General features: G+C 46.6%; 2 protein-coding genes across 4 annotated transcripts; both read left to right on the top strand.

Annotated features, from left to right (window-relative positions):
- The first annotated feature begins 3,423 nt into the window (after positions 1–3,423).
- LOC126522800 (SRSF protein kinase 3-like) lies at positions 3,424–28,193 on the top strand. 2 transcript variants are annotated; one of them, XM_050171614.2, is made up of 14 exons: positions 3,424–3,530; positions 3,639–3,723; positions 6,800–6,903; positions 8,716–8,824; positions 9,496–9,583; positions 9,710–9,797; positions 10,976–11,082; positions 12,192–12,354; positions 14,893–15,195; positions 16,440–16,640; positions 19,044–19,138; positions 20,463–20,570; positions 23,666–23,828; positions 25,556–28,193. In XM_050171614.2, the coding sequence occupies exons 1-14, from the start codon at positions 3,506–3,508 to the stop codon at positions 25,885–25,887; spliced, it is 1,971 nt and encodes a 656-aa protein (XP_050027571.1). In that variant the 5' UTR covers positions 3,424–3,505; the 3' UTR covers positions 25,888–28,193. The 2 variants fall into 2 exon arrangements, with proteins under 2 accessions (XP_050027571.1, XP_050027572.1); XM_050171615.3 differs by lacking the exons at positions 3,424–3,530; positions 3,639–3,723 and adding an exon at positions 4,436–4,605.
- Positions 28,194–30,216: 2,023 nt separating this feature from the next.
- Positions 30,217–77,569, top strand: LOC126522797 (uncharacterized). Of its 2 annotated transcripts, XM_050171609.3 has the most exons (19): positions 30,217–30,415; positions 31,988–32,159; positions 34,491–34,703; positions 39,969–40,053; positions 42,895–43,016; positions 45,648–45,795; positions 50,412–50,535; positions 50,851–50,991; positions 51,519–51,681; positions 51,781–53,817; positions 54,651–56,131; positions 56,634–60,549; positions 61,753–61,950; positions 62,905–63,077; positions 65,791–66,126; positions 69,617–69,798; positions 71,031–71,189; positions 74,588–74,637; positions 76,198–77,569. In XM_050171609.3, the coding sequence occupies exons 2-19, from the start codon at positions 32,001–32,003 to the stop codon at positions 76,447–76,449; spliced, it is 9,939 nt and encodes a 3,312-aa protein (XP_050027566.1). In that variant the 5' UTR covers positions 30,217–30,415; positions 31,988–32,000; the 3' UTR covers positions 76,450–77,569. The 2 variants fall into 2 exon arrangements, with proteins under 2 accessions (XP_050027566.1, XP_050027567.1); XM_050171610.3 differs by lacking the exon at positions 71,031–71,189.
- The last annotated feature ends 45,993 nt before the right edge of the window (positions 77,570–123,562 follow it).

The raw sequence follows: 123,562 nt of genomic DNA, 5'->3' as shown, positions 1-123,562 counted from the left end.
AAGAGATAGCGTCTGTAAACGATTCTGTGCTTTCAGTTTGCCCAAGGTTATTATATCGACAGTCAAAAACTTCCCTCGTTTTGAGAGTACTTATATAAATGTCCAGGAGGGTTGCCGCGTGGTGTTATGAGTCAAACCTATGGAGGAGCGCGCCGCGTGATCCCTCATACTACGCAAGGGAGACGCTTCCGACAGATGGCGACTCCGTAACACCTCGCCCCGCAAAAGAAATTGGCACAAGTACAAGTACGACCCAAATTTCGCATCCGAAGTTAAAAGTCCTTGAGCTATGCTGTCTCCGAAATTGAGTTTCCTTTAGCAAATAGTTGCCGGGCTGTTTACAATGCAAGTTGCTATATTTGGCTGTATTCGACCGCGAAATAGCAAGAGAGTAATGATACAACATTTTTGAGCTACGTCTGGGAAATAGATAAATATGTACTAAAGTTACAGCGCAAGTCACAGTGTTGTAACTGTGGTAGATCTTTCGAACTATGGTCACAATTACCGAAACCAGCCCAGTTAGTAAAAACCGTGTATATTTAGCTTCTTCTATGGGCAGGTGGAGCGATGAAATTAGGAAATTCGCGGGCGCTAGCTGGAATCGGTTGGTGCAGGACAGAGGTAATTGGAGGTCGCAGGGAGGTGCCTTCGTCCTGCAGTGGACATAAAACAGGTTACTGATGATGATGGTCATATATTTTTAACGCTTACATAGCCACTCATACATACTAAACATATTTAAAATCTACAAGGAATAAGCTTTTCGATGGTATATACAACTTTATACGATAAGCAGAAGAGCCGCCGCGACTGTTCGAACAGTATACTCTTCAAACGGTTGCACCCTTTGGGGTGTATATTTGTCCCACAACGATAATCGTCATCTGCCTTGCTTGCGTTTCCGTTCTTGAAAACTCGGCGCTCGCTACTTTCCTGTCGAGAATGCTGCGTCACACTGATAACGCGCATGCCGTTCCTGACTAAGAAGTGCCGAGCTCGCAGCGTTAAAGAAAGGAAACGCGGGCAAGACAGATGACGGTTATCGTTGTGGGACAAGATAAGCCCCAAAGGGTGTAAATTTTTCTAAGAGTGATATATACTAAAAACGGAGTGTTCATGCCCGCCGGAGTGGAATCCGAACCCGCTCGCATAACTAACTGTATACGTACGCTTCCTGCCACCGGGGAAAACATTTGAGCGGAAACTACGAGAAATATGCATAGTCTGCGGACGAGAGTTTCTGGTTAGAAAATAAGCTTTCAGGGCTGCCCAAAAAAGGGAGGCAGACAGTTCTGCCCCAACCCCTTATACGAAATGAAGAACCTTGCAAACGTTGCTATAGTGAAAACAATGCGAATGATTAGTCGTTTTTAGGGAGCGAAGTGAACCTGTGCAAAGAAACGATGACCTGCTCACTGCTAACTATCGCGCTGATTGGCTAAGCTTTCGAGTTGGGGGCTCTCTCGTTCTTGCTGCATGCTGAAATACTCTCTTAAACAAAATTACACCCTTTGGGTCGTATCTTGCCACGCAACGATAATCATCTGTCTTACTTGCGCTTACTTTCTTGAAAACGCTGCGCTCGTTACTTTCCTGTGGAGAATGCTCTGTCATGCTGATAACGCGCATGCCGTTCGTGACTTGGAAGTACCGATGACGATTATTGTTGTGTGGCAAGATACGACCCAAAGAGTGTAATTTTGTTTAAGGGTGTACCTGCACATGGCTCGCGGGGTGGAGTCCCTCTAGATTCGCCAGCGGATCGGGTAGTAAAAAGGCATGGATAGATGACAACAAGAAGAATGCTATTTAGACCCCCTTGCATACAACGAAATAAAGTGGAACAAAAATCTAGTATGCGGTTACAGTGAAGAAAAATAGTAAAAAAGAAAAGAGAAACGCAGCCGCTTAACTGTGCTGTCACATTGGCGAAATGTTTGTAAACGCGGCCCCGCACAATGACGCTACTTAGTTCATACAGAACAGTCAGGATGCGAGCTCCGAGTTGCCCAGAAAGGCACTTCCACGCGCCAGGTAGCCATTCTTCCTCACACACCGCACGAAAAAAGGGGGTGTACTGTCTGTTCGCTCGTTGCAGAGCGATCTATGAGAGGAGTCGGATGATCCACTCCCCGAGAGATCAACGTGGGTGATACTCGTAGGGAGACGCTCTTGTTCTGAGAAAAAAAAAAGAAGAGTAAAAAAAGAACGCCGTGGGAAACTCGCTGACGTCGGGCCTCAGGGTCGCCGCCGAAACACGCAGGCTGGACAAGCGCATGAGTACGATGTGATCCCTAGTTACCGCGTGCCTACGTATGTTTCTAGCGGGCGTCATTGTTTTGCCTACCTGCCCGACCCTATACTTGCCCAATGTAGATTAGCCAAGCCTGTCTGATGATGATCGTTGTTATTATTATCCACCCGCATTTCCGCTTATTAGTCGGGGATCGAACTTCTTTTGCGCACAAGCGCCACGGAGAGAATTTGGTTAATTTTTGAGAAACATAAACTTACCATCGATCGTCATCACCACAAGCCAATTTTTTGCATGAAAAAGGGCATCGCTCCAGCCAGTGGCGTAGCTATAGGTCGTCTGGCACCCGGGGCCCATAGGTCTTCTGTCACCCCCCCCCCCCCCCCCGGGTGTAGCCGGCGGAAAAAGGGGTGTCTTCAGACGTATATGACACCCCCCCCCACTGGCCCCTTGCACCCGGGGCCTACGGTCCCCCGGCCCCCCCTGTTGCTACGCCACTGGCTCCAGCGTACTCGAATAACCTGACCCTGTCTTTCGTCAGACCACTCCAACAGCTACTACCTACTCCTCTGCCGTTCTCGAGTGCGGATCCATTATTTTGCCGTCCCTTTAAACTAACGGTTATGTTTTCTGCAGTTCGAGGTAAATGAGCAAATGAGTAAATGAGCTCGGACTGGTTTCCCTTTTGTGAACAGTGAACAATAATTGATCACTAGATCGTCGATGCGGTCCAACTCCACTTGTGTCCATAAAATACGTTTCCACGGGTCACTGTTTCCCGACAGGCCACGTTTTCCATCGCAGTTCTGCGCTTTTCTCAGAAAAGCACTACATAGGAGATTTACATAACACCACTTCAATACAGTGAGTGGCGGTTTTGCCCCTGCAGTCGCTTCAAATCGCTCGCAGCAGAATTTGAAATTACCGCCGGCCAATTAACAGAGATGGTGCTGCCATCTTTAGGCCAATCCGTGCGTGAGGTCACTGCAAACATGGCCTCCGAGATCTCCATTTAATCTCGGCGGTGATGTTACAGAAACAAAAGGTCCAGTTTCTGCCTGCATAAAAATATTTCTATTATAGGTAAAACAAATAAATTACATTAAAGCAAATTTTAATGTGTTCAGTTGACTTGAACAATAATGTTTATAGTTGCTTACTGCTGGCGTACTCTCAACAGCCGTAGCAATGTGAGAATCAAAGGCCATCCTTGACTTGAATGTGGGTTGTGTGTGCCCCCGCTGCAAGATGAATGCCGATGTGAACCGAAAAGGTAGGAATAGTATTTTTTTAAACTCGACGTGTTTCTCGAGCTCTGGCCTTATAAACCTTCCACGGTGACGGCGAAGAGACATCCATAAATTTTTTTTCCCCGACGCAGTTATGGCCATCCAGGCGAAAAAGAAGCGTTCAAAAGGTCCCAAGTCCAAGCTCAAGGGTCGCTCCGATGCATCTGACAAGAAGCGGTAGGCCTAGGCATTTACCATCTACGTCGCTTTTACCGCACGCTTGCAGTCGCTCGGGGTTACCGTTACGTTTTTCGAAGTGCCTGCTCGTTCTCGCTGCGTGTCTGTACGCCGTTAAAGTAGCCGCACGTAGTCCTAGAAGCCGGCGGGGAAAAGTTCGCAGCTACGTCATCGTTGTCGCTGCGAAGTTTTTGTGACACTTTCGGCAAATGCGGCCCGATGCGCTCGCTGGCGACAAGTTGGGATCACCTCTTCGGGTCACCTCGCTCAGCAGTGACATCGAAGTGCCCGTTCAAGCCGGAACACTAGCGTGCCGTTTTCTCGCACGCAACGACTGTGCTTTCATTTGGCGGGGCGGCGATGTGAAAGGTGCGCTGCCGCGACCTGCGAGTAAGCCTAAATTAGGTAGAGTTGCCGAAGTGTTCTAAGGAAGGGAGGAAGTTTGCCGCTTACGGACTAGCTTCGGACGGAAAGGCAGTGGTATTTGACGTCTGCTGAGCGCATAAGTGTTATACGGTCGAAGTGCGCCGGTGCGATCGCTTCTTGCTGTGCGCGTGCTTCCGCGAAGAAGAAAGCACGCGAAACTGAGCGTGAGCGAAGCGCGCTTCGTTTCTTTTCTTCGCCGTGTTTTGTTATTATTGTTGTCGTCGTCGTCGTCGTCGTCGTCCTGTGTTTTCCGCTGGCGGCGTCAATGGAGGTGGCAGCACGCTAGAAGTCCGCTCGTCTCGTGTCATCCTTTCGTCGTTTTCATTGCCCTCGCGCGCTGTGCGCGCTGCAAGACTGGCGAACCTTGTCCGGTGTCCTGCTGCACCGCACCGGGAGACATTCAATCCGGTCATCCAACTCGACCATGCTCGCCCCAGCACCGGTTCACGAACCCAGGTTTTCGTTGTTATCGTCGTTTCGCTCTCTCGTTTAGGTTCCGATAGCGAAACACTGCCGGCCTTGTTTTGCTAGCCGGTGGCGACTGTCCTAAGGCATCGATGCCGTACCGCGCTTTTCGTTCGCCGCGAGCCTGCCTGCCTGCCTGCGCGGCGCGTTCTTCATTCGTGGAATTACGCGCAGCGGCGCTTTGTGATGTGAGCCGAATTGTTCCTCGCCTCCGATATATATTTTTTTGTTTAAAAGGGAGCCACTGTTCGCTCGCGTGCAACGGTTTCTGTACGGGACCGAATATAGCAGGTCACTTGCGTATTGATTGAATCGATTCACTTGTGTCGTCACGGGAAAAAGAAAAATGCTTGTGCAGCCGGCGATGTTGCTGCACCTAGAGCATCGACGGGGCGGCGAGGCCTTCCACTGCGGGGAACGCCTTGTACGAACACCGCTCGTTCGATCGTAGTTCATTCCATCGTGTTTCACTCGGCGTTCCTCTAAACAAACGTCCGATTGCCGCTTTTAAGTCGTTATTGCGTCTTTTATGTCCCTTGGCAACAGTAGTTTACGTTTTCCCTTTAGCCGAACGCGGCGACCGTCAGTTTGGTGTTTCGCAAACGCTCCTTCCGGTAAGGCGGTGCATTTTAGGCTGACTAATAGCTGCACGAATGACGACATACGAGTGTTCATTTTGACTTCCGTGGTACGGCACCCCGTTCATAGGGCTCCTGAGAGCACATTGGGGTTGTTGCTCGTCCTGATGTGTCGCGTTTCTAACGCCGGTGATTCTTGTTACTGAAAACTGAAGTTCACAGGCATTCGCGTTCGTACCGAACGTGTGCTGTTGAATACTGTCGCATTAATGCAGTGTACTGAGGTTTAGCGTTGAAGTCGCTCAGCTTGTGGTCGGTGTTGCCACCTGTGAACGACCGGGGAGGGCGTTAGCTGGCCAGTGTTGCGAAGCCACCGTGCTCTGCAGTGAAGCCGCTCTCTCTCGCGCGCTTATCGCGGTGGGGCTGTGCCGGAAGCATCTCGTCTTTCTGATTTCTGTCGGTTCTCCTGCGTCCGCTCGTTTAATACCGGGAAGGGAACCTTAATGAGGGAACCTTAATGTTTGTGGCGATTCGCCGTGCCTTTGGTGCTGCGTTGCACCAGAGAAGTCGCTGCCGGAGTTGCGAAGATGTTATTTGACGACTTACTTGCGTCATGCCTTACGGCACAGGAAGTGTGTTCGTTTCCTAAACGCTTTCTCAGCGTCAGCGGGTCGTTAAGTAAATGACAGGATCGTCTGTACAACTCTCGCGTCTGGCCTTCAATTTCTGCTTCTGACCAGAAGTTTCCTTCTGGTTGAAGCAGTGACACGCCACATTCTACTGGTCATCCTGCAGTACACTGGCAGCGCTGCAAATGTTGCATAACGCAGAAACTAATCTTTAGTGCGAGCATAAGTGGGCTGCAATCAAATTAGCAATGTCTTATTGTCGCTACAACACCTGTAACTAACCACTTTTGTAGCACAGCCAAACTTATAAAATGACCAGTTGAATGTGCCGATAATCTTTTTGCTCGTGCTTAACACTATGTTGCTGCAAGGTCTCTGTGTGCCAGATTATGTTTCTGCATTTCTTGTGGTATAACTTGTTATTGTATGTTCAGGTTCTTTTTTGAGCATCGGTGTAGGTGTTCATGAAAAAAAGAGTATTGATAAGAATTGACAAAAATGGAATGACCTTTGTTTAGCAGAGTGAATGACTTGGGCCGTTTCTTATGCTGAAGCAGTGCATGTTACAGTTCATGTACATAACTCTGAACTATGCATGCTTGGCTGTTTTATTTTTCTTGTATAAATTTTTATCATTACCGACTCGAACCACTGCACAAGGCCTTATTCGTGTCTCAACGTTCAGAGAATTAACTGATTGTAAAGCATCATTTGCTTTACATTCGCTTTTTCTCTGGTGGTGCATCAGATAAAGGGGCATTGTAGAGGTCTTGTGTCAATGGCAAGGAGGATATATTACGCTTACAACTGTTTCATTGACCTTCTTGTTTTTTGTGCTTTCGTGCTAATTAAAAAAAAAATTCAAATGTATGTTGTGTTGCTACAAAAACGTGGTCTCATGTTACCATGGCGCGCTTGGTTGTGATGTGTTTGAAATCTGTAGCAGTGCCCTTTGTGCGTGCTTCTTTGCGCTGCCAGGAATGAGTCTCAGTACGACTATGCGGGTGAGGATGAGGAGGAAGAGGAGGAGATCCTGGGCTCTGACGATGACGAACAAGAAGATCCTAGGGACTATTGCAAAGGTGTGTGTCCCTTGCCTGTTTGGTATTGGCTGCCTCGTACATGTGTTTACACACAGGCGCTCGTGAACTGCCTTCATCTAATGGAGCATGAGAATCCTAAAGGAGTTTGACTTCAAGGGAATTGTGGTTGTGCCACAAAGCTACCATCGGATTCTTCAGAAAAGCTGCCAGGGGCGCATTGGGCACTGTTCGGTTAATGTATGTGCCCAAAAAATTTCCGTTCTAATTGCTTAAACTATATTACCTGAAGTTGTTTCAATTAAAAATGAAAACATTTAATGCAAGAAGTTGAATGCTTCTGTTAAACGTAAAATGCGCTCAATAAACATTGTGATGCCTTGAGCGACGCTGGAAACCATGTGTTTACCCGTGTTCTTGCGTACGGCCTGGCACGGCTGCTGATTTTTGCCGTTCTGGCTGTAATCGTGTGGCCTGGTTGCAACATTTTTTTCCCGGTGATTTTGCACACAATAAGTATGACGGGGCACGACCATGACATGACACATGCGCGGTAAACCTGCAGTGAAGGAGAGAACGATGGTGTCTGTGTATTATCGAGAAGGTGCTCTGGGTCGAGAATACAGGGAAGCAGCCAAGTATAAATGTGAGCAAGCAAGCATTGCTTGAACTTTTTTTATGATGGAACCAAAATTGTTTATTTACAAGCAAGTGTAAATTAAGCACAAACAAAAGTGAATTTTTCATTTGTATCTTAAGCACTATGGGAACAAGTGCTCCCTCCAGCTGTAAAGGGAGCTCGCCCGACTTCCTGCGCTAACAGCTTCATTAAACTCCATTAGCGGGAGGGTGGCTGATCGACACTGAGTTCATCTCCCTTGAGATGAGAGACGAAGGAGTTAAAAGGAGTTTACGGGTGCCTGTGTGACATGGGTCCTATCATGGTAAGAGGACATCACTTGTGATCAGTAAGGTTTAGGATATCACTTGCATTATGTACTGAACCGAGTGCTCAGTGAACTGAACCTCAGTGAGAGAAAACTGTAGGTATGCACATTTTATGTCACTGTTTTTAATGTTGTACAGTTCTTGAGCATGTGCTTTGAGAACTGTGATGTGATAACCATGTTCGGTGCTGTGCAATAAACATGCAGTGTTCAGTGCTATAGCCTTGTTGCTGTAACATGATCAGAGATGATGGTCTTGTCTGTGTTTGAGCAGCATTCACAGCTTTCGAATATATAGCTGTGACATGTTAGAATTTCAGTAAATTTTGGTGAATGGTTTGCAAGTGCTCAATGCCGGTTTGGAGCGCTTGAATTTGTGAGCCATGTACCAGGACAAAGGTTTATGAATAGCATGTAATCTCAAAGCAGTGGCTAGCATGTCAAGCACCGTTGTACACCATAGTGATTTGTCGCGCACACTTTGTATTTGTAAACATTGTCAAGTCTGGCCCATATTTGTGTAGCCAGAATGTTTTGTGCCTGGCTTGCTGCCTAAACTGACAGGGGGCCAATAGCGAGATGCTCGCGAATAGTGTGAGGCACATGCCACTTTGTGCTGCCAACAGTTCTTGCTGCTTTGCTTACATACAAGGTGACCATCAATCAAAAGCCAAGGGTAGGTGGGGTCTTCACCAGTGTTATTTTAAGGAGGTTGCCTGTGCAGTCTAATCTGTACTTTTGGTGTATTTCCTCTTGCTGGGATGTCATTTGGCAAATGGTAAGAAATCCTAGCAAGTTTGCTTCTCAACCTGCTAAGTACTCAAACATTTCAGCAGTCTTTAACAGCTGTGCTAACACAGCAGAACATGTTGCAAAACCGCTCTTTATTCTGACTTGTCTGTCGCAGGGGGCTACCACCCGGTGAAGATAGGAGACCTCTTTCACAGTCGGTACCACGTAGTCCGGAAGCTGGGCTGGGGCCACTTTTCCACCGTCTGGCTTTGCTGGGACCTCGTGTGAGTTTCCAAATTGTTCCCGATTTTCGCCCACATTCCGGTATGAATCCTTGTGTGGGCAGACACTTGTCAGCACACGATGATTGAAAGAAATCGAGGAAACAACCCATTTTCTTCATAGTGTTGGTTGAAGAGTGAACATGTTGCGACTGCCAGTAAGAGCAGCCCTAATAAGCGCTTCAAGGCGTTTCTAGAAAAAGGCCCCATCGTGTTGCGAACGAAATGTAAAAATGATTGTGTGCTTGAATTTAAGTGCGTGGCTAAAAAAAACCTATGTGGTCGAAATAAAATCTCTGCACCTTCCTCTACAGTGTGTCCCTCATGGCCAATTAAGTAGTTTTGATATATAAAGCCCGACGGTTGGTAATGATTGCATATTCTCCAAGCTGGTGTGCTTGTACACCTCTGCTGTGTGTCTGATGAACTGTGTCACATATATTGTGCTATTCATGGTAGTGATCGATAGGATAGTATGATAATCCATTTCACTATGGTCTATTTTGGATGGTACTTCTGCATAAGTTTTGGCAGTTAATTTCCAGGGTGTAGTAGCGAGACAACCAGAGAGGCACTAGGAAGTCGTGTAAACTTCAGAAGCCAGTAAATTGATTTTAACCGTGTTCTTTATGATCGGCGCGGCGTTTTTTGCAACTTTTATTCTTACCGGACAGGGGCAAGCGGTTTGTGGCCCTCAAAGTTGTGAAGAGTGCCTCGCATTACACAGACACTGCCCTAGACGAGATCAAGCTTCTCAAGGCGGTGAGTGCTTTTTTTTTTTCACTGGGTGCACAAAGGATGATCAAAGTACAGTGGCTTATTCTAAAGCACTTGCCCCCCCCCCCCCCCCTTCTCTTCCCCAACATTTCTTTTTTTAACGCGCTCTAGGTTCGAGATAGCGATACAGACGACACATGCCGAGAGCGGGTGGTGCAGCTTCTCGACGACTTCAAGATCTCTGGAGTCAACGGGACCCGTATCCTTCTAAACTGTAGTGCACGCATCTCGTAATGTATCAGCCGCCTTGGCCTGAAGTGGCGCCGGCTAACGTTTCAATTACACATGACAGTGAATTTCTTCTATGCATTTCTGGCTTCATAGCATATTTCTTGGTATGGTTGGGGCTAACGAAAAAAATCTTGCCCCTTAGATCCCTTTATTCTTGTTATAATGTGTATGCTTCAAGTTTAATAGTAGACAGACAGATTTAGGCATGGAGGATCGGCAGGCTATGTGCAGCACCTCTAGGGTATGATTAGTTGCTCTCATTTGTTCTTGCTCTGCGACAGCTTAATAGCAAATTGCAAATATTAGCAAATTATTGAGCTCGCAGATGTTGAGAGATTGGACAGTGTGTGCGACATGTTTTGTTGTCCCGTGGGGCAAAACTGTTTTGGAATGTTCTGAAGCGGAATACTTGTTGTGGTTAGCGATAGTATAAACTGGTGAGACATTGAAAAACTGTTGCCTCTTGATTTGCTCATTCAGGTCTCGACAAGAGGCAGTAGTTATTGCAGCCTCTTGTATATTTCAGACTTTCATGAGGGAGACTTGTCAAGAATATTTCGCGAGACGTTTGTTCTTCCTGCCTTTTGCAGTATGAGTACACATTCTGCTTGCTTCTTCTGAATAAACTCCCCAAAGATGCGTACGGCTTGGGATTTACTGTCAGCTACCTGGTGTTAAAGGTTAACTCCAGACTCTAATGAGTGCAAAAGTTGCTTTGCCGTGCACAGCAGTGACGCGACAGCAGAGCTCTTGTCACAGATTTGTGTAATATCCTCGCAGAATGAAATGCATCAATTTAGGCCTAACTAAGACAAGTAGTACTTTCGTTTTCATTATCTCCAGGTCCTGTTACACAGACATAATTTTTGCTGCTCTTAGGTTTAGATCATGGTTCGTGCCACCTTTAGCGACCTGTTGCACAGTGGTGTGACATTTCACTCGTGAATAGTAATTGCGCTTATTGGGTACTCTACTTAAAAATTTCCCTGTCGCGTTTCATTATGGGAGTATAGTACTTGTTTGTGTTCGTGTTATTGCTCACTTATCTGCATCACTGCTGTGGAAAAGCTCATGCAGTGGCTTTTATGCAGTTTCAACTTTGCTGCTGATTTTGCAGTGTTTGGTGTCCTTAATGTGACTCTTCAGATATGTGCATGGTTTTCGAAGTACTGGGACACAATTTACTCAAATTGATCATTCGATCAAATTACCAGGGCATTCCACTACCCAATGTGCGAGCCATCATCAGACAGGTAAAGAAACTGTAGCTTCTTGGCTTCCGTTAAAAATGTATCTTGCTAACATTTGTGCTTGTAAGGTGCACTTATACTGTATTTGCTCTGTAACACCGTGTCCTCGAATCTAGTGCGCAACTGGATATCACGGTCGCGACTCCTGCAGTTTTAATGCGCACTTTTGTGCAGAAGTTCGTTTTTTGCCACTTGCGTGGGAGTCAAGTGCGAGCTTGGCACATTTTTGCATGCTAATCGCACTCGCTGCCAATGTCGAAGCAAGGTTTCTCAGGCTAGTCCACATATTAGTGCATCAGTGGCCCTCTTTTCTTAAGCAAAAAAAAAAAAAAAAGAACGTGCACAACTTGCACACCTTAGTGCTTTGCTGCCATTCGGCTTTTAAGCTACCTGTAAATGCAAGTAACTAAAACATACGACACTTGTGTAGATGAGGGGCAAGCACGGCTGGGCTCCTCGACATACATTTCTCTCCTATAGAAGTTAAACAGGGATAAAGTGCCTCATAAAGGCTGGCCAATGTTTCGATAGGTGCACCTATCATTGTCTAAGGCCAGCCTTTCTGAGGCACGTTGTCCCTGCTTACCTGACTCCCGGCCCCCTTTTTGATTTTGGATTGCTGTCGTAAGGGACTTCAAGTTGGCATCATTATACATGCTTTGTTACCTGTCGGGGTAGCCCAGTGGCTGCGGCATTGTTCTGCTCAGCTTGAGGTTGCTGGTGTGATCCTGGCTGTAGCAGCTGCATGTCGATGGTGACGAAATGCAAAATGCTCGTGTAACTTGGACTTAGGTGCACGTTAAAGTATCCCTACCACTTGGTCAAAATTATTCAGGAGTCCTCCACCACGCTGTGCCTCATAATCGGATTGCGAAGTTGGTGCGCAACACCCCAGGATTTAAATTATCCATGTTTTATTCTTGCATAATTTCTGGCACACCATGTCTCCATAGCTAACTTTTTTATTTGGTATTTCGAGAACGCAATCTGTCTGTCTAGATTTTAGTATGATTTTCTATGTCTCTTTAGTGTTCCATTAGCATAACGACCATTTGGCTCGTGGTGCCAGCTAACCCGAGGCCTGATGACCTAATTGTGTGCGGTGCTTGCAGGTGCTAGAAGGTCTGGAGTACTTGCACACCAAGTGCCAGATCATCCACACGGATATCAAGCCTGAGAACATCCTGATAGCTGTGGACGACGCCTACGTCCGCAAGCTTGCCTATGAGGCCACCCAGTGGCAGAAGATGGGGCTACGCCTTCCTGGTTCATTGGGTGAGCATCTGGGCATTATCTCGTGCAGCCCTACTGCATGGAAAATAAAGTAAGTCTGAACGGGGGGCGCCAACATACGGCCGTGCTAGTGGAAAGAAAGAAAGTGTGGAAAAACTGCACTCGCGTCAGAATGCGTTGTTAATGTCGTCAATATTGGCCAATATTGGTCACACGTAGCTGTCACTTACAAGTAAATGTCGGTCAGTGCTGGCATTGACGCCGTTGCCTAATGTTAAATAACACTGGGTCTGCACAATTAGCTTGTGTGCCTCTTTCTACAGCAGTCACTTAGTAGCATTGATGCTTGCGTGCTCTTTCTGATTGAGGTCACCACAGCAGAGTCGGAAAGCATATCTGCCAACTCTCCCAGTTTGTCCGGGGGACTCCCGAATGCAGACCAATCCTCCATGGGCACCGCCATAAATCTCCTGAAAAAAGCGTAATGCAGCATAGTCGCATCGTAATTATCATTGTGCACTAGGCAGCCAGACAGTCAAGATTTGAACACATGCCATTTGTGTGTAGCCAGTATAGGCCTAATGGTTCGTTTCAGATAGAGCCATACGTGGGCATGAGGCAAAGGTGTAATATGCATTGCATAATGCCCGGTTTACTTAAGTTAGCTTCACTGCAATAAAGCACTGTTACGCGATAAAGCACATGCAAAATATTTTGGTGAGGCATATTTAGAGTGCAAAGGGGCCACTATCGCAGGTCATAGTATGAATTCATTAAATACTATACAAGCATGCATGTGCCATCTATGGTCACAGTACAAGCACCAATACGTCTGATAACCATTATGGCAGCCATGTCTGATGTTGCTGTGGCCCTGAAAAAAAAAAAAAAGCGAAATTGCCATTCCTGTACTATTGTCGCCCACCTCCCCCTTTCTGCGATTTTTCCGAATTTCTAGGTCCCCTGGTTGGCTGCTATGGCAATGAGGTTCTTAGAAGCACTTGTCCATGTGAATAACCCTGCCATGTTTCGTTAGATCAGTGGTGCCCGAAAAACCCAAATGTTAGCTATGAGAACCCACCTAGCTGAGCAGCATAAAAACGTTGCTACTGGTTTGTAGTCTGCTTTTAGTGCCATCTTGCTTGCATTTTCCTGCCGGCGGGGTTGTATGCTTAGCTGGGGAAAATGAATTTCTGCAGCATGTGTAGTGTTTGGTGTGGTGCTTTCAAGAATTTGTGTCACTTGTTTAAAAGCTGCAGTGTGGAGCTGCAGTGTGTGCAAAAGATTCCTTGAGCATTCATGCAAATCAGGATTATTTCGTTGTCGACTAGCTTTTGTTTCTTGTACAGATACAGTGGAATTTCCATGCAATTCAACTTAATTTACTGGAATTTGCAATTCAGTTAATTTAAACAAATTGAACAGATTTTTTTTCTGATTCCCATATCTTGACTCTATTGAAATAGGTTATATCAGTTATCAGTGAGGCAGTTATACGTTGCAGCTGAATTAATTGCAGCTTCTTGCTCTGTAGGCACACGCAGAGACATCTACAGGATGAGAAATAATTTTGCCGAGCCTGATCATTTACACCCATGTTTTTGTGTACTGTGTATGAAATGTACAAGAAAGCAATAGCACCACAACAGACTATCACAGGAAAAGACTCGGATATCTTCAACATTATAAGGCATTCACCCACGGCCAAACAAGGTGTCCTATAAATTGGCTTTCCCTAAGTACAGCACACTTCTGAAGGTTGGGAAATCACCCTTTTCTTGTGAAACAGTGAGGACATTTGCTTTCCCCTCCCCCTCCCCACATGAAGTTGTGGGAAGGAGGGGAGGCAGTGTGGGATTTGGATTTAATATGAGAGCTTCCTTAGTAGTGCTTTTTTTTTTTTCATGCAGTTCTCTGACATAAAGTGAGGTCTCATCGTTTCCGTCAGATTTCTGTAAGAATGAAGTTGGACATTCAACTAGTGACATTCATTGGATGAAGATGTCTACGAACCTTGGCTCAATGCACCAAGCTTCAGCCGCAGCTCGTTGTTCTGACGCGGTAAAATTTGGCGTGTTGATGATACTTTGATGTGATCTCAACAACTGTATATATAGGTAGTATTACTGCGAAGCAGTCGATTGCTTCAATTCAACCATTCTGGGGATAACTTCGGAAGTACTCCGGCAGCAAATGCTTCTTATTGCTTCTTTTGGTTCATTTTCTCAACTTGCATTGCAGTTTCTTTTCAATTGAATTTGTAGTGTTAACTGATCAGAGGAATCACAGTGCACAAAATGACTTGGGCGGAAACAGCGCAGTATAGCAGTACGTGAGAATGTCGGTCCCTTTCTGGTGTCCTGTTATTTTGCACTGTTTCCTCTCGCAAGTCATGAACCAACCAGCCCAAATGCATGCGCTTCAGTACTAAATGAACACTGATTGTTTAAGCCACGTATGCTGCTAAATTTGGCTAATATCGTGGCTGTTCTCCATTGCGTGGATATTTTAAAGCAATTTATCTGTTCAGTCAATCGATGGCAATGGAAGGTTGAAAGCCCTGTTCGTGCCTTGGTGCAGTGAGCACGGCCCCCAAGGAGCTCCGCACGGTACCGACTCTGCCGTCTGAGGGTGCCGCTGGCGGAGCTGGAGCGGCTGGTGCAGGCGGAGGGTCCGCCTCCAAGATGTCGCGCAACAAGAAGAAGAAACTGCGCAAGAAGGCCAAGCGTCAGCAGGAACTGCTTGAGCGGCAGATGCAGCAGCTGGAGGAGCTCGACATGGAGGAGGACGAGGAGGAAGGGGGCCACGGTGAACAGGAAGGCAGCGGATCCCTCAACGGAGGGGGCCCGACCCTGGGCAGCCCTCCTGACATGCCGCCGCAAGGCAAGGACTCGCTTGCGCTCGCAGGCTGCATGCATGTGTACAGTACAGTTCATTAGCATGTAGCTGGTAATATCACCACTGGGAGTGAATCCCTTCTACTGTATACCGTATTTGCTCGCATAATGATAGCACTTTTTTTTGTCAAAAAAATTGACGCAAATTTAGGGGTGCGATCATTACGCGGGTTAAATTTCCCACGGAAAAAAAAAATTTCTTCTTTCATCTTGCATTTGCTGCGGGGTGACAAGCAGGCAGCTGCCGCTGTCAGTGCGGGACACCAAAACAAAAATAGCGGCCGGAGGAGCAAGCCGAACGCGATTATTTCTTTTTCTCGTGAGTACATTACCCGCATTGAAACAGTTTCTTCCGTAGCAGTAATGAACATTATTGTTAATATCGGCAAGTTGCGACAATAACGTAGCCATGTCCACTTTGAGGGGACAGAAACAGAGATGGGCGCGCTTAACTGCCAGTGACATAGAAACATATGGCTGGCATGCTGCGGAAACTGCAGCATTTGTTTTCACTGCTATCCTAATATGGCATGTTTCTACTAAGGGTGAGCGAATATCTTAGCTGCGTTACAAGCGTTGGCGTATAAATAGGGTACACTTCTAATGTATAAGTGTAAACGTGGCGGCTATCGTTGCCGATTGCGATTTATTGCGTGCCCACGAGTGCAGACGAGAAGAATCAAAAGGCGCCCTTTATGTCGTTGACCAAAACCATTATGAAGCCGAGGCAAGTTTGGTTGTAGCTTTTTCTTTTTTTTTTTCATAGAAGTGCGGAAAGTGATGAAAGGAATGAAATGGGGCATCTGCTTAAGAATGTTGGGTGTGTGCAGACCGCTTGGTATGTCTTCAAGAGTCATTCGCGTAGCATTCGACAGATGGTAAGCGTTATCATCATTAGCTAGACTTTGCACACGACAGATCGCTGCGACAAGTGCAGGGTGCGATCATTACATGAGAAAGAAAAAAAATCTAATTTTGACGAAAAAATTCAGGGGTGCGATGATTACGCGAGTGAATACGGTAGAAAAAAACATCAGGTACCCCCCACCCGCGAAGAAAACTTTCGTATCCTATCTGTTACCTTGGGATGTTGAACCCCATATTTTGATTTGATTTTAGATTAACTCTGCTATTCACCAGTTGAAGGAGCTGGATTCTAGGGTATTGCAAGTACAGCTTACTAGTTGTTTAGGTGTTCACAGAATTGAACGGCTGGGTGTGTTTGTGCAGAGGGTGCACTGCTTGGAGACGGCATGGACTGGACCCGAAGCGTGGAAGGCGGGGACCCCTCGTGGGCCGGAGGCGATGTCTGCAATGGTCACCGGGGAGACGGAGCCGCGCGGACAACCATGGGCCGCCTTGAACGGTCGGAAAGCACCCTGGCACCCCCCACACCAACTGCGCAACTGCGGAGGGTGGCCTCCTGCCCTGGTGAGTTGACGATGTCTGTGCTTTGCCAGCTTCGTTGTATCTTTTGCACCGTGCAGATGCAAGTGCGGCCCCCACTTCATATAGCCATCATTTTCCTTATACAGTAAAACCTCGTTAAACCGTTAAGCCTCATAAATGCAATCGTCGCGACGAGAACAGCACCCTGCAATGAAAAGCGACTTCTGCGACACTACCGCGCCTGTGCACGGAGAATATGTAACACCAACGAGGAATCTGCCATGAGAGTGTTTGCCGCGAAGAGGGGCCTGGCTGAAAAGCTGGCTCACAGCTTCAGCAAGTTTGAGGCAGCTGTTGTCACTGCTAGGCTGCCGTGACATCAAACGAAAATAACACGTTTGTCGCGCGAAGTAAATAAATACTGCATGTTCTTTCCCATTTCATCGCACTCTCTCCGAGTTTCGTTTTTGACAGGTAACTGGGCGATCTAGTGCTATTTCGGTTAAGCAGTACTACTGTATAGTACATACTTTTCCCGAGCTCCGGCCAGCTACGGTTTAACGAGGTTTCAGTGTACAGTTAAACCTCGATATAAGGAACTTCAATATAACGAAATTCTCAATATAACAAAGTGTTAACTTTTCATAACCTATTGTCCATAGAACACCATGTACCTAATTAGAACCTCAGTATAACGAAGTGTGTTTGTATGCAATTTCAATATAACAAAATGTCGCTTCCGCAGCATAGGAATACTGATGCAATAAATGGAAACTTCCGCCGACGCAGATGGTCAAATGATTGAATTACAAGTGGCTGCTCGCAAACGCACCTCTCTGATGCCCGCAGCGCGAAAGGAGCGACTGGAAAAGTGAAGCCGCATCATGTTCCATATAAAGTCGGAGTGCGATAAGAACCTATCGTGCCCCACACACTTTGTGCTTTAGGTGCGAGTGAAAGTGTGCGAGGCTGGCAAAGAAAGGTGGTGGCTTCACACACCAGTGCCGCCTCCCCACGCGAGCAAAGGGAAAGAGGGGGAGGGGGAGTGAACTTGCTGTAATGCAATAAGCGCGTGCGAGGGGAGGGATGTGAGTTGGCGCACATCGCGATTTCTGGTGCGCGCATGTCTTGGTTGTGGCTGGGCATGGCTGTAAGTGCGACTGAGCGCATATGCAGCCGCGCACCCTTCTTTAGAGGTAGTCTGCCACGTGTGCAGGGTTGGCGTGCCGAGACAGATGGCGTGGCCACATGTAAGCTGTCTTCCCGTGCGTTTAGTATCGACGGTTGCGTAATCTCGTTTTGGTGACCGGTTGGAGTAAGGCAGACGAAGCATTCGCTCTCCGCTGGCGGTGCTTTTCATGATAGCGCTGTCTGAGTGCGGGCAATGCTATCAACCACGGAGGCGAAGTGTACGCGAAAGCATGGCTAGTTTCGCTTAATTCGTACTGCCTATGTCAAGATATCGTCGACCTGGCATGAAACCGTATCATTCGTCGCAGACTCCCAAATTCATCAAAGTATACTTTCTTTCTCATTAAAATTCACTTTCTTTGACTGGCTGATAATTCGGAAAATTCTGCGGCCCTTTTCTATGTAAGAAAAATAGATTGGCTACTGTACTTATTTGCATAGAAGGTCGAATTTCAATACAACGAAATTTTGATATGACGAAAGAAATGGCTGATTTTACCTGCTTCGTTATATCGAGGTTTAACTGTATATACCTAGGCAGAAGTGCTGATTTTGCTTAGATTGCTCTTCATTATGAGTAGGACAGAAGACAGGAGTAGCTCGCTTGTTGCTGGCAACCATGGTAGCATTCTTCCTCATTGTTTCCCACCGGCGCAGTAGCCATTTGCGATCGGTTGCTGTGCTGCCTTTGTTACAGTGAGCTGTGCCTGTGTGAACTACTCATGTATTCGCTCTGTAGGCTTATCATGTTCGAGAATTTTCGAGTGAATGGTTGCAGCGGCCACGAGTCCGAGTTTTCGCTATCAGAATAGCTTGAAGCGGAAAGTAATTCTACGCGCAGAAAAAATTTCGACCTAACCCATATTTTGAGATGCCAGAGTTAATGAACGTTTATTGTACTCTATTTATGACGACTTGCTGGAAAATGCACAAAGCATGATCCTACCACTTTGACTTTCTTTGGAATCTGCAGTGCTTTAGAATAAAATTAAGTACCTTCACATTTATCGACAGTCCATAATTCATGAATGAAGGTGCTAAGGTAGCTAAAAAGAAATTCTTGTGCTTCCTTTTCGTCATTGAAGTGCTTGGAAGCTTACGAGGTTGCAGATTATGCTGTCCTGAAATTCTGTAGAATATTGATTGATTGATTGTTCTTGTGGCTTGGCAGGCAGCAGTCTTGCACATGTGTAAGGTAGTGTAAATAAAATTTATATTTGCTTTTCTAATTTCCTCCTTTTTGTCTTTGTCTAGAAAACCAAAAACCTCCAGAGAAGATGGCCGATCCTGTGCATGAAGTTTGTAATATATCTGTAAAAATAGCTGACCTTGGAAATGCCTGCTGGGTGGTAAGTTGAGTTGGTTCCTTGCAATGCTTGTAGAAGTTGTTTTGTGCTGTGATGTGTTAGGACAGGGTTTGTTGTATTAATAGGTACATAAATTAATACAATGCATTACATAACTACACAGCGAATTAAGCAATACAAACATTAAAAGGTAGAAAAGGTACATGATTGCTAATTGAGAAAAGGGTGTGAAAATTTCGTCATGCAATAGCCATGCAAAAGAAAGATGACTGTACTTTGCCGTGTAGTCAGCCTCTCCCTGTTCAACAGTTCATTCTTACGTTCCTTACCATGTTCAGAAGTCTCTAAAAGCAACATATAAAAACATTTGCTTGGATAAAATCAGTTTCGCACACTCCATCATGGTCAAATCGATAAAGGCTGACTGTGGTACTTCCCTCAGCTTTCTCAGCCCAAACCCCGTAGACATCAGAAGGTGTAATAGCAGTATTAAAAAATTTTGTTGTGTAGTGAATCCTGGATGGGGCTGCTGGGTCTTGTACATCACTGCCATGAAGAAAAGGCAGCGTTTCCATGTAGCGCTCAGCTGCTCCCTGTCAGATGGCGTGCGATTGTAGTCGGAGAAATGCTGATGGAGGTCTTGTAAGTGTGAGCACAGCTTGGAATAATATGAATGGGAACACCTCATTAGCTTTAACACTACCATAACTCGTTGCATTGAGGTCTGGGAAAATTCTAAATTGTTGATTCAGTGGCGATTATGTATCGTTATATGTGTCAAGGTCGTGACTGCAAATCCTTAACGAGAGCTGTATGTCTGTTCTAGACAAGGGAGAAGAGCTTGCCCATTGTGCTCTGTAATCCTTCCGTAAAGCTTTTAACAAACCTTCCACTGCACTTCATAACCTCTCCAGATCCTCGCGAGGCTCAAATGAGGAAAAGTTTGTGAAATACAGTGTTCTCCAAAGGTGGTAGCAGGTACAAACACTAGGCCACAAGAGCACATGGTAAACCTTTGCGTAAGTGCTGGCTTAGAAGGCATTTTGCAAGTTGTTACGGCTTGGGACAAGCCCGAAAGAAAAAAAAAAAGAAAAAAAAGTTGTTCAGTCGTCGTCATGCACAGGGAAATCAGATGGACAACAGAGTGGCCCTCCTCCTGGTCCTCTTTTCTGGTTGACATTGGCTGACATAAAACATAGTTTTTGCTCCACTCCGCATTGTTGGTGAGTTGGTAGGTGCTTGCTTTCTTGTTGTAGTGCCCCCGTACTTGCTGCAGCTTATGGCTTCTTGTGGATTTGAGCTTGGAAGGGTCTCATTTCTTTTGTTTACCTGCGGCTTTCTTTCCCGTCTTTTCTTCCCCCTGTAGCATCACCACTTCACGGAGGACATACAGACGAGGCAGTACCGATGCCTCGAGGTCCTCTTGGGAGCCGGCTACGGCACACCTGCCGACATCTGGAGCACAGCCTGCATGGTGCGTGATGACTAGTTCAGAATAGGCCTTCACAAAGCATGAATAGTGCGTGTCATGTGTCTGTAAATAGTAAATGCTAAAAGAAAATATTAAGGAGGCCTTGAACCACCCCTCGGGCTTGGGGAAATAACATAGTCCACGGGGAGCATACGCTGCTGGGAACTTCTCAGCCAAGTTTTGCTGTCGTACGCGGTGCGTGGAGCTCGCAAGTGGGTCGCGAAGTCGCCTTTCTCTCAAATGCTTTCTTTTCAACAGAAGGCCCTGTCCTCACTCTCTTCTAGACACACTGTTTCATCATCGGGCGCACTATTTCGTAATTTTCTTAGACAGTTGCTGTTAGCCGATAGCTGACATCAAGTTGCTGTCCGTTACATGGCGTACGTACCGTGGCTGCCACAGGGTGCCACCACGAGTCCACTGGCTAAGCGCACTGCGGCTCGCTGAAGACAACTGCGTTTGGCTCGTCGTGGGCACCAAAGGCGCAAGTTGTGGCATCTACGTTAACATCCAAAGTGGAAATTTTATCTGCCCGCCATGGTGACATTTAGAAGGTGGAGCGTTGTGGGCAGGCCTTCGCAGTAGCCTTCGCAGTGCAAGGCACTGAAGGTACAAGAGCACAGCAGAGGCCGTGTTTGATTGCCAACAACTCCGCTTCTGCCCAACGCATTGAAGTACTTCTTCAATGAAATAGCCTATTTTCACTTCAAGTGCCTTCTCCACTTCGATAAAGAGTCGTTCGGGGCCCTTTTAAGCCAAGCTTGATCGATAGGTTGGCCTAGAAGTCTGTCACTGCTTTTTGTGATATACAGCTTGATATTTATTGATATGTTATTGAATATATTATTTTTAATATTTTATATGGGTCCCTTTAAGGGTCACCACAACTAGGCTGAATTTTCTGTACTCTTCAGTTTTGTGTGAATTCTTGGCACACCATCCCCCGCCACAGCTCAGACCACTTGTAACGTAACCACTTTAACCTTCCATAGAACTCCATGTGTACGCATATAGCTTATAGCGCAGCCGCATGAGACAAAATACCGGTTCTGATGGGGCTGCCTAAAAATCTTGCAGTCAAGCAAGATAACGAGCGCGCTTCTCAACAAGATGCGTCTGCCGAGGGGAAAGTGAGGAAAGCGGAGCAAACAAACGGGGAACAAAATTGATAAGCTGCCGCAGCAGAGGCGGGAGTGCATTGTATGCATGCCCTGCGGGTGCACATGGGTTGCCTAGGGGTGCGATCTTGTACGCGTTCCAAAATAGAACGGAGGCGGTCCGTTCCACCGAGCCGCACACGATTGGTCAATTTAAACAGTGACGAACGCCATGACATCAATTGTGACGTGAGCCGTGGCGTTTTGCTGCTGTCAATCATTCCATGTTATCTGCTATTGGGCGAATGCAACGGAACGGACCGCTTATTTCATGACGTAAAGAATGGACCGCCTCCGTTCGATTTTGGAATGTGTACAAGATCGCACCCTAGGCCTCCTCGGCAACAGAAAAGCCTTTGCTTCGGCTGCCTTTCAACGGTGCTTGCTCCACATAAAATGCATGCACATTGTTGCTCTTTGGCTCTTCTGTTTTTGGTTGGAAAGTAAATATACTGTGTTTTATCACTTCAGAAATGTTTCCAGAATTTTCCATGGTTGGTGGCGGAGTTGCAGGTAATCCTGAATAATCTAGCAGGGTTGAAAAATTAAGACTCCAACTTTTGTCTATATGGTTTTTTTCTTTTTTTTTTTTTCTATCTTTGTTTCATACAAAGACCGCAGGTCCTTGGATGTTAACCTTTGAACATTCCTAAATTTAAACGGTTGAAAACATCCCGGTTGGGTTTTTCAGTTCTCGGAAACATGCAGCTGCTTGTCTAAATATTTCACACATGTGCAATCTTTAAGAAGTTTTCTTTTGGTTACAATTTGGTACTGCTTATAGTGCAGATATTAATGACTTTGGTGACTCAAGTTATAAGCGACCTATGCTGTACGTTGGAAGTGCAGGCTGTACAAGTGTCGCGTAAGCTATTTGCAGCAGAGGCACTATAGCCACACTTGCTCACTGATGTGGTAATGGAATTGTCTCCTGTTTTCTTTATGAACCAGCGTAAGCAATTGGACAAGAACTTGAAGTATGGAAAACTGTTGGGTTGTTGCATGGTGCGGCACTCCCCGAATCCTGGTTGCTAAGCTATGCTCTGCGTGTTGGACATTCAGCACTCTTTGCAGCCTGTTGAAATAATGTTTTTAGTTTTCTGTAAGGAGTGCATTTAATTACCTACTGCTTGACATCTGATTAGTATCTAGGAAAGAGCTTGGGTGAGTGGTTTAGTTGTCGCAGTTTTTGTGGGGTCGCATCAGTTCTAGGTGCAGTTCTTTTCTGTGTATTTGGCCAAAGTGGTTCGCCAAAGGAGTGAGGGATTTGGATAATTGCCTTCTCAGTACGTTGTTGACAGCCGTGACGCTGTCAACAACGTAGTGAGGGATTTGAGGGATTTGGAACATACGCAACAAGAATAAATTATAAGGTATTGCTTTGAACTGATAATTCAAGTTATCTTTATAAAGGCCTGCCTGACTATTACCCTACATGGTTATTTGTGACCGTCATATGTGCCCGCTTTGTTTTCTTTTCAAAGGGTTGTTGTTATGGGGCGTTACACGCAGTGGCAGTTCTTTTGCTGGAGCATGTTAAGAGTGAAAAAACATTACCCTCTCCTCTCATCCAATATTCCGCTCACTCCTGCTCATGACACTGCCCCTTGACTCAAAAAAATGGGCATGACCCCATCACTTCTCAACTGTAAGTAGCCACTGCGTGTCATTGCCACTCTGCGGAGAATTCTCGCCTCAAATTTTAAAACCATGCCTTCCAATAATCTACTCGGAAGTACTGAAGCGGAAATAGTGTTGTTGTTAGCATGATCTCTGTGGAGCGCCATTGCAAAGGGGTTTCAGTCGAGGGCCAGGGGTGTGCTCCAAACGGTGAAGACGAGGAGGAGTTTCGAGTTGAGGCCCGTTTGTGAATACAGGGTGGTAAGCGGGCGCAACCGATCTTCTTACCCTGGTCGTCACCGTTGGTTCTTGGTCTTGCAGGCATTTGAGCTGGCCACGGGCGACTACCTTTTTGAGCCGCACTCTGGGGAGGACTATAGTCGAGACGAAGACCACCTGGCCCACATCATTGAACTCCTCGGAGAGATCCCCAGGCACATTGCCTTTTCGGGCCGATACTCCAGGGAGTTCTTCAACAAGCGAGGTCAGTCTCGTTGGCCCGGTGATTGAGCGTGAAAGAACTCGATGCCAAGTTTGCCGTTTTCTCTCCGCCTCCTTTATTTGCACTCATTTAATTGGTTCTTTTAGGCTGAGGAATTTGTCTTCCTCTCTGTGAAATGTAAATATAAGTGGTGGTTGCTTCATTCTGGAGAACAGGACGGCTATGCACTAAACTATACACGAAATTCCCAAAAGTAGATGAAAATATCTCACTGTTGGGGCAGGTATCTGGAAAGTAGCCACGAGAGTAGCTAGGCACATAACTGAATGATCACATGAATTGCTACTTAGCATTACTTGGGCCAGGTAGGAGAAACATGTTGAATGATGACTTAGTATTTATATTTCATATCACTGTATGTACTGTTAAACCTTGATAAAACGTAGTAGATAAAATTGGCAATTTGATTCGTTATATTGAAATTTCGTTGTATTCAACCTTTTATGCAAATAAGTACAGTCGCCGATAGATTTTTCTTGCATGGAAAGGGGCTGCATAACTTTCTGTATTATAGGGCAATCAAAGTAAGCAAACTTGAATGAGAAAACAATTAAATCTGATGAATTTGGGAGTCTGCAACAACTGGTAGTTTAGTGCCACATTGACGATAGGTTCACATCCGTGCGACGAATTAGTGAAGCCAGCCATGCTTTCGTGCGCACTCCGCCCCCGCGGCTGATAGCGTCGCCCACACTGGGACGGCGCTGTCATGAAAAATGCTGGCAGCTGCAAACGAATGCTTCATCTTCCTCTTGCATTAACAGGTCACTGAAACACGAGATTACGCAACCTTCAGTGTGTGGGAAGGCAGCTCACATGATGCCACGCCATCTTCGCACATCTACTCATTGTACATGCGGCAGATTACCTCTAAAACAGTGTGCGCAGCTGTTTATGCGCTCAGCCATACTTCCAGCTATAAGCAGCCACGGTTGAGACAAGCACCAATTTACTACAGCACAGCCGTTCGATAGTGGGACTGCACAATAGCAAAGTTGGGGGCGCAATTATTGTGCGAGTGCGTTCCTTGCCCTATAAGTACCTATATACAGTACATATTATCATATGTATTATCATATTATCATGATAGTACATATTATCAGATGAAAATGTAGAGCCCATGCTATTGTCCTAGTGAAACGCATGACTGGCTAATGCGGAGAGGAGCCAGAAATTGTGTAGTTAGCGTTTTAATACGAAGTAGCTACGAAGTAGCTTAATACGAAGTAGCTGTAATACGAAGTAGCTAGACCTGCCAGGGCAACCTGTAGTTGATTGGAAAATAATGGAATGCCCTTCATCTGCCCTTTGACTACATGGAAGTTTCATGTGAGGATCAACGTGCATGCACTACGATTATTAGCATGAAACTAGTGCGACCGTGCAGCAGCTTTAAAAAAATATATATTTTTAGTGTTTATTGTCATCTTTCCATCCCTTATCCACCTTTCCCACACTGCTGACTGTTGTTCAGGTGTCAGCTGCGTGCCAGATGGTTACGATGCAGTCAGCAGTCTTTCTGCTTTTTTGTCAACCAATCTATCTCTCATGTCTACATTACTTCGTGCAGTGTCCTAAACATTGAGCTGACTTTGTTGGGGCAGGGTGGTTTTTAAGATGGACTACTTGAAGGCAGTGCCTTGACTTGATGCTGCATGTGATCGTTGCCAGATGTGTCTCTTGGCCAAATGCATGACTTTTGTTTGTAGGGGAACTGAGGCACATCAGCAACCTGAAGCCATGGGGCCTCTACGAGGTGCTAACGGAGAAGTACGACTGGAGCCCCTCGGACGCACAGGCATTCGCCGACTTCCTGCTACCCATGCTGGCTTATGACCCGGCCATGCGGGCCAAGGCCTCCGACTGCCTGCGGCATCCCTGGCTTGCCGCGCAGACGCCGCCCAGTGACGGCACCGGGAACAACAGCACTTCTGCCCACCGAGACGAGCCCGTCGTCTCGTCCGTGGCGCGTCCCCCTCCCTCCTCGCCGAACCAGCGTCGGCCTCCGTCGTCATCGTCGTCGTCCTCGTCGTCATCCTGAGAAGGCCGCCCCTGCTCGTTGTCTGTGTGTTGTGGTGTGTTCCAACAGAGGAGGACCTGCTGCATTCTGAGGGTGAAGTGCGGCTGACAGCAGCAGCAGGGGGTCGTATCAACTCCTCAACTTGCACACGCTGCAGCGTTTTCTGGGGGAGTGGTTGGGAGGGGGGGGGGGAGGGGGGGCAGGTGCCTTCTTGGTGCGCTTCTTTGGCAAGAGGTGGCTATAAGGCGCGCCAGTTGGCTGCCAGTGCTGCTGCATATCTGGAGCCCCTATGTTTAGAAAGACTGGGCTGCTACTTCTCGGCTCGCTCGTTCTGCTTGACCCTGCTGCGTGTCAGGTGGCCTGTATATGGATCTTGTCAATTGTCCGGCTCCTTATCCCTCTATGTTCACTCCCAAACCTAGCTGCAACAGTGAGAGAGGACTTGGTTCTTGTTAAAGCAAGGCACAGTTGCGATAGTATTGCTGTCCCTTGTTTCCCCGCATATCCTGGCATTGGTTAGCTGTGTGCAAGTTTGGGGAAGTTTGCAGAAAATGTAATGTGGCCTGTGCAGCAGCAGCAGCATTTTTTTTTCTTTGCAGGTTTGACCGCTGAATTGGTGACAAATTGGCCTTCGTCGCCAACATTCTGATCAGATATGTTTTGCAAGTAGTCGACTGCATCATTGCAATGCCTCAAGAATGGACCTTTCTCCGGCATGGCTACGACTATGTTTCGGCTTAAATTGCAGCGGGGGCACGCATTTTCCTTTTTCTGTATGTCACAAAAATTTATGAAGCACTGTCTGCGAGTGAAATTCACCAGCTTCATGTAATTAAATGCCTGACAGTAGCTCGCGCAGTGTGCTTGTGTAATTATTTCCGGTTGTACGACCACTTCCACGAGCTTTCGCGTGACTTGGGCACTGAATGTGTGTCTACGGGCAACCATGTTCCAGGCACTGTGTCAGGCAGGGTATCTTTGCACATTGCTAGGAATGCTGTTGCCCGTTGATGCCGACATATCCGGTACAGAGTCATGTGAAATCCTGCAAAATAGATTGTACCCTTTGGAGGGATCGCTTGAGAATGCTGCCCTTCTTGCTAATTAAAAGGTATGCTGTATTTGGAAACCTTGTGGGCCGGGTGTTTCATATGTGTGAATTCCAAGGTGTCAGTTCTTGACATTGCGCAGAACACCAATTTGATTGTAGTCGGATGACTGGAGCATGTTTGAAAGTACTGGCTTTAGGGATACTTGCACACATCGTCGTTCACTTCAGCTGTGGTTGGAATGGCTGCTTGCATGAGCAGGAAACTGCTTAGTGTTTCATCCTGGAGCAAGTGGAGTGCTACCATTGACATGAGAAAAGCTTTGCCTATTGTAAAGAAATAAACCTTAATTAGAGCTTCCTCAGAAAGCACTTTGCGGAATTCTCGCCAAAATATTCTCGAGGCTAGATATTTTGGGGAACTTGCTTGTGGTTTTTATGGATCACACTGCTGTTGACATAAGGATGGAATTCGCTTCATTGCACGTAGTTACACCGCTGTGTTTTGAGTAACGAGATCTGCTAATTGATATCAGAATTGTACTCCCAAATATTTGCTTGCATTTATTTTTGGATTGCTTGTCATCTGCTAGCCTGGTCCAGAAAAACTGCGGATGGCTACAGAAACTTGTACCTAGCATTAGTTAAAGCTGCCCACTGAGCCCGACAGGGCTCGACGTAGGCCAATGTGGGCCCACGGTCGGGCTACGTTGCTGGATTCTGTTTAAAATTAATTGCGCACCACCATACCTCCTAGAATGTTCACATTGCGACTGCTATTGCGCAACCAATTCCTGTAGGTTTGCCCCCCATGAGACAGCTTGTGGATAAGTCTTTGCAGAAGCAAGGTTTTGCATCTGGCTGGAGCTTGTTAAGGTCTTGTATTTTTGGGTGAAGTGTCTTGGGGGCAGCCCCGAGTGCGTTTCAGCCTGGCCTAGTTAGCAGCTGTGGACTGGACACTTGAACCTAGTTGGCACCTCGGTAGTTTGAAATGTTTCTTTTCGTAGTTCGCATGCAGTGTGTACCTATTTGGTGCGTCTGTGCACTCTACGTGAAATGAACTGCATTATTCACGAGGGCCCAGTGTGCATTTTTATTCCCAAGAGGCGTTCTTGCTTTTGACGCATGTATCGAGGTGTGTATGCTGTATGGTTGCGTAAGAAAAAAAATTGATGAATGAAGTTCAGGGGTTGCACTTCTCCTTTTCTTTTTTTTCTTTTTTTTTTCTTTCTTTCAAAAGTGCTTTTTAAGTTATGCTAATAAAACTCGCCAAAGAGTACTGACTGGTATTGTTGCTTTGTTAGTGGTGCAAATGGGTGCCTGTGTCTACGGAGGCTATAGGAAGTCTGCTGTTGTCGGTAAACACAAGTGCTTGCGGTACTTAAAAAAATATACTCCCTGGATGGATGGAATCTACAGGCTTTGGCGATTCCTCTGGCCCCAAGCTCTAGCTGTGCTGCTGACTACTACTACGGCAGCAGCCTTCCTCGGCGATCATTGCCATCTTGCTGCATCTTCTTGGGAACAACTCTGTTTGTGGTGCATACATCTTTGTCATCTGCTGTGTTGCCTGCCGTGGCCTCGGAAATTCATGCATAGGTCATTGTCTAGTGCAAGATGCTGCACTGCCAAGCATTAAAAGCTCCGAATTACACATGGCCACACGGGCGCAGGTGTTGACCGAAGGCTACCCAGCGAACCACTGCAGGTATGGGAGTTTTGAATCTTGATGGCTGTGGTGTGTACGAAGCGGCAAACTTGAAGCGCAGCCTGGAATTCAAGTTTGCAAGTTTGCACTGAGAAAAAGCCCTGTGATTTTTGGCGCCACGAAAAGACTTGCAAAGGAACTTTTTGCCTCTTCCAAGTTCCAAAGTTGTTCATGTGTATGTGGCTCGTATCATTGACTGATTTGTTTGGTTTTGCTTTACTGACCCTCGCTATCAAGGATTGGCCAAAAGTCTGGTGGATGTTTAGTTCTGGCTAGAAACAATGGAACCATTTAGATTTATAGCTTTATTACAGTTAGGATTCTTTGAGGATTTCACCCAGTTTTTTGTCTGCCTGTGTTGGGTTAACTCTCCTGCCAACCTGAGCCGCTGGTAGCTCATGGTCTAATGGGCAGCTATGCTGAGAGTACAGGGCTCGAAACCAACTGCGTGACCAACCGTTAGACCCAACTTTGGTCACTGTGTACGTACCACCATATGAAAAAAACAAAATGCTTAGGGCACATTCACACCGGCGACTTGAGGAGGTCGCGCGACCATTTGCGACTCGCAATCAAAAAGCGACCGAAGGCGACTGATGCTCACACCGGCAAGCCCGGCTGAGCGCGACCCGCAAGTCGCAATCCCGGAGATTATCGTTCTCAGCGAGAACTCTCGGAATCTACGCGGAATTTGAACGCGACGCCGGAGGAGGCCGGATGTAGACACACGAAAGATCACTTCCGGTGCGCCGCTGATTGGTTTTAATGGGTATGAACTCGCTTCATGTATTCAGTTAACTTGTATATGTCTGTATGGCCCACGTGCGGCCTTCGCGGCGCCACCACTAGCTAGTGCAGCGCGATGAGCGGGAAGTTAATATAGCGGCCGCAGTACTACCATAGAATATAGGGACTACAGTGTATTGGAAGTTCTAGTACACTGTAGCCGTACGGTGTGTCGCCAATTTGCTTCAATGCTAATCGCATTCCCGTCGACAGTAACCGTGAGATGGTTTATACGAGAATTTTTTTTTTATAGAGTCATTGTTTTTCGGAAAGGTTGCTGTGAACTGATTTGGCAACGAACTGGCTCGGTGCTTTTTTTTGTGTGCGATTTCAGTTTCTAACAAATTTGATCCGCAAATCGCAAATTCCTTGCTAATGAGCATGCTGGTGAGGGAAACGACCTGGTGTTGGGGTTGCAGTAGGCGTCTCCAATGCATGTTCAAAGTAAATAGTTCGGTTAACGTACAAAAAATTCCAAAGGCAGCCAGTGGACGGATTTGAGAATAAGAAATCGAAGATGTCATGGCGCAGTATAAATATCGTATCCTGTTCGTCTTATACATGATACCTTTTTGTTTCTAGATTATTTGTGCGAAAATCTTTCAGCCCATTTCAAATCAATAATAAACAAAATTGTTAAAACTGAAACCGAAACTGAAAATAAGTAGATATGTGCTAGCGCCACTAGCGCGCGGTGGTGGGCGGCCTAGGACAACTGACCAATCGCACAGCTGCATTCTGTAGCGCCGCGCGACTCCCGTGTTTTGAAGCTTTCGAAGCACGTTTGAAACGTTTTTCCGTTACGGCGCGTTGCGGCGTTGATGGTAGGTAGCGTTCAGTAAGTGTCGTAGTATAGACTGGTATAGACCGCTATTTGTGGCGTCGTGTTTATGTTATGTAGTCTAGGTCAGTCACGTAAGTTTTATTAATCCTGCCGAGTGCACACAGGTGAAAGAGCTGAGCACTTGGAACTTCGCGCTTGACATTTACCTATGCCGGCGTGACTGGTGAGTACTTGCACAAATTTGTTGTCGTAGGATTACTGTGGGTGAGGACAGCCCATTTGACTTGAAGTAACTGCGCAAATCAGTCTTCATTAATTTCTTTTTCTGTAGTGTTACATTTGTTTGAGTAATAATTGCCCGACAGCCGGACCGCGCGCTTGGTGCGGTTTATCAGGTTTTGAACGGTTTGCGTTCTCGAAAGTTAAAACGAACGGCTACACACAGTCGTTGGCCTGGGCTTGTCTAATCTATTCTGTCATTACTGCTTACTTATCAGCTGCAGATGTTAAAAACGTGAATGTGTAAGCAACTTGGCAATGTTGACAAGCACTGTTCGGCGCGAGTTTGTTTGAATCGACGGTACGTTTCCGTAACGGATCGACCACCGTGGACTTGACCTTCCCTGTGTTTCCGTTAGTTATAGCAACCGAACAGTTAGGAACGTAATTATCAACGAGGCGACATTGAAACATTATTGCCGTTCATCAAACTTTAATTGAATTTGCGCGTAATGTTGACTAACGGGGTTTATACGCTAGTACACCTCTGTGAAGCGCCGGTTGAGCACAGTAGCAGCGTGCTTTTGTTTTGGTGCCGAAGTGACTGTTTTGTTTACCCATAAAAACTGCGATGACGATTGCGAGGGTTACTTATTTGATGACAGAAATAAATTGAGCAAATCTGCATAACGTTGTAAATTTGTGTAGTATATTAGATTTGAATTTAAAACCTGTTTCTGCCCTAAGCCCCCTATTCTGCCTCGCTATGCAAGAGTTTTAGAACCTTATGGCTATCTTTCTCTCTGATTATTTTCAGTCAGCGAAGCAAGTGTTGTATTTACTTGCGCCGTTCAGACGTATACTAACTACGGCGGATATATCGGTCGCCTTATTCTTTTGCCCCGTTTCTATGTTGTTCCATAATGTATGCTGCTGCATACGGTCCGCTGTGTCCATTTTGTAAGCGCTGCTAGCCAAACCACTTTCGAACTACTGTCAAAACGCTGTTACTAAGCATCTTTTGATGAGAACACAGTAAAGTGTAAAAGACGGATGGCGCTGCCTCATTCAGGTTTGCATATGATTGTAGCTGCATTAACACAACAAAGAAAGCCACAGCTAGAAACACACCGGACAAACACTATCTCACAGTGAGCAAAAGCTTGAAACTTATAGACCAAGAACATACATATGTATTTGCAGATAATTCCATTTCAGGTCTCTGTGGACATCGACACTCCTGTCTAGAATCCTTGAAATTCTTGTGTTGTTGCTTGATTTGAGATAGTTATTTTGAGTAATGGCCCTCTCACAGATATGAGAGCCACATAGCACTGCCACGGGGATAAGTATTCGGCGAGTTGGTACATCATTCAGTAAGACAAAAATGGCAAAAAAGATGCATACATAAGATATACGATGTACACAGCATGATTGCGGAACCAACAAATGATTCAGATACGGGCCACATACGGGATCTGTGTTCTTTTTCCATTAAGAAGAACAGCACTAGAAATATGTCAATACTCCTTTAAGCATTTTGCATTTCTCATTTGTTGATACATTCTCCAAACAGACCTGCGTTGGCCATGAGTTGGGCGGACGCCTGGAAGGATGGGCTTCCACCAGCTGCGCTTCGCAAGATCGAGGCCTTCGAGCAGCAGTCGGACAGGCTGCAAAAGGACTGCCAGCAGAAGCAGATGCAAATAGACTATCTTCAACAGCAGCTGGACAAGGAGAAACGCAAGGTTTGCTTTCTTGCTGGACATCCAGCAGTTCATGTTACTGCAGTGCTTCTTTAAAGGGACACTAAAAAGAAAAAATCATTTGAGCTGAGTTAAACTGTCCTCCCACAACACCAAGAAAGAAAAAAGGCCAGTCTTATCGGGAGAAGATACCTGGCAAGTCGGAAAAGCTGCAAGGACGAAAGAAGGGTGGACATGCCCACTTGAAATCTCCGCTCCAGCTTGCCTCGATGTCGCAGATTTTGATCCCATCTGCTCGGGTCTAACTAACTTTTTTTATCGGTAAAAATGGACAACATTGTATTTTAAAAGTGCCAAAGACTGAATGTGGGAAGTTTCCAGAACTGCCACATCGATCGTAATGTGGCAGAAAAATATTTTGTGCCATCTGAGACGTCACACTGACGCATCGTTGCTGGAGTATCGGCGTGAAATTCAAAAATGGAACTTTGACCGTCAATTTTCTCTTGTAATAATCAACCTTTTACCACAAAAATCAATGAAAGTAGAGTTTTTTAAGAAGGCTTTATCAGTCTAAACTGCTTCAACGTTTTCTTTAGTGGCCTTTTAACTTTCTTACCTGTACAAAAGCTTAGGCCAACTGCAGCAAAATATTACTTTAGCTAAATTGCTTTATAAGTGGCAGTACGTACATACTAATGAAGCAATCTTGACAAAGTTGCAGGGCTGGTAAATGTTAGACTTCTTTGTTAATAGCCTTTAAAAGGCACCAAAGTAGGTGGTTTGAGCACTTGGTGCTTAGCAGAGGTGACACAGGTTAGAGAACATGACCACTGAATTTTTCGGGGTCGTGGACGCCACCCAATCTCCGAGGTCACACCCAGATTCTTTCTGGATCCTTGTCATTCTGGGGTTCGGTCTCATTTCCATAGAGCGGTAATGGCGATGCCTTCTTAATTTGCATTAAAAAAAAATATCCGAGCTCTCAGGACGCATCCACTTGTACTTCAGTTCTAAAATTTTGTATGGTGGCTGCTTTGCATCTGCGCTGTCTGAAAGTAGGCTTTTTTACGCAATACAAAATTTTGTTGCCGGTGGCTTTAGCCATGCGGTTCACAGTGTCTTGATCTCCTTTTCTCCGTCTCTTTTTTGTGAGAATTTAATTGTAGTGGCTTAACCCGGATGCAGAGAATTGACACTGATCCTCTATTTTCTAAACCTAAACTGCTGCTTTCCCAACTGTTTGCACAAATATCACCAGGTAATGGTCATACTGGCCCAGGCTGCATATTGTTTTGCATTTCTTGCTGGAATCAAACGGCTCTTGACAGTATGGCTTTGATATGGGAAGTTGAGTTTGGCCCCTCATATACATTACTTTGTGTGTGTGCGTGTTTCTCTTGAAGCAAATAGATTTCTTTGGCTAGCATGCACGTTTCCTTTGGTGCAATGTCTTGCCTAAGGGAGAAAGCAATGCCAAACACTCTTGACAGCCCATAATAAAAGTTTATAGCCCTGTAGTCAATATTTGTAAAAGCATCGGTTTTCTAGGCAACCACTGCTCCAACTCTTATGTGGGTTGTTGCACTTAAAATAAAAAGTTAAAATTGATGACTATATTAAACATTCTTCAATTGAGACATTTTTCAAAAGAAAAAAATTCTTAAAAATTTCAGGTTGTAAAAAAAAACTCAATAATCAAGTTGACAACTTTGTGATTCGTCAGTGAAAAACAATACCGCAGTTCTGTATACTTCCCCTGAAAATACATAGGAAGTGAACAAAATTGATGTATTGTACACCGTTCTGAAATTTACTACTAGTTTGTAGGACCTTTGCAAAAACCCTTGTAAACATTAACAATTTCACTTAGGTTGTAAATTTATATCAAACTTGTCCGCTATAGATGCTCTAACACATCCAGTTTACAGAACTGCAATATCTGCATTTGGTGTAGAGCTATCTTTGTAAACTTCATGCTTTCATTATTTTGAATCTTTCCACTTTTCAGCAAATTTTTGTGAAACGTCCAGATGCTCAATCAAAATCCTGCTTCCTAGATTCACTAGAAGTTTTACCTTTCTCTCGCATGCAACGAATGCAAGTTGTTTTAGCGAGTGTCTCACAAAAACATTTCTGCATTTTACTTGTGTCTGAATAGGAAAATTGGAATTGACCCTAACCTAAAGCTTCCTCTGAATGCCAAAAAAAATGGAAACTTGGAAATGTTGTATCAGTGCTCCTTTAAGAGTCGACTGCACTTTACAAGCGGCCAGCTGCCAGTCTTTCCTCTTCCAGCAGCAGGACTTTGTAGTGGGCCGGTGTGTTTGCTGTCCCAGTGCGTTGCCCCATGGCCTGTGGCTTCTGTTGCAGAATGATGAGGCAAAAGGGGCCACCATGCGGGACATGCGAGGCCTGGAGACCGAGCTGGCCGACCTCAGGAACAAGTTGGCCAAAGTGCAGCAGGAACTCGCAACCAAGGAGAAGCAGTTCCGGCACCTCGAGAACCAGTCCAAGTCAACAAGCAACCAGTCGCAGTCGGAGAGCTCCATCCTCTCCACCCCGATTGGACGCAGCAGGCTTCAGGTGATGTGCAGCTCCCGGCGTTGCCATGGCTCCCTGCTGAGATTTGGCGGATGTGGGAACGGAAATTCATCGCAGTTTACTGCATGCTTTTGCAAATATGCTGAAAATCTAGGAAGGCATAAATTCTCCTAGGGGAGTTCGAAATAGTGAAGCTCCCGAGTCAAATCGAACATGCATAGTCAAGAAACGCAACCACTTAATATTGAATTGGATACCAGATGTTTTCTCATTTCTAAGCAAAGTGAATTTTAACAATCACGTGAAGTCCATTTGGCAAGAAAGGAAGGCTTACTTTTGTCATGCTTATGATGCCGTTTGCAACTGGACATCCGGTCAACTTAGAAGCTATTGAACATGAAACAAGTGCTTTCAGTTTTCTGGCAAACCATTGCAGGGACAGTAAATGAAACAAGGGAACGTCATGCCAGCAGATGCATGGAGAATGTTGTGTTCGTTGAAGGCGATGCAGCTCTGTGCATTGAGATGGGCCAAATAAAGAATCGCTTAGCCATAGCCAAGACAACGAATTTGTAGACTGCCTGCTAGCGAAAGCATCTTTACTGAATGACTAGAAAATTATTGAGCAGAGGTTATTTGCCCTGCGTATTCACTGAAGAACTGGTTCCCGTGTGCAACAACTGCGGCTCTCCTGCTGCAGCATCATTCGGAACACTCGCCCTGATTCATCGTTCTCCCTGCAGGCTCCAATAAGTGTTGTTATCCCTTATTTTCAACAATTTATATACAGTCAACTCCTGTTAATTTGACCTCGATTTATTTGAACACACTTGAAAGATCTGACAAGAAACCATACATTGCTATAGAAAGAAAACTCGTTTAGTTGGAATGTGAAAGCATGCCGCTTCGGTTAATTCCAACTACACCGGCACCCCATCATGTATGTAGCGGTAACTAAAAGCTTGAATTGCGAGAACTTCAGCTGCTGGCCCTACTGCTTTTCTAGGCGACAACGGTGATGGCAAGAACCTGTTCTGCAATGATGATGGCGACTTGTTCTTTACCCTGGGCAATGTCTCTTTTGAGCATTTTGTCAGTGCCGACGGCAGTGTTGATGTCTGTGGGCCATCGACCTACGGTGACGTGTATAGTTATTGTAATGCTATATTGAAGTAACCTGTTGACGATGACGGACTACTTAAAGCAAGGAAAAAATATTGGAAATTGTTCATTTTGCTACCATTTGTTAATTCAACTTTTCAGATAATTCAACCAAATGTTTGGTTCTCACAAGAGTAATTACTAGGAGTCTACTGTTGTGAGTTCTTGATTACCATGTAAAACAAATTGAATAGACTGTTCGATTCATACTCCGAATATTTGTGTACTTCTAAAAATTTTATGCATGAAATGATAGCTGTCCACCTGACTGTAGTGGAATTGGTCTTCTCAGTAAAAAAAACTTTGTAGTTACGATTATTTCATTCTCGTCCCACAGAAAATAATTGACAGCAATGCACGCTTTCCACACATTTTGAGCACATATTTCTTGAAATAGGCACTAGACACAAAATTTATAGTAAATAGTCATGTTTTTACATGAGGGTAGGCACCATGCTACTGCAACATTCCCTCTACAGTTAATTAGATAGTTGACTACTATATAAACTTCACTTATTAGTGATTCCAGCAGTACATGCCTGCCAACCTTCCCAATTTTTTTTTGTAATTTTTACAAATTTTGGTTTGTTGTACAGTTTTAAAAATTTCACATCAAATTCTACAAAAAATCAGATCTGCCCGCATCAAAGCTTTAAAGGCCTCGAAGGATGGGCCGAGTCAAGATTGCAAGAGTTTTTACCAGAAGGAAATTGGGGGCTTACCAGTGCCACCTTGTTATGGTAGCGCAGGACGCTGTGTAGCAGAGGTGTACTAGTCGCTTCGAGCAACCTTATTCAGGCAAGTTTCTGAACTAGGCAAAAACGGCAACAGCAAGGTCGCTGGAGAAGTTGCCGCTATCCAACAGCATGGCTACGTGCCGCTTGCTGTTGCAGTGTCCTGGCTGCCCGCTGCTGGGCGATGTAAGCGGGACGCCTACTTGAGGGGCACGATTTTGCACTCACTGCAGCCTCGCATTTTCGGTTTTGCGTGCTCTGATAGCCGAAATTCAACGTGGCACAGTTCTGTGGGTAATTGCATTTTCCAGACCCAACAGTAAGGAGAGAAGTGCTTCAATTTCCCAATTTTAATGATCTTACTGAAACTGATAATTCTTGAATTTTTGCTCATTAGCAACTAATTACCACATATCACCCATCACCCTGTGGTTGCCACCACTGATGGCGCGTCTCCGAAGGAACCATCCTTTTATTTCGAAATGCCTTATTTTTAAAGATTACTTGAAGTCTTGAAGAAATGCCTGGTATACAAGAAAACACGGGGAAGGCGAAAGATGGAAATTCAAGACGATGAGCAAAACGAGAACAACGTAAAAGTGGGAGCCATATGTTGGCTCCACATTTACCTTGTTTTCATTTTGCTCATCGTCTGGTATACAAGAGGAATTCATCAGGTAACGAAGATCGAACATGACCGGGTAAAGCATTCCACAGATTTATTGTGTGGACAAAAAAAAATATTTAAATGCATCAGTGCAGTGATGAAATGGAGACATATTCTACTCGTGATGATGTGTGGTGGATGTTGGTATAGTGGGCGTGATGTAGGGCGTGAAATTGGGGGGAGTTTATAAGAGTATGGAAAAACTTAGAAGATTCTGCTTGAGGACGGCAACAGAGTGGCAAGCTGAAGATGGGGAAGTCCGGGAACGAGGTGAAAAATACCAGTTCTAGCGACAATAAGTGAAGCATGCAGCTTTCTTCTGAACATACTCAAATTTTGTTGATATCAGATTCTTTATGTGGGTTCCATACGACCGAGCCATACTCAAGTACTGGATGAACTAGTGTTTTATGAATGGGAGGCCTTGTGTTAAGAGGGTAAATTGTAGGGTACGTAGGGTACATTGCAGGTATCCTAGTTTTTTAAGTGCGTGGTTGCACATGGGTTCAATGTGATGTCACCAAGACAGATCCTTCGAGAATATAAGACCAAGGTATTTATACTGCAACACTTTTTCTAGTGCCAAAGCATAAAACAAATATAAGCGAAAGCGCATACAGTGATGGAAGTGCTGCGCCAAATTGCCGTTTATCGCAGGTGTTGCACCACGCCTGCACCGACACTTACCTGCTCCAAATAACACGAAGAGAACTCCTAATATTGCTCTGTGTTGTGCTTCGTTGAAGTAGTCTCTACTTAAGATAATGCGGTGGTCGTGGCCACAGGTACACTTCACGTTCGCCTGTCCCTGGATCATCATACAGTCCGATGTGAATGTGTGCGTTAAAATGTGCGCGTTGCAAAGTGCGTGACGCGCACAATTTTCGTAACTTGGTGCTTTGTGCCTGCGTCTTTTCATAGAGTATGCACACAAGCATATGCTAGGCGAATTCTCAGTAGTTGCCGAAGGATCGCCCGTGTACCATATGCTATGGCTAGCATGTGCATGAAGCTTATGAGCTTATCCTGGTACAATAATGATGCATGAGGATATGGCACTCGCGCTGTATTATCAACGAATCGGACAGCTGTACGTATAGCACTTGTGCACATGAGTTAAGCAGATGAAACTGATAACAAAGCCAAGGACAGCATGGGGGAACTAACTCTTTACTAAAAGGCAGAATTCAATGTGAATTTGGGGTTAAAATTTTCTTATGCATTAATAAAAATAATGGAGCAGCAAGTTGAAGAAAAGGAACACATGCATCGTAGTATAATACATAATGGATACAACTTTTCATGACTAATTAATACAGCATCATCTTTGTTATCTTCATGCAGAGCTTCCTCTTTGCACCAGAGCAGTAAGTTACTTCTCCAAAGCATTGCTTGCGTTCTGCTCAAAAAGCATGTATTTCTTCTTCGAACTGCGATTTTTCCTGCTCTGAAAGCAGCTCCACACGACCAAGTGCCTCTTCCATCACTGAAGATGGGAAAGAGCGTTTGTAAATGACATAGAAACACTTTTTCTGGAAATAATTGGCATCGGCCAAGTCTTGCACCATGAGTGAAATTATGCAAATGACTCGTTAAGAATGTGATGGTTATTAGGAGTTTTAATAGTATGGCACAGAGCACAATCATCAGCGTACATGCAGATTTTAACAGGAATGTTACGTGGTAAGTCATTTATATAAATTAAAAAGAGACGTGAACTTACGGTTGAGTCTTGAGGCATGGCAGATGCTACACTGGAAATAGAGGATTGGAAAATTTGAAGAGTGTATCTTGAGATAGGTTAGAGAAAAAAAAAAAAAGAGCAATTCAGTTAACTAATGCATGGTTGTTGAGGGTAACGGCGAGCTTTTTCAACAGTTCAGAGTGTGTAACAGTGTCGAGTGCTGTTGATAAATCTATAAATATTGCGTCAATTTGGTCACCTACGTCTAGAGCCTGGATGATGTCATGAGTGAATTAACAAAGTTGGCTGAATTCACTAATGCTGCTGAAACCACGTCGAAAGCCATGTTGAGCATCAGATGATACATTTGTCTCCAGAAACTCAATGATATGTTTGTATATTATGTGTTCTAGTAGTTTACATGAATGAGATGTAAGAGAGATGGGTATATAATCTAACGACTGTTTTTTCCTGGATTTGTACAGTGGCACAACTTCAGCAGATTTCCAAGCTGAAGGGACAAGAGACGTTGAAAGAAATTTCTGGAAAATAGTTGTGAAATAATCACCAGTCCATAATGAGTATCTAGCGAAGAAAGCATTGTCTGTATCATAGGGACTACTTTTCTTTTTGGAACCTGTATCTAAAATCGAATTTAACACACCCTGGTTAGAACCAATGTCATTAATAGAATGTTGCGACTGTTCAGTAAAAGGAGGAACTATGAAGTTTTTGTGGGTAAAAACAGATTTAAAGTGAGTATTGCATGCATTAGCAATAATTGGATTATACTTTGTAGTTGTGTGATTTATTACAAAGTATACTCAGTGGTAGATTCTTTAGGCAGAACAGCACTCCAGAAATTTGCGAGGACTTTTTGTTTAGCAAACCCTGAAGTGTTGCCTGGACATAAAGATACCTCTTATTCTCTGCTATGCCATATTTAATGTTCAGTTAGTCTTTCCTGAAATTCCTGGCATGAGAAATACCATGAGGCATCTTTCCTTGATTATTCTGTATGTGCACTCTTATTCACCCATGTACATCATTTTTTAAAACAGAGATTTGGGTATGGTGACACTCCAGCCACACCTGACAACAGGGAGCTCCGAAACAAGATTGCTGAACTTGAAGCCAAGCTGAGAGGTGGGTAGCTACTGTGTGTGTGTGCAATGTGACACAATATGAAATACGATGCAAGCGTGGGTGTTTGACGAATTGAAAGGTAAAAGGGATTGTATGACTACAGTGATAACTAATGATGTGTAATACAACCATAGCAGTTGGCTTAAAGGGATTTCCTTTCAATTTTAATGACAGGCTTCAGATGTTGGGGAGCCACTAAAGAGAATCACTAAAGCAGTTTCGACTGGTAAAGTGTTCTTTCAAAAATTTATTTTCATCAAGTTCGTGATAAGCGGTTGTTTGCTAGAGCCCAAGAGGAGAAATGAAGACCAAACTACCACTTAGATAATTTTGCACCGTAACCCCAGCGGTGGCACGTCAGCGTGACCTCGCGGATTTCAGAGTATTCTGTACTATTGCACCACAACAACCCAGGGTTGTTGTGGTGCAATGAATGTTCTGTAAACTTGCTATGTTCAGCCTTTGCCTGCATTAAAGTACTATTAAAGTACTTTAATACTACTACTCTAAAGTACTTTAAAGTACATTTTTACCAATAAGTAAAAAAAAAAACAAGAAAAAGAAATACTAGGTCTGGGGAGATGTCACGAAAATCCATGGCATTATGACAGACTTGCAGAAACTTCAGGGTGGTGTTGCCACCTGTCTCATTTTTGAAATTTTTCCCCACCTTATCTAGCCTCCTCTCACCGTAAGTGTGGCTTTTTTGGCGCTGTGGAAGCGTAATTTACTAGTACAGCTTAACCTATTTTTCGCTTTGGTGCCATTGAAAAGTTGGATGGCAGGAAGATTGCTCATTTCAGAAAAGATAACGCGTACAGTGCATAGTGAAAGGAGAAAAAAAAAACTAATAGAAAGTGTCACACGATAAAACTTAAGCCAGAAAAAGACTTGCCCAGCATGCGATCACGTCACGGCAGCTTTTAGTGTCTCTCACTACAGCGCTCAAAGTATGCTCTTAAAGGACAACTGATGTGACAGCAGCGCATGGCTGCCGCACTCTCGTGTCGCAATGAAGACAGTAAATGTATTAAACAACTGCACGGGCCTGATTTTTCGGCCTGGGCCCGGCCTGGGCCCACTTTTTGAAAGTGCATGCCCAGCCTGGGTCCATGCTACCAAGCCTGGGTTCGGGCCCAGGCATTCATTACTAAACTTAGCCAGGGCCCGCATGTGCATGACCAGGCCCGGCCTATAAGTAAAAAAAAAATATCTGCTTTTACTTGATTGTACACCTTGATTGTACGATTTGGTCCTATGAGGTCATTTAGCATATGAATATATATGTATATACATGTATATGTACAAACACGCGAATTCACGAGCATACAGCATAAAATAAACGCACAAGTAGAAAGAGACACCCGTTGTGTTAGCGCTAAAATAAAATAATAGGATCGAGAGTTGTAATATTGCAATCGCAAAAGCCGTAACAGGGAAATTGTTTGAAGAGCAGTTTTCTGTGTAATTTTTTTCCTTACGCGGAAACAATGTTCGTTTTTGTGGAAAATAAAGAAATTAGACCTTCATCTGTTTTTCTATTTTCTTTGCTGAGGTGTACTAAGAGCCAGCTCTTTCCACACATTACTTAAGCTTGGCACAGAATGTCTTGGGCAATGAAATATGCATAATGTTCGCGTGTGCTCGAAGGCACGACTTGGGCCCTATAACGAGTGGGCCCGAGTCCGGCTCAGGCCCGTGGCTTCAAGACCAGGCCTGCGGCCGCGTGCTCGAACCCGGCTCGGTCCTGCCACTTCAAGCCTGGGCCCACTGAAAAGCACTTCAGACGGCCCGGCCTGTTGGCTTTCAGGTTGACCTGGGCCCGTGCAGTGCTCTAAAATGTATACATGTCAATGAACGAATGAAGTTGCTCCAGCAAAGCACCCAAACAAGCGTGCATTGATTGCGAGGGCCATTCATAAAGTTAGTGCTATCGGCACCTTAAGTTTGGAACAGTGTGCAAGATCAGCATCAAAATGACCGCACGTCTCTCTAGTTTAGAGAGCTTTAGCGTGTCCACTATTCCAGTGTATGCAAGTGAAGATTAGTGGGTTAGCGGAGTTGTAAACCTGAGCAGCCAGATTCCTGACCCCACCCCTTGGTGCAGTGATAAATTGGGTAGACACAGAGCTAAAGTTGCAGTAACCAAGTGTATTCTACTTAACTGCTGGTTTACATTTTAGGAGGAGGCACAATCGTGAGCACATTGCATTTTTAAAATGTTTTTCAAGAAAAACTTTTGTGGAACACGAGAACATCTCTTCTTTAAGGCATTGTGGTTAGATTAAGTGTTACTAGACGTTGTGACCAGCAACTGGTAATCAGGTATTAGGTGAAAAATACTGGAATATCAAATACATTAAAACTCTCTTTGACATTCCGTTCTTTGAAGTGCAGAAAGCAGATCACTGTTCAGGCTTCAACCAACTTTACCCGATGGATGCTGCCATTTCTGTTTTCATGCCGTAGTGGTGTTTCGTGGTACTATATGAACACAGTTTTTATATTCTACTAAATCTAGAAAGACGTGTGCCCGTCTTGATGCCCAACAGCCACTCCTGTTTCAAACCTATGGCACCGACTTTATGGTCACCCTTTACGAAACCTACCGGGAAGCAAGCTCACTGAACCTAGTGGGGCAACCACAGGGCCATGTGTTGTGCTCACTTTTGGAGGCACAAGAAAGATACAAAGCGAAGGGGATGGCTTGATGGAAAGTTGGCTTGTGAAGGCTGGCACTGCAGTGTAATGCTCCCTTATAGTTTTTTTTTCCTTCCTGCATGGATCAGCATGAGAAAGTTGGGCCAGGAGATGTACAAAAAATGTGTCCCGCAATTACAGAGAAGCAAGAGCTCAGCCAGCCAGCTTCTATGCCAAGTACCCCATTGAGGGCACAGTCACTGGACCGCAACAACCATGAGGCAGACCGGTTGAGAAATGAGAACATACAGCTTCGTGGCCAGGTGGGTTGTCCTTTCTCTCACAATATATATGTAATTGGTTTCATATGTTGCAGGCAACATTACAGAGTATGCGGTCGGGCTAGTTTATACATGGTGTTGAGAACAAAAGCAGCGCAGTAAATGGGGGACAGAGACGGACACAACGATGAGTTGCAGCTGAAGATTTGTTTTGCCCACGGCAAAATATGTACGAGGAAAGTACAGGGCTACAGAACCGGGAAGACAAGTAACAACCAAAAGAAACAGGTGGAAGGCAATGGTGGGGTCAGGAGAGAGCTTCATCTCTCTTGCCCTGTTTGTTTGCCCTGTTTTCGTTCTCAACACTGCGGAAGCTGTGCAAGTCTGTGCAATATTGCTCAATGCGCTTTGCAGTGCACTTGTTTTTTTAACTTCTGCACTTTCTATGGAATATGTTCCTCATATATTACTACTACAACCTGTGGGTGCAAGGTTACGTCGAATGATGCATTATTTGTTCACCTTGGTGCCTCTAATATGGGGCTTCCGAGCACAAGGGTTGGGCTGCGGCCGTTGCTTGCAGGAATGCAGTTGTCTTGTTGCAACGAAATCGCATCTGACACAGAAAAAGCTCTGTTATATCTAATATTTGTTATAAACAAGTCTTCTACAGTGTAATAGTGGTGAGGCCTTTTTATTTATTTACTTCCTTATACCCGATAATTCATTATCTGGGTTTGTTATATTGACGTTCGATTTTATATCAGTCCACTTGTTCAGTTCAGAATAAGATCACATCTGTGGTGCCTTCCATGTAGTAATTTTGCCATATTTCATGATGTCATAACAGTGTGAGACTTAAGGCCACATCAAATTGCATGACGCATACCAATATCTTTCGCATGTCATGCGCTATTTTCTAGTCATGAATGTGACCAGTGAGTGAAGTCTTGCTAGCCTTCAAAGATTTGCCTGCTATGTATGAAATGGAGTATTGGATATACATTCTCTTCTGTGTGTGCTGTGCTCAAAGATTGAAATGCAAACAGCAACGAATGTCTGCCCTAAACACCTGGTTCATCATTACCTGAAAGCGTTTTGGAGCCTGAATTTAAGCTGCTGTTACAAATGCAGCCTTGGTAACGAAAAAGCGAGTAGGAGTTTTAGAATTGTTTAAATCTTCTAGCACTGTACAGGAATGTCCTGGGCGACGAGTTCCTCGTTATCCTCTTCAGGGGACAGTATACTGCCTTTTGTGCAATGGATGAGTTTGGTTTGTATTTTCAGATGGTCGATTTCAGGGATACTCTCACTTTTGGGAGGTATTGCGGGACTAGTGCCTTGTGCCTTGGCGTCTATGAGTGACAGCATTCTTGGAACAGTGCTCAGCAGGCTGTCCTTAGGGCCACGAACGTTGTTGCCCATAGAGACTGACCATGTGTGTGGTGCTAGATTAGTGAAATTTCACAAAAGTAAAATCATCCCTAAAATTGGCCATCCAAGAATAGTACCACCCCAGGTTCGTGGGTACATTTCTGGCAAAAATGATCAAGCTGGCACTTCATTTTCTTGCAGACCCAATTTTCTCCTTGACAGTGATTTTTTTTTTTCATTTTCTTGTGAAGTGCTGTGAAGAGTCACCTTTGCAATAAATGGCTGAGATTTTGTATAAAAGAAATCTTGAAACATTATGTATATATTGTAAGCACTATTAACGTACTTCGTCGTTTTCATTTGTACATAGCCATCATGATCTTCCCTGTTCTTCTACTTCTTCGTGTGTGAGCTGGGGCGGTGCCTTTTTTTTGGAATAAACAGCGCTGGACAACTTGATCGGTCTCGGTATTATAAAGTGGTGGAGGTGCGGGGTAGCTGGGCGCAGGCGGTGACCGGAACGGAGCTCCAGGGAGGACGGGAACGCGAGAGGACGTCTGGGTCTTTGCGACGAAGTACGTTAGTAGTGCTTACAATATGTATACATGCATTTTTTTTCGTGAGGAGCTCTATAGTAAGAAAACTTGGCCATCTTTAGACGGAGTTTAGAATAATAGAGTGTGGAATGGAAAGTGTTAAATTTGCCTTTTGGAAATTGTTTTTTACATGCTGTATTTACTTGGTCCTAATGTGCACTTAATACTAAAGACAACTTTATGTGGCAGCACAGCCAAAGCTATGGAATCGAAGCACACGTTTTTCACTGCACATCTGCATGTAGTTCGCAAATGCAAGCAACTGGAAGCTATGTAGTGTAAAAGAATTATACCAATCATTTGTTGAATTTTTTTGTTCAAGGTCTATTTCATAACAAATAAAATGCTTGCTACTTACAGTTCATAGTTCTGGTTTTCTGGTGTCGGTATTTGGTTTTCCTGGTCCTGTAAATCACCAGCAAAACGTCGGCACTACTTTGCATAGTAACACGAAAGCAGAAGCTCTGCGAATGCGGGCACATAGCTTTGGCTGTGCTATCACAGTAAGTTGGCACTATGTATAGTAAAAAATACTAAACTATAATGTACATGGAAACGTTAGGTACAGTAACTGCGTGTTGCTCTGAGACAAATTAACAACAGCGATAAGGTGGTTGCCGGTTAGAAAAGTAAAACGATGTATGCATGACAATTGTTCGATGCTTGAGTTTAATGTTATTTTTTGTTGCCTTTTGCCTCTAAGGTTCAAGAACTCGAGCAGCGTAGCCGGCAGGTCACCCAGCAAATGGAATGCCAGGTGCATAACAGTGAAGCTGCCCGGAAGACCCTGGAGCAGCGGAGCCGTGAAAAGGAGGCTTCGCTCAAGGAAGAACTGCGACTCCTGGGGCAAGGTGAGGAATGCCTTGGGCGAGCTAACATTAGGTGGGCACGGACGCTGCTGATCCTGTTAAAGAAACGATACATCAGCATACTTGCCACCTCTCCCGAATTTTTCGTAAAAATTATGAACTTCGGCTTGTAATTAAATTTTACAAATGTTGCGTCAAATTTTATGAAAAACAGCTTCACAAAAGTGTTTCGCTCGTTGGTCTCCAATCCTCTCGTTGGAAGTCTTCCTATGGTGAAAGGGTGCAAAGGGGATACTTGCCTTCCGCAAGCTTATTCAGGCAAGTTCTGAAAGCAGGCGAAATCAGCAAGAACAAATTCGCCGATAGGGTCACTGTGATATAAAAAAAACAATGTGTTGCGTGCATAGGTTGGCAAACTCTCACGAGTCGACTCGCTCAGACTCAGCCCGCTGTGGTTGCTTCATGCCTTTGACGTTGCGCTGTTCAGCACGATGTTGCTGAATCGAATTCCAGCCGCCGCGGCTGCATTTCGATGGGGGCAGAATGCAGGTGAGATGCAAAAAAACTTTAATGTATTGTGCGTTGGGTGTGCACGATTGTGCGCTGGAACACGATAGAAAGTGACACGGTTTTGTCCTTTGCGTGGGCGGGTGCACGGCATGGGAACAAACAGATGAAACCGAAGTCCATCTCTCTTGCTACGAGATGAAATTAAACAAAGACACACAAACATTCATTTTGCAGGTTTTACTATTTCTCTAAACTTTAATTTGTCTATTGAAGCAGCAGATCAAACAAATAACTCCTGTTGCCTTGAATGATTCTCGGTCACCTGTAACTGCGAGTCATGTCACAGTGCTGCGAATGACGTAGGCGCACTTGTGTCAATGACGTTGACTCTCTGACTAGGATTATGGCACGTAGGGGAGTAATACGCTATAGACGCAATCATTAGTGCACATTGTATGAACTGTGCTTGTCAGCTCAATGACTAGGCCTGGTGAGGGGCCCTTCAATGGGCTGTTGTGCTATAATTAGCTAAGACAGTAGAAAAGGTTGAATCCAGCTATGCGAGGCTTATTTTGCATGGGTGGTCGCAAGTGAAGCAGACGACAGAGCTCCTTCCCTTGAGATTCCCGTAATGCCTACAGGTGGCCTCATAAGGGCGCGAGCCAGTTCCTAAACTCATCCGTCTCAAAATTAGGTGTCTGTGAGTCGCATATCAGGCAAATGGAAACATACGTTTAACGACCAAAAACTTCTCTTTATAGTATCAGAAATGTCATAGAATGCACTAGGCAAAGGATTGAGCAGAAGCTCTCACCACCTATGAAGGCTGTTATAAAGCACTTCCGTGAGAGCTGTGCAAATCTGCGAGCCAGCCATCTTCAGGTTATTGAGGCATAGCTGCAGGAAGCTGATTATGGGAACGAGGTAATTCATGTACATGTCATTTGCCGACCGTGGGCATTCTGCCACAGTTTCTGCCATATTCAAAGCTGTGTAGCGTTTTAGAGCTTGGCGCTTCATTAAAGTAACTGGTTACTAAAAAAGTAATGAAATTACAGTGAGTGTTACCGAGTAAACAAAGCACTCATTACATTACAAAACTATGAAAAAGTGTATTACAAGTAATGAATTAAACTTAATTCGTTATGTACAAGTCTAGTGGCCGCAGTGGCTACGGCTGGCTATGGCTGCCGGCGGACCGGCATGCAAGAATGCTGGTTCAAAGCTGCAAGATAATCAAATTTGTGATGGTGGTGGTTTCTATGATGGCCTTTTCAAACCTGTGGTCATGGCAAAAAGTTTGAAAAGTCAGATGGCAAAAGGTTTCAACATCCAAACTTTTAGAGGTTCTTTGGTTCTATGAAGTACATTATCAGCCATGTTCAAAAAATTGGTCATTGATTGTATTCAAAATGTCAAACACCAGTTAAATATTCCGGTTCCATGCATAGGTACGATTACAGTCAAACTCACTTATAACAACATTCAAGTAACGCAAAAATTCCATTGTTACCGTATTTACCTGCATAATGATCGCACTCGATCACGTAATGATCGCACCTCTAAATTTTGACGTCAAAACTAGATTTTAAAAATTTGCCGTGTAATGATCGCACCGCGAACTTGCCGAGTGATATGTTATGTGCCAAGTCTAGCTAATGATGATCGCACTTACCATCTGTCGAATGCTACGCGAACGACTCTTCAAGACAAACCAAGCGGTCTGCACACACCCAACATACTTAAGTAGATGCCCCATTTCATTCCTTTCATCACTTTCCACACTTCCATGAAAAAAAAAAAAAAAAAAAAACTACAACCAAGCTTGCCTTGGCTTGATTATTTGTAGGCTTCATAATGGTTTTGCTCAACGACAACATAAAGGGCGCCTTTCAATTCTTCTCGTACACACTCGTGGGCACGCAACAAATGGTGAGCGGCCACGATAGTGGCCACGTTTACACTGACACGTTAGAAGTGTACCCTATTTATACGCCGATACTTGTAACGCAGCTAAGATATTCGACCACCCTTAGTGGAAACGTGCCGTATTAGGATAGCAGTGAAGACAAATGCCGCAGTTTTCGCAGCCTGCCCGCCATGTGTTTCCATGTCACTGGCAGCTAAGTGCGCCCATCTTTGTTTCTGTCCCCTCAAAGTGGACATGGCTACATTATAATGTTGCATACTTGCCAATATTAACGATATTATTCATTACTGATACGGAAGAAACTGTTTTAATGCGCATAAAGTACTCACGAGAAGAAAAATGATCGTGTTCGGCTTGCTCCGCTGGCTGCCATTTTGGCTTTCGTGTCCCGCCCTGACAGCGGCAGCCGCCTGCTTGTTGACCCATTGTCACCCCGCATTAAATGCGGGATGAAAAAAGAAAATCTTTCTTTTCGTGGGCTATTTAACCCGCGTAATGACCGCACCCCTGAATTTGCGTCAATTTTTTTTACAAAAGAGTGCAATCATTATGCAAGTAAATACAGTATAACCGATAATTATTGTAACCAGGTTGCATGAAAAAAGAAAATCGGCCTAGTGGGATGGCAGAGCTGTTGTGAGAAAACTACAATGGCGGGGAGGCCAGCGCTCCTCCCCACCACTTTCCTTTAACCGGCTGCTGATTGTGTTCACTTATTTAACTGTTCTAACTCTGCTTCCTGTGCGCTCCGATCGTGTGTAACAAGCTGCGGCTGTCGGCGTCCAAGAATGGCCCTGCCATAACTGCAAAGAGGGGTCACAGGCAGCAAGCGATATGCAAACTCCACCGAGGCATCGCTTTAGTGGCCCATAAAGGGGCCTTTCAAAAAATGCGAGAAGGTTGCCGCGGCAACATGTCAGCTTGAGAAATCTAGAAGAAATGCTTGGGCGAGATCGCCACATAGTTCCCACGGGCTTGAGAGAAACGCCATGTATGTCAGCCTTGCTTGCTTTACGCGAAGCTTGCCGACATCCTTCTCCAGGGCAACCAGGTGCTCCATGTAGTGCAGTGGAAGGTTTCTCGCGAAAATGAAGCCCCAGAGGAGACTGAATCATTTGCCAGGCCACGTGTGAGGACAACATTGAGGCAGCCTGCCCTACCACATCATCTCTGCCGTCATCATTGTCACTATCCAATGAAAGAACATTCATGGCGATCGCCTCATCGATTAGAAACACTTAGTTTCCAAATATATAGCAGTGTGCTTTATTTTCGCTGGCAACTTCGTGTATTTCTGATGATCAGCAAATTGATCAGCCGTCTTCCGTTTCGGCGGTGAGTCAAACGAGGCTGAGAAACTACTCGGCCAGCAACAACTTTGACGCAACCAACAAAGGCAAGCGCGAGCAACTTAATCCTTTGGTAGAACTGCACAGAATGATGGGCCATAGAATAAAGAACCAAGGGGCCACCGAGCATACAGGGAGCAGCGCAGTTGGCGCGGTCCATTTGTGTTTCGGAGGGTGGTGTGGCATAGAGCTAGGGGCGCAGCCCATTCGTGCTCGGAGGGGTGGAAGGGAACGGGAGAGAGGTGCGCGAGGCTGGAGATGGGGAGAAGGCTGGAAAATTAGTGCCATCGTGCAGCAGCTCGAATTTCTCTTTTTCTTTTTTCCTTTCAAAGATTTTGCATTTCATTGTCTTTTCGCATGGACACCCAGTAGCCACACTCCATCATTATAATCAATAATGTGGCATGGAGGCATTGTAGTAAGCGGGCTATTTCACCATATAGCACATAGAAAAGTTGATGGTGCAGCATGGTGCAGCAGCTTCTCAGTGTTATAGCCGATATATTGTTAAAACCAGTATCGTTGTAAGTGGGTTCAACTGTATACCATCTGCTTCAAGCATGTATTGTAATCGAGTAGGCAACTATGGTGACCTTTTTCTGTTTTCTCGTTTACAAGGTGCACTCTTCTGAATAGACCGAGTAGCATTGTCTGAATGGTAGGAGATTAACTTTTTTTAACACTTTTCTTCCCCGTTTTTTTTTCTTTACTTTTATGAGGAGGCTGTCTAATTGGCTATCTAACTTGATGTTCGAAGCCCATATTTTTCTTGTATTTGAATTTGGTTTGAACAAAACATTTCACTGTTTGACATCCCTATGAGATACACTTCACTTCTTTTTTTTTTCCCCCCCATGTGATGTTTACAGAGAACGGCAAACTGCTCAAGGAGCTCAATGACACCCAGATACGTCTTCAGCAGGAGCTCACAGCAGCGACCAAAGCCCTCGATGCTACCAAGGCTCAGCTTGAGCGCAGTGAAGCCAAGCTCTCGTGAGTGTGCCATCCTTCGTGCTATTAAAATTACTGAAAAGGAGTGGGGTATACCTAGCCATTTGACATTAGTTTCCACTGAAAATTCAGCATGGCTGACGAAGATTAAAAAAGGCGTATGTTGACAGAAGTGCTGACTAACATACGAGAGTTTATAAAAGTCATTGAATATGAAAGACGAATGAGCATGGTGCTTGCTGCTTGCTCTTATTTTTTGATCAACTTGAATGCTGTGAATCAGGCACATGAACCAGAGGGGCACAGTGACCGAAGACCATAGACAGTAACGCTGGCTGGCATATTTATTTCTTATAGCACCCAAGAGGGCCTTGTAGCGGATTTGCGGAAACAGGTGTCCAGACTGGAGCAGCAAGAGCGGCAGTCGTCGACCCAGTTGGCCGACCTGAACCGAGCTCTAAAAAACCAGGAGCAGGCTGCCAAGGCTGCCGAAGCGAAGTAAGTACTTGCGAGTTCGTAGCCTCAAGAGTGTTTGCTTAAATAAACAAAAGAAAACATGAACACAGCCGAACTTATTCTGAAGTGGCACTAGTTTGACTAGCATGTTATTCTTATTAATGTGCTCTTAAAATGTCCTGGATGTCGGGCCAAGGTCCACGATCCTTACTCCACCACTGTGCGTGAACTTGCCACATTTTCAGAACCCCGGTTGCAACATCAGCAAATAATAGATGAAAAGGAGAGGGTTTTTCTGAGACCCTCCTGCAACAATGCCTTCAGGTGATGTAGGTATTATTGATAATAATAATAAAAAAGCTTGTTCATGGTTAGGAACGAGGAAAAATGAGGGGCTGGGGCACAGTATAAGAGAGGATGATCGACCGCTTTGGAAAGTGTGGGTAGGTGCGGCGCAAGAGGTCATTTACTGATTGAGGGTGGCAGAGTGGGTCGCTAGGCTTCAATTTGAGGTGAGCTCTAATGAGAATTAGTGTCTCACCTTGTGTATTTTGGCTTTCATTTCTCAGGAATGCAAACCTGGAAGTTAAAGTTCGTGACCTGGAAACTACCATCGACAGTGCGAATCGAGAAGCTCGTCGGCTAGAGGGGCAGCTGCACAAATCCGCGCAAGATTTGGAGCGGCAGTCGCAGGACTTGGTGCAGTTACAAGGCCAGTTGGCGAATACCAAGGTGAGTGCAGTTATATAGTCCACAGATCAATCGCAAGGCAAGCTTTGCCTCTTTGTTTCAGTATATTTTTTTCTAATAGCAAGCATATTTTGATTGCAGAGCCAACTGCTCGCCATGGAGCACCAAAAACAAAGCCTGGAAAAAGACCTTTCTCAGTGCCGTTCTGAGCTGCAGCGAGAATCGGCTCGATGCCAGAACCTCGAGGCTCAGCTGCAAGAGGCGAAGCAAAAGATGGAAGAGCTTCGGCAGGCTGTCCACCAGAGTGACGGCAACACGGAGCGGCTGCGGGCGGAACTTGACAGGTCGCAGAGAGCCGCTGCAGATGGTGGCGCGAGAATTCAGAAGCTGGAGTCGAAGCTGGAGGACTGTGAACGACGCGAAAGGGAAGCGTCTCAGAAAGCGTCGACTCTGGAACAAGAAGTTCAGGACCTGCGCAAGTTGGTCGAAGAGAGTCGCACCCTCGCCAGGGCACTCCACGAAAAAGAACAGGAGGTGTCCACCCTTACCAAATCAAAGCAGGCTCTCGATGACACTATAAAGCAGCTTTCAAACGAAGTGAAGCAACTGTCGTCGATGATAGAAGATGAAAAAGCGCGAGCTGCAGGCCTCGAAAAGGAAATTGCGGACAACAGGGACCTCGTTGCCAGTGCGGAGAAACTGCGAAAGGACCTTGAGGATGCTACGCACCTCAGTGGTGAGGTCAAGGCTGCTTTGGAAGATACTGAAAAACAGAAAGAGGCTCTTCGAGTAGAATTAGCACGTCAGACAGCAGAATGTGAAAAGATACCCGGTCTCGAGAGTGCTCTGAAAGAATCCAGGGAGCAGCTTTCCAAGAGTGAAGCAAACATGCGAGAGCTGGAGAGCTTGCTCTCCGAAAGGGAAAGCGAGAAGATGACTCTGCTTAAGAACCTCTCCGAGAAGGAAGCAGCCTTAAAAGATTTTGAAAGCCAGGCCGAAACGCTGCAAAAGAATGCCCAGCAAGTGGAAGACGAGCTCGGGTCAGTCAGGGACCGTCTGCTCAAAAGCGACAAAGCGTTGATGGAACATGAGTCGGCTCTCAAGGAGAGGGAGGTTCTTCTTGAGGGAATGAAGAAGGAGCTCAACGACACTGTGCAGAAGGTGCAGAACCTCGAGCAAGCAGAAGCCGATCATCGACGGCTTGCGGAAGAGAAAGAAGCCGAGATCACAGCGCTGAAACAAGACATCTCCGCAGAGAAAGAGCTCTCCAAGCTGGTGGAGCAACAAAGCATGACCCTCAGTGAAATCGAATCATCCAAGAATGCGTTGGAATCGGAACTTGCAGCAGCAGCCGAGAAGCACGCAACGCTGCAGCAGGAGTACCAGCAGTGCCTTCAGCTTATTGAGTCCAAGGAAGGTGAAGTTCTTTCCCTAACTGCATCTGTCAAGGAGAGAGAAGTCATTGTGGAAGAACTGAAGAAGCATATCGCAAATGCAGAAGAGAACGAGGAGGCTTTGCTTGCAAAGACAGGTGAAGAGAAGCGAGCTCTTGAGGAGCAGCTTTCGCTGGCAACAAAAGAGATAAGAAACCTGAAGGCTGAGCTGTCCCAGCAGATTGAACAGCACAGCGCCGCTGTCGACAGGCTCGAGGCGATGAACGCCAAGGTTGCCGAAAAGGATGCGCAGTGCATGGCATTGCTCGACGAGAAGAAAGTGTTGGTATTTGCGCAGGTGGGCCTGGAAGACGAGCTCGCTTCGAGCAAGAGGAAGATTGAGGACCTGCAAAAGGAGAACGCCGTACTCGACAGCGAGCTCGCGGTTAGTACTGCCGAAGTCAACTTTCTGCAGGAGAAGGTCGACAAGCTGCTCACACACGAAGTGGCCCGTATTCAGGGAGAGCTCTGTCGGAAAATCTCCACCATTGAGGAGCTCAAGAAGACAATCGCGGACCTTTGCGAGAAAGAGCAGGAGCTGGGCACACTGAGGGAGCAGCTGGAGGCGGCCTCGAGGCAGTGCTCGGAGTTTGAGCAGCAGTGCGAAGCCCTGAGGAACAAGTGCGAGGAGGCGACATTGAGGGAGCAGGAGCTCCTCGTTCGTCTGAACGTCTTGTCCTGCCAGCGAGATGAAGAAACTGCTGAGCGACAGGCTTTGGAGCATGATCTCGTGGACAGGAATGCAGTTAGTGCTTTTCTTTTTTTTCTTCTTGGTTAAAAGCGGTAACAGTGGTACCTACTGATGCTTTTAAAATGTTCATAGCTTTCACTGTGTTTGTAAGTTGTGCCACTCACACTATTAGTGTTGGCTTGCTCACACAATCTCAGTAGTTGGTTTGAACACTAATGTAAAACTCTTCGGTGTGCTTAAACATTTGTAGCAGTCATAAAGAACTGCGATTGGCAACAAAGAATTTATGCAACTTGTTTTAGGCTAGCCTTAAAGAAAAAAGGAAGATTATGCCACCATAGCACTGCCTCGCTAACAATGTTAAAGTGGAAGGTTCCTGCTCACCTAGCTTTCTCTGAGCGTAATGTTGCCAAAGAAACAAGGTAATCGTAACAAGTCGTAGCTACAAGCCAATTAAAAAGGTTGTTGCAAAAATCAAGCAGGGGAACACCTATGCTGTCAAAGGTAGCACTGAGGTTCTGCTTTGGTGGGATTTTATAATTTTTTATGTTGGCTCTCACGTTTGTCATAAGGTAGTACAATTAAACCTTTTTATAGGTATGCTATATATTCAATATTTGTTACAAGCATACACACGGGTACTGTTGACAAAAAAAAAATGTTATATTTAATCTACGTTTACTTCATTACATATAGATACTTCGTTGTACCTGTGTTCATTGTATTGAGGTTCAACTGTATGCTCAAAATTGAAACTACTGGCATTACTTTTCGTGATTAGCAGCATTGCAATTAGCAGTGAAATTTCCACCATCCTAAATTTTTCATACCTGCTCTCTGAGTTTCTACTGACATATGGGACTTTCCTGCATGTTTCCTTTGTCTAGGAACGAGATGAAGGACTGCTACAGTTGGCTTCGACGCAAGGCTGCCTGGAGCAAGCTCTTGTGGTTGTGACTGAAAAGGACGCTCGCATCCGCGAGCTCGAAGACCTCACAGCCAGCACACAGGCAGCGCTGGACGCACTGAAAGAGGAAACAGCTTCGCTCTCTCACTCTCTCAACACTGCAGGCAACAAGCTGCAAGAAGCTCAGCAGAAGGAGATGCAACTCGTAAAGCAGCTGGAAGAAAAGGAAGCTGCCATCACTATGTTGACTGAGGAACAGTCTTGCATGAAAGAGGTGAAGGCCGAGGCTCTGGCATTGAAGGAAAGACTGGCCGCCCTTGAGAGCCTTCAGGAAGATGTGGAAGAGCTGAGGCAGCAGCTTGTCGAGCGTAATGCGGAGAGGGATGAGTTGCATGTGACAGTGATGCAACTGCAGAATGATGTTGAGGCCAGAGAACAGGAAATTAATGCAGCCCAGCTGCGGCAGCAGCAACTTGAAAGTCAGCTGGAAGAGAAGGAAGGTGTCATGGCTGCCTTGGCTAAGGAACAGTCTCGCTTGAAAGACGCGGAAGCCGAGGCTGTGGCTATGAGAGAGAGACTGGCCACCTTCGAGAGCCTTCAGGCAGACGCAGAAGAGCTGAGGCACGAGCTCGTTGAGCGAAATGGGGAGAGAGACAAGTTGCACGTGATGATGATGCAACTGCAGAATGACTCTGTGGCTAGAGAAAATGAACTCGACTTGGCCCGACAGCGGCAGCTGCAACTTGAAAGCCAGCTGGAAGAGAAGGAACGTGTTATGGTGGCCTTGGTTGCCGAAAAGTCCTTAAAGGATACGGAATCTGTGGAGAGAATGGCTGGCCTTGAAAGTCTCCAGGAGGACGCGGAGGAGCTCAGGCGCCAGCTCGTTGAGCGAAACAGTGAGAGGGATGAGCTGTGTGTGACGATGATGCAACTGCGGAATGACGCAGCGGCTCGGGAACAGGAACTCGGCTTGGCACTCGTGGAGGCCTTGGAAAGAGAGGCAACGCGACCGTTGAGGCTGCTCGAATACATCAGAGACTGCAACGCTATGCAGGACCACAGCGTTTTGTTGCCGGAAGTTGTCGCCACACTTTTCGAGATGTACCGCGTTGCTGTCGGATTCCTTGAGGACCTGAGCAGCGCGTTGGAAGCTCGTCACGGGCACCTGCAGGAACGACGTCAACGGCTCATTGAGGCACAAGAACAGCCTCCTGTGGATGGGGTGGCAAGCGTGGAGTCGTCGCTGCAGCAGGTGTTGGCTCAGCAGCAAGCGGTGATGGAACGGATTGATAGGTTGAAGAACATTGCCAGTGGAGTTGCGCCTTGGGCAGAGTTGCCATTGTACGTGCCGATGCCAGGCGCCTTTCTTGGTTGCAGTGTGCAAGACAGCAGTGTCATGGCTAATGCACCAAGTGACATCATGGAGTCCTCGGATGAATCGACTAGTATTCACCGTGCAAGGTGAGCCTTGCATGTTTAGCATGTGATGTTATCTCAGCTGGTCTTTAGACTGTAGAGGTCTTGCTTTTTAAAGTGAAGGTTTCTAGGCGAATCCTCCCAGTTTTCCGATGGTGGCTGCTGTTGCTGCTGCTGCGGCCACCTTGCTGAATAGCTCATACATAGGACACCACTCATATAATGAATCGGTTTATATTTAGCCCTGTCTGTACTATCAATGCAGGTATGCATGTGGCTGGATCTGTTTTCTACAGAATTATGCAGTGAAACTACAGATGGCATCTTAATACTCTTAGTTCAACAAATTGTGTCTTCAAGCACATAATTCCTTTATTAAAGCAAATCTTTTTATGTCTTCAAGGTTTCTGTGAACTTATTGTAATCTTGAGTGACCTAAGTTTTAATTATCATGAATCAACTGTAAAGAACAGAAATTTTAAAATCTGAGCTCTTAGGAGGTCTTTTAAATGCTTGCACAATTTCGCACAATGTTTTTTCTTTGCAGTTCTTCACATTGTCAGACCGAAGCAGCCTTGGGTGAAACTGATTTGACCAACTTGTCCACATGCGAGCTTACCCTGTCCTCGACCGACAGTAGTGAGGATGAGCTGACGGAGAAGATGGCCCATGTGTGTAGCCTGCTAGCAGCACTGCGTCAGTCATTGCAGGGCCTTCTGAATCAGACAGCAGCACCTCCTCAGACGTTGACTACGGTTCCACGTCTATCACAGTATGCCCGGCGCGTCGAAGAAGAATACGTTGCGCTGCAGGAATCTGTGGACCTCCTCAAGAAAAGGCTGCCTCGCATCGAAGCGCAGGAACCTCCGTGTGCTGTCAACGTGGTGTCCGAGCTGCGTGTGCAGATTGATGGAACTGTTGAGGCTGCTGCATCAGTTTTCTTCTCGCCTGCTGGGGGCCATGACAGCAGCACAGATGAAGAATGTTATGCTTCCTTTGAAGAAGAACAGAGCTCTCCTAACAAGCAAGGAGGTCTGCAAGAGCCCTCGTCTCGGCAAGAACCCAAGATGGACAAGAGTGAAGCATTGAAGGCAAAATTAGTGGCGTTAGCAGTCAAGCTAGACGTCTTCTTGACGGCACTCGCAGGATTTGACAGCAAGGAAGCTGCAGATGAAATCAATCCCGAGATGCAAGGCGAGGAATGTGCGAAGCTTCTCGACTACCTTGAGATGTGGGCCATGCGCTTTAACGAATTTCTCGGACAAGTGAAAGAAACCTCAGCTGAAGTTATGCAGATTCTGCACGATGATGCAGTTGTTGTTGAGGATGTAGGTGAAGATAAGCCCTTCGTAGCGACAAAAGTTGCCTTGCTTCGGCAGTTTGTGCAGTCCACTCTTCAGCAAAAGGAGGACCTCGAAAAAGGCACAAGCGCTCTCCAGCAAAGCCTTTTGGACGAGCAGGCTACAGTGAAGGCATTGAGGCAAGAGCTGGAGGAACAGGAAGAGAAATTTGGCGAACTGCAACTCGAATTGCTCTCCGTGAAGCAGCGGGCAGACGGGACTGCTGCAGCTGAGACAGAAAGCTTATTGAAGAAGATTGAGGAGTATCAGCTGACTGTCAAGCAGCTAAGCAGTGCGCTGGAAGAGGTTGAAGACACGCTTCAGGCCACGTATGCTGAGAAGCAGAAGTACGAAGAAAGTGCCACGGAACTTCAGGTTCAGTGCACCAGAGCAGAAGTGGAAAACCAGAGAGTTCAGTTTGAGCTCTCGCAAGCAAACGATGCCGTTGAAAAGGCACAGGCTCAAAATGACAAACTCCGCACTGATCTCGCCGATGCCAAAGCATCCTTAGAAGCAAGTCTGAGCCTGGCTGAGCGAGTTAACGAGCTGGATAAAGAGCTATCCGAAACAAGGCGGAAGAAAAAGGAAACAGAAGAGAGGCTAGAGGATGAAAGCCGGCAGCTTGCTGCATTGAGGTCGAGCGTTGATGAGCTGTTAGCATCTAACAAAGTGCTTGAAGAGTCTTCCATCACTCTAAAGGAAGAACTGCAAGGTGTCAGAGCAGTGCAGGAGAATCAAGTGGCCGAGATTCGCAGCATTTGCATGGCTATGGACGTCGCCTTCACTGAAATCTCCGCAGTTGGAGACACAGGAGTGGACCTGAGTGTGCTGAGAGATGCCCTAAGCCGAAGGCAGCAAGAATTCAGCAGCCAGCTTCAGCAACTGGCAGACGAAAAGTGCGCTGTGCTGTTGGAAGTGTCCGAACTTCGCGAGCAGTGCTCCCAGGCACATGCGGAGCGTGAGAGGCTTGAAGAAGAGAAGCGGGCAGTGCTGCGGCAGGCTGAGGAGCAGGAGCTGGAGCTGCTCAATTCCGACTCCCTGCTGGAAGAGAACCGAGTCCTCCAGGCCGACGTGGACAAGCTCGTGACGAAACTGGAGGAACTGGAGGAGTTGAGGATGCGTGTTGCTTCTCTGGAGGAAGAGAAAAGCGCTCGGGACGAGCACATCGCATCACTCGTGGTGTTCCAGACTTCCGCAAGGCAGGTGCAACTGCAGCTGACTGACAAGGAGCAGCTGATAGCTGCCCTTGAAGAGGAGCTGCAGCTTCTCAGACCTAAAGAACGTGAAATTGAAGAGCTTCGGCAGCTTGTTTCTGCACTGGAAGGTAAGCTTAGTGACCTGAAATCACAGTATGAGGCTGCCCAGAAGGACCTTGAAGGGCTTTCCCAGTTGCGAGTGAAACTGCAGTCTGTTGAGACTTCGGAGGCCGAGCTGAAGGGGCAGGTTGAGGCACTCAAGGATCGCAACGAATGCCAGGCACAAGAGCTGAAGCAGCTGATGCATGAACTGGAATGTCAGCAGGCCTCGGCCGAAGTGTCTAGTGGTGCTCTGCAGGTGATGAGAGATCAGCTTGCACTGGAGAAAGAGAAGACTGCTGTTCTTACGGCGGACGTCGCTCGGCAAGTTGCAGAAAACGCAAAGCTTGAGCAGGCTCTTGAGTCTGCTCAGGAAGAGGCCAGGAGACAAGCTGCCGCGCAACTTGCCCTCGAAAATAATATTCAGCTCTTGGAAGAAGAAAAAATGTCAATAGCAGTACTGCTAAGATCAGCAGAAGAGGAAAACATGTCACTGAAGTCTCTTCTAGATGAAAGGAATGCCATTAATGAGCGCCTTCATCAGCAGTACGAGACTGAACACGAGCGGTACGAGCAGACGAAATTCAATTTAGAGCAGATTCTTAAGGAGAAGCAGCAGTATCTGCATCAACTGAATTTGTCCCGTGATGAAATCAAGGATATGTTGGCTTCAAAGACAGCTCTAGAAGAGGAAGTTTCCACACTGTTGCAGAAGGTGGACATGGCGACAGAAGGTCGCACCCAGGCAGATCATGAAGCTCAGCGTATTAGAACGTTGTTGGACGAGAAGACGTCAAAATCCGAACAGCTTCAATGTGACCTTCATGCAGTAAGCAGCCAGCTTGAGCAGTCAAAAATTGAGCTGACACGTTTGACTACTGAACAGGAGGCACATTTGTGCCAGCTGAAAGCCGCTCAAGATGAAATTGCTGTGCTGTTGGCTTCAAAACTGGATCTTGAAAACGAAGTGTCTGAGCTTTCACAGAAGTTGGATGCCACCAAGAAGGACTGCTCTAGAGCAGAAGACAAAGTGCAGTCCATGAAGGAGACGCTGAAGAAGAATGCTTTGGATATGGAAAAAATGCAAGCGGACTTAGACGAACTTAGAGACGAACTTGAGCAGTCCAAGTCCCAGTTTGCACAATTGGTCGCAGAACACAGAGAGAGTGAAAGTCAGCTGAGGATGGCTCAAGAAGAGATCGTTAACATCTCAGCTTCCAAGTCTGCAGTGGAGGTCGAGGCACATAAGCTTTTGCAAGAGTTACACATTGCAAAAGAAAACTGTGCTCGAGCAGAAGGTGAAGTGCAGGCTTTGCAACTTTCGCTGGACAAGAAAACATCGGAAATGGAGTATGCTCAAAATGATTTTGTCATGGTCAGTCAACAGCTTCAAGAATCTCAATCTCTTGCAGCCGAGTACTTAGGTAAGCAGAAGCAGCTGGAAGACCGTCTCAAGAGTGCCCAACAGGAAGCTGCAGGGGTTGCAAATGTCAAGTCTTCTCTCGAACAGCAGGTGAAGCAGCTGATGACCGAGGTAGAACTGACACAGCGGAAATGCCAACAGGCTGAAGATGAGGCAAGCAGCCTTAAGCAGTTACTGGAAGAGAGAGACTCTAATATCCAGTGCATCCACAGTGACCTCGAAGATGTCCGCAATCAGCTTGATAAGGCGTCACATGCTAAATCGTTACTTCAAGATGAAATGAAGATTGCTAGTGAAAAGCTTCAGGAAAGCGTGAAGAAACACGAAGAACTTCTCGAGGCTCACAAACAGTCCAAATCTGAGCTTAAAGTTGCCCAAGAGAGGCGGGATGAGCTAGAGGCATTGGTAAGCATGAATTTAAATCTCCTTTTGTCAGTTATCATTATTAGCTGCTGCTGTGGGTTCTGTCAGCTCTCATTGTGTCCGCAGTGTCATCTGTGGACCAGAATATTTTACCCTCACTTCTACTCTTAGAGCAGGCACATCTAATCTCGACCTCACTCATCACCTGTTGGCGTGGCTTACGCTGGGGCTACAGGTTTGGTGACGCGACAGCCGATGGTGACTGTGCACTGGCAACAAGCATTTCCATAAGGGCAGGCTGAGTGCTATTCTGGCCGTTCATTCCACCTGTTTTTGCTGTCCCTGGCGAAAGATTGCCGCCGCCAACAAGTGCTGATTATTCTGGTCTACGGACGGCCACCGAATCTATGCTAAAAATTTTAACACGAGCTCCTCCCAGATAACCACACTGCACCTGCTCTCGGGGCCTCTGAATCCCAGAAAAATAATTGTTGCCTCCACCGTCGCGGAAATGGGCAAACATAATAGCTTGCGCACATATGAATGATGTAATGCATTTAAGGCAATGCCATTGCTTTTTGTGCTTCGTCGGGGGTTAGAGTGGCGCACCTCGAAGAGTTGGCTTGTGAAGGCTAGCTGCGTAGTGTAGCGCTCCTTCCTTGTTTATTTCATTCCTCCACGTTTCCAAACCCTAAGCCTTTTTTCCCACCTTATGCAGTGTCAGTGGTGACGTTACATCAAGTGCAATACTTTGTATGTGCCAGCCATTGGGCATATACATGCGCACCTTTCAACATTTTCTCGGAAATGGCACATATATTATCCTAAGGGGAATATATGTGTCTCCACTTGTTACTGCGATAAATGATGTACCGACGAGCTTATCAGTGAGCCATCTGGGCACAACAAAGCTGCTTTTCTAGGCAAAGCACGATCTCAAGATCTGATGTCATTTTAGAAAAAAATGGGATTGTTTTCCCTTCTCGCATTCTGACAGTTGAAGCAATACTGCATTAGGTTTAATTTTAAGCTGTAGTTGAAAAGGATAATGAGAAGCCTAGGAACAATTGAAACATAAGAAGGACGAAATTCCATGAGTCTGATTCATGTAGCAACTTCCCTTAGAATAAAAAAAGAGCATTTTGGGTTGCAACCTTGTGACTAAGGCCAAAAATACTTAGTACCAACAGTCGCCATTGGCACTCTTAGTTGCTTTTGAAGCCGCACATTTGCATTTCTGTGCAGGTTGATTCATTGACATCTCGGCTGTCAACATCGGAGACAAGGTACGAAGAGCTTGAGTGCAAAATACGCACCGCAAAGGCAACCATAAGGCGCCAGGAGAAAGAGCGCAGAGGACTGGACGTCGAGGCTGAGCAACTTCGTGGCAGACTGGCACAAGCCGAAATGGAGCTGCAACAATCTGGGGGCGCACGCGTTCAGGTATTTGCTCTTTCCTTGTGCAGCCATGCCTAGCTACACCTCGAGGCTACCGCATGATCTTGACTATATACTGTGTCTTATTTAAATATAACAACCCATGGAACTTGCAGTACAGTTCAATCTGTTCAGGTGGATAACTGAAGGGGCAGACATACACTTGCACAACAGATGGCAATGTCCTGGTTGCTATTCAAAAAAGTTCCTCAACTAACTTTTTAATTATTCCCTTAAAGTGCATGTTGCAATTGTGAAATTGAAGCTTAGCAGTAGCAATAAAGTCGTGGCTACATAGCAGAAATCTTGTGACATTTACTAGGCATCCTGTAAATAGCTGCGATTTTGACATATCCACGAGGGAAATCGCGAAGAATCACTTGAGTGTTTCCCCCAACGTTGTCCCTTAAAGCTGTTCCGCATTGTGAGACAAAGCTGCTTAAAAGATCAGTGCGCTTGATGGCACATTTCGTATTATGAAAATCTCAAGGCTTTGAGGTTTCGCGATCAGTGGGCATGCCTTGAGTGCTGTATGGTTTTTTTCAATTTTGCAATTGCAATGTGGGTCCTGGTCTAGATAATAAATTAATTAGATTCTTTAATAATTCATAAATTGGTGGTTATTGCATGTTTACGGATGTCTTTTGCCACGATGGGGTTGCTGAAAGTAAGCCGTGCATTAGCTAGAGTATAAAAGAAATTTCTCTATGGCGACTTCTATTTTTTGTCAGTGAATGCTCCCAGTACTCTTTCACAGAAGTCATTACCTGTAATTTGTCATGTATTAAGTCAGGTATGTAAGTTGCTTTGTTGCGTATTATCCAACACAATATTGTACTATTATTGCGTTGTTATCGTCAGCTTGAAATTTGCGGTATTTATGTTTGGTTTGATAGTTCTCGCCCGTTTCATACTTTGGCTGCAAACACACTCAACAAAACAAACAAATATTGTTTGCAGGAGCTGGAAATGGCACTTGAAGATGTGCGCAGGGAGCTGTCTGAGAAGCAAGACAGTGTTGTTGAAGCTTGGAGCAAATTTGATTCCGTCAACGCCGAGCTGGCTCGAAGCAAAGAAACGGTTGCCTGGCTGCGCACCCATATGCGTACCTACAAGAAACGCATTTCTGAGCTGTAAGGATTCACAAGCATTTGTCATTAGTTCAGCTTCATTCTTGAAAGCCATTTGTAGTTAAATTTTATGCCACTTATGCCATTTATGCCAAATTTTATGCCATTTTATGCCACAATTTTATGCCAAAAGGGCCGGTCTTTAGGTAGTGCAGACAGAGAAGTCTTCGCGCAAAGTCTTTACATTTCGAATATGAGACGATGCATTACGAAGAGTTCCCAAAAATGGACATTTTTGGTACAAAAAAACAGCCATTATTTCTCGTTTGAGGTGATTCAGAGCCCAGAATGTTAAAAACCAGCACAGCTCACCAACACGAAATTTCAGGTTAGCTAGCATCCACTACCTTCTGGAAATCTTAAAAGGCCATACTCTGAGATCTACATCGTATCAGGTGCATGTTTTATCTATTGGGCACTTCCAGTGATTATGCTAGCCATCACAGGAAAGGAATTAAAAATGCCCAGGTTCAAATGTGAACCTTTAAATACATTGCTTGTGATCATCACGTGTATTCACAGCACAGTGAAATTTATGTACCTGTAAAATAGTGGTTGGAATGTGGGACAAAAAAAAAAGTAATGGTGAATTTCACTGGTCGATTTGGAGCAAGCTTTTTTACTCTGGATTGAAGAATTGTATTCCATTAGTCAATTTGGAGCAAGTTTGCTTGTTCAATTGCTTGTTTCCTGTTGGCTCTTTGAGGCAGCGAGCTCTGTCTTGCTCTGCTGTTGTCGCACTGATACAGCGAGAAGCTTGAGGGCTACATTGAAAGCAGTGATCTAAAAATCACCTTGATGCCTTTTGAGAAGGGGAACTGAGGAGCTCGATTTGTGGTTAATTAGCCGTAAGAATCCAACTCATAATGAAGCCAAGCAAAGCATAGGGGAAGCTATTTGTAGTTTATAATTAACGTCTAGAAATGATAAATTAAAAGGAAACGAAAGTGGATTAAAAAACAACTTGGCAGCTGTGGGAGCCTCAAAGGGACTTTGCAAGGAAATGTTGATTCGAGCTATATTAGAAGGTTAAGTTTCTGTGACAATGAATGCATCGTTTATATCAAAAACTTGAGTTTTTGTAAGCGGAAAATGCAAATTGCTCTTAATTGAAAAAAACAAAAATAGAAAATTGGAGCTGCACCACCTTTTAAGGACCATGGCACCTTTCATTTTACGCAAGCACTGGCCAATCCACAGTTATTGACAGAGAGGGAGGTCATGTGGGGATCACATCAACTAGTTCGTTAAGGTGCGGGCGATTCAAATTGAGGAGTAGCAGCTCGGGTGGCAATATTCTACGCAACAAAGTCGTGTATAGGCAAACAGAAAGCAGTGATTGACTTCTAGGCAAATTATATATGAGTCTAATCAGGTCTAATGTTTTCCTTTAGCGTCCCTTTAATGATTGTTAAAATTCTAGACCCTGAGGAAATTGTGTGTCGTTTCCAGAATGCGCCGTGTGAGGGAAATTTCCGCAATAATCATGCATTAAGAAGACGTTTGCTTTCCACTGGCAGATTCAGGTTACCAAAATTTGAATGCATGCTCTTAGCTTTGGGCAACTGCCCCAGACCAGCCAGCAGAATAGACAGACTTCACCACCTTCAGAGCACTTGTGCAGCAGACATGGCAATGCGATGATGACGGTGGTCCTCGTTCCTTTCCTGTTGTTCTTGGGCCCCAAGGCAACATATTCATTTTCCGACATTTACTAAATGTTAGTGGCCGCTGAAGGACATTGCCGAGGAGAATGCCAATGGTGGACGCTTCCAGTAAAGCTGGCGTTGTCTTTCCTCAGCTCCACTCCTCCGCTAAAATATTTCTATTCTCACCACCCTGGCTTTGTGATCTGGAAGGCTTAAGTGGGCTTGTCATGATACAAACATGTTTCTTACCATAGTTGCCCTTCAGCTGGACTGCTAGTGTCGGCACGCTTTGTGGCAGCGACGGTATAGTGAAACGCGTAGTCTAACCCCTTCTCGCCCTATGAATCCTGTAGGAATGGTAATGTTTTACAGAAAATATCTCCCATCGAGAAAGACAAACAAACAACAAAATTATTTTCAGTATTGTGAGTGTTGGCAATGCTTATTATACTACATGCTTTTTTTTTTCTTTTTTTTTTTTGCTGAAGGTAAATACCTTTTCTCCTCAAAATTTTTGGAGTCTGCTGTCTAATGCTTTATAACCCGCCTCGCGTGGCACAAAAATGGTTTTCGAATAATCTGTGGCCACATTTGTTCCATTATGATTGTGAACTGGGAAGCCCGAAGAACAACATGCGGCTTACAACACATTTAGTTTTTGGCAGTTCATGTGAAATATGCCACCTCCAATTCGTTGCCAAAAACATGAGCTGGAATCTCTTCCTTTATTTTTTTCCCTGACTTGTCATTCAGATGCACGTAATGTAAAATTTTCTCTTTGTTAAAAAAAATTTGACCACAAAAGTCCGATGTTCAACTAATTAACAGAACTTGAAAAAGGGGGTACCAGTGAAACACAAAGGACGCGCACACGAGGAAAAGGTGTTAGACACGGACGGATGCTGGACTTTTAACTGTTCATTCAAGTTCATCATGCACCAACTGGCCCAAGAGCTTGTGCTAATGCACCTAATTAACAGAAACCAATTAACCATAGAGGGTTAATTGGACTATTCACCACAAATGTGAGAATTGATGTGTAATGTCTGTGCCGGACTGCATTGCAGGGAGAAGAAGCCCAGTGCCCGTGTGGACGATGAAGATAAAGAGCAGGGTCCAGGTGCTACTCCGGCCACGCCTGCCAAGTCTGTTCCCACGGTGATGCAGCAGCCGCCCGTCGTCACGCAGCTGAGTGTGTGTGCTGAGAGCCCATCCAAGGCGGAATTCCGCATGACTGTTTCGGCGCTCAGGAGCCCCATGTCCGTGACTGGAACTCCGGCCGCAAAGCTTTTTAAGAGAACATTGTCCAAGCCGGTCTCAACTACCAAGTCCGCCACAGACGGTCTTCCGTCGGCTACTTTGAAGACGACGACGATGAAGCGGTCACTCTTTTCTCAACCACGGTATGGTTTCAAAGCAGCATTTTTAGCTAGCAATAGTTTCTTTAGATTAGAAAAAAATGAAATGGAATAATTCAGTAAATCACACATCTGGTTCCTGAATCAGTTTGGCTGGTGATGGATCCATTACCTAAAACTAAATCTCAAAGAGGAATGCAGTTAAATCTCGATATAGCGAAGTTGGTATAATTGGCAATTTGCTTTGTTATATTAAAATTTCATTCCATTGAAATTTGATCTTTTATGCAAATACGTGCAGTCGCCAATGGTTTTCCTTGATCCCCCGAATTATCTGGCTATCGGAAAAATGAATTTTAAATGGGAAAAAATAAAGATAATTTTGTTGAATTTGAGAGTTGCAGATGAAAGACAAGATTTCATGCCTTGTTGACGCTGTCTTCACATCGGCTATGCAAAGCAAAGCCAGTCGCACCTTTGTGTTCACTCTGTCCCCGTGACTGATAGTTTTGCCCGCGGTGGGACGACGCTATCATGAAAGGCGCCTGCAGCGGGGAGCGAATGCTTTGTCTGCCTCTCAGTTCAATGTGTCTCCGAAACTCGACATTACGCAACCTTCAGCACCACGCCATCTCCGATCCCCCAGCCTTAGCATGTGTGGTAGATTACCTCTAAAACAAGGCACGCGATATGCGTATGCACTCGGCCACGCTGGCAGCCATGCGGCACCCACCCCCCTTGGCCCTTACGCGGGCTTGATCGCGTTACCGCTAGTTTGCTTCCCTTCCCCTCTTCCCCTAACTTGTGAACGGGGAGGTTGCATTCGTCAATCACCTGCCTTCTTGGGTCACCCTCGCACGTTGTCACTTGCACCTAAACCACGCACTAGTCGGTGCGCTATAGGACCTTAACACAGTTGGGCTTTATAGGGAACATGACGCTGCTCCATTTCAGCCGTCACTCTCAGTTGCGCGGCGCGTGATTTGAGAGGTGTGTTTACAAGCAGCCGCTTGTAATTTGACCATCTGCTTCCACGGAAGTTTCCATTTGTTTTGGCTCGGTATTCCTTTGCGGCGGCAGTGAAATTTCGTTATATGCAGTTAAACCTCAATGTAATGAAGTCAGTAAAGTCTGAAATTTGCTTCGTTATATAGAAATTTTGTGGTATTAGAATACGACCTTTTATGCAAATAAGTACAGTTGCTGATCACTGTTTTTTTACATTGAATCCCACAAGGCTTTCCCAATTTATCGGGGAATTGAAGAAAGCAAATTTGAATAATGATAATAATAACAATGAAAATCAATAAAAAATTCTGTTGGATTTGAGTCGGCAACGAAAGATATGGTTTCATTCTGTGTTGTCAATATCCTCTCATTGGCGGTGCAAATTAAGCGTAGCCAGCCATTCTTTTCCATCCACTTTGCTCCCGCAGCTGATAGTGTAGCCCCCACAGAGGGACTATGATAAGACTATGACAGAATGGGACGCTGCTCTGCTTCGGTGGTCGCTGTTGGTCGTGTGGTGTACGATTTGAGAGGTACGTTCGAAAGCAGCCGCTTATAATTCAGCCATTTGGTTATCTGTGTTCACAGTTTCCATTGATTTTCTTTATAGTATTTCTTCACGGTGGCAGGGAAATTTTGTTATGTTAAAATTGTGTGTAAAGACACTTTGTTACATTGAGGTTCAAAATACATGATGTTCTATGGAAAAGAAGGTATAAAATGTTAATACTTCATTGTATGAAGCGTTTCGTTATAGCGAGCATTTCATTATATTCAAGTTCGTTACATTGAGCTTAGCTGTACAAACATAAAGACATAAGTAACACACAAACATGAGTAGTGTCTGCACGGAGAATACACAGAATATATATATATATGAGTGTGTGTGTGTGTGTTTGTGTGTGATTTCAGGAACAGGATGTCAGCTATTGCAATCATAGGTTAGAGCACTGCGTATCTGTTCTACGTAGCAGACCGCAAGCTAAATGAAACAGCAGTGTTTGCTTCATGCATGATAGGGCTAGACTGTCCGCCCACGCCCTTTCTGATTGTGCTGCGTGGTGTGGACCGGCTTTGTGCTGCACCAGCTTGACCGACTGATAGTAGCCGCATCTCACTTGCACATTTTGAAGTGCTGTCATTAACTAGACCGCTATGAAGTGAAGTCTGTCAAGGCATCTAACCAAGAGCGGCCAGGAGTGAGCGCATGCTGGTCAGTGTGCGTGTGTTCCGAGCTTAAGGTTCGCGTGGTTCGAGGCTAGTCGAGTGTTCAGAACTCGTGAAAATTAGTAAGACGCGACGGCTACGACACTGATAAGTAGAGTGGCCAAAGTTTATTTCGTATGTGGGCGGCCGCGGCCGAGCGTGAGCAGACGGTGGCCGCCTTCTCCTGGAAGTGCGTAATTATTATCGAAATTAGAAAGCGTATTCTTGCTTACTTCAGCCTGCTTATTAAACTGCATCAATAAGTACACACAGTAACGGTAGGAAGAAGCACATTGATCCAAACACCGTTCTTGATTGATGTCAGGTATTGGCCAATAGCAGCCGCACATGGGAAGGCACTCCACTTGTGACTTCGCACTCCACTTGTGAGATCTATGCACTGCGCACGACTGCAGAATTTGGCTGGTATGCTCACAGCAGCATATGCTATCCGCGGGCTGTATTTTTTTTACCAAGCCCGAGGGATGGTTCAGGGCCCCGTTAAGGGGGGACGCGGGTCTTGAGATCTCGAAAAATGGTCAAAAATGGTAATTTTCAAAAATTGCGTTTTTGAAGTTGTTGTTCCAACTATGCCTCTACAAAATAATATGGCTCAATTCCTACTCGAAGTATAAAAAAAAAAGGCAATTTAGAAACGTCGGTGAGCCGAAATTGAACGCCAAGCGCGAAGGTTTGCCTCATTTTCAAGCTGCCGTAGCTCCGCGCGACGCGAACCGATCGGCGCCATCTTGGTCTTGTTTGAAAGCTGGTTTCCCGCTCTCCATTCTGGCACCAGAGCCCTTCTACTACAGCACTACAGTGTCCGTCATAATCCACTGTGTAGTTTCAAGACGTTAAAACTCAAAGGCACTCGCCTGGTATGCCTGTGCAACGTTTTTGTCTTCTGTATATAATATAAAAAAGAAGGGCCGCTGCATGATATACGTGCGAACAATGGCAGCAGGGAGGAACTACAGTGCGCTGGCCCAATAGGAACACAGCCGCTACCTGGTCTGCGCTCTGCTATGGCAGCCAACGAGTGTCAGCACGTAGACTATTCCTGAATTGTTCTTGCAGACCTGAGTTTTCTTAGAGACTTCTGCACCAGCCAACTATTGCATATGGAAATTTTGACGACTATTTTAGAGTCTCTTTTGGCTCACCATGTTTTCGATGTACGTCCGCTAGCATTTTGTGTCAGTCTTCCAAGTTTCTTAATTGTATCGGTCCTCGTGAGGGTGGAAGTGTTTTTGTTTGTTTTGTTTGCTAACTGATGAGGAACAGGGGAAGTGTGACAGTCAAGAATTGCTCTTCTTCACAGTACCCGTTCCCCTTCTGCCAAGCCGCGGGAAGCGACAGTCAAAGAGGCGCCCTCGGCAACTTCCGTGTCGGGCGTTATGACAAGGAACCGCCGTGCTGCGACTGCATCCCAGACTGGCTTGGGACGGGAGTCAGCATTTCGCTCCAAGGTTGCAACACCGAAACAGCGCACTGTGCCCAATTGTAAGTACTATGCTGCAAAAGTTTAGTAGACCTGCAATAGAACTGAAAGCTTGGCAACTGATTCATTCCAGCACCACGAAAGGCTAAAGACTCGGGGGCTGAGGGTCCGTGCCCACTTTTGTCTTATCTTATGTCTTATTATGTCTTATCACTATTAATTGTGCACTCCTACGGTATGCCAGGTAAATGACACTAGCAGAAACGTCTTGGTGTTGTCTCAGGGAAAGTGCTGAGTCGTTCATGGCAAAGCAGGTGGAATTGTGTGAGCAACATGACTCCAGGTAATTTTTACCATGAAAGAAATGCTTTAGGCTGGCAGCTAGCAGGTTGTGCCTGCTGACGTGACCATTGGTATTTGCAAGTTGTGCATCGGACGCCAGTCTGTTTGTTGTGCAGCCTCCTAGCAGTCGCCAGTGTGAATTCACCTTGAGCTCTTGACTAGTGCTAGTAACATAGTGTATAGTTGGCACAGACTTTGAGCTAACCACTCTTCACTCTACCTTTACATATTTTCAGTTGTAGAGAGGCCCTTTCCATTGGAGTCTGTCACTTGCAGAACTTTCCTTTACCTAGCAGGCTCTGTGTTCAAAGAGCCCAAAGTACATAATTTCATATTCTTATGTCGTGCCGGGCTCTCAGATGATGTGAATGTTGGAGCCATGTGCCAAGGCCTCCCATAGTACTGCAGCAGTGATCATCGCTGCTTTCGTCATGACTTGGTGCTTGTGCCAGCTGAAGATGCCAGACGTAATGGAGGGGTAGCTGGACATGCTCATGAAAACCGTTTATGCTCAGCTGTCACTTCATGCTCATGTGCATTGGAGAAGACTCCACCATACTGTTTAATATAACATATCTCTTGCAGCAAACATTGCTGGTATGAGAGCACCAGTGCAGTGCAAATAAACAGTGAAGCAAGAACCCTATTAAATTATTAAAACATTTCTGCCTAGACATGAACGTCCATGCACCCTAAATAACTTGCTATGATGCCTGTTTCTACCATCAAATTTCGGTTTCAGTCCCTGGCAATTGGATAAGTCATAATGCTATAATACACTTGCTCCATGATACATTGGTTTGTGCGTACTGCAAAGATACTGTACACTGTCTTCGAGGAGCCAGTGTTAATCAGTTCATGTTATAACTGTGCTAATTGTGTCTGTAATGTGGCCCGCTCATTGGCTGGTCCTGCTTTGTGTGACACCTGTTGCGTCTTGTCGTGGGCCCAGCATCCTCGGCACAGGCATCTGTCATGGACAAAGAGAACGTCAGTGATGCCTCCAGGGATGATGCGGCTGCAAAGCGTAAGGCGCAAGAGTCTCCCCAAATCCATCCAAACAGGAGGACCCGGAAGCAGTTGGCCGTTGGACTGTCTCCTTTTGGCAGGGGTCAGTTGTTTTTTTGCCACACACCCGAGAAAAGGTTGCCACTGCGGCTGGCAGCTTGCTCACGGACGAATGCTGCACCTCTCAGCTTTGCCTCTGTCGCACGGAACTTGCACTCATGCTCATATCCAGAATGCTGTATATGTGTCAGCTGGTCTGAGAAGTACTGCTTTCCTTTTCTTTCGATGGTAGTAGTGGTGGTGGTGGTGGTGGCAATGATGCTGACAGAGCCGGCATTTTGGAGTTAATCGGGTTGTCTAGAAGCCTCCATTCTCCCTCAAGCGAGTGCCATTTCTGAGCAAGCCTCCAAAACTGAGCAGTTACTGTTCATAATAAATGCACTTTGTATAATGAGCAGTATGCAGGTAATGGAAAGCCGTCAAGTAATTTTAATGTGTTTTAATTTCCTGTCTAGTAAGAAAACGTGACCAGAAGTGCCACGTGGCTAGTGGGTATTTTTGCATGTTTAGATGACAGGACGGTAAGCTTCAGAAGCATACTTACACTTAGCAGCTTTAGTCAGACATTTGGGACTGCTGTACATTGAGAAAAAGGCATCTCCTTAGAGTTTCCTCAAAGACAAGGCAGCATATCGGGGTTGACATCCAACACTGAGATGAAGAACTCTAATTCAAACCAGATGGTGTGCTATCATATTGGGCATCTGTTGGCAGTCCAACCTTGTGACCTACTGGGTGGCGTGGATGACGCATAGCAACTACCCCTGTTTGGTAGGTGCCGCTGTTACAAATTCTGTGAGACGTCATATCACCGTTGCAATAACAAGGTTGCGTAGGTTACATATGGTGGCTAATGCAAGAGCGTTGCGACACTTCGTGTGCGTCAGGAGATGTGTATCTGAGTGCGAGGGCTGCATGTTGGAACTCTGGGGATGCATCTTGCTGCCTGCATGCTCCTTGCAACTTTCTGCACTGGATTGTGGATTTGATTCCTGGCCCCGCTGGCCACATTCTGATGGAAAGTACTGTGCTCATGTATTGTGGTTTGCCTGGTGGTTCAACAAGCCCAGGTGGTCGAAAATTAATTGCTTCTTTTGCAGTACCAGTTTTGCATTGGGACATATCTGAAGAGAGTAACTGACATGAGATTTTCGACTTTTTTTTTTTTTTTGCAATAAGTTATTCAGTCAATCAAGAAAGTGTATAAACCTTGGAAAAAATACTGGTGAGTGTCAGGGTGCACCCTAGATAACTTGCCATAAGGTCTGTTTCTACGATCCAGTTTTGGTTTCAGTACCTGGGAAGTGGATAAGTCATAAAGCCATGTTACACTTGCTCCTTTCATTTCTATGTGATAACTATAGGCCCACCCATGAGCATAGCCAGAAGAAATGTATGAATTGCACTTGTTCCATTTTTTATGAGCTACGTCATCATAACTAGCCTTATTGCTTCAGGACGTCGTATAACGTCGATGATGCCAGGTCCAGCACTTTGAGACCAACTTTAGGAGAATATAAGTCTTTCCCAACATTCATACTGAATAAGAGTAATGTGGTAGAGTTTTGACAACGTTGAGCGTACCTCTCGCAGTACTCCTTTAAACTCCATTGACCAATCAATGCATGCAGCTTGCTATTGCACCCGAATGCACAATCACGGCTTGCTTACTCGGACTGTTTGCTTCATCAGGCCTTGCTGCACATTTATGCCGCAGCAATATTGTGTCCTAGTTTTATTGTTCTTCGTGTCGGTGTTGTCATGCCATCCTGTATTTGTGGTGCATGCGAGTACGGGCTGCCATCGGGTCTCCCGTAGTGGCACTAGCTCAAGCCCAAGTTCGTTTCACTGCCGCTCCTTCTTGGCCCCCTTTTTCTTTATTTCTTTGCCTTGGCATAGTCTGTTGCATGGAATATAATGTGTTCAGGTGTGTTTAACTGAGAAGTGTTTCCTTACAGCCAGTTGGAGAAGAAAGAAGAAAAGGTTCGAGTATTTTCCTGTGCTTCATATCATGCAGCCTTTGTAAAAAGAAACAAAGCCACTGTGCTCTGTTTTATTACTAGCAGGCAAGGCTGTTGAAATGAGGGTGACTTATTTCTGTGGTGTGCATTGATGACCAAATTAAAATGTCACATATAATAGAAGCCATAACACATTAGAGCAATGTCATGGACGGCCTGTAGACCTCAGCTTTAGACCACCTGACTACGAAATGCATAGAGCCATGCGTTTTTATGGCATTGTTAAGCCTGTACAGATTCTACAGCACTATGCCTTCATTGGCAACTGGAAAGAGCTAGTAGTTCACAAGTTGAGAGCAAAATAGAAAAATAGTATAGCCATAATAGATCAATGAGTACTATTGAGTGCTACAGATTTATGCAACTCAACAGCAAGGTGTGCAAAGGGTGCTAAACATTTGTTATCGCACAGCATTGTCCGCTAAGTATGAAATGGAACATGAATGTTGTGAAGTCCTGGCTTTGTGTTGTGCCAGTGAATATCCCGAAGCTAGAGTGCTCTGTTGGGGTTGAAGTTTACTCGTTAAGAAAAAAAAATGCTGAGTAGACATGTTTGAGTTGGCAGAAGCCCTTAGCTTTCTTTTGGTTATCCTTAACAAAAGCCTTTACATTGTTAGGAAGAAGTCCTTGCAAGCCACGCAAGCCAGCGCTAAAGTTGGGTAAGCTCGCTCTCTCGGAGGGCAGAGGTGGCTGAAGCCACGTATTGACGACAGAGGGCGTTGATCCCAAACGTCCCAGTGAAAAATTTGAATGTGCTCTGAAGTGACCAGTGGAAAATTAAGCCGATTTGGGCAGCGCGAATGGATGAGGATCATAGTGGGAAAAGGCAGCACGTGAGCCATTCCGCCCCCCTTTTTGTTCTTGTCCCAAGGCAGCTACGAATCCACACCAATTACTTTATCTGTTCTCCTTGAAAATGCATTTACTGCAGCGAAGGAACAAGAAATTCTGCTCCACGTCGACCATTGGAGTTCACCATTAGACATCATTTCTAAGAGTGCTGCATGTACTCGATTTTTCTAACGTGCAGTTTCTTTCTTTCACCGAAAAATTCACTGATCTGTGACATTCACGTTAGGACCGAGTACGAAACGAAAACTGCAGCAGCCGGTGCCCAAATCTCACGCCCTAGTCTTAAATCTCACCTTGGAGGCCTCGGGCAGTGCTCATGAATGATGCTAGTTCATTGTGGCTCGGATGCAATAAGTTTTCTTTTTATAAGAGAAAGAGAGAAAAAGAAAGGCAATTTCTTTCCCAACGTGAAAACCTGGTGAGAGAACAATTGGCTATACACTGCATTTCGCATTTCTTCAAGTTTGAAAAATCGAGGTGTGTGTTATGTTCGAGTAAGTACAGTTGCATATGGGAACAGTAGTAGGCATGCCTGAAACAACTGTAGCCGTTTTGCTCTTCTCTCTAGACTCGTCAAACATCCGACCCAGGACAGAATCGGCAACATCTTCCCGTGGGGTGAGTTTCCATCACCTACTTTCATATTTCATGTCACATTCAAGCATATTCCACCTGCCATGGCTGCTTAGTGGCTTTGGTGTTCCGCTCCTAAGCACGAGGTCGTGGGATCAAGTCCCAGCCACGGCAGCCACATATTGACGGAGTTGCCATGCAAAAACGCCCATGTACTTGGATTTACGTGCATGTTAAGGAACCCCAGGTAATAAACATTAATCCGGAGTCCCCCACTTAGATTCTTGTAAAACTTGGAATATCTTTTTGATTCGGGTTTTCTGTTTCTCACAAATTACCAAAAATATGAAAATTAAGCAAAAATATAGGTATTTCAGTTCTGATTGCATGGTAACACAGATGTCATAATTCTGCAAACTGAATGTTTTAGGTCTGAAGCAGACGACCAATTTTTGCAACTGACTTTCGCAGATTCTACAAAAGCAAAGTAACAGTTTCATGTGAACTAAAAATGGATGTACCTGTTCTGTAACATGTGCTGTTCATGTAGTTGCAGAACTGTGCTATTGATTCTTTGTGAATTGTGTGCCCTTTGTTTCCTTTCATGATTTCTTGTACTACCGTGCTATGGTCTCTTACTGAGACTCCATTATCTATAAATAAATAAAATAAAGTAAATAAATTCTAGATTGGCACCGAGCTTGAATTGTGAATTTCTAGCTTCAATCTTTTGTCAAGCTTACCGATTTTTTTTTTCAGCTTTTGTAGGACTATTTGAGGAAATGAATAAATGCTCTGCTCACAAAAAGAACTTCTCATTTGACTGCAAGAGGTTTCATCAAAATCAATTCATCAGTTCTTCAGCAGTAGCATTTCTGCTTTCCACATGTATTTAAAGAGAGAAAATGTGCTTGCAGGGAGTTAATGCTCCTTGTTAACTATTAATAAAAAATGCTTTATATGTATAAAAAAGGTAAGAAGAAAGAGGTGACCTCGTGCATGATGTAATGCCATAGATTGGGTCTGAGATAGTTAGGTATTCTGTTTTTGCCAAGCATACTTTGGGATGATCAGTCCATCTGCTGTACTAATTCTTAGTGCTAATGTCTTGCTAAATTCTATTGGTATATTTTTCGAATGCAACGACCATTTGCACGAGGCCGCTTACACAGGGCATATGCTGGCCTTGTATCACGAACGATCTTGGCAAAAGCGGTTGTAAATTTCAGCTGGTGTGAAATGAGATGCACATAATTGATTTGGAAGGGCACATTGTCACCTTATGTATTTTGTTATTATTATCATTATTTATTTATTTATTTATTTATTATCATTGGCCTGCACGACCCTTTACTGCCTCACCTGGCACTTCCATGTTCACTGCGAGTACAAAACAAGAATGTCTGTCTGAATGAATTCGTTCGTGCGTCATTGTTTTCCACCGCAACAGCAGGGCGCGAGCTCTCATCAATATAGGCTGATTGGCAATCAGAGCCACCTTGTTGTTCCGAGTTCGTCTGTGATGCCGCTAACAATCATTGCCAGTTGATTTAATTAATAGCATCCCTCCACTGGTTTTCAATCTGTGTCCTTCCACACCGGCAGCGTTCACAGAGGGTTCAGCAGCTGAAGCAGCAGGCGGCGGCTGAAAAGACTGCGCCAGCCCGAAGTGCCTCTCCTGCTGCAGCTGCAGCAGCAGCTCCATTACCAAAGACTTCTGCTCCACCTCGTGGTGCTGCGGCAAAGCCTGCAGCCGGTGTGATGACCCGGTCGCAGCGGGCCAGTGCCGGCGCTGCCGTGTCTACACCAAAACCGAAGAGCGAAGAAGAGGAACAGGCCAACTGCAAAATGCAGTAGTCCTGCCTTTGTCATTTCATAGCATGATTTCCATTCCTCTTCTGTGTGCCTATCAGCCTATCATGAGCCTGTGTCTGTCAGGTTAGCTGGGCGAGTGATGGCCTTACGCTCTTTATTGCTGCTCATTTTGTGTGCTTCAATTATTCTCCATCCCTGGGCATCCTCCTTTTGCAGTCAGCACAGCGCAACAAGCAGTCCCAAACAGTTGAGTGATGAAGAAGCAGACAAAATTGGTGCTTTCTTATCACAGCTCCTTTGCGTTGATTCAACAATTACTAGGAATCGGGACTCTCTTACTTGGAATTGGGACTTCCTCTCTTCGCACTCTAACCCTGTAAAGTATTAGCAGATGGATGCGAACGAGACAGATAGACAAAGTGTTGTTTGATGTAATGGTGCATATGGTTGCCTGAATTTTTAACGTCTACTCAAGTGCCGCTGTTTGTCTTCAGCCAAGACCTTCTGAAAGAGAGTGTGGCTGCAAACTCAAGGAGAGTAGAGATGTGCTTACTGTGCGGGTTATTTGTTAATGAACTCGCGCTGCTGCTGCCATCGTGAAGAAGCTGCGTCATTAAGTATCATCACTTGTGTACAGAGAATTGTATTGGGCATAAGGGCAACTGTAATACAGGCACCTGTATTTATGTATGGCATGCGCATATCTTTGGCTTTATAGTCTTTCTAAGTTTCTATTTTTGTGTATTTCATAAACAAGATCACCAATTTAAGCATCATTTGAACACACAGATATCTGCCAGTATGCACTACTCGCATTCTAAGTTATATAACCTTATGCATTTTTATCCATTGTTATCTTTTTTGCTGTTTGTAGTCTTTCTTGATTCATTAAGGATTGCTTGCATTCGCAGTCATGATGTACTTCATAATTTCATTGATATTTAAAGTTTCCCAGGTTTGAAGTTTCTTCTGAAACTCGAGCCAGTCTTTTTTCTTTTTCGTGTGCCAAGATAGCATGCACCACGATCTTGTACAGTAGGTTTGCTGGTGCTGATTCAGTGTTCATATCCATTTCCATATTTATTCATCGGCTATTCTTTTTCTTATTGCTTTTACTTGGGCCTGTTTATTTTGCAAATAAACAGCTATACTTTCTGTAAAATGCTGCCTGTCACCTTTTAACACATTTACATTTACATAACACTTTTAACACATTTACTTCCTTAGGGTGCAGCATTATTATTATATTTATTTCTCCGAGCCCTCTGCTGGGCCTTTCGGCTTTCATATACAACAGCAGTCTGTAAGCAGCTTTTGATTCAGAAAAAAGAAATTGACACCCATCATATTTTGCTAAATGCAAGTATTCATAGAGACTATTTCCCATGGGACCAATTATCGTTTACGAAATGCAAACATTCACATAAACCAAGAATTTAGTCGTTTAGTGTACGACAAAGTAGTTTGACAAAACCTATGTGTTCAGACATGATGTGTACAGGAAACATGCAGCTATTCTCACTAATAATTTTTTTAGTTGTGTACATACGCTTTCCAAGAAAATATTAGAAATAGAGATGGGCTTTCTTCTTATTTTTTTCCTGGGCATTTCTTGTAAATATTCAGCCTTTCTATAGCCGTGTTTGCGTTCTGCTGTGTAATCTGCTAGTGATCAAACGGAGGCACCTCGAACTACTAAACAGTACTTTGTGGTGCTTGCAATACTCTTCGCGGCAGCACCAGGGCAAGCGTGATAGCACAGTTATGCCTATTTATTGCCCACTGAAAATAGAATCAGTTGAAACACGCATATCTGCCAGTCGGAGCTTCATTGATATTTAAAGTTTTTTTTCATGTTTGAAGTTTCTCCAGAAACTTCTAGTCCAACGCCAGCTTTCTTTTTTTTTCTTTTTTTGATGTGCCAAGATAGCATGCACCACGATCTTGTACAGTGAATTTGCTGGTGCTGATTCAGTGTTCATATCCATTTCCATATTTGTTAACTCTGCAGCCTGCCGTCAAAAAAAGAAGACTTCTAGAATGAGGTAGGCGGCTAGAGTTCTCGCAACTGCCGTCGTTGCTTTGTGGCTATAGCGTTGCACTGCTAAGCGAGAGATCGAATTGCGTCTGATGTGGTCGTACTTTGATGTGGTTGAAATGCAAAAATGCTGGTGTACTATGCATTGGGTGCTCGTTAAAGAAACCCCTGGTCGTTGAAATTCGGATTGTGGTTTTGGCACGTAAAACCTCAGAATTTAAATTCCAGTGTTCCTGCGACAACTGTCACGTGAAAAGTGGCTGAAAAGGCTGAATCCCTTGTATCTGCACAAAAATGCATAATTTACGAAGTTAAGACATTTAATCATTTTAATAGTGCAAATATAGATGATTGGCAGGCTTATAAACGATAAAGGTTAATTGAAACAAAAAAATATTGAAATGATCAGAGAGAATAAAATACATAGGGCTCCATAGAAAACGCATGGGGAAGCTAAGAGTAGGAGTGGGCCAATTGAAATTTGGAGGTGGGCCAACTGAAATTTGGAGTTGGGCCAACTTGAAATTTGGGGGTGGGCCAACTGAAATTTGTGGGTGGGCCAATTTGAAATTTAGGTGTATGCTTACACATACTTCGATAACTCCAGTGGAGTTTCCACATGCTTTTTGATATAAGGTAAATGGAGTGATATTCAGACTGAAATGTGTGTTTAGCCATTGAAAAAATGCAGTGTCAATTAAACTGTTCTAATAATCAAGAAACAAGTCAGACATGCACGCGATAATACTTCAGCAAAAAAATGGTGCTTCATTGTAGAAAATTTTTTGGGAAACGCTGCTCATTCGATCAAAATTTACAAGCGGAGCCAGATGCTGTACACAGCATGTTCTAAGGTTACCAGCCAAAGCACATAGTCCGTGCCAGCGTAATAAATTGCCAGGCTCTAGGCAGAGCCATCATGCCTGAATGGCTGATGTGGCTTCAGTCACCGCTTCCGTTCACTTATGTAGCTGTATAACTGAGCAGTTATAGGCGGTACTCAAAACAGATTTGTAGCTTCGATTTGAAATAAACACTTTGAGGCAGCCGTGCTTCACAGCTACTTGTGATGATTCACAAACCGTACTCGGCGAAAACCCATACAGAGACCTGAATGTGCGTGCCCTGTTACGTCTGAACATCACAAAGGCATTAACTGAGTATTTGCCATGTGTCAAACTACCACCCATCCACAGCGCCTATCCAGACGTGAACGTCGCGTGGACACATTGAAGGGTCTCACGAACGGTGCCCACCCCACCATTACCTGGAAGTGAAAGGTGCTCCCCCCACCATTACCTGGAAGCCTGAGCAAAGGATGAAAAGGACGGGAACCACGACGAGGAACTGGGAGGCACAGTTAGACGTTTGCGACAAGTCGAACCACCAGCCATCCCTCAGCGCCTATCCAGACGTCAATGCAGCGTGGACACTAACTGTTGAAGGGTTCCACGAAAGGCGCTCACCCAACCATTACCTGGAAGCCTGAGCAAAGGATGAAAAGGAGGTGGACAACGACGACCAACTGGGTGTCGCCAGTTGCTTTCTTGCCACAGATTCCAAACCAGACTTTTCGGAGGTGGAGTTACTGCAGGTTGTTGCAAGCGTGGGCGTGGTATCGCAATGGAGTCGGCGATTATGATTTGCTGCTGGACAGCCGTCAGACTCCCTAGTTGACTCGTCTAGGGAAGACGACGGTATTAAAAGCGGTGACTCTTCGGCCAGTGACACAGAGGGTCCTGATGTGAACTGAGGCATTTAACTTTCTCCAGCATGGAGTGGACTTCCATAACTGAAGCCATGTAGCTAAGCTAAATAAACCCTTTGCCTTCATTTTCTACCACCTGACGTAGCAGTTGATGTGCTTGGTGGATTCCCTGCCTTGAATACCACCTTAGCTGCAACAGCCCATGCTATCCCTGTTGTGACACCAAAGCATACATTTTTTTTTGCATGCTTTCCCGCCTAAAATTTTGTTCGTACCACTTTTGCTTGTCCCCAGGGTTGAAATAAGGCTCTCGTATGTAATTGCATTGCAACAGGAAATAAATAAAAAATTGTCATCCCGCTTGCATTAGCGCGTGGCGTCGTCTGCCATGCTGCATCGGACATGGGGGAGCCACCATCGAGGGGTGAGAGCGCGCTAGGAGAAACGAGCGTGAAGGGGTGGAGGGCGGTAACTGGCACAACTTTTAATCGTTTAGGGTCTCTATCAATTTGTGCCTCTATCATGGAAAATTAGCTGTAATTTTATTGAAAGGGTCGAAAGTCGAGGTAATGCTGGCTCGAGTAACAGACAGGAATCGTAATGAATCGTCTTTGACGCCCTGTCGTCGGCTGGAGGAGTTGCCAGTGTTCAATCAACGACCGACTTTCCGGATTCCCGATAATTTGGGCGGCTTCGCGGCACCACCACGTACCCCATCGAGTCAGTGTATCAGAACGTCTGAAATTTCGGACGTAAGAACTCTTCGCCGTCCGATTTTCCGGAGGTTTTGCCGTGGCCGCAGGTCCGAAACGACATTAATCAAAGCCACCACCGCTGCCATTTTGATTACCTTGCAGCCTCGAACCGGCGCTCTCGCATGCAGATCCGCTGGCAGCCGTAGCCACCACGGCGGCAACGCTAGGCCTAGGTGCTTCGACGTTCGCTATGAAGCTTCTTGCCGTTGGAGGCAGTGTTTTTTATTGAAAGAATTCGCTGCTGTCAGCAATGGCACGGACTCCGCCTTTGTGGTCCTCGCGATTGGCTTAGAAGCTTGGAAAGCTTTACATAATGCCGGTTCCCGAAAGTCAGCTTCGCCTCCGTACACAAATGTTACTTGGTGAAGCATACGCAAAAGTATTGCAGTGAATCATAAGCGTGGGAAGGGGCTATTGCCATGGGACATAGTATGTATTCCTTAATTATGCACGCGTGCACCCGGTATTTCCTGTCACAGTACGAGCACCGATATTCCCAATACGTGTACCGACAGGCCTTCAGAGCGCTTTCGAATGTGCCTGTGGCGGATTGAGCCCTTAAGGGCAGCATTTAAATGATATGCATTTAAATGACATGCATTTATTTTTTCGGCTGGCCGATCTTTCGGACGTTTTCGCATCCCCTAGGGAGTTCGAAAAATCGGACGTGGACTGTGCAACTGACCATGAACATGCTTCAAATGGTCCGTGGGGCGAACGAGTGGCGGGAGGAGGACAAGTACAGAAAGGACCCACGCATTGAGGAATGAACGGGAAATGAAAAAGCGTGCTGCCGCAGTTTTGAAGGAGCTTGAGCAAAAAAAAAAAAAAAAGAGAAAATACAAAAAAAGGGTGTTTGTGATGCCGAGATGTGGCTGTCTCTCATCCAAACCAAAATAAACTCTAAAGCAGTGAAACACAACACTGAGGCGTCGTGCGCGGGCTGAGAGTATGTCAGGACAGTTGAGGTTGACTTACGAGCTGTTGAGAGAGAATCTCAATTGTGGGAAAGTTCGGGCCTCATACCACTCAGCTTGCTATCAGTTGATACAAATAGCTCCTATTCGAAAATATTTCGTTCTGTATGCATCTCCTTTTTATTCGTATTTGAGAGTGTCCGACTGGATTTGCAATTTTTTTCGAAGACATTTTATTTGCTGTGCATTTTACTAACCCCTCCCTTCTATTCTCTTTTTAAATAAATAAACAGTACTGCTTAGTATTCAAATTGGACTAAGTCGTTTTTCTTTAAATTTTACGTGTGCTTTCTAGAGAGTGACAGCATCGGGCGATATGGTTTCAGCCCGTCTTGACATAAAACATAGTTCTGCATCACTCAGGGAATTTCGCAAGGGCACTCGGGGAGAACCTGGAAAACTTGGGGAACTTGGAAATGCCAACTTGGTAGACACCCTACAGATGTTTCGTAGTTGCCTTAGGTTGGCCGTACACGAGCATGCGCTCTTATGTAAGATGTTTTAGTCTCTACGACAAGCAATTAGATAGTGAGTAGAGTTACCATTTCATGCTAGTAATACAAAGACACCGGTTCTCTTCGTCGTCTGAATTTGCCTAGTCAGGCAAATGTTTGCCTTTAGCCGTGTCCCCTAAGAGAATCTGTTCATTGTCTTAAATAAATCAATAAAGAAAGAAAACCGTTATACGCAGAATAGTTCACAACACATACACACGCCGCGGCTGATAATGCGCGATATTTCCGCGTACTGTAGTTACCGATGCACCGAAAGGCTTCCCTGACGACCTTATGTGAACGCACATTCCGTAAATTTCACAAAGTACGATCGAAAAAATCTCCACATCGTTCTGCAGCACGCGACAGCGATACTTTCAAGCAGCACCGCGCCGGATTACACAAGCCAGAGAGGAGGAAAGGCTCGCCGCCGTGCCCTTTCCTCCTCCCCCGATGAAAAGGGCTTCGTCGGTTTTTCGGCGCCGCCGGTGCATGAGGAGAAATTCGGACTTTTCGGCTGCACAGGCGAGGCCGCCTGCGACTCCATTGTGTTGCACGACACGCACAGCTTCCTGGAGAGCATCCTGGATGGCCCCGTCGGATCCCTGAGTTGCCCAGACTGTAACATCGTCGGCGTAGAGAGCGTGCCGGATGGTGGGTATCTGGTCTAGTAAGGGGGGCAGCTTAGCCATAGGCACGTTGAAGAGGGTGGGCCATAGGATCGAGCCCTGTGGCGTTCCTCTACCTGTGAGTGATGACGTTCGACTGGAGCTCTGCTGTGCCAATAGTGGCTGTGCGGTCCGAAAGGAAAGCGTGTGCCGCACTGGGAAGAAGCCAGATTACCGAGAATTAGGTCGTGGGAGACGTCGAAGGTCCCCCTGAGGTCCAAGACCAGAATAGCTTTGGCCTGTGCCGCAGTGAGGCCATCCACTACGTCCTCCTTAAGCTGCAGCTAAACGTCCTACGTAGAGAGGTTAGGGACGTAGCCGAAAAGTGTATCCGGAAAGAATTGGCTGTCTTCGAGAAAGAGTTCTAGCCGGGGAAGTAAAACGCGCTCGGAGAGTTTCCGATTGTGTTTGTGCTGCCGCCACCGCAGCTGCGTCAGGCCTCTGCTGGCCTCCCAGAGATGGAGCAAATGGAGATCCACATCGGGCGTCTCTGTTGTCACAGTGACGCGTTGAGTTGCAGTTAGATCAGTTTGAAGTTGTTTGATCCTCTCCTGAAGGAAGGGGGTGTCCCGAGGAGCTAGGGAGGACCGGTTATGCCTAAATGCATCCCAATTTGTTATCCTAATAGTACGTTCAGGAGTGCGTGTTGGTTGTACCTGCACTTCAGCAGCTAGAATGTAATGGTCGCTGCCCAGGTTCACCGCGAGCGTGCTCCAAGAGTGCTGATTTACACCTCTGACCATCGTGAGGTCAGGACACGTACGTGTCTCTGCTTACGCTGTTGCCTAATCGTGTTGTTTGATGGGGTTCCATCTGCTGAGACATGCGATGGAGCGCAAGAACCTGAGCAAGCCGGCGGCCTTTGGGCGTTTCAGTTTGGTAACCCCAGGCCGGGTGCGGGGCATTGAAGTCGCCTACAATGACAATCTGTTTAGCCCCTTTGCATAGATGCGCAGAAAAATGTCCGAACTGATGATTCCTCGCATTAGGTGCGCTGTAGATATTAAGCACAAACAGGCTGTCTGGGAGCGAGAGCATGACACGAATTCGTGAAGTGCGTGCGGTATGGGTGAGGTTTTGAGAGCGTGTTCGATAACGGTCATATGTTTGGCACTAATGTGGCTGTAAAGTATGGTGTGTTGCTATTTATTTTGTCTGTGTACGTGTGGTAGCTGGGAAGTGTAGGAGTACAATGCACTTCCTGCAACGCTATTACATAGGGAGGATGGGGCTGTGTGGCGTGGGCTTCTCACCCGTACTCATGGGACAAAGGAACGACAACACAGTAGTGCAAACAATCACAAGGGTATTTATTGCACCTTTCATAGATCAATGCCTTCTAGCCGAGTTGCTATCCACAAAACATGCCGGTGGGCGCGCGACATATCGCGGAAGTCCGACTCACAGCGACTGCATAGCGAGCGAATATGTTAGCCCCATGCTGGACACCAACGCCTGGTCGTTCGCGCGTACGGTCACGCGTACGGTGGCGCATTCGAACGATTGTGTTCGTCCATTCCGGGGTAGGCCTCACGAGACAGTCTTGAAGAAGCATGGATCGGCGCACGCGCGCAACGTCCGCGCCGCTTGCTGAACCCGAGCCAAAAAGGAAGAGCCTTCTCCTTTTTACGCCCAAGTAACCCCGCCGTTAGGTGGCGTTAGCAGAGCAACAATCGCGCCATCTCTCGTACTACCCTGCAAGCATACCGATCGCAGCCGTAAAGCCACTCGGCGAAGCCGGATTACAGGAGACGGGAGCTATGCGGGAAAACAACATATCAGGGGACGCGTGAGAGTCGCGTATCCCCACAGTGGCGATGAATAGCGTAAGGGATCCGCGTTTCCGGCGGTAGCCCCTGTAATTCCTACGCCACACGCTTAGGAGTTGGAGGGGTATATTGCGTGTTTCTTTACGGTTTCTGGCCATGATCAGGTATTATTATTCGTGTTTGGTTTATACCCGGGGGCTGTTCGGGTGGCCGATCATCGGCCTGGGAGGTGCCGGGAAGTGAGTGTTCCGGGGCCAGCGATGCGGGTTTTCGGTCCGGTGACGGTAATCGGGCAGGGCAAATGTAAGGATCTGATCCTTGTGTTTCACGTGAAGGGCACAGGGAGCGCTTGGATGAAGGCGGAGAGATTGAAAGTTGGCCAGGTGCTGCCGCTGTCTGTTGTTTAATATCGGCCACTATCTGCTGGACAGCGGGTTGCAGGGCCTGTTGTATCAACTGTTGAAGCGGAGTTGCGACTTCCCATATTGACCTCCTTGATTTTTTTCATTTCTGCCTGCATTATAGAAACCAATTCTGTCTTTAAAGAGACGACCATTTCGTTCAGTGCCTGTTGTGTACACTATAGTCGGTGCGAGAGATTTGCGCGGAGTCGTTAAGACGTAGTTCATTGTCGGTCATCATGATTTGCGGAGTGTGTTTAGAGTGTTCTGTGACGGAAGGGGTGTGGAGATGTGGAGAGGAGGGTGAGGTAGGAATTGCGCTGCCCAGATTACCGCTTGCTCCTTAGCGGAACCGTTTCCTTTACGGCCACGGTCCCTCGAACGGCCGCTGATGGGAGTTTGACCTTTGGAACGGCCCTTGGAGCGACTCCGGTCAGTTTGGCGGCGATCCATCCCCGGGTGAGCCGTGAGTGCGGCTGCGTCCTCTAGTCCAGGGGTTCTCAGCCGAGCTCCCTGGTGCCGTTGTCGATTGGGTCGTACTTTGCTGAGCGCTCTGCTCAGTCGTCGTCCCAGGCGGGCCCTGCGCTGAACCGGGCGGGGGATGCTGTTCCTTGTGTTTGTTTTGTTCACGGAGCATGTGCGACTTGTGTGGCGGTAGTTGAGGCGATGGACAATGATAGTCAGTGGCGGGATGAGCGCCGTTGCAATGAATACATTTAGGTGTGCACTCATGTTTCTTCGGTGGGTTTGAGATGGCACATGCCGGGCAACAGGGTTTATCGGGCGTGGCACAAACGTCCACCCGATGGCCCATCGACAAGCACACGCTGCACACCCGTTGGCGCGGTCGGTAGATGTGGAGTTCCGCTCCGTTGCTACCGGCGTAGTGGGGTACATGTGTGCCGGAGGATGTGATCAGGGCCGTATTCGTAGGTCTCATCATGCAAGCTTGTAAAGCAGGCGTTTCCGAGCAACGAAGGTTTTCCAGCAGCGTCGTCGTAGTGGCGTTGGGTTCAAAGCCTGATACTACACCCTTGCAGGAGTTGTCTGGGGCGAACTACGCGTACGCTTGGACGGCGTGTTGAGTAAGGCCCATGCAGATGAACTTTCTGAAGCTGTGCCGCGAGGTTCTCGTCCGGTGTGCTGTGCACCGCAATATTTCGTTCAATGCGGATGCGAATAATGAGTTCGTTGAGAACGGCACTGTCCAGCCCCACTGCTATGTTGAGGGCTCGGGCGACAGAAGGACGACGCCACGCACCGAGGTTCAGGCCGTCTCTCGGGAGGAACACAATGTTGTAGCCGTCAATAGACAGTGGTGGGAGTCGCGTGTTCGTCTTGCGGGGTGCTTGGGGTGCCGGAGGAGGCGGCAGGTTCGCACTAGCTTTCTTCCGAGCCACGAGAAACCAGTTGGTGTCCTCGGCCTGACCAGACGAAGCGTCGGCGTCCAAGGTGCCAAGGGAGCAGGTGCCGTCGGTCTCCATCTGAGCGGAGTAGGCGCGAAAATTGGCGTGGTAAAGGACGCGCGACCGCGTCTAGGTTGGCGAGGTGAAGCGCGGATAAGGCTTATAGCGCGGCGGTTGGGCCCCGGTGGTCCAAAACTTCAAAAGCCAATAAGGTGCGAGGATCTCACCGGATCTTGGACGAATTGGTCTCGATCGATGCCGCTCGCCGGGTTGCGACGTTTGATGGTATTTCCAGTGGTGCGAAGGCAGGGGAACCTCTCGTTGAAGGCTCGAGATCCGGAGCCCGTATGGAGTGCGGCCAGTTGCAGCAGGTGGCGCCTCTCCCCCGTCATCGACATTTCGTGTACCGCACAGCGCGACAATAGTCGATCAAAATTTGCTGTCCCGAACGCACATGTCGGTATCATATATCTGTTTTTTCTTTCTTTCTTGCGCCGGCCGTTTTCTGTCTACGTTGACAAGAGCGAAAATGACTTTAAGGATAATCTATTTGAGGGAAAGGCCGAGACGCCAACCGGAGCCGGTGCACCATAGCCTGCTGACCTGCACTTGAGAGAGGGGGGAAAGGGAGCGAAAGCATAGAGGTGAATGAGGGCGCATGAGGAGTGAAGGAGTTGGTATACGCGCTTATATCACACGACGGCATATATATATATATATATATATATATATATATATATATATATATATTGTAAAGCCGCTCGTCTTATCCCGTTGCATGCAAGGACTCCAAATAACAATGTAGCTGTAAGCCTCGCAGTGAACAGCACTCCCCGACAGTGGTAGCCTGTCGACCCAATGGAATATTATTTCGCTTGAAATAACCCCAATGTCGAGCGCACGTCTACATATATGAAAGTCAATCACGACAAAGCGAGATGCTTTCAATGCTCAGGCTATACCAGAAAATGATGCACCGCTTAAAGCGAGAGTCGTCGGAAACGTGGGAACAGCAGAAAGCAAGCCGCGATATTGTTGTGTGGCCTTGCAACGTTGTTTAACTATTACCCAACGACAAAAAAAAAAAAAAAGAAGAACGTACGGAAGGAATTTCAACCCTGACTCAATGGCAATCGCCTACCACATGCTGCGCGTTGAGTTTCGGCGGCCGCATTTCTAATACGCTCATGTACTTAGCTTTAGGTTAGTTTAAGTGTTCAAAATTAAACCGAAGTCCTCCGACCCTTATATCCGCCGTGACGATTTTTTTTTAAACCCCGTGAATTAACGACTAAGTCGGTAATTTTAGTTATAAAATGGCTTATTGGGTCCGGCTTCATGCCCTCTCGTCTTGCTGCTGGCTTTCTTCACCAAGGCAATACCTCTCTCAGCCCAAGCATTTCGCATGTAAGAACTAAGGAAGCCTCAAGTCGATGATTTAGACCCGGGTTACGCCTGCTCACTGACCATCGCCATCGCTGATAGGACTGACCAATCACTGACGACCATATATATAATTCAGTGAGCAATGACCGTTACTCAGTAAGTGGACACTGACTGGTCTTTTCCTGGGCCTGCAGCCGGCGCTGTGATCACCCACTCAAACGTTCCGAATAGTTCAGAGCCTAAAGAAAAGGCCTCGCTCGTTCACGTGCCACGTGTTACGTTTTATTATTATGTTTTTTTCAGTGGCAGACTGTTTCCGGTTAACGGACGTATCTGTAGCTTCCCAGGGCGAGTCACTAAACGAGTCGCCGCGACAAACTGAGGTACGGTGATGGTGATTTTATAATGCCTACAGCGTTAACAAGAATCTTAATCGCCGACCAGTGATCAGCTTTAGCCGGGTGGTACAGACATGAAACTGAACCAAAATTTTCCATACATCCGCAGCATTTGGGTTCTGAACGAGCGACACAATCGGCAACTAACTGGACAGATGAATCAAGGACGATAAATAAATATTTGAACATACAAGCAAAGAGAAACATTCCATGAAGTTCAACACGGTTTCGCTTGCTGTTACGTGAGCTAAAACGGGGGTCCTTCAATATTTTTCTATACGTGTATATAGGAGGCCCCCGAATCTTGGCTTCCCTTCACCTGAGTCAACGTGCGTCGGGCCCCGCCCGGAGATTACGGCGGCAAATATTCCAGAGTGCTTTCGCGAACATTTCTGAATGTGCGCTTCCTACAAGAGTGCCGCGCGCACTGTTGCAAATGGAAGCTTGCAGGGTGCAGCGCGCCACCCCGAAAAAAATAAATAAGAAACCCACTTCCGAGCCGCGCAAGTTACTGAGGCCACTCACGCGGGCTCGTATATCGGGTTGCACCGCTGATGTTGCGTCTTCATGAGCACAGCCTTCTTCCTTTCGAGAGAGAGGAGGAGGGGCAAGAGAAAGAAAGAAAGAAAGAGCAGGCTGCAGAGCCGTGCTGGCACGAAGTTGAACAACGGCGTGCTCACGACGACCCGCGCCGGAGTGGTGCGCGCGGGATGCGAGGAAAGAACAGACAGCACACACACACACACACACCCCCCCAAAAAAAAAAAGGGACAAACGCAGGCAGAACCAGAACGGAACGAAGGGAACGCCGGAGAAACGAGTGCCCCGCGGCTCATTAGGAGAGCAAAACAAGCGCCTTTTACGCCTCTAATTAATCTCTCGCCCGGCAGCGTGCGTGCAACAAAAGAAATGAGCTCCTCCGCCTGCTAGGCTAGCTAGCTAGGCCGCCCTGGGGCCTGCCAAGACGTCCTTAATCTCGGCTGCTGCAGCGAGAAAGAAGTGGGGGAGGGGAGGCAGCAGGCAACATCAGCAGCCGTGGGGGCCACGCCGCCGCGGCCGCTTTTGAAAAGGCACACAAATGGCCGCCGGACACGCCTCTCCCGGACGCTGCGAGACGCCCGGGAGGTGTTGCTGCGAGCCGGCATTAATCACGGTTAATTCCCCCCCTTCGCGCGCGGCTGGCTGCGGCGGCTGTGCGCTAGGCGTTGTGTGTGTGTGCGCAACAACGCCGCTTTGACCTGGTGGCGGTGCCGCCGCTGCCTCTGTTGCTGCCGGTGCGTCCGCCGCTAGTCGGAGAGAGAGGCTTTTTCTCGTTGAACGACCAGACGACGCGCCGGCCTGCTTGCCGGAGCCGCGGCCGTAGCCAAACGCCGGCATGCTCGAGCGAGAAGGCAACGCAAGGTGTCGACGCAGGCGCGCGTTCAGGACCCCGCAGGACGCTGTGCAAACGCATCCGCCTCGCCGATTGGCCGGTGGTCCGCGGACAGGCGAGGCAGGCGCGATGGTGTCCGATAAGATTCATCATTGTTTCTGTGCTCCGGGCCGCGCGCGGGGTGGATGGCGAGGTGTATAGTGGGTAGTAGAAATGGGGGGCGGAGGGGGGAGGGAGATAAATCACGGCGCGCCGAGCGCGAGCCCCGCCCCGGCACTGCGCGCGCGGCGTGCATTAGGGGCCTGCAGGGAGGTGCCAACAGCGCCCAAAACAAAGATATCTTTGCCCCCGCCGGGCAGGGTCCAGGCCGCAATTACTACAACGTGTCAAAGATGGACGCCGATATGGGGGCCCCGTATCGCCGCCATGCGATCTACCCATTAACTCTGTTGAAAGAGGGACCCCCGCGCGGTTCGGCACCGCGCTCTGCCAGTGCGCGCTGACAACTGCTTGCACGACGCCTCGGCCCTCCACTGCGCGCGTCGCCGCGCGACGTGAACGCGAGGAACGGCGATTGTTTATGTAAAACACACAAGTGCGAGAGGTGTACCGGTTGGACTCGCTGGAGGAAGGTAATGTAGGAATAAGTGAAGGTGCACTTTTTAAAATAATATATACTCTTTAATGGCTCTCAGTACTTCATATTTGCCCATATTCTGAGCGTCCTTTACTTGGCGTTCGTTACAGTATATGGAACGCGACCGTTGATGCGCTTGTGACGATTCCTCTGGCCGTGGTATTACAGTCCAGCAAGTCAGGAATTCTGCTGGAACAAGTATGAAATCTCTAAAGCTCGTGGTTATCCTCTTCCTTATTGTTCATGAGTTATGAGAAGACCAAGAACACGAAACAACTCGGCAAACTCTCTCTAAGTCAATGATATTAACATGAACGTCAGTTCCGTGTACGAGCTTCGATGTTGCACACGAAAGTTACAGTCGTATAGACTTTTCAAGCTGTGCTAGGCGGCGCTGCGGACGCTGCTGAGCAGCGCCCCTGGCGGGAGCAAATGAAGTCGCCATGCAGCGCGGTTGCGTTGGCGTGTTGTATACGGGAGCACGGGCTGCACGAGCTGCCGGCAGTTCACCACGCAACAATATCGGACACTTTGGTTATTTGGCCACCGAATAGTCGCGATACAGCGGTGACGGGAGGAGCAATTTCTCAAAGATCGCGGGTATTGCAAACGCCTCATGGTGCCGGCGGCCTGATACATGGTGAAGCCACTCTCCGCCAGGGGAAGGAGTGACACTGGCGTCCGTCGGAACTAAAAAAAAGAAAAAAAGAAAACGGAGTTGACTGAGCACATTCTGAGCAAAGCGACCACGGAGCACAGAGAGCAAGCACCAGTACAGAAAAGAACACCTTCCAGAAGCGCTTGGATTTAAAGTGGACGGAGGCATCAACCGGTCAGAAGTTCAGATTAGCAAGAGATGTTTAGAGTATCGTTACTTCTCAACCCCACAAAGGCGTTAATTAGACGTTTGCCACGTGGCAAACTACCACCCCCCCTCCTATCCAGACGTCAACGCAGCGTGGACACCGACTGTTGAAGTGTCCCACGAAAGGCGCCCACCCTACCATTACCTGGAAGCCTGAACAAAGCATGAAAAGGAGGGGCACGACGATGACAAACCGGGTGTCGCTGGTTGCATTCTTGCCACAAATTCCAAACCAGTCACTTCGGAGACGGAGTTACTGCGGGTTGTTGCGAACATGTGCGTAACGGACATCGCAACGGAGTCAACAATTATGATTTGCTGCTGGATAGTCTTCAGAGTCCCTAGTTGACTTGCCTAGGGAAGACGACGGTATTAAATGCAGATACTTTTCGAGAGTGACACAGAGGGTCCTGATGTGAACGGAGTCGTTTAACTTACTCCTGTATGGAGTGGGCTTCCGTACTGGCGGAGCCGTGTAACTAAGCTGAACAAACCCTTTTCCTTTATTTTCTACAACCTCACGTAGTAGTCGATGGGATTGGTGGATTCTATGCCCTGAACGCCACCCTAGCCGCAAGAGTATTGACGAAAAAAAAAAAAAAAACAGGGAAGAAAGAGATGGATACGACCGGATCATGTACCGGCAAAGATAGCGGTACAAGGTACAGATTAAGATGTACATAAAAATGCTAGGATGAAAAATATGTACAGCATACCTGATTAAATCAAACAGACTAGGTGACCATTTGTCAACGCCCCCTTTCAAAAGAGATGCCAATAAATAATAATAATAATAATAATAATAATAATAATAATAATAATAATAATAATAATAATAATAATGTATTCCTAGTAAAAGTCGAAAAACTTCAGTTGTCCACACCCATGATTTGATTTTTGGCCGTCGACGCGCAAGCTGTCGCAACATCGTCGGCATTGCCATAGTTGTCACAACGTCGTCGTGCCATCATTGTTGTCGGCTTAGCATTCGTCGTCTTGGGTGACACCAAAGGCTTTTTAGTATACGAGCGGTTGTCACAATATGTCTCTCTTTTTTCTTTTTCCCACTGCAGTGACAACGGAGCACGACTGGGAAGGAGTGAATGCACTGTCTGGTACCACGTGCCGCAAACGATGCGGGCACCGAAACTCTTGTCACGTGGACAGCATTGTTGAATGGGCATTTCGCACAGGCCTCCTTTTATTTCGCATTATTGTAGGCGATAGCGTGCGCATTTGTTACGGGGGGGAAGCGAAAAAAAAAAAAGAAAGAACTGATCACGCCTACGAAATTTATGAAAGGCGGTCGTTAGAGCTGGCTTCTCTACAATAAGAGTCTTTGACAGGAGAAGCCCGCTTCTGTTACAATACCTTAGTTTTACAGGCTTGTTTGGTGTTATGACCTAAATGAATTCATCCATACTTTAATAATCGGCTTGCCTCACGGGTCGTCTTGTAGTCGAGTGCACCATCGAGTAACCGCATGTTCAAGGGTGACCTAAGGCATCGTGGCGCAGCGACCAGGCAATGCGCCACTTATTTCTGAATGCTATTGATGACTGCACTTTCCAGTCGCGGGACAGTGCTGCGGCAAGAGTTGCTTGTCAGATACGTTGCACATAAAGAAGAAGCATGTAAACGAGGCATAGCGGAGACGAGCTGGGAGATTGTCGAAGTAAACACAGTATGTATTGCTGAGAAGGGGGCTAACTGGTGAGGCATCGTGGCTAGACGCGCTACTTATGGCGTAATAAAGGATTACTCAGGAACAAAACGACGTGCTTCACCTTGTCTGTCCTTTTGTTTCTAACGAGTCCTTTGTTACGCCGTAAGTAATGCGTCTCTGGACAATTGTCTTGGCAGTGAAGCGAAGGCTGGAGGGGGTGGAGATTTGCATAATCGTGTTACTCCGCCAAGTAGTCCGCCATCTAGCAGCTGCTTTCGGTGCCAGTTTCGGTACACTTTACAAGCTGTGTACGCCAGTTGCCCATCTTCACATCTCCAATATAGCCTTGAGCGTTCAATAAAATTTGACGAAAATATTCATTTTACCGTTAAAAATGCCATATCTAGGTCTCATATGTTTCTGAGAACTAAGTTGTCACCAAACGATTTTTTTTTTGTTTGATCAGATGTGTCTACAAACGCGCTCCTCAGCTCCGTTGGGCGTGAGCCTGCACCCTGTTTACTGTACATAACAGGTGCTCAGAAAACGTTGTGGGATCCGAGCAAAAGAAAAAAAAAATTGGCTGCGGCTTAGCTCAGCTAACCCCGGATTTGCAAAGCGAAAGCTCGGTCTAGCCTGGTTAAGTCTTGGTTTCACTTGGTTAACCTAGTCCCGTATGACGGCTGCGCCTAGGTCGGTGGCTAAACACGCATCGTTCGACGGTGCGACGCCTGTTGTGCCACAAAAGAAGCGCAAGTGCTAGACATGCAAAGAGACGCCGCGAACATGCGCATCGTTGAAGCGCAAACGGACAGGGCGCGAACGCGGGCGCTACATTGATCTCGACAGTGCCACGCCTGTTGCATTGCGGACCCTTTCCAGTGAAGCAGCTCGTCGGGCTATATCCGCGGGGTGGTCAGACGCCGCTTGGCGACGACGGCTCAAAGCCTTCCGCAACCGTGCAACGCTCAGAGAAGACGCCCCGGCTTCGCTCTCATCCATGGCCAAGCTTGCACTGACTAGGCGAGCGCGGCGCTCCTTTTAGCCAGGCGCACGGCAAGTCACGTGGTCTGGTGGCAACCTAGCTGCGGAGAGCGCATGCGCCAAGCCGGCGGCAGCAAGTCACGTGATGCGTTGCCAAGGCTACGGCGCAGCTGCGGTCAAATGAAAGTCAAATTGCTGGCGAAGGCGAAGCTCCCCTCGACGCGGTTAGTAAAGCTTTCGCTTTAAAAATAAATGAATGTAAAGAATACTTTTTCAAAGAGCACAATAGTTATAGTTTACCATGTACGGCTTCTCATAGCATTGTTAACATGGTACTAAATAAAGTAGAATTTACTTGAGCTGGGGAAATGTGAAAGTTATTAATGAAATTAGAGAGCTCTTTCTTGGCGCCTAAGGCGACTCTACGCTTCGGTCCCATAGCTTTCCCTGCACTGTCAAGAAAAGTTGTTTCCGAGTATAGCCACGATGAAGACGGTTTGCGCGTAATGCAGCGAGCTTGTTGCCCTAAGAAACTTCCGGTCGCGTCTCCCACTAGTATACATTATGCTGAACAAAAAATGAAACGCGTTTTCAAGTTGGCCGAACTTACGGGAAGTCTCTTTTACGTTGTCAAATAAAAGAAATATGCCTCGAGGGCCAGGCATGGATATATACGCTTTGTTTTGCATCTTCTGCAAAATTGATTTGTGTAGTGATTAGCTCATGGGAAAAATTTTTCGAAAATACGTGGTCGTCTGCTTTGGCGCTCTACTGCATGCTACTCGATGCTGTGTCTCTTTCCCGCAATATTTTTTCAGGTTACAACAGTGGACCAAACCGGTCGCCGTCCAAGGCATCTGTTTGAAAACCGCCGATGGTGGGACTCTCAAGCGCACACCGAAAGCAACCCGATGGTTTGTGCAAATGTGAGCATAGCGCAGTGAAGCGGAAGGCATCGAAACGGAGCGCTACGACTCCATTCCCATGTCTAATAAATTTGTAAACCAGGTCGAGTATCACAAATTGTGTACGAATGCGAATAGTACTGAAGTTGAGTTATGCATCTCTCTCTCGCTCTCTTTAAAGCATAGTGTTTCGCAGGATACTTTATGGTCTCAGTCAATAGCTACGATTCGTACCTGCTCTGCACAACCAGCAGCGCTTCCCGTTTTCCCTGTACGAGTGCCGGCGGGTCCGAATGCGCAAACGGCGACCCCATGCGGAGAGTGGATGCACCTGCCTTAGAGGGGTTGAGTGGGGAGAGAAGTGGCGTCGTCTGCGTAGCGGCTTCTTGCGCGCTTCCCTACTCACTTCACGTAGCCTCAAGAACTGGCACAGACTCACCTACTTGTTTGCGCGGGATCTTGTGCAGAAGGAGGGTTTACGTTATATTCTCTTCCTCTTTAGCATCGTGCAAGGACGCCGCAAGTGGTTCCGTTTTTCTCCCAGCGGTCAGCACGGTCTTCGGTTGTTGGTCTTTGTTATTTCTGTATTCTGCATGGGGAAACTCTCGACTATATATACTCGAAGTTCGAGCGCAAAGATGACGAACGTTTCCCGTTCGGTGTTTTACTGGCGTTATGGCGCGAATGGCTTTTGCAAACAACTTATGAAGTGCGCAAGTGCTTGTGTTTTGTTTACTCGCCGCGTGGGGTTTTGTGTTTGTGAAAGGAAAATACTCAGCTTCCAGACAGACGTTTCATCCGTGGTTATGCCTCACTCGTACCGCGTACCTTTCAAGCAAAAAAGACGAGAAGGCCAGCTGTAGAAACCAAAAGAAGTATACAGGTAAAGCTACTGTGGCTTTATGCGGGTTGGGGAATGCAGAGGCGAATAGGTAAGTAGGCCCACTGTAACGATTCCTTTAACAGAAGTCACCTGATTCTCTGCACAACGCTCGTGCGCCATTTTTAGTGCAAAGGTGCGTGCAGTTTACCACGTGATACCAAAGTTAAAGCGCCATATCCCCCTACCCGCCCCCGTCTTTATTTAGTGTTTGACGTGTACCGTTTCGCGCGGTCTCTGCCTGTCTCTTCCTGTTATACCGGAAAACTGAAATACGTCTGACACTTGCCTGTTTTCGACATTTGCCCTCTTATCTACGCAGTCAGCTGATCCCACCCAACTTTCCGTTCTCTAGTCCTGCGCATTATAGTAGAGAATAGCGAAGGAGGGAGGGGCGGTGGAAGGTTTGTTGGGACATTCGCAACAAAAGGCGCGCAGCGAAAAGCGCATATGCTTCTCGGCCGACTGAACGGGAAGTCCCTCCCACCGACTCTCGTGTTACCACACTGACGATACATTTGCTGTTGCTGTTAAAGGAAAACGCGTAACAGACGGCATGAAAAGAAGCAGACGAAATTAAAAGTAAATGCAAAAAAAAGGGAGGGGGGGATGCTCTCGAATGCCTGCCATCGTGAGTTGTGGAGGTTTCTTGCTGTTTTTCGCGCTCATGCTCGCGAGTCTAAAAAGGTGCTTACATCTGTCTGCTCTCTTCGTTGTACACGGCGCACTTAGAAATAAGAGATATCGTCTTGTTCGAGCTTACCCTTAAAAGCACCTCACCCACATTGTCGATATTATGTCTCTCTAAGCAGGTACCTTAGAGAGAGGGGTCAAATATGCACAAGACCGTTACCTGGATTACAGAAAGCTCACTCACTCGCTGATGCATAGGAATTGGGAGTTGTCACGTAAATATGTACGCACATTTCATCGGGCACAGCACACCACGTGATCCCGAGGCTCTTAGTGCCGCTAACGTTTCGTGCGCGAACGAATGTCGCGGACATATGGCCGTGTTTCACTGGCGCCGAACTGTAATGCATATAACAGGTGCGCCAGTGCACTGATTTCCATGAGAATGCTGACAACTTTTCATTCTCTTCCTGTCACGCCCCTTATTCATAAGGAGTAACAAGACCACACCTTCGCGGACACTTGATTCATTAAGATGCGAAGTTTTCCGCCTAGGAGGAAAAAAAAAAAAGAGTGCGCGAGGGATGATTGACGGGAGTTGGGCGATAGCTTCATAAGAGAAGAGGCGGCGAATGTAGTCCCAACACGGTCAGAATAACGTCCCGTGACAAGCCGGATCGTGATTTACTGAAACGTCATTTATCTGTTTGCCGAGTAGCGTTATCGCCGCTAATGAACTCGGACGCGTCAACCTCAAAGACAGAGCATAAGCCCATCAAGGGCCGCAATTAAGCTCGTTTTTCTTTCTCCCTCTTTCTTCTTCGTTTTACGATCGGAGTCACGTAAGGAAATCCCACGCGCGCAGGAAGAAAAAGAAAAGTTTGAAGCTGGGGCAGGGCCGTCACTAATAGAAAGTTGTCCGGAAAGTTCGCAAACCGATTCAGTATGGCGCCCAGTTTAAGTGACACGCGACAGAGAGAGAGAGAGAGAGAGAAAGAGAGAGAGAGAGAAGAAGCGCGGCACAGCACAAACTAGACGTGAGATAAGCAACGCCCAAGAATCACGACGCTTCAGGGCGGAACGAGAGATGGCCGCGGATGGTGGCAGGGATGGGAGTGAAGCCGTTCGGACTCGTTTATCGGGACATCCCAGGTTATAAATGATCCCGCTATAATTTATCAGCGCCCAGAGAAAAGACGGGTTAACGATATAACTGACGTGTGGGTAAATCGGAGCTAAAGGAAAAACAAGCGCCCTTGCGTGGCGTGCTTCGGGCCCGGTCAGTAATGACTGTTGCGACGAGGCCGCCTTTGCTGCTGCTGCTGCCGCTGCTCATTTCCGTCTCGCCGATCGTCCACTGCCGTTGCGCATGCGTGTATATATACGTATCAACGCGAGGCACCGGTCGTTTTCAACGTACTTCTTTTCTTTGCTCCTAGATGGATGGTTCCGGCACGAGCGTGTATGGATGGATGGATGCGGTTTGCCCCCTTGAATCCGGGTGCCGTTTCTTCGCCTCCGTCCCCCCCCCCCCCCCCCCCCCCCCCTCCGCCCTCTCCTCCTTGGCAGGTGCCTATTGGCCGTCAAAAATGTGTGTGCATATGTTTTCTTCTGCCTTACACCTTGGCAACTATTGGTTCTTCGATCAGGGGAAGAGAAAAAAGAGAGAAAGAGAGAAACGGTGCTCCATTTTTGTTACGGACAAGGATAGCTGCGTGCGTTCAATGAAAAGAAAAGAAGGTAGGAACACTTACGACATACATTCAAATTGAACCAAATTCAAAACGCCGCCTTTCTGCCGAAATCCGTCGCTGATTTACCAGGCTAATGTGTCACTATGCGCAGGGACACTCGGTTTCTCCTGCGTTATGGTGTTCTTACATTCGCGTGCTCACTGATTGGTGTGTCATGGACAGGTATTTACTTTGGAAGTTATGTATCGGTAACTGCTTCTCGTTTGAGACAGACAAAATCAAAACTTTCGGGTGTACTCTTTTTGGTAACAAGATATTAGGGAGTTTTAGCCTCCCCGTGGCTATTCGTGTTATCCGTGCAGACAATGCGGCAATCAGCTTGAAGCGCAGCAGATGCACGCGTCTTGCGGGACAAATAGACTTACCGTGGCAGTCAGGCGCGCTCCCATACGCATGATATCGCGCCCCTAACTCTTTCCAACAACAACAACAACAACAACAACAACAACAACAACAACAACAACAACAACAACAACAACAACCCAGCCGGTTTGGTACTGTAAGGGGTCATGTGAACTGCCTCGGAAGGTGTCGTGTAAGGTGTCGCGTCAGGAATGTGCATCGCCTCAGGTGTAGGATGTCTGCGAAACACTACAGGATCGATAAATTAAGGTGTCCTTAAGATGTCCCGCGTCTAATTACCGATTCTCAACTGTGCGAGCACGGCTGTGAAAAGTGTCAGGCACGGAAGGCAAGAAGTGCTTCCACAACGCAAGGCACTGTCTTTAATAATAATAATAATAATAATAATAATAATAATAATAATAATAATAATAATAATAATAATAATAATAATAATAATAATAATAATAATAATAGCAACAAAAATGTGCTTCCACATTTTGTTGTCCATTCTCCTCCCCTCTATTCAGCGAAATGGTACAGTCGCTCGTTTCCTTGGCTGTTGCGCGAGTATAGACCCGGCACTGCCGCGTGTAACCTCCAGATTGCCCCGTTCAAAAACCGAGGACGGTTACGGCGGGGGGGGTGTTAATTTATATACACCCGAGGAGCACCGCCGAAAACGAGACGCGCTGCCGGACATTCGGCACACACACACTCTCTCTCTCACGCGTATAGACGCGGCCGTGATCTCTGCGGGCGCTGCTGCTCGGAGGAGAGGCGGGTTGGGTGGTGGGCGTAACCCGTCACCCGCTGATGGGCACCCTGCAGGCGCGAAGGTCGCAGATCCTGCTTCTCTTTCACGCGCGCACCCGGCATTCAGCGACGTCACCGTCCCCGATTCAATTGCCGCCGGGCAGTTATAGCGCGGCCTGGGCGCGTGTCTCACGCCGGCATGCATGCAGCCGAGCTCCGTTTTAAAGCGAAGCTTCCCTGCCAAGCCTACCCGGATTTTCCTGACTGCGGCTCCTGGGTGCTGCTGTTCTGCCGAATAGCTCATACAAAAGAAAGAAAAAGGAATTACGGGCTCGACGTTTGGACCGAATCTTGGTCTCCCAGCACACCATCCCTATGTTCTAACCATTAGGCCACAAACTTTCTTTTTTTTTCATCCTTATTGCCGGTATTTGACTTCTTGCACGTCCAAATGTCCATCAGGGGTCAAACACGAAGGAACAACGGTAAATGAATGAACGTTACTTACATTACGTGCGTCTGCCTCACAACTTCTTTTAGTACAGCTAGAGGTCCCACCCTGTGTATCCATGGCCAACATTCGAAGTTGTTTCTGTACCTCCACAAACCGTGCCATACATTCGCGAAACTAAATAAGCACTGATCGCACGTACATTTTTGTTGTGCCAACGCCATCTGTGTCACACGTGGCCGCATGTGTCACATTGTGTGTGTCACGTGTGTCACATACAATGTTACACACATTGGTGCGCGAAAGCACACGTGCGCGCGCAAATTTCCTTTACGGCAAAGCCGCAGGAATGAAATGGGCAACTGTATAGAATGGGATTAGGCGCTTCACAAAAAAGCTTCGCTTCCCATGTATCACAAAGGTGTATACGTTGGATCTGCATGATTTTTCTGATCTGCCAACTTTATAGGGACTCAAATAATAAGGCTAATCCATTTTAGACTGGTAGAGCATTCTTTCAAATATCCGGCTTCCTTCCTATGGTGAGAAAAATTCGGTTATTACCGTGAAAAAGAATGAAGGCAATACTTCTGTGGTTTGAGTTTCGCTCGTCGCTGTTACTTCAGTGGGACGCAATGGATTTCGACTAATTTTTCGTTTTCGCGTTTGGGCCATTTTGGTCTAGGAAATGCAATCCAAACTTGCTAGGTTGAGAGTTGTGTTCCTTTAAAGAGAAATTTATTTCTCCCTTTTTTTAAATAAACATTTAATACAGAGAGACACATAAACGCCGTCGAAATTTGTGACGTCACGGTGAACTGATGCGGGAACACGAAAAGGGCGTCTCCCTCCGTCCTTATTTTCTGGCTTACCAAATTTCCACTTGCGATGAGAGTGGCCGTCTAGCTACTGCCGAAGCATAATTTATTAGTACGGCGCTTAAATATTTTCCTCTTTAGATCGAATTCCCCGAAAAGAACATTTAGCCCTTACCGCTGCTTTGTTGTCGCTCAAATTTCGCGGCAAGTTTGCATTTGTTGGCCCGCAAGGTTCAGGGAAAAACTCGGCGCCGGTTTCCGCTGTCCTCTTTCTGTTCCCTTTTCCCTTTCACCAGTGCAGCGTAGCAAACCGGACACTCGTCTCGTTGACCTCCCTGCCTTTCTTCTGCACCTCTCTCTCTCTCTCTCTCTCTCGGCGGCGTTGCGTGCCTAGTTCTTGCGGGCAGTTCAGTTGCTGACATATGTGGCGAAATCGATCAACGTTATTGTACGGCAGCTCGCTGCTGCGATGACGAGGTGCGCTTACGAAGATGCCTTTTCTTTTTTCTTTTTTTTTCACGAACGAAACGGGCAGGCAACGATCCCAAGTGCTTTATTTACCAATGCGGATTAAAATGTGCGATCTCACTGCGGAAACTGGGATCAGAAAGCGCGAAATATTTTTCTACATACTTCTGAGTAACACCGAACCTTTCCTAGTGACTGTTTGATTCAAAGGAAGAGGACGGAGAACGGTGTTACTCGCAACACTTTATTAAAATCGAGTAAATAAATAGCTTCGAATAACCCTCCCCCATATGCATGCAAGAACAAACTAAGACGAGAAATGAAGCTAACCCACTATGGTTGCTCAGTGGCTATGGTGTTGGGCTGCTGAGCACGAGGTCGCGGGATCAAATCCCGGCCATGGCGGCCGCATTTCGCCGGGGCTGAAATGCGAAAACGCCCGTGTACTTAGATTTAGGTGCTCGTTAAAGAACCTCAGGTGGTCGAAATTTCCGGAGTCCTCCACTACGGCGTGCCTCATAATCAGAAAGTGGTTTTGGCACGTAAAACACCATAATTTTAGAAGAAATGAAGCTGACATCGACGCTAATCAAATGTGCCTTCAAAAAAGAAATTATCTTTCCTTAACCCACAGTCCAAGTGACGAACAGGTGACGCAGTTATCCGAGTTCTTGAACATCTGGTTATGCTTTCACAACTTGTCGCGTGACCTTACTCCTACGCTCCTAAGACACCACGCCGTGGATATGCACCATCTTCCCCCAATTATCGCCTCCTCTTTCGTTATTTTGTCCAATGGCATGATAACACACAAAATGCAAGGTTCTATCAGCTCATATCTTGTCTCTTCCATGTCTGCTGGTTCTTTTCAATATGATGGGGCCATTCGTGACGCTTCTTTTAAATCTACCCGTGCACTTCTTCGTACCCGCCACGGTGGTTAAATGACTAAGGAGTTCTGCTGCTAAGGTCGTCGGTGCGATTCCCCTGCCAAGGCTGCCGCATTTACATAGGGGGAGGTGGCGCGAAATGCAAGAAGTTACTCGTGTGTACTTAGACTTGGGTGCCCGTTAAATACCTCCAGGTAACCGTTATAATCCGGAGCATTCCATGGAGTACGGCCTCTCTCATAAGGCCCTATACTGCTGCTTCGGGACATGGAACACCACGAATGCATAAATGAATGAATGAATGAATGAATGAATGAATGAATGAATGAATGAATGAATGAATAAGCACTTCGTCGTATTCATTCTTTCTGTGACTTTCTTGCTTTCCCTTGTTTTTTTATATCTGACCTCTACATCTGTTCTCTTAATGATTATATGTTCTTAATCCAGTAGAAGCTGGCCACCCGATCCTCACACAGACGGATCTTTCTGCCTTTTCCTCTCATTTTTTCCTCCGTTCACTCTAAGTTCTGGCGCTTGCTAGACTGGCACAATCAAATCTGCAGGCTCTTTTTCCAACGTGGTTGCCTCAAAGCGCGGCTTTGCGAAAGAAAGAGAAATTGCGATGCAGCCATGCTGTGTATGGTACTTCCAATGTTTCCCCAATGCGTCCCTAGCTTTTCAGCATAGCTCGCTGACAAGCTTTCGCCAGAGCTGGCTTCACCGCATTAACAGACCTTTTAGGGAGAAGCCCACCTCATTCAGTTCGTTTTGACGTGCGCATTTGAAGGGTATTTATGCACGCGAGCAAACGAGGTTGTTCACATGACAATGTCTACACTCGCTGTAAATAGGAACGATAGATCAGTTGATGAAAGACGTGTGAGCTGGCATCGAACCTGGGCTTTCTCGATTCTGAAGCAAGCGCTCGGCCGTTTGCACTAACAGGACTGGGGGTATTTGGGGTCGTGTTATGCAAAGATTGCTTTGCTCCAGTTTTGTTCATTTCCCGGCATCCGTCCCGCCGAGCGGCTGGTCCCGGCGATAGCTGAGTCGCGGCTACGTGAGAGTCAATAACTATGTTTAGGAAACGAGAGAGAGAGAGAAAGAGAGGGAGGAGGAGAAAGAGGAGGAGTGGTGAAAATGAGAAGTATCGTTAGGATATCCCGAATTACGTATTCAGGCTTCTCCACGCATCTAGTTGGCCCTAACCGATATCGCCGAGTCCCCGCTGGTAGCAGCGTTGGACACTGAGAGATCCGTTTTGAAAGCATGGATAATGTTATGATCGGCCTAAGTTTTCCAAGAAGCCCTCGACTACCGCATCTGTCGACGGGGGGGGGGGGGGGGGGGGGGGATGCCCCACCAGCAACACGTAGTTGTCATGGTTGATGTTCACGCCTCATCGTTCACTTCGCTTCAAGCCAGCGACGTCGGCCTCCCGACCGTCACGAAGTGGCCAATTATCGATGAAAGAGTCCTCGTCGAGAACTCCCGGGGGAAAGCATCAACGGCAGGTGGTTGCCTCCTATTGTGACAATTTGGAGACAGGTGCACCACGTACACGAGTAGCTCGTTGAAGATATGAGCACCCAGAGCAGCACACTGGCGACCAGTGAGGAGCGATAGAGGAGGTGAACGATTCGGCATTTGTTTTTGGCCAGTGTATTCCCACAACGAAGAAAAGAGGGGTTATTTAAGGCCGTCCTCGCCCCCGTCTAAGATCAGAACTGCTCAAGACTCGGATGAGAGTCACAACCATGTACCAATGAAGTGAATAGCACATTCTTTTCTACTTTTTTCATCATCACGGTGCCCTGCTTCATCGTCGTTTACTGATTCTTGCGGTGAAGACACACCTCACCCGGTCAAGAATGTATCAATAGTGCGAGGAACTGAGGGCGGATGGGGATGATGGCACCATCCCCCAATTTGATGCCTTATTTACCATTCTAACTTGGGGTCCACGGTCTTGGTCCTAACATATATTCTTACAAACTAGGCAGACATTCTGTCGTTATAATCTTGTTTAAGTCAGACGATATGTGTGTGGAGATGCGCACTTGCGGGTTTGCTGATCGCCTATGTAAGACATGCGCTAAGGACGCCAAGTGTTTGGCCAGTGGCGACGCATGCTGAATCTTAAAAATTAGAGCGTCCAGTACAGCTGTAGCTACGTCACATATGAGGTAAGTTGTTCTGAGGGAAACGAACATATGCAAAAAAAAAAAAAAAAATCGGCAGAGGCCATTTCAGTCTGACTGTGGACGTTATTGCAATTAGCGCTGAAGTAATGTATTGACACACATATATATATTAAAGCAAGATCGTCTGAAGATATACGACGTCGGTTCGATTCCGCCCAAGAACGCCTAAATTTCGCAGGCTTTTTTTTTTGTCCCTGAAGAGTGTCCCTGAAGAGCGTCCCTGAAGAGTGTCCCTGAAGAGTTGTCCCTGAAGATGACATCAAAGAGGTTCATTGAAGAGTGGCACATACATAATGCGACAAGCGACATATCCAATGATCCAATTTAATACGACGGTTGATTTCGAAGTGGGTTCCCTCAGCACAGCAGCCCGTTAGACCATGGATTACCTGATGACCGAAGTTGGCGGGAAAGAGGCTAGATACGGAAAAACAAACATGCAGGCTGACATACCATTCAGATTCCAAAGAGTGCTAATCGCATTAAAGCCGGCAGCTATCACCTGCGACATTGGAGGTGCAGGTTACGGCAACGAACTCCGAATATTTTCAGGGTGTGGTCACCTCAATAAAAGATCAAAAGAAAAAGAATACAGAGAGTAGAAAAAGAAGCATATAACGATAAACAGACGCTGAAATTGCAAAATGAGTTTGAGTACTGCTTCAATATCTTCACGTTCATTCGTGGTGAGTCGGACGCGTTGATCGAAATGATCGATCCCTTATTTCGCAGCAAAGGTTCGAACATCTAAGAACGAATTTAGATCTGCTGATAGGCGTGCTATATACGTGCATGTGGGTTGGCATGTTCTCGGCGACATGCATTTGTTCTCTGTCGCGTCGGCACACACGTTCTCGCGTATAAGGTCGTTCGAATAGACAACGCTCATGCACAGTCACAGTTACATTATCGGGCCTCTTGCGCATCTGAATAAAGTAAACTCGCGTCGAGAATTTGGGTACACCAGCACTTTTCGTGGGCGCTCGCGCTCCGCCATTGTGGTGGGAAACAATGCCCCGTGATCCATCATAACGGTGCTGCACATATATACATCTACCTCCTATAGGCTCATAGCGTCTACAGGGAGGTGCGGTCATCTTTACTGGATGAGATGGTAAATGGGATGGGTGCAGCCGTTTGCCACGAAACAAGGAGACGATGTACCACTTGAGTCAATCACGATTGTCTTGTTTTGAACCAATTCGAGCACGCGAACCGCGCTCTGCAGCCGCGTTCTTGCTTCAGGTGAGGCCATCTTGTAACTCGGGCAAGATGCTTCGCGCAGGCGCTCTAAGATCAAAGAAGCACTCAGATTGGCCGGGAAAGACGCTCGCAATCTCTGCCATATTGACGGGTTACTTGCCCTCGAGCGCTAAGTAAAGTGACAAGTAAATTGGAGCTTGGGAGACGAACTGCCGTATCATATCGAAGCTTCTGTTTATGGAACCTAAGCGTGTCTTACGCAATCCCCTAAGAATGTAGAATAAAGAGAAAGAAAACGAATAACTATAGCCATAGGCCATAGTGAATGTACTGGTGCTTGACAAATCGCCGAAGCTACAGTCAGTCATTGGGATGGAGTACATACAGAAACACGGGAGTGCTGATGCTGATGTCTACCCTGCTGTTGCGAAATTGTTCAGGTCTCCGCCTTGAGTGGGATAGTTACAGCATCCGCGGCAGGACGACGGGGGATATAGCCCCCTGCTGCAACTTTTCGCAGCACTGCTCAAATCCCGGCCCACTACATACACCCACTTTGGCCAAGTAAGCAAGCACGAACCTGCTCAGTTGGGGTACAACTAAATCGATAGGAGGAATAACAAAAGTTTGCCGTTAATTCCTCTTTCATAATTCACAGAATGTGAAACGCGACGCATGCGAAACCATTTTCGAAACGCCTGACGTCAGTCTGTCGGTCTTCAAACCATCGGCAGTCAATGTTCATCTACCGGTCGGCTTTTGACAAAGCAAATTCAATATTCTTCGTGGATGAGCAGCGAAAGCCTTGGAATGGTGATTTGAGAGGGACATGTTCAGTGGATAAGAGGCTATTCTCGGAAAAACTATCAGACACAGATGTATCTATCCGTAAAGCGGTCACGGGAAGATGGAGACTTGATGAACAGAGAGCTAAACTTTTGACGAGGGAGATTGTATTTGCGAGCGCTTCCCGCGATATCTTTATGTCGTTGGGATTCTGACGGACGTAAAAAGACTAAAAAAAGAAGAAAAAAGACCCCTCCCGTTACTCTTTCCTACCACTTAGGCTCCTCACCATTGAAAGAGAGAGAGCTACATAAGCTATCATCACGCATTTTATTTTGGAAACCGATATGCTAAGGAAACAGCGACCGTTTGCCTGCCGTCGTGACATTGCAACTAGTCTTCCTTTCCCCAGTGTAAGGCCATATTCACGCTGAAGTCAGCCGAGGGAACCCGGCCGGTGGTTTACGTCGGTGGCACTAGATGCCCGTCGAATATGACTCAAGTGGCCAGCGCACTCTTCACAAGCTCCTTCGCGAAGGTAATCCCCGTCTCGCCTCTCGGCGTCATATGCTCGAGGAGCCGTCGCTCCGTAATGCTAGGTTCCGCTCCCACAAGTCGCCACCGATTCGCCAGCGGCGCGCATTTCCGGGAGACGGCAAGTGCGTACGTAGGCGGCAAAAGTGCAAAGAACCCGGTGGCGGTGGCTACCGCCGACGCGGATACGCCGCGCGCCCGGATGCCCTCTGGAGCACCGTCGTGCACGTGTATTTTGATTTTTGACAGTCCACACCAGGGGGCAGCAATAGCGCTAGCGATGCCAGAGCTCACGCGGCAGCCTTTTCACAAAGGGCCTAACCGTACCCTCATCGGGCCCCAAGAGACGTCGACGCCGCGAAAAATGCGGTGGGATGGCGTGCTGCTTGCTGTCTTCACTCGCTCGGCTTGTGGACGCGTGCGCGTGGCGAAAAGTCCAGTCGGGGCTCTTTTACGAACGCCCTCATAGTCCCCCCGCATTTTCGAATTCCGCCATGTTTACTTCCTTTAGACAGTGAAGAGAAGGTGGAGATTTCACTTCGCCATCTTTCCTTCCCGAAGCAGTCGGGTCCCTCTGTTCGCAGAAGATGCATAAGGGATTGTCGTCGATGAAATAAGCTTGTGGCTCGCTATGCAGAATGGTCAACGACCGTATTTCGTTGACTCAGTTCGCAGAGTATATATAATACGGCGTAGGATAGAGCATGACTTCGTTGCTCCGGAGACAGCGCAAAGATATCGCAGTCACGCAGGCGTGACGTTCTAATTGTCACGCAGGTATTGCTTTGCAAGGCGATACAATTCTTGAGATTAAACAAACAAACAATGTCGAATTTATTTCATCCTGATAAGAGAACATGCAGTATCATTATAGACGACAAATACAGCAACCGTTAGAATAGCATAACGCTTATCTATTGTATATAGTCTAATCTCGTGTGACACGAAGGCCTGACGAGAGTGCGCCTTCTCTCCGAATGAATACGGTACCTGTGAACGAACCACTGGCGCTAATGGAACGATGGCAACGAAATCATCTTTCTGTCTTCGAGGCATAGTATTTTTGCCGGCGTTCCACCTCTCACGGTGTCGTTGAAAAGTGGCCCTTCTTAGAGAAAGCGCGAACTGTAGAAACAAAGAAACAAACAAACAAACACATCTGAAAGTTGAGCGAGCGTGCAAAGGACGCTACTTTTCTCGTCGGTCGTGCCTCGAAAATGATACATCTCGAACCGCCATTTTCGCAGCGAAAGGCCATTTTGCGATAGAGTGCGGCGTTAGACGCGAACAGCGCACGCTTTATTGCGGTTTCACTTCGCCTTTTCAATAAACTGCGGCGTTGCATGCAAAGTGTGTGTGAAGAAAGTATGTTCGAGGTATCGGTCGCAAAATGGAAGTATTTACGAGATAACTCAGATTGCATGCGAAAGGCTGTAGTTCTCGGCCATTACAGGTTTGACTACCCCAACGTCAGTTCTAAATCAAGTGGTATTAGAGGGACTGAGGACATAGACGAGACGTAGCAGTATAAAGGCGTATGCACTTTAGCGGCACACGGGGAGGCGTATCCTGGAAAAGCAGCCCTAGCTGGTTGTTATTTATAGTGAAGCTGTTAAACGCGGCCGAAGCGCTTTTATTTTTTCCTCGGCTTTCCCACCAGATAGAAATAAAATGAAATAATGGATATAATGAGACTTAATGGTGATTATGCCCCCTAGTGGCGCGTATACGCCTGCAAATAAGTGTATATGTAGTTTGATACTAAGATATACACTTGACGTGGATTGCCTTGAAGGCTGTATTACTGAATACAGCGCCTTTATTACCACCAATGATCTGGTCATGCATAAGGGCTTTATAAGGGCCATATATAGACTTTGTCGAAGACCCATGCGTACACATATATACACACACATATATATTTGTGTATCTCACTTATTAACACCCTTCTTAAGCATAAAGAAACGCCATTGGTGCCAATTGGAGGGTGCTAAAGACGTAAGCATTCTACTGAAAGGGTGTGGTATTGTAATATCACGAAAAAGGTGTGAAAGGATGTAATAAAGGATGTAAACATTAGAATACACTCATTTTACACCCTGTTGGATGTACAAAAAATAGTCTGTACACTCTTAAGCAAAATTACACCCTTTAGGTCGTATCTTGCCACACAGCAATAATGGTCACCTGTCTTGTCCGCATTTCCTTTGTTTAACGCTGCGAGACCGGGACTTCCAAGTCGCGAACGGCATGCCCGTTATCAGCACGACAGAGCATTCTCGACAGGAAAGTAGCGAGCGCAGCGTTTTCAAGAAAGGAAGCGCCAGCAAGCCAGATGACGATTATTGCTGTGTGGCAATATACGACCCAAAGGGTGTGCGTTAGTTTAAGAGCGTAAGATGCAGTCAGTCAAAGCCATCAACATTTTGGACGCTTTGTTTAAACAGGGGTCTCACGATGTCGCCATCAGTCCCCCCAAAACAGCAGAGAAAACTCATTTATGACTCATTACTGTGTTATGGTATTTAAATTGACTCTCACTCCTGGACGGAGCACGTTTATTCTGCTGGTAAACGCATACGACGGCCCGACAACACGGGGCTCATCGTACGTGCCTTGTCTTATACGCGTCTCGCGATGGGTGACGCGCGGGCGGCGTGGATATCTGCCCATGCCAGATATGAGCGTATACGCGCGAGAAGTGGCAAGCTGTGCGCCGACATCCACGTGGCCAGCATGCAAACTTCTGGCACGGCAGCAGAACCACGGCTCATCGACAACAACAGCGATCGTTCCGGGATGATGTCAGAAGTGCCTCCATATTCCAATGGAATGCGAGAGGCTTGAGGTCACGTATTTCGGAGTTGCGGCAGTTCGTGTTTGACAACCACTTCCCTATACTGGTTATCTGTGAACCGAACTTATCAGCCTCCATAAGACTATCAGGGTATGAACCTTTTGTTTCAACCACGTGTGTCCGAAGTAGTAAGGTTTTGGTTTACATCCGCAAAGACCTTACGTATTTTTCCCAACCCGTAGCGCCACACGACGGTAACCAATACGTCTGTGTTACTGTGAAAAAGAAGAGGCTGTCTTTTACTCTTATTGGCGTCTACCTATCCCCAACCAGTCAGTTTGATAACAAAAGACTAGAAGATATCATGACTGCTACTTCCGGTCCTTGGATAATAACAGGGGATTTCAACGCTCACCACCATATATGGGGAAGCTCCAGGATAAACTCGAGGGGCAAGTCACTAATATCTTTTGCATCAGGCCACAACCTATGTCTTCTAAACGACGGAAGCCCGACATTTCTGCGAGGAACAACGCACAGCAGCTGCCTTGACTTGACTTTTGTGTCACGTTGCCTGACTTCGAGCGTGCAGTGGTTCACCGATATTGAAACCCATGGAAGTGATCACATTCCGACCTATGTGAGAATCGATGGATTAGACGCCGCATTACCGGTTGCATCTCGCCAAATCGACTGGTCAGTCTTTCAAGCTCGTGTAGAAGACACATGCAAGAAACGTATCGCACGCAAATTAGAAGAAATAATTGCTGACGCAATGCAAGATTGCACGCGTTGCTTCACACATTCATCAAAGCGTACAGAGAATGACATTGAGTTGGAAAGGCTTCGTGCACTACGTCGCCGAGCTGAAAGGAGGTACAGGCGCACGAAGTCAATTCTTGACCTTAGAGAAGCTCGGCGCGCATGCAAAAGAAGATAAAGCGGCGAATGGATAAGCTAGCGGATCGAAGATGGAAATGCTTTTGCGAGTCACTGGACCCCCGCAAGCCATTATCCCGTGTGTGGCGTACCCTACGGGGTCTTAGCTCAAGCCCCCAGCCACGACGCCCTTTCAACGCCCTTGCTCTCTATGAAAACCGCCGCGAGATAGAAGTTGCGGAGGAATTTTGTGCGAAAGTCGCCGGCGGCACAAATTTAGTCTTTGACATGACTTTAGGTGACATCCCCGGTCCACGAGATACAAGTATGGACGCTCCATTCTCTATGGAAGAGTTAGAAGCTGCTATGGCGCTCTGTAGGTGTTCATCTTCACCAGGGCCCGATAGGATAACATATAGTGCTTTGCGCCACCTAGGTCAAGAAGCACGAAGAGAACCCCTCAGCCTTTTTAACAGCTCATGGCGAGATGGTGTCGTCCCACAGGAATGGAAACGAAGCCGCCTGGTACTGCTACTAAAAACTGGAAAGTCACCGCTCGAACTGGCATCGTATCGGCCGATAGCACTTGCCAGCTGCGTCGGGAAACTCATGGAACGTATGATCCTCATGCGTCTCGAATGGTACCTTGAACACAACAAAATTTACCCTGACTCAATGGCGGGATTTCGACGAGGCCGTTCATCGATTGATAGTGTCATCGATCTGGTATCATCTGTAGAACAACAAAAATCTCGGAAGCGATTATCAGTAGCACTCTTTCTTGACGTGAAAGGCGCCCACGACAATGTTTCCCATCAAACCATTCTAGACGCACTTCTGACAGTTGAACTAGGAGGGCGAGTATATCGATGGATCAGAAACTACTTGACACAAAGGTCCTTGTTCGTGCGTACGGAAGATGGTCCGACTACCGACCAGTACACATGCCGAGGCGTTCCCCAAGGCGGTGTTCTAAGCCCTGTTCTTTTCAACCTCGCGCTTCTTGGGCTGGCTGAATCCCTACCGGAAACAGTGAGTGTTTCAATATACGCCGACGACATCTGCATCTGGACATCAGCGGTCACTCGCCTGCAGGTTCGCGCAAGGCTACAGCAAGCAGCAACACAGGCATCTGACTATCTTCAGACACAAGGGCTTACCATCTCAACAGAAAAATGTGCGTTAGTCGCTTTTACGCGAAAAGCGATGTCTGGTTATCCAGTGTACATCAATGGCCAGCCTATCTGCTACAAGAAAAATCATCGGTTTTTGGGTGTCATTGTTGACCGGGACCTCTCTTGGAGCCCTCAGGTTGCCCACTTGAAGAAGAGGCTCACATCTATTGTTCACATCTTCAAGTTCATCGCCGGCAAAACATGGGGATCGTCAGTGAGCTCCATGCTACAGTTATATCGAGCACTTTTTATCGGATTTCTACGCTATAGTTCTCCCGTGCTTGCTAAAACATGCAAGTCAAATCTTCGAGAACTTCAGAGCGTGCAAGCACAGGCACTACGTGTTTGCCTAGGCCTTCCGCGGAGCGCCTCAACAGCAGGAACCATTATAATGGCTCAAGACCATCCGATCACGACTTACATCAGCACCGACTCGCTTAGGGCCCATGTTCGTCATATTTCACGGACTCAATCAAGCTTTCTTGCCTGTCTGCCAGAACGACGACCACAGGCATCCTTCTCCAACGAGGTCAGCAAGCATCGTGCCTCCCTACCATCGGGCTTCACACCATCAGCACGTTCAACCTCAGCTTTGTGGTGTTTAAAACAACCTCAAGTGCGTCTTACGGTTCCAGGGATAAGAAAGAAGACCGACCTGCCTACCTTGGCCTTGAAGCAAGCAGCTCTGGATTGTTTGCACACTTTCTACTTTGACCGCGTCCACATATATACGGATGGCTCTTCCACCCAGACCAGCTCCACCGGGGCAGTGGTTATACCATCACGATCACTAAGCATCCGATACATGATTTCTCACTTGACATCATCGACCGGTTCGGAGCTTGTTGCCCTCCGAGGTGCCGTAGATTATATTAACAACCAACCGGCTAATCGGTGGGCAATATTCTGTGATTCAAAGGCGGCCTTACAATGTCTTCTGTCATCTCTTCGTCGCGGGTCCTGTGAACAACTCGTATCGGAGATACGATAAATGCACCATCACATGATTGCGAAAGGGCACGACGTCGTGTTTCAGTGGCTGCCTGGCCATTGCGGTATCTCCGGCAACGACGTCGCTGACGAAGCTGCTAAGAAAGCACATGAAGGAGCAACCCTTGTTTCTATACCTTTGTCGCGGACTGACGCAGCCCAACACATAGGCAAGCTAGCGCACCGTATGACATTGGAGAAGTGGCACACACCTGATTTCACTCAACATCGATTGCATTTCCTCGATCCATCTATGCAACTGCGGCTGTTACCAGGGCTTCCGCGTAATGAGGAAACAATGCTGTGCCGCTTACGCTTGGGCGTCGCATTCACGAATGCATATACGTTTTTAATTGGAATGGCTGATAGCGCCGAGTGCAATGCCTGCGGTGTCGAAGAAACTATAGACCATCTACTGTGCTACTGCCCATCATTTGAAAATGAAAGACAAGAACTCTGCCCAGCTCTCAACCAGTTAGATAGAAAACCGTTCACCTTGAACAGGATCTTGGGACCATGGCCTCGCATATCGCAGCTACAAAAGGCCACAAAAGCGCTGCTGCGATATTTGAAAGATACAGGATTGAGTCAGCGTCTGTGATCCGGACTGAGTGACTGAACGATATCCCCGGTGGACTTTCTCTTCTTTCTTTAATCTTTCCGTCCCCGCTTCCCTTGCCCCAGTGTAGGGTAGCCAACCGGGCTCAGTCCTGGTTAACCTCCCTATCTTTCATTTATCATTTGCTCTCTCTCTCTCTCTCTCTGGCACGGGCGCTGAAACAATTTGGTTTCGGTTTTGAGGAGGTGTACATACAAACTCTGTGCGCTTCTCAATTCGAAAACAATTTAATGCCTCTAATATTGATAAACTGCATAGAAAAAGAACATACTGAAATTGAGGATAAACTTTCCTCAAGACTGAACACGAACGCACTTCGTGCGCGTATCGTTTGGCCGGTCATACTTCCCTGTGTCAAACGCGTATACGGACTAGAAGCCGTGTTAGCTGATGCCTAACGCGCAGCGTAGGCGTATCCAGACACGTATCCTGGTCTCGGTGCCTTTGGGGGTGTCAGGTAACGCTGAAGAGAGTCAAACACGATACAAGAAATCACACGCGAAAGCAATCTCAGCACCTCCTCGGTTGTTGCAGTGATTATAAATCTCAGCTCTTCCTCGTTTGCAGTGCTTATAAGACTGTAAGAACCCAATAAAGTAGAGTCGAGTCATCTTCTTGAGCCAGCTTGTCGAGTCAGATTGTCGAGTAAGCTTGTCGGGTCGAAAACCGGTTATCGGGTTAATGTAATCGTTAGCAGGTTGGGTCGAAGCGAGTTCGGTAAGCCCGTTCGCAAGGGATCGATTGACTCGCCTAACCCGCTCGGTAAGATGCGTGAAAACGCGGTCGGGTCGAGCTGGGTCAGCTCGACTTCTGACTCGACCCGCTCGCGTCGAGTACATGTAAACGAAGCTTATGCTGCAGCTCTCTGTTGCTGCTCCACAAACTACCGAATCAGGCCGACACATGCTGACATGGCTAAAGTCAGAGCGCGATCTATTGGGACACAAGCAAAGGCACAATAAAAGACAGGACACGGCGCTACTTGCAACTGAATGTTTATTGTAAAGGTTGTAGACTTTATAAACCCTCCATGTACTACGTCATCAAACGTCATCAAACATCATCGAACGTCGTCAAGAGAGCACGTGAAATCACATTACTATTAATCGGTGTTAGCCCGCCAAAAACTGCCACGTGTCAAGTCGCACCAGAGAAGATATTACAGTGTTGTGAAGCGCTATAGAAACATGACTGACACACCCTGCCCCTTTTTTCTTATCTTGTGGGCCTCTACAATATCTTTTGTTGTTCTATCTTTGTGCTTATACAGGACTGATGTATTTCTAAACTGGGGTGTGCGTTTACCTTGCGAATTGCGGTCTCTTATGTGCACTGCGATATGCATGCGCGCAATCCCTTTCGTGTAATTAGAATGCTGCTTTAGCCTAGTGTTAAGCCGTCGGCCAGTTTGGCCGAAATATGTTTTCCAACACGAGAGAGGCACAGAATACTCCACTGAATTTGAGCACGAAACAAAATCGTTCGCATGGTTAACACTGCAACCAGACCGATTGCCTGCATCTGTAGTGCAGCTGCTCGATCTTTCACTACGCCTGTGGCCCGCTGAGCAAATGGCGGGCAGCTTGTTCTTCGCCGAGAAGAGAACATTCACGTCGTAGCGTTACGCAATCTTCTTCAACCTATGCGACAGGGAGTGGACATAGGGGATGACGGCCAACTTTTTCTTCTCAGTCTCCCTAGCTTGATTTGTGACTCCCTGCTTCTTTAATCCTTGCAGATATGAGTGCCTGTGGGAGCCCCGCTATCTGGAACCGGGCTACTTGCCCTGACACGCTGTCGCCTACTCTGTGGAGGCACGGCTTCGACAAAGCGTTCCTTAGGGTAGACAGAGCTACACCATTCTTGATACACTTGGAGTGGCTGGAACGAAAGTCCGGGATTGGCTTGGTTAAAGAGTGTTCAGGAGTACATTGTTCTTGATAATGACGAGTTGCCTTTTCTTAATGCATCTGGCGTTTCTGTTGAGTCCTTTCTTGAGTTGTTAGGGTTTTATTTGCGATCCACGCTTGTCGCTTGGTATGGCAATATTTTTGTCCAGAGATCTGGAGTATGTACAGGGTCCCGGTTCGTACCTGCACTGAGCCATATTTTCTTGTCTATAAGGTAGACAGGGCAGTTGAAAAGAACTTGTGTAGTATCGCGCGAAAGATTCTTCGGTACGCCGACGATTACTTGATTCTTGTTCAGGGAAGTGAGTGCGCTCTACAGATAGTGAATATATTGAAACTTTTCAAGGTGCAAGGAATGGGGTTTAAGTTCGCGTGTGAAATGGTGAGGGAATCTAGCATTCTGTTTCTCGATATACAGTTACACTTCGAGCCTGATCATGCTTGCTGGAAGTACCAGCACAGATCTAACAAGCCAATCCTGGACTTTCGTTCCATGCAGCCACTCCAAGTGCATCAAGAATGGTTTAGCTCTGTCTAGCCTAAGGAACGCTTTGTCGAAGTCGTGCCTCCACAGAGTAGGCGACAGCGTGTCAGGGCAAGTAGCCCGGCTCCAGATGGCGGGGCATCCACAGGCCGTCATATCTGCGGCGGGGAAATAACTGCTGGAAGGATTAAAGAAGCAGGGAGTGGAAAAGGCTACACATGAAGCTAGGGGGACTGAGAAGAAAGAGTTGGCCGTCATTTCCTATGTGCACTGCCCGTCGCATAGGTTGAAGAAGATCGCGTCACGCTATGGTATGGATGTTGTTTGCTCGGCGAAGAACAAGCTGTCCACCATTTGTTCAGCCGTGCGCAGGCATGGTGAATGATCGAGCAGCTGCACTACAGATGCAAGCAGTCGGCCTGGTTGCAGCGTAAATCAGGCAAAAAATTTAGTTTCATGCTCAAATTCAGTGGTGTATTCTGTGCCTTTCTCGTGTGGGAAAACATATGTGGGCCAAACCGGCCGATGTCTTAACACTAGGCTAAAGGAGCATTCGAATTCCACGAAAGGGACTGCGCACACGTAAGAGACTGCAATTCATAAGGTAAATGAACACCCCAGTTCGGAAATAGATCAGTCCTGTACAAGCACAAAGATAGAACAAGATAAATTGTAGAGGCCCCCGAGATAAGGAAAAAGGGGCAGGGTTTGTCAGTCATGCTTCGATAGCGATTCACGACACTGAACTATCTTTTCTTAATGCGACATAACACGTGGAAGTTTTTGGTGTGCTAACACCGATTAATAGTCATGTGTTTTTACCTGCGCTTTTGATGACGTTTCATGACGTAAGACACGTCGGGTTTGTAAAGTCTATAACGTTTACAGTAAATTTTCAGTTGCGAGCAGCGCCAGGTCCTGTCTTTTCTTGTGCCTTTGCTTGTGTCCCGGTAGTTCACGCTTTGAATTCAGCCATGTCTGCATACCAACTCGCCCATTTTTCACTTCTGAACATGCTGACATTATGACGATTTTTTGTGTGTGTGTGTGTGTGTGTGCGTGTGCGACGGACAAGGGAAAGCACCATTCGGGAGCGAAAATGCAGCCTTTACGCGTTCTGGCTGACGCAACGAAAAAGCTCGCCGCTACTCCGCGCGAGGTTAAACTGCATCGCGTGGAACTGGATCGGCGCTGGGCGCGCCGTCCCTCCATTATTCATATGTTTGAAGTGTCTGCGCGAACTACACCGCGAACGCCTCCGCGATACGTTCGAAGCACACAGACACTCCCAAACAGTATACGCGCACAGACGCACACACACATCCGCGCATGCACATACATACACAGAAACACACATACACACTGCATTGCCTGCCGCCACGAACAATGCGATAAATGAGAAAGCCAAGAAAGAGGTATATAGAGTGCATGTGCCCGGGAAGGAGTTGGGTGGCGAGGGGGTTAGGAGAGCGGGGGAAGCGTAGGTCGCTCGCTGGGGGCATCGCAGGCTCACACAGCCGACAGCCCTGCTTAACGCACGCACGTACGTATACCGCTGGGCGAAAGCACCTGCATAATTCATGCGCACCGGCTTCTCTCCATGCGCAATGAGTTATGGATTCGAAACGAGCCCCTTAAAGGGCTGAGGAACGGCGCTGTGTGCGTGTGTGTGCGGGCGGGCGCGTGTGTGTCTTGTAGAGACGTCCGAATGTGCAACATGCCCCCTTCCTTCTCCTTCCCCCTCTTCCACAAACACATAAACGCGCACACGGTGTTCTCTTTCCGAAACGTCTGCAGAGAGAGAGAGAGAGAGAGAGGGTACACGGCTGGTCAAGCACGCCGAGATATTTCGGAGCCGCCCAGCTCCCCTCGAGTGCGAGCTGATCGGTGCATCGCATGCAGTTAGTGGAAGATTTATAACGCAAGGCGTAGCAGACGACGACGCCTTCGCCGTTGCTGCTCGCTTGCTTGCTGCGAATGCGCGCGCGAGCCCGTTGGCAACCGCGCGCACGTATGGAGGAGCACGCGAAGCTCAGCAGTGGTAGCGCCTCGCTCGCAGTATCGAGCCGCATGACGTTTCAGCCGGCTGCAGCAGCAGCAGCAACAGCAGCGCCGGTCATTAGCGGCCGACGAACCATTAGCGCTTGCGCGCGGTGTTCGTGAGTGCGTGTGTGCGCGCGCGCTTGCCGGCGCGGCCGCCGTCGTAGCTGTCCACCCCCTGCGCGCCCCGAGTTCTGCGAGCGGGACGTCCCGGAGCGCGCGCAGAAGGCGCGACTCCTCCGAAGCGTGAGCCGCCGAGGCGCGCGCGCGCAAGAGTTTCGGCGCCGCGTCTAACGTCTCGCCCCGCCCCGAACGCAACACTTGCGTTGCCGCGCTTTTGCCCCCTTCTCGCGTTATTTATCGTCGGCCGCGAACACTGGCGGACAGGTTAGCGCGCGGTTCTTTGTTTTGCATGCTGTGGAGTGTGCGGTGGAGCTTCGGTGAAGCGACAGGCGCTTCGCGTGCGGCGACTAGCGCATGTAGGAACATCGGTCACGGCGGGTATTGACGCCTGACGTCATGTGCGGTGTTGTTTTGCTGTTACGGCGCGTCAACTGTAACATAAAAGTGCCTTCGCATTGTATACTTACTGCGTATCTGCGATGGCGTTGTTTCAACGAACACTGCTGCTGCTGCTACAAGGGGGGGGGGGGGGGGGTTGACTTGGCCTAGCTGTCAGGCACTCGACGTGCCTTTGTCCATGTTTACCAAGACAATTTAGGTAGATTATGCAACACGACAACAACGACAAGGAAAGCAACAGCTGCAGCAACTGCTGAACGCGCGTGTGCGACCGTTAAACTGTCTTCATTGTCTTGATTGACTTTTTTTGAGAAATGCAAGACTAGAATGTTGCATTACAATAGAAATGTAATATGATGTAATGCAATAATGTAATAGTTCTCAAGTGGACCCCCTTCTCCGCCTGCACTTCCCTACTGATTCATGAATAGAATCTTATAGCAGTCATATGAATTATTGTTGTGTCCAGCGTAGAATTAATGTTTATTCGTGCTTATAGACAGGTACCATGGTATGTATTCGAGGCTGGTAGTCTCCGCTCAGCAGCACCTAAACCGTGTAACAGTCGGAACATTATTATTCATGCACAACAAACGCAGCAAACACAAGTGCATCTATAAATTACTTACTATAGCATGAAAATGTTTCCGCACTCATAGGCGATAAAAAGTAAGCTGAGCAGCCTCCATGTTGAAACTACAAAACTCGAGACAATGCTGAGAAAACGAAATCATTTCTTTTTTTTCGCAGAGGTGCCTCACCCGTGTGCCTCACCTAATACGAGTTAACGGCGTTAAGGCTTACCAGGACCTCCTGCATTCCGCTTCTATAGTTATAGCGCATACTTGCCCGTTATTGGACAAGCGCGTTGTAAGCTATCAAGCGGCCGACATTTTTTTTTTCTTTCGGTAGTCATGTTTTCTTTTGCGTTAGCCCTACCTGCAACCCTCCTTCCAGCTTTCGCGTTTACCAACCTAATACTTTCAATTTTACTCTGCGCCGCTGCCGTTGTTCCCGATGCAACTTCCAGATGGCGCTAGCTCACTGCTCTGGACACGCGTTGGGGAATATAATGTTTTCGAAGCTAAACGTTTGATAAAAACATTACGATATCGGACGGAGACGAGTGATATAGAAGTTTTTAGGCCGTAACATCAGTGTCGAGCAAAAATATCTACCAAGTCATTACATGTATTGACATGGCTTCCACAGAAGCCGCCGTGTCGGTTCAGGTGAACGGCAGCGTCTTTGAGAAAACCCCAGGCTGTGCGTAAGTTACAATTTCATTTTCAGCTTTCGTGCTTTGACCCTAAAAGGCAGTTGCGGTCAAAGACAGACAGACAGACAGACAGACAGACAGACAGACAGACAGACAGACAGATAGATAGATAGATAGATAGATAGATAGATAGATAGATAGATAGATAGATAGATAGATAGATAGATAGATAGATAGATAGATAGATTTGTGGATATATTTCATTTCTTCTGGAATTATACGTATTCTTATTCCTGTGTTTTCGTACCTCTTGTGTTCTTTTTCAATTTCTTTCTTGAGGGTCTGGCGGGAATTGGGGTATCTGTAGAAAAGCTGCTTGGCAGCAACACCTGTAGAACAGCTACGGGCGGCAACGTTTCTTCAAACTATGGGTGTCCGATTACGCGGAAATTTGGAAACCGACTGGGAAACAGTCACCGTCATATTCGATTCGAGAATTGACTGCATGTCCTCCGATGTACATGTCGAACGTCCGTTTTCTGTTCATCATTATTACACAAGAGACATAACAACACTTATTGGGAGCCTGCGCGGTGAAAGACAAAAACGCAAGGGGGCGACCGTGTCGAATGCTTGTGCTGCATGGGGGAGTCGCGGTGGCTGCGCGGAGGAAGCACCATTGCTGAGCGAACGCAGGGCGTAGCTAACACCTGCTCAATAATTTCCAGTCATTCGACAAGGAGACTGGAGCAGAAATGCGGGCTTGTTATCACTGCATTACAGAGAACTAGTTGTAGCGCTGAAAGGCACAGAAAAAGAGAAGGAGAACAATACGTGACTCCTTTGTCCTTCTCTTTGTCCATTATGCCTTTTAGCTCTACAATTATGGTTCGCTGTCATTCAATAAAGAGGCCTCGTCCTTCGGTTGCTTACGTATTTATTTCCTTGCTTTGGATGAAACACTTTGTATTTTCACAACTCTCTCACGCTGCTTGCACATTCTCAGAACGATATGCGGTGCCGCAGTATTATATGTGCTTCGCTCCTTCAACGAGCACGGCACTCCGTGTACTGCATTCTGCGATACACTGGTCCTGTGTTTCATTGCTACCATTGTGATTGTGTGACGTTCTGTATTCGATTAGATATTTTAAGGTAGTCTGTTTCTCGAACATTCGTATTCAATTTGTATCGAATTTTTTTCCTATTCGGACATCCCTGCTCTAAACACAGCTGATTAAAAAAAAAAAAACAGAAATGAAAGTGAAGAGAAACGGGAAAGGGACAGCGAAGAGTGGTCGAATGGAATAGATAATTCGGTTCACTTTGTTGCACTGGGGGACAGAAGAAGGCAGGTAGAAAGATGAGGAGAAAATATAGAAGGGGGCAGGGGGACAAGGCGCGTATACAAACCTACAGCCGTCGACAAAAGTTAATACCAGCCATCGCTAAAGGCGTCTGGCCAAGTCGCTCCTTTTAAGCCCCTTGCCCAATAACGCTTTCGCGGTCCTCTGAGTGATGGCTATGACTTCTGGAAAGGCTGGCGTTCGAAAATGGGCCGTTCAAGCAGCAGTCAGCTGTCAGGACGAGTCGGCACAGTTGCAGGCGATCGTATCTGTACGCCATTATGAGGACAGCCATAATGAATGATCTGCGACTGATCGTATTGCATTAAAATCCACATAAATAGTAAATCAAAGTCTTGCCCGTAAGGTTTAAGCCGATCAGATATTTATCACGGCTTAAACTTACACCGGTTACAGGTTGGTCAAAGCAGGAGAAACCCATCCAAAAGTATCAATGTACAAGTGACATGATAAAATATCCCAAAATATTTTGTTTTCCTTTCCCCCCTTTCGCTCAATGATACAGTTTGACCAATTAGTTGCTGTTCGGAAGCAGAAAAATGTCGGTGCCCTCTAACGAAACAAATATATAATAACTTTTCACATCTGTCGCATTGATTGCGAACAGGGCGCAGACATGGAAGAATTAAACAGACAAGTACACAGACACAGACAAGTACACTTCCATGGGTGGATGTGTACGAATTGATGCGCACTATATTAAAAAAAAAAGAAACACCGCGGTGACGTTTTCACTTTTGAAGAAAAGGAAAAAAAAAAGGAGAAGTACATCGATGTAAACAACTTTTATTTGTTTCTTGCAAGCAGAATCAGAACTTGTGCGTTTCTAAAATGCGCTATTACGAATCACTTCATCACGCGCGACAAGGCAACGAAAAGTCACAACTAGCTGTTTATTTCTGGTTTGTCTCTTCTTATACTTTTTTAGCCTTTACCGTGAGTGAAAACGGAATAAGAACAATTTAAATCATCCACAGTTGAAGCATCTCATGACCTCCACAATTGCTGCATTTTTTGACAGGTTAATGTCTCACCGACAGGGTCGGCAGGGCTAGAGGGAGGCAAGAACTTGCGCTGCTATTTCTGTCTCAATGAGATGACCATTACTGCTGACAGGAGTGTGACCAAGCTCTAGCGCCCAATTCACACACAAAAAAAGCTGACATTAGATGTTGGAGCATCGTAGGCTGTACATTATAAGAAACAGACTGAATAATTGATGCTATCATCACGAGCGCAATAATGCAAAAGAAAACAGAAATAAATAATATCAGGGAATGCCCCACACGTCGCATAACTTCACCTCATAGCGTGTGAACTCATTATAACAACATCTCTGGATATTATTTAACCTGGTCAAGTTCGCATTGTTTCGTTACTAACAAGAGCGTCAAAAAAAAAAAAAAAACACTGCTGATGAGAGGGATAGTTTGTGCATCTGGTGGCTTGTTGCTTTCGTTAGTTCTACTTTTCTTGTTTTTGTCTGTTGTTCACGGCGATAAACGTTTTCCGTTTTCCACATATCGCTAGAAGTACGGGTGGATAGAAAAATATAAATTATCACCTCAAAGCCAGCGCCGTGTTCCTGTCGTTCTTTTGACTCTCACCGTCCACTTTATTCGCACTGTAGTTAATAATGAAGCATCACTGCCATTTTGTCGCGGCTTCGTTTCGCCTCCCCGTTTCAGGAACTCTCGTGCTCTTTAATGCCTATCAACAAATTTTCTCGCAAAAAGACTTCAGTGACATGTCGGACTTCACAGTGCCGTGGATGAGTTAACTGGCAGAACTTGAGTGCAACAACGGTTTTCGAGGACGACGACGACTCCAGAATGAAAGCCCATCGTCAAATTTTCGTTGCCTCCACTCAACCCCCAAAGTCGGGAAAAATTGCTGGGCTTCACCGCATGGCAACTTTGCCAACCGGAAAAGCTTACGTTTCACTATGAAGAAACGAGGCACGCCTATATATGATTTTGTCAATATGAAACTCGAGGACAGTTGGATAAACGACAAATGTTCAAGCAAGATGACTACAACAAAAAGTTGAGCTTTCTTGCAGCACACTTCGGTTAATCGGAAAAGCTTACGTTTTACTCGGTAGGAACACAGGCATGCTAAAGCAGATGCTAGAACGTATTCAATACCGAACTCGTGAACAGCAGGATGGTCGACCAATATTCAAGCAAAGTGACTACAAGAATTAGAGTTTTGTTGCAGAACACTTCAGCTAACGAGAGAAGCGTACAGGCATGGCAGAGTGCAACGCAGTCAATATAGAGGATCCGAGCACAGAAGGATAATCGACAAATGTCCCAACAAGATGACTACAACAAGTTGAGCTTTGTTGCAGCACACTTCAGTTAACCGGCGAAGCTTACGTTTTACTCATTATGGAAACAGGCATGCTAAAGTAGAACGCAATCAATACCGATCTCGGGAACAGCAGGTTGGTCGACAAATATTCAAGCAAAATGACTACAAGAACTTGAGGAACTTGTGTTTCGTTGCAGCACGCTTCAGTTAACGGGTGTAGCGCACGTTTCATTTATTAGGGAAACAGGCATGGTAGAGTACATCATCATCATCAGCATATTTAAATCCAGTCCAGGACGAAGGCCTCTAAATTCGATCTCCAATGACCCCTGTTCTGCGCCAACCGCTTCCAATTAGCGCCCGCGAATTTACTAATTTCATCGCCCCGCCTAGTTTTCTGCCGTCCTCGACTGCGCTTTCGGTAGAGTACAACGCAGTCAATATAGAGGATCCGAGCACAGCAGGATAATCGACAAATGTTCAAGCAAGATGACTACAACAAGAAGTTAAGCTTTGTTGCAGCATGCTTCAGTTAACCGGCGAAGCTAACGTTCTACGCATTAGGGAAACAGGCATGCCCAAGTACGGGGGAGTCAATGTGCCGGAACTCGAGAACAGTACGACAATCTATAAGTTTTCAAGCAAAGTGACAAGAAGTTAAGTTTCGTTACAGCACACCTCAGTTA

Source organism: Dermacentor andersoni, chromosome 6 (genome assembly GCF_023375885.2).
Source record: "Dermacentor andersoni chromosome 6, qqDerAnde1_hic_scaffold, whole genome shotgun sequence".
Lineage (NCBI taxonomy): Eukaryota > Metazoa > Arthropoda > Arachnida > Ixodida > Ixodidae > Dermacentor > Dermacentor andersoni.
Note: the sequence above shows the minus strand (reverse complement) of the source record. Positions and strands in the feature narration are given on the sequence as shown.

What these genes read in the sequence shown, in the direction of transcription:
- LOC126522800 (XM_050171614.2), top strand. Translation starts at nt 3,506, where the DNA reads ATGAATGCCGATGTGAACCGAAAAG. An exon ending in TGCCGATGTGAACCGAAAAG is followed by an intron (nt 3,531 to 3,638) that starts GTAGGAATAGTA and finishes TCCCCGACGCAG; the next exon opens with TTATGGCCATCCAGGCGAAA. An exon ending in ACGCCTTCCTGGTTCATTGG is followed by an intron (nt 12,355 to 14,892) that starts GTGAGCATCTGG and finishes GCCTTGGTGCAG; the next exon opens with TGAGCACGGCCCCCAAGGAG.
- LOC126522797 (XM_050171609.3), top strand. Translation starts at nt 32,001, where the DNA reads ATGAGTTGGGCGGACGCCTGGAAGGATGGGCTTCCACCAGCTGCGCTT. An exon ending in CGCAGTGAAGCCAAGCTCTC is followed by an intron (nt 50,536 to 50,850) that starts GTGAGTGTGCCA and finishes TATTTCTTATAG; the next exon opens with CACCCAAGAGGGCCTTGTAG. An exon ending in ACAGCGCACTGTGCCCAATT is followed by an intron (nt 69,799 to 71,030) that starts GTAAGTACTATG and finishes TCGTGGGCCCAG; the next exon opens with CATCCTCGGCACAGGCATCT.